Source organism: Onychomys torridus, chromosome 7 (assembly GCF_903995425.1).
Source record: "Onychomys torridus chromosome 7, mOncTor1.1, whole genome shotgun sequence".
Classification (NCBI taxonomy): domain Eukaryota; kingdom Metazoa; phylum Chordata; class Mammalia; order Rodentia; family Cricetidae; genus Onychomys; species Onychomys torridus.
The window spans coordinates 64,660,998-64,800,855 of record NC_050449.1 but is presented as its reverse complement, the minus strand read 5'-3'; the positions used below and the strand labels follow the sequence as shown (position 1 = coordinate 64,800,855).

The 139,858-nt window shown below is 43.6% G+C and overlaps 1 protein-coding gene and 1 pseudogene across 1 annotated transcript; both read left to right on the top strand.

Moving 5' to 3' along the window:
* The first annotated feature begins 26,425 nt into the window (after window positions 1-26,425).
* LOC118587608 lies at window positions 26,426-27,340 on the top strand (annotated as a pseudogene).
* An 11,652-nt stretch (window positions 27,341-38,992) lies between these two features.
* Aqp9 (aquaporin 9) lies at window positions 38,993-83,639 on the top strand. The gene is made up of 6 exons (XM_036194383.1): window positions 38,993-39,103; window positions 62,366-62,492; window positions 66,056-66,193; window positions 68,164-68,282; window positions 80,506-80,723; window positions 83,465-83,639. The coding sequence occupies exons 1-6, from the start codon at window positions 38,993-38,995 to the stop codon at window positions 83,637-83,639; spliced, it is 888 nt and encodes a 295-aa protein (XP_036050276.1).
* Window positions 83,640-139,858: the final 56,219 nt, after the last annotated feature.

Below are 139,858 nucleotides of genomic sequence, written 5' to 3'. Positions count from 1 at the left end.
TCAAGCCTCTACATTCTGGAACAGTCTCGGTGTCAGATGGTCTGCTTAATGGCCTTCCTGTTTCCATCACTGTGCCGACAGCCTACCTTTTCTAACTGATATGCTCACATTGTAATTTATCCTCAAAAAATAAATCACATGTTATAGCACTTCTATCATCTGGGTTAATCGAATCAGTTCCTTAAATGTCTCTAAGTCTAATGATTTGAAGAGGCACATTGTTTGAAGTATTTTTTAAAAGTGCAGAGAGGGGGGTCAGGTTGTATGCAGAATGATCTCAGCGCTTGTCTCAGATCTAAGTGTCTCCTAATGGTCTCATCCATCTCCAATGGGATGTGCCTGGCCACTTTATTTAAAATGTTTCCTGAAAACTCTAACAGACAAGCTTAACACAGAGTATATTTAGAGTGAAATACATTTAATTCATTAACAAAAGCTTATATAAAGTGCTTTACCTATTTTTACCCAGAAATGTTTAATGAAGTATTTTGGACCCATTATGAAAATTCTATAAAATAAATGCACTTATTTAACATCAATATTAACTTTTTTATTGGCCATCTAAACACCCATTTAATTAGCTCTTCCTCCTAATGCCCAGAAGAGGCTGAGATTGGGGCATTTATTAGCTATAAAAATTCTCTAGATATTAACTCCCTCATTTCTTAATGTGGCCTCTGGTCACTATATTCCATGGAAAGGGATATCTGTGGCTACAGGAAGTGAGTTACTGACTGGTTATGACTACAACACTCTGCTTCAATGCAGAGCACAGTACTTTTTCTTTTGAAAGGGATCCTCCATGTTTGGGGGACCCCAAGAGCTGCCTTTAAAAGTGGGGACTAGATTCATGTTGTAATGCCTATTTTTACTTCATATACATGCTACAGTGAACGATCCAGGCATACAGTTGAGCGCCATGCTTTATCAGTAACCACACTTTAAAGGAGGGAGAGATGGAGAACCCACTGGCGATCCTTTCTGCCAGGGCTGAGGAAAAAGGCATCAGCGCCCTCTGCAGCTGACGGCGTGTATGTGCAGGTGAATATGTATGAGTTTAATGTTCTCTGTGTGTGCTTCGTCTGATACTAAGACATCTTATGAACATTTAATTTGAATCGGTTTGCAAAATAACATCTTGGAGGTTCAGACAAATTTTAGACAAGCTGGTTTAGAAGAAAGACTGTTATTAAAAGATCTTACAACAGTTAAATTTGCCATAGAAAATGTTACACTTAGAGCCTGCTCACATAGAATTTAGAGGTAGAGTGGTGTGGGCCACAGATTAGGCACAACTATTTCTGCTGTGTCAGTTAGGAGACTTTACATTTATTGTGTTGGAGGGATTGTGGGTGTGCATTCCATGGTGTGCATGTGACGGTCAGAGAACAACTAAAGTTGTTTCGGTTCCCTTTCCCACCATGTGGAGCTACAGGACCAAACTCAGGAGGTCGGGCTTGGCAGCAGGCACCTTTTCCTACAGAGCCACCTCACCAGCCCGGGTCAGGGGATTTTCATGGACCGTTTCCAACTGTTTAAGTGCTTGGCATATAATGCAGTTTTTTTTTCTCTTTCATATTCCTGAGTTTACATTTGTCTTTTGACTTTTAAAATCCCCCACCTAGATAGATGTCTTTGCTCTTAGAACTTTTGCTCCACAGAACTCTTCCATTCCTCAGCATGCACTTCCTCCCAAAGTGCTGGGCTTATCCATTCGATTCTGAGGATCTTCGAGTGTAAGGGATTCTCATGCCAACGTTAGTAATGTTTGGGATGGAGACCCATTTCCATAGCCGCTAGAAAACAAAGCTGAATGAACAATCCTTGTTGACTTCTGTTGCATTCTGGGAGGGGCCACTGAAAAGATGAGGGACACTCCCTATTTTTGCAGCAATGGAGGAAAGTTAACCACTTCTCAACTATAAATTCTGTGTGGAAAGCACAGGGCAAAGACAGGAGGCATTCAAGGCCAGGATGTGAGCATCCCGTTTGGACACCCAGAACCAAATAGCAAGGAATCTTGCTTCAGGCACGAACTCCTTAGCTAATGTTGATAAACCTGGAAAGACTAGTTTCTGAAGAACACACACACATTCATGTGAAATCCCTAGTCCCGTGTTTGTAATGAGCTTGAATGATAATAACTAAATACCCAAATTACAGGAGAAATACAGAATGACCGTAAAAGAAGATATCAGGAAAGACAAAAGTCCCCCATTTATTTCTGCGGGACAGTCCCTGGGTTTCTTTGTATTTCTGATTACTCTAGGAACAGACAGGAAACCCAAACGATAAAGACAGGATTTTCCGACATGAAGTCCAACAGAAAACTCCTGTGACATTTTCCGTGCGTGTGTGCTCAAGTGTGTAGAGACCAGAGGACAACCATAGGTGTTGATCCTCAAGAAGCTATCTACTTTAATGTGTTTTTAAAGAGTTACTCATTAGGAACTCGTTGATCAGGCAAGGCTGACTGGCTAGTGAGGGAGTCCCTGCTCTCTTGTTTCTGCCTCCCCAGTTTTGGATTACAGGCATGCACCACCACACCTAGCTTTTCACATGGGTTCTGAGGCCTGAACTCAGGGCCACAAGCTTTGTACCATACCAGCTGAACCAACTGTCTCCACGGCCCCATCTTGTGACACTTTTTCGCCTAAAGGTAACACAAATGTAACCCTGCACATTAACTTTATAAACTAGGATTTCCAGAAGCAATGCTGGGAACTGACACTGCTTTCAGTTCCTTGGATCCAAATGACATGACCTCAGGTATGTGACCCTTTGCCGAAGGAAGAGCAGAAATAGAGAAACCAGTGCATTTTCCCCACAGCAGAAAAGCAGCCTTTACTCAAATATTGTCAGTTTACTTATGTGTATCTATTTGGGCCACTTTACTTGTGCTTAGCTAGGAGCAGGGGCCAGCCCTTCATGAAACAATTTAATAGTTTTTAACATTAATTCCATTTATAATCATTTAGAGAGTTAGAAAAAAAAATGTCTGAATGACTGGCTTCACTCCAGACTCCAGTTACTCTCTGTCCAGCCAGCCTTGACTGTCAACTTGACGCAGCCTAGAGTCACCTGAGAAGGGATTCTCGACTGAGGGATGGCTCAGATCAGGTTGGCCTATAGGCATGTCTGTGGGAGATTGTCATGACTGTTAAGTGATGGAGGAGGGCCCAGCCCACCTTGGGCACCCCCATTCCTGAGCAAGGGATCCTGGACTGTAGAAGAAAGCTAGTTAAGCCTGAGCCTGGGAGTGAGTCTGAAAGCAGTGTTCTTCCATGGTTTCTGCCTGCCCAGACTTCCTTCAGTGACAGACCGCGAGCGGGAAGTGTAAGCCAAATGGACACTTTTACCTCTTCTTTTTGGTTAGAGTGTTTTATCACAACAGAGAGGAAACTAGAACATACTCAAAAGGGTCCCAAGATATGCAGATGGGGGCCTGGATGGTGATATTCACCAGAGGTCCTACTCTTCAGCCTCTGGGTCAGAGCGTGGATTCTCATTTCATAGCGCTCTCTCTTTGCTATTTTAAATTTAATATCCGAAAAACAGATCGCACCTCAAATAGACTGACCTTTCCACTAATGAATTTCGCCTAAATTAACAGAGATGATTAACTAATTCGTATTGGGATGGTGCACTTTCCAGTTCACATTTATCAACTCTTAAATGCTTGGTTTGGTGTTGCAATTTAAATTTTTTATTATTACCCTTTAAATCTGAAGAAATGTCTTCTGTCTAATGAGTCAAACTTACATATTCAATTAATAGATTCATTATAGGCTAATGAATATGGGGGCAGCCCAGGAGCAACATCTGCTTGCCACGTGAAGCTCAAACTTCAGCTACAAAAAGGGAAGCAATCTATTATGTGACTGAAACAGCATGAACTTTCCATTTGAGAAAGCTCAGAGATAGCTCCCTTTTTGTGAGAATATGCGACTCAGGACTGAAAGAGAAACGCATCTGAAGACATATTTTGACCCTAAAATACAGTCTATATTGTTATTCTAAACAATTATATCTTTCTAATGCAAATTTTTAAAATAATATGTGCTTAGGAAAATATATATAAGGGCACAATTAGTATTATAAATTAAACATTTTGAATACTTTATGCGTGTGTGTGTGTGTGTGTGTGTGTGTGTGTGTGTGTGTGTGTGTGTCCTTGGGTGTATATGTAAGCACGTCTCCTGCTGTGGGAGCCCTCGGAGGTCAGCAGAGGGTGTCAAATCTCCTGGAACTGGAGCCTCAGGCTGCTGTGAGCTAGCCTGTGGCTGCTGGGAATCGAACCCTGGTATTCTGGAAGACCAGTAAGTGCTCTTAGCCACAGAGCCGTTTCTCCAGCTTTCCAGTTAAACATCTTTAACTGTGGTATATACTAGGCTCATTCAAAATCATGTGATTTTGCAGCTTGCAGCAGGTGCCTTGGCATCATCGAGGAAACTAGACACTCCTGAATTCCGTTGTAATTGGAGTGCAGACAATTTAGGGAACGAAAATGAACTTCCACACATTGTTCAGTTGTTAGACTCTCAGCTCCTTATTTCCCTGGCTCTGAAGAGGTCATCACCTGCAGTGGCTTTGCAAAGACTCACCAGTTTCAGGAAGAGCAGATGAGGGCTGGGATTTACCTGGAAAGCTGCTTTTGAGGGTGTCAGGATCGCCAGGTGTGGAAAGCCACTGACAAAATCTGTGGCGTCCTCCACGTCAAACCAGGACTGATGTCCATAGCGAATCAACAGGAATGTTTCAGGGGCTGAGGAGATAGTTTAGCTACTAAAAAGATAGGGTGTGATGGCATGCAACTCTGATTCCAGTGCTGGGAAGGTAGAGATGGAGGATCCCCGGGGCTCCCTGGCTAGCCAGACCAGCCTGCTAGGAAAGCTCCAGGTTCCTGTTAACCTCTGGCCTTCACACACAGCCACAGCCACACACATGTACACACACACAAATAAACACATAAGCACACAAAAAATAAAATTCATTTCTAAAGTATTTCAGAACAGCTGCATAGTACTCTGCTGAGTAACAAAATACATTTTTTATAGTTCTTACATTTATATAGATACTTGTATTATTAAAACATAACATTTCTTTTTTTAAATATTTTTTTTTTAGTTTTAAAAATTAAAATATAATTATGCTGGGCGGTGGTGGTGCCACGCCTTTAATCCCAGCCCTCAGGAGGCAGAGCCAGGCAGATCTCTGTGAGTTCAAGGCCAGCCTGGTCTACAGAGTGAGATCCAGGACAGGCACCAAAACTACACAGAGAAACCTTGTCTCAAAATATATATATATATATATATATATATATATATATATATATATATATATATATATATAAAATTTCCCCTTCCTTTCCCTTCTATCAACCCTTTCCATGTAACTTCTTCACACTCCCTCTTAAATCACAACCTCTTTTCCTTTGCTATTGTTACATATGTGTGTAAACACATACATATATAAATACAACTTGTTGAAAGCCCATTTAGTGTTGCTTTTATGCATATGGCTTCAGGGCTGAACACTTGGAAGTGGATAACCAATTGGGGGGCTTATCCCGAGGGATAGTTAATTCTCCCTCCCTCGGTGGTCCTTGGTGCCTGTGGTTCTTCGTGTAGAAAGGGCTCCATGAGATTTCCCCGTCCACATCGGCATGTCTATTGTCATTGTTCAGGTTCTGTTTAGGCAGCCATGTTGCTGAGACTTAATGAGTGTGTAGCTTTGCTATAATTTCTAGGAGACATGATTTCAGAGCAGACTTCTGGTCCCCTGACACACTGTTTCCACCCCCTCTTCCAAAATGTTCCCTGGGCCTTGGATCTAGGAGTTGTTTTGTAAATGTATCTATTGGGCCTGGACATCCTATAATTGGTTCTCTGCATGTTGACCAGTTTTGGTTTCCTTTAATGGTCTCTGTCTGCTGCCAAGAGACGATTCTTTGATGAAGGATGAGAGCTACACTTATCTGTAAACATCTCCTTTCTTAAGTGCAAAGTTTCAATGTCCTTGCTAGAATATCTAAGTACCTAAAAATGAATTAGTGCAACATGCATGTGTCTATGACTGAAGGCCTTCTATATGCTTAAGCACTACTGGCTAAACCCATGTGTGGGTGGATAAAATGGCTAAGTGGACAAAGGAGCTTGCCGTGCAAGCATGATGAGCCAAGTTTGAATTCCACAATTCAAATAAAGGTTTAAGGAGAGAACAAACTCTATAAAGCAGGCTCTTGACCTCCATATGCTGTGGCACACACACACACACACACACACACACACACACACACACACACCACATGCATGCACATATGATTATAAATAAAGTTTTAAAAAAGAACAGCAGGCTCCTAAAAGTGAGTTTTTCAAACTAGAAAAGGAAAGCAATTCTTTATCCAGGTGGCCACGGGGCATCTAATCTTAAAATTGTGTAATAAGCAATTCAGGCACCTTTGAGTCATGAAAGCTATGTTGTGAGCTGGGTGTGTGTGGGGGGTGCATGCCATTAATCCTAGCCCTGGGGAGGCAGAGACAAATAGATCTCTGTGGGTTTGGGCCCTAGTCTACATAGCAAGTTCCAGACCAGCCAGGGGTACACAGTGAGACCATATCTCCAAACAAAAAGCTGTGGTGTAAGTGAGATATGATCATTGCATTGCATCTTCCCAGACACAGAGAAGCAGTCAAAATAAGATATACAGAAAGAAAAGTAGAAACAAAAGGTAGATAAAGATAAACAGGTTAATTTAAATTAAAAGAGCTAGCAAGAAATGAGCCTAAGCTAGGCCAAGCATTCAAAACTAATAATAAGTCTCTGTGTCATGATTTGGGAGCTGGTTGATGACCCAAAAAAAAAGCCTGGTACAACACACAGTGGGTTTCAAAGTCAAAACAAGGAAGATATTTAAGATGAATGAAATAGCATGATTAGCAACAGCCAAAGGCAAAAATCACTCAAGGGACTGTGGAATGGTGAGTGGATAAGACAATGCAGGATATCCATGCAATGGGATGTCACTCAGTAACTAAAAAGAGAAGAGTCACAGAAGACCATGCATTACATGGGTCCATTTATTTTAAAAGTCCAAATTAGACAAACGTATAAAGACAGAAAAGAAATTAGGCTAGAGCTAAGAGGGGCATGGGACGACTGAGGGCCAACAGCAAGGGAAAAGAGGTTTTATTTAGGGGTTAATGGTGTGTTTTAGAATCAACTGAAGTGATAAATACACATCTCTGGACATACTGAGAGGCTCTGAACTGGGCGTGGCCCTTGGGTGATCCATGTGATGTGTGACTGATTTCAAATGGCTATCTATAAAAATAGGATGAACTTATTCCAGGAAGACTAAGGGTGGATAGCAAGACAAAGCTCTAGAATTGATGATTAAAAGGTTGCTGGTAACTAAAAGGGACTTTCTGCAGTGTGGAGGAGCCCAAGTGAGTGGGTGAGGGGGAAGTGGGGAGTGCCGTCTTTGAAGAAGTTTGGCTATGAAGAGTGAGGTCAAGGGACATGCTATCTCCAACATCCCTCTAATATTCCCATTTACAGCTCTTATTTCTGAGGGGAGATAACCCTTTGAACCAACATGCGGCTCTCTGAGCTTACCTTCCACCATCAACCCTGATCTCACACCATTTGTCATGTTCTCTTCTGAGTTGCAACACAAGGAAACATGCAACACACACACACACACACACACACACACACACACACACACACACACAAAATTGTGGCTATTCTAGAAATCCAGGGGTGAGAGATTGCTTTTTATTTTTATTCCTGATATCACATTTTCCTTTTCATTCTTTCTTTTATTGATTAAATTTACCAATAGTCTGCTGATTCTAATTAGTGTTTTCTAAGCATCAACTTTTAGTTTTGTTAACTTTTCCAATATATGCTTATTTTCTATTCAAATAAGTTTCAGATTTCTTCCATTTTATTTGGGTTTAGTTTGTGAATATTTTAAGTTCCTTTAGAAAGTTGATCCCTGGACATCCTAGAGTTTCTTGAACTCTTTTAAAAATTATTATTATTATAATTATTTATTTTGTGTTTGGGGGGTGGCATGAGTACCACAGTGGATTGTAGGGGTCAAACTTGGTCATCAGTCTTCATAGTGAGTATTTTCCCCCAGGGCTGGAGAGATGGCTCAGTCGTTAAGAGCACTTGCTACTCTTGCAGGAGAGGAGCTGGGATTTGCAAAGGCTCCAGGTTTGGTTCCCAGCACCCACATGGAGGCTCACAACCATCTTTAACTGTAGTTCCAGGGGAGAGTCCTCTTTCAGCCTCCTCAGACACTGCACACACTCAACCACTGCAAATGGTTCACAGACACACATACAGGCAAACACCCATAAATATAAAACAACAATAAAATCTCTTTAAAAAGTTGTATCCCTTCAGTTGATGTAGGTTTTAAAGAAGAGAGAATATTGTGGATAACTTTACTGTAACACATTTGAGAACTAAGGCAAAGCAGTACCTACACGGAAAATATGACTTTACCCAAACTGATCCAAGAAGAAATAGAAATAGAAATTTGCTGGCCTGTGATTAGTTCCATCCAACATTCAAAGCAGATACTCTTTCTGGAAAACAGATAACTCATGTTCTGAGCTTGTCCTAATCTTGATACCAAAACCAAACTATAAAAGAGGAAGGTTTAGGTCAACTTCATTAGTGAATACTGTTTAGGGGGAAAATTACACAAGCCCCAGAGAGCAAATCCAGAGAATCATGAATAAGATGAGCTCTTCCAGAAAAGCAAGGCCCACTTCAAATTAGGAAATCGCATTATGAGGGACACACTATGAGCAGATCAAAGAAAAAAACCATATGACCTTCTCAGGAGGTACACAAGAAGTACTAAATAAATATCAACACCCATTCATAATAAGAAAAAAATATCAAATAACTAAGAAAAGGGAAGTCCCTTAATCTTAAAAAGGTTGTATAATGAGAAGCCCACAGAGTCTGCTAAAAGGGCAAAGGGGTTTTTTAAGAAAGGAAAACTCACAAGACAGAACAGAGAAATTGTTACAGAGTCCTGGAAAATGTGAGGCAAGGTCCCACGCTGTTCTTCTGCACCTCAGACTGTCCCAGCATCCAGTCTGTCCCATGAGGGAGCAAAGAGAGAGCTTTTATGTGCATCTCAGGTCTTAAGGATCACCAAGTGAGGCCATGCTCTAGGGGCATGTACTTCAAGGTCATAGGCAGGTATGGCAGTTACCTGCTGCATCTCTAGAGGGGGTGTTTCAAGATCATAAAACAGCTACCAACTGCAAGGGTTTTTTTTTCTTTAAAAGTACATAGAGTAAACTTGACACTTAAGGTAAACCTATGCTTTGTATGATTCAAAGAATGATCATTCTTTTGGTTTTGGATGAGCAAGTTTATTAAATATATAGCAAACCAAAACTAAAAGAATAAATAGCAAATATCAGGTAGGTAGGTAGACAGAGAGAGATAGGTAACAAACAGCAAAACAACATCAAATTGCATGCTCAAAACATCCAGCAGAAATGAACTGAGAAAGCCCAGCTGAGGCAGAAATGAACTGAGAAAGCCCAGCTGAGGCAGCCGGAGTGTCTGGCAAAGCAAGAGTGTCCCTCAAGGTGAGGCTTCCAAGGAAAAGAATAAATAACAGAAAGACAACATCAGCAAAATCATGCAAGGGCTTACAAATATCCAGTAGAAACTGATTGGGGAAGTTGAAGCAATGGGCTGAAATTCCTGATTTGCAGCTCCCTTTAACCGCACAGGGATGCGCTTCCCATGGCCGAACGTACATTTTTTTTTCTGCTGTAGTCCCCTGTACGCCAGAGGATAAACAGCAATCCCTATGTTGGAAACGGCTCCCCTTCCAGCTGCTCTCAAGGACAGAATGTTTCTACTCTTACACTATTTTGCTATTCTCTCCCCTCTCTATCACTGAGTTAGGGGGATCCAGGCCATCCCTAGACAAGGGGTCTTGAAGGACACTTGAAACAAAGATGCTTGACATATCGGGGAGAAGGACCAACCCCACTTCTCAATGAGCTCAAACAGCATGTGACGATCTACCAATATGGAGTACAGCACAATCTTTAATATTTACTTTATACATAGAAAGTTTAATGACATATATATGTAGTGATATATACATATATGTATGTTGATATGTTTGTTCAGGTAGACATGCATAAGTTAATAAGAACAATAATAAATATGAATGAAATAGCCAAGCTTCAGGCTTAAACCTGTAATTCCAGTACTCAGGAGGTGGAGGAAAGAGGATCACAAATTTGAGGCCAATATGTATCAAGAACTTGCCTCAGAAAAAGTAATTTAAAATGTATGTGTGCAGCCACACATGATGGTGCATGTCTTTAATCTCAGCATTCAGGAGGCAGAGGCAGGTGGGTCTCTGTGAGTTCAAGGTCAGTCTGGTCTGCATAGTGAGTTCCATAGTGAGACCCTGTCTCAAATAAATCAATAGATAGATAGATAGATAGATAGATAGATAGATAGACAGATAGATAAAAATGTACATGTACCTGACTATATATAGAAAATAAAATAATAACTTATGTAAATTACATGTTCATTTACATAGGTTACATAAGCATGCTTACATAATTTGTGACATAAATTAATGTTATATTCAGATAGATAATTATGGACTTATATTATAGATGCAGATGTCACCAGCTTTCTTTTGGTTTGCTTGAGTGATTCACTAACTACAACTGTTCCCTTGTCTTGTCCTTTTATGTTATTGGTGTATTGTTTATCATTTCAGTGTGAAGGTTCAGCTTCCCACTGACTTTGGGGACTTTTTAAACTTTACCTCTGACTTTTCCTTTCTGTTTCATGTCTTGGGCTCTCCACCATCGGACAGAAAGCTGGCTTATTTGGGGTTGTCCTTTCAATTTCCTTCTCTTTGCCTCCGTGCCTGTTCTCTGCCCTGATAAACACATATTTGACTCACCATGACTTCTATCCATGCAACCAGTTAAAAGTTAAAATAGGTCAGACCTATTTGTTTCTTTTTATTTCTAATTTGCTCATAAGGACTGCGATGACATTGTTCCGCTCTCGATTTGTGAATTCTTTTACAATTTATTCATTTATGTGCATGTGTGTACCATGTATGTGTAGGATCCCTCAGAGGCCAGAAGAGGGCAGCAGAGTGTCTGGAAATGGCATCACAGACGTACTGCGTGTGTGTTGGACACTGAACCCTGGTCTTCCATTTAAGCACTCTTAACTGCTGAGTCATCTCTCCAACACCTTTCTGGAGTGCTTTACCATCTCTTTTGAACCCCTGCCATTTTCAAAAGCCATTTTTCCTCCGAATGCTTGTTTTTATTGAACTCATAATTTTACTAAGTTTTTAAATTGTTCCTTTCTTTTATTTATTTGTTGACAATTTCACACACGTACATGTTGATCACACTCACTCACCCCCACTTACTAAGTTCTACCCGACACGGTCATAGATCTGCTTCTCTGATTGACTGTATTTTCTTCTGAAAAGATTTGACCTCAGATTCTTGACCTCTAGGGTGTAAAAGTGACATCAGAGCTGAACTATGGACTTCTTTTCTTTTTTGATGCACGTTTTTCTCCAGCCTTAGGACTTTAAATTTTGCAAGACAGTCCACATGGGGGTGCAAGAGAGCTTGCCTGAGGTTGAATGCGGCTTTGCAGAGGCCAGCTAGCTCTCTCCCCAGAAATCTCATTACATTTTGTTGCAGATAGACTAACGGTCCCCAAAGATGTCCCTATCTAATTTCCAAACTTGTAAGTATTTCACCTTATGTGGTAAATGGGCTTTGCTGATGCGATTAAGATACAGATCTTGAGATGGAGAAGGAGTCCTCAAGTACCCAGCGCAGCTCTTAGAAAGTCCTCCTAAGTGGGAGTCGGAGGAAAAAGGGGCTGATGATCACAGCAGATGTAGAGCCAAGTGCTTTGAAGATGGAGGAAGGGACCAAGAGTCAGGTGGCTTCCAGAAGCTGGAAGAGGCACAGGAATCCATTGTTCCTTGGGTTCTCTAAAGGGAGTAAGGTTCTGTAGAAACCTTGATTTTATCTTGGAAAGATTTAGCTCAAAACTGTAAGAAAACAAATTATGTTGTTTTTAAACCACTAAACTTGTAAAAGCAGCAAGAACCGTCCATGGATAGCTGCTGGTCTGTGTCTTACACACGGAGTGGTGTTGGTAAGAATCTTAGGCTTGGATTCCCTTGATCCATGAAATAAGCCCCTAAAGCAGGGCAGGGCTGGGTGCCGCTCTAGAACGCCCCAGACTCAATTTCTCTGTGTGTTTTCTTCCTTACCAATTAAAAGGGGGGGGGTAAGTTAAAGTGTGAGGTTATGCTTTTTTTCCTTGACTGGTTACTACTGAATATTTTACCCTTCCCATATAATTTTAATTCATGTCATAAGGGATTGGGGGATGTAGTAACTTAGTTTCTCAAGCTACTGTATTTACCCAGAATTCTTTATTATCAGGTTTTTCTTTTTCCCTTGAACTCTGATTTTCTTTTCTTTTGCTCTTGACTCTTCTTGAAGTCATGAATTAGAAATTGCCCAAAATTATGTTTTAACAAAACGTATATCTACATTTTCCTTTTCTATTTTACATGTGTTTGCTTTGCATGTATGTGGATGAGCAGGTATGTACATGGATGCATATGTATGTGGAGGTTCAGACTTGATCCTGACAATCATCCTCAGTCACTTCCCCCATCTTATTCAATGAGGCAGGGGTTTTCCATCAGATTCAGAGGTCACTGATATGAAGATACAGTATGACTCTCTGCCTTCTGTCTTCTGAGATTGAAAGCACACACAGGTGGGCCCACACACCCACCTGACATTTACATAGGTTCTGGGGAATATGATCCAAACTCTTATCCTCATACCTCATGACAAGTACTTTAACCATTAATATATCTCCCCAAACTCCCCCAAAGAAGTCCATTTATGACATTTACACTAATTACACAATTCTTGTTTTGTTTTTTTATTAGTAAAATATGTTCATAGGGCTGTTTCACTGTTTTATTTTTTTCCTTTACTTTTGCTTAAAGAAGCCTGTATTTCCTCACTCCTTTTAATTTTTTTTAAAGATTTATTTATTTATTATGTATACAGAAGAGGGTGCCAGATCTCATTACAGATGGTTGTGAGCCACCATGTGGTTGCTGGGAATTGAACTCAGGACCTCTGGAAGAGCAGTCAGTGCTCTTAACTTCTGAGCCATCTCTCCAGCCCCTAAATTTTTTAATTAAAAGATTTATTTTTATTATTTGTAATGTGTGGTGGTGGTGTGTGTGTGTGTGTGTGTGTGTGTGTGTGTGTGTGTGTGTCTATGTCTATATGCAAGCCTGGCCCAGCTGTCCACACTAGGCTCAGTCTCTTGCACTGCTTTGGTTCTGTGGGCCCCACTCCAAACTGAGACCACCAAATCTTGCAGCAGTGTGGAGAATGGGGTTGGAGTAGGCCAAGGGTATAAGAAAGCTGGGTCCACCAGAAGACTCTAATTGACCAAGTAGGGGAGTGGGCAAGCCTGCTGTTAACCCTCCACAGCAAAGCTGGAGAGAACAGAACACATTCTAGACGAAGAAAGGAGACAAGATGGACTATTTGTTGATAGGATGTATATTATGTGTTTGCTGGAGGAGAGATGAATGATATTAATGATGTTTCTGTTGAAGCCCCTGATGATATCACTCATGAATAAGGGGGCACAGGAAGAAGATGAGGGCCTGAGAGGAAGATGAACTCAGTCTGGGGAACAGGAGGTTGAGGCATTCTTAGGACATTTGTGTAAGGATGTGATCACTATATTACAGAGACGAAAGTAGAGGATATAGATTATATTGATAAAAAATTTAATTGTTTTTTTTTAAGTGGAGGTGTCTCACTGTGTTGCCTTGGCTGGCCTAGAACTCAGAGATCTGCCTGTCTCTGCCTCTCAAGTGTTAGAATAAAGACATCTACCATCATGCTGCAGTCCAGCTCAAGAATTAGAATAAGACAGAATCAGAGAACAGGAAGTAGTAATGAGTCCTCAAAGCCAGTCCCTTTTCCTGTCACAGAAAGGCAAGTAAGAAAGGGGTATGGGAAAAAAACATCCACAAAATATTAGTCCTAGAGAAAGATAAATGTTGGTAAGACCCGAAGGAGAAGTAAGTGGAGAAGGAGAGAGCGGAAGGGCCTCTTGTCAATCACAGAGCTCTACTGGGGACTCTGAAAAGAAACTTGTGAGAACATGCCTGAGCACTTTGATCAAAGCCGTTCCCAACATAGGGGAAGAGGAACTACATAATGAGTGTATTTCCTACTCAACATAAGCAAACAGCACTGTAAGGAAAGTGCTCTTCCCCCTTTAAATGTTCCTATGTTGGGTATGGAGAGATGGCTCAGTGGTTAAGAGCACTGGCTGCTCTTCCAGAGGACCCAGGTTTGATTCCCAGCACCCAATGGAGGCTCACAACTATCTGTAGCTGTAGTTGCAGGGAACTGATGACCTCTTTTGCCTCGGCAGGCATTGTGCATATGTGATACACATACACACATGCAGACAAATACTCATGCACATAAAAAAAAATTAATATTAAAATTTTCCACATTGCTCCTCTTTTTAGTCTCCTATAAAGGAAAATATCTTGGTTGCTTTAAAGTGTTTGAAACAAAAGTAATTTTTCATTGAGTAAATGAACTATTCCCCTCTAAACATTTCTTCTGTAAATGTCACAATAGGACATATTCCAGAATACCTATTATTGAATGGCAGATAAAACACTCGAATGAAGGTCTTGGTGCCTTTAAAGGGTACAAAATTGTTTTACGGGGAACGACGCAAGGGAGAATGATCCTCTCAGGAGCTCCTCCAAGCACTTGGAGGTAAGTCTAAGAAACTTTGTCCCAGGAATGTTTACTCCTCTTCTGCCAAAGGATGAATGGAAATAATACATGATTACACCCTAGAGCAAAGTGACTCTTAAAGGAAAACACTCTGGGTGGTAAACGATGGGGAAAACAGTCTTCAGCACTAGGGAGAGACTCCAGCAGTAGAGAGGGGTGAGGTGAGATGAGAGGATACTCTTGGCCGGGCAGCAGTGTGAAGGGTGTAGAGTTAGGAAGTGCAATGTGTCGGTGCAGTGTATTAGTGACTTATGGTGGACCAACAGGGAGAGGCTAGAGGCGAGAGCAGAGATGAACCAAGGGCTTTTGGCTGAGCATCTTCAGGTCTGGGTACAGATATGAACTGATCTGATAAGCAAGAGTAAGTTCTCATAAATTTAGCAGGAGATTGACCAAGTAAGAGTGCTGATTGATAAATAATTGCCTGGGTTAATAATTAATGGTTAAGACAGAGAATCTTCACAAATTTTGGGCATGGCACATTGAACAATAACTCCCCAAAGATACCACCCAGGTCCTAATTTATAGAGCCAATGAATGCTATTTTATACAAAAAAAGAAAAAAAGTAGTAGTGCAAATATGGTTAAGTTAAGTAAGTTGGAGTTGGGAGAGTGTCCTGAGTCACCTGAGAGGAGCCAGTGATCTCAGGGATTCCTGAGTATTGAGCAGTGAGCAGTGAGTATTGAGTAATAGAAGATGTGACAACATAGGACTCCAGTCCTGTGGGGAACAAGCCAATGAATGCAGCTGGCCTCTGGAGGCTGAAAAAGATCAGGAACTGGAACAATTCAAAGGTGTACAGCCTTCTAAAGATCATGGTTTCAGAATACTTGAAGATACTGATGAAAACTATTAGTTTGCAAAGAAAAATGTATGTATTGTGCAAATGCATAATGTCTTTAAAATAATAGTACAAGTTTTATAAATCCACTAACAGTCACCTATGAACCTTTAGAAGATATTTGGATCCCATGTTTAAAACACTTTAGAGTTGATAGATTATTTTAATTTATACTTAATGCACATAACAAAAAAGTCTAAATTGCATTGATAATGTAAGAAAAATTATATAAATCTGAATTATTATAGCAGAAGTTCAATACCCACCATGAGAACAAAGTTCTATCAGTATTAACTCTGAGATTTTAAACCTGGGAGCAGAAGAGACCAGGATGTTAACAAGAAGGTGAAGGATGGGGAGAATGTTGTGGAATATTAGTTTAAAATGTGTTACATTTGTTTATGCTGTAGAATATTTGTTTAATGATGCAAAGATGTGTTTCATTCTCTTACGTTGCATTTGTTTAACTCTGTAGAGTTGTGTTACTGTGCCTGCCTAAAACACCTGATTGGTCTAATAAAGAGCTGCACAGCCAATAGCAAGGCAGGAGAGAGAAATAGGCAGGGCTGCCAAGCAGAGAAAGTAAGAGAAAAGGAAGAAGAGAAGGAGAAAGAAAAAGGATAAGGAGAGAAGGATGCCAGGGGCCAGCTACACAGCCAGCTATGGAGTAAGAAGTAAAGAAAGGGATATAGAATAGATAAAGCCCAGAGGCAAAAGGTAGACAGAATAATTTAAGAAAAGCTGGCTAGAAACAAGCCAAGCTAAGGCCAGGCATTCATAAGTGATCATTTATTTGGGAGCTCTGTGTATTTATTTGGGAGCTGGGTGGTGGGTCCCCAAAGAGCAAAGAGTTAAAACAACAACTACAGGAGAAGGCTCAGTAAAGATAAACACAATGACTTGAGTTCAGACTCCCAGAATTCACACACAAAAAAGACAAAGCTAGACATGGTAGAATGTGCTAATAGCCCAGTGCTAGGAAGGCAGAGGCAGATTCTGGGGTTCACTGGCCAGCTTAGCCTAGCTGACAAATTCTGTGGTAGTGAGAGACCTGTCTATAAACAAATGAATAAATAGAAGATGATGGCTAGCTTCTTGGGAACAAATACTTGAGGGACAACACTCTGACCGCCACATGAATTCACATACATGTGAATGTGTACTTTTATACAAATGCACAACTTCGTGTACTTGCACTCACACTCACAAGGACCATCCTGCAGGGGACTAGCCCCCACCTTTTCCAGGGTTCTTATGAGGAGGAAAGAGGAATAAGGCTCTTGTAGATAGAATGATAGGCCTAGCCAACCATGGGAGCCCACAATTGACTTGGTTTCCCAGTTTGAATTTGAAGCCTATTCTGAGTCAATAGAATTCAGGCTTGCTGCTCCAGAGCCATGAGAACGTCCTGATTAGTACATAGAGTCACCTTGAAGGGCTGTGAGAAAGTCCTGATCAGCCTATGGGAAGAAACATACTATCTAGCTAGACTCAGGCTGCTGATGCCAGCTGAAGGTACATTGAGATAGAAAAAGAAACTGCCTGCTCCTTGACTCAAGGCAGGGCAGATAGTGGTTGAATGTCTGTGCTGTGCATTGTTCTACCTCTGTCCTTCAAGGCTGTATATAAACAGGCTGTGAAATAAACTCAGGCACTGACTGGTAGTCCTCTCGACTCTTTTCTGTCTTCTTCATTGTCTCTACAATCTGCACACCTCCACCCAGATACCCACATTGGCAGGCTCTGACAGCCAAGGAGAGGAAAAAAGACGGAAACACAGGATAGCTTTGGGAGGGCCTGGGTCAATACCCAATGGCCCAGTACTTTATTCAAAAGGGCTTTTCATAACAATGCCAAGGGGAGGAGCAAAAGATCTCCCCTTTGCTAGATACAACCAGGTGTAGACCCTTCCAAACACCTGGTACCCAGGCCTGTGGTCCAATCATCCTCTTATGCAATCCTTCTGGGTAAAGCAAGCTCAGATTTCACTAGGAAACCTCTATGGATACACACACACACACACACACACACACACACACACACACACATACACACACATACACACACACACAAATGGAGAAGACAGAAAAACAGACTGGCAAGTTTCAGGGAAAAGATATAGGTGAGAATCCATGGTATGGCAGCTGCTTGGTGAGATCAGAATCAAATTCCAGGACTGCCCAGGCCTGGAGATCTTGGGGGTGGAGGATAGACTATGAGGAAACCCAGAGACCAGAGATGAGGGTCAAAGACAATCTTGAGAGAATGACTACGAGTGTGGCCAACAGCACTGTTTGTCACGAGCTATTTTGCTAGCAAGGAACGGAATGGAGCCAGACAAAGGGCCTGAAGTTGCACATCACTGATCCATCAGAAGAAGGTGTAGCAAATGTTCTGGAGGAAAGCGTGGATTCAGGACCCGGAAATACCTGGGTGCAGATCAGGATTCATCCAGTGCTGTTTATTCCAGGTATACACCAGGAAGCCCATTTCCAAATTTTTTAATTAAAAAAATTTTTTTAATATATTTATTTTATAATTAATTTATTTTTACATATCAGTCAAGGATTCCCCTGTCCTTCCTCCTCCCACACCCCAGCTTTCCCTCCCAATCCACCCCTCATTCCCACCTCCTCCAAGGCAAGGTCTCCCCTGGGGAGTCAGCCCAACCTGGTAGATTCAGGTGAGGCAGATCCAGTCCCCTCCTCCCTACACCAAGGCTGAGCAAAGTGTCTCAGCATAGGCCCTAGATTCCAAAAAGCCAGCTCATGCACCAAGGACAGGTCCTGGTCCCACTGCCTGGGGTACAATCGGCGAAAAAGAGGAAGGGTTATATGAGTAAGAGATATTGAGACCATGATTGGAAAAAGCACAGGGACAAATAGCTAAACTAGTGGAAACACATGAACTATGAACCAATAGCTGAGGAGCTCCCATGGAACTGGACCAGGCCCTCTGGATAAGTGAGACAATTGATTAGCATTTCCAAGTTTTTAAACGCAGTGACAGGGCTGGAGAGAGGGCTCAGGTGGTATAACAACCCTTGCCATTCTTCGAGAGGACCTGAGTTTGGATGTAGACTTTTTTGTGGTAGCATGGCATGCCATGTCTCCAGTGTCTAGGACCTGTGAATGTAATACACTTGGTACTTTTTCTAAGACTCCTTTATGTCTCCTTTCATGTGTGCCATCTGCCTGACTATTGTATAGAAGAACCCAGAATGATATTTATGAAATGATTTCTGTGGTGCCTCATCGTGCTGCGTGGTGCCTGCCTGGGGCCAATGGAAAACAAGCTTATCCTATCTAATCTCATCTGCCCTGTATCAGACACCAAGAGGGTGTTACTCTGAAACTATAACCACTCACCTGTGTTGTGAAACTGAGGTCATGATGTTGTCGTAAAGGAAAGGGCTGTTTGGAATCTAGAAAAAGTATTGACAGAGAGGAATACTATTGTGTGGCAGTCACTCAGTGTCCTACAAATGGTGATATATAATTCATTTGCTATTCAGAGCTGGCCTGTGAGGTTTGCATTATGTGCAAATGGGAAGAGACAAAGATGGGAATTCCCTACTGAAAATTCCATGCCTACTAAATGGTAGAAGAGGAAATAGAAACCCAAGGTCTATTGGTGAAATTATTAAGGCCACTCCATGTCGTTAAAAGGGAGGTTTATTTAGTGGGGTAACTTACAAATGAAGGGATAGGTTGCAGGGTCTGAGAAAGGTATGGCGCAGTCCGACCGTGTTCTCTGGAGAACTCTGCTCGGTCTACCTCCAGCGTCCAGGGTCCTGGAACCAAGAGAAGCCTCTCCTCTTGATCCTGGGTCTTCAGAGTCCTCTCTCTGCCCCGCCTTATAGGCGTGACCATTACCGAAGCCTCAGTGGGGGTTGGAATTTGCAGGCCAAGGCTGGAATGCCTACCCACTACAAAGGTCCCTAACTCTAGGATTTTCAAGCTCAAACCTGACCTCTAATCTCTCTCAAGAATAAGAAACAGGTCTCCATCACTGCTTGCCTCAAGTGCCAAGTCATGACTAGGGAACTTGTTCCTTCTGTGGGTAGGTCCCGGAAGTTAACACAGGTACCTCAATTAAGCCAATGTCTGGATTTCCCCCCCAAAACAAGGTGATGAGGGTGAGGATATTGGGCTTTGAGTACAAAAAGTTTTTTGGTTACATATGGAAAGGCATGGGAACTGCCAAGATTGACTTGGAAGACAAGGGTGAGGACCAGGACCATCTAAAGCAAGAGAAGACACACGGGGTGAAAACCTGATTAAGGAAAGGGGAGTATGAAATGGAGTCCCAAGATGGAAGGCATCAACTTTGGGAAGATGTATCTAGAACCAGGAGAAGCCACAGTGTAGAATATGGAATAATTCATTTTTGGAGGGAGTAGCCTTTAGGTGGAAGGAGAAGTTTGGTTATGGGGTTTTGAGGAATTGATAAAGGCAGCCAGTTCTCGGTTCCAGACTGTGTTTTCTAAGATTCCAAGATTCCTCCCCTGTAGGATTTCCTGCCCAGGATGCATGCACAGGTATCAACAGGAGTGAAACAGCCACTCTTCACACGGTAAACTAAAGAGTAGGCATTTGGTTAGAAGCCAGAGTGAACTTGGAATGTGAGTCATCTTCCAGGACCTTGGTTTTCTTCCTCCCTTCTTCCTCCTTCTCTTCTCTTCTCTCCTCTCTCCTCTCTTCTCTCTTCCCTTCACTTCCCTCTCTACCCTTCCCTTCCCTCTTTTCCTATTTTTAATTTGAGTCAGGGTCTCACTGGTTTAATTGAGTCATGGTCCCTAAGCTGTCTTGGAACTTAACCTGTAACCCGAGTTGGCCTTGACTTTTCATTACCTTCTTTACATGGGCCTGTCTCAGACTTTTGAGAGTCAGAATTATTGATGTGCCGTCTTCTCAAGCATGAAGACAACATATTGAGTCTCAGTCAGTTATCCTCAGTCACAAACTTACTTTCAGAGGAGAGTTATTTTTAGGATACAATATTTGTTGGTTTCTTATTTATTTATTTTGGTTTTTCGAGACAGGGTTTCTCTGTGTAGCTTTGCACCTTTCCTGGATTTCACTCTGTAGCCCAGGCTGGTCTCAAACTCAGAGATCCGCCTGCCTCTGCCTCCCAAGTGTTGGGATTAAAGGTGTGCACCACCACTGCCCGGCGTATACAATATTTCTATTTATTCTTTGATGTCAGTTTAATTTTGTTTGATGTAAATGTAAATTCCATACATTTATAAATGTATTCGATCACACCCAACCTTTCCCATCCTTCCCCCAAACCCTCCCCTACCAATCCCCTCAACTTCATCTCTCTACCCCTCCCCCAGTTCTGTGACTTTATTTATCTATAAGAAAATGGGAGTGTTACTAAGTTAGTTTCTTTGACAACAGCTTGCCAGATGAAGTGATTGGTTCTTAGCAACCAGAGAGTCCTCATCTCCGCTTCAATTTCACCCTGAGTTACTTGATAATACAGAACTTGTGTGCATTCACCAAATTTGCCAAGACTATGTTCAGGAAAATGCCAAGTGGAAGAAGAGAAATATGTCTGGGTTCCAGGGCTAATTTTCTTTCATCTTCCTGTGCCCAGGAGCCAGTGTGGAGTACATAGTCACTCAAAAAGTTTAGTTAGTCCAGTGTGGTGGCACACATCTGTAATCTTAGTACTAGGGAAGCTGAGATAGGAGGATTTTTTTAAATTTAAGACCCTACCTTGAAATGTTTATCAAATGTTTGCTGAACTGAACAAAATCAATGGAAAAAACAAAAAGAATAAATCATACTATATAAACAACATAGGCAATATGTCCAGTCAAGATATGTTTCAAGATAGTACGTCAGACCACTTTCAAGGTATTCTTTACAATTTTCCTTGTACCAAAAATAAAACATATTTAAAGTTACAGAAAAATGCTCAGATGAGGGTATTTTGGTTACCATTTTGAAGCAAATCAATTATGTTTTTCTTATTGTCCTTCAAAAACATGCCAAATGTCAACAGTCAAGAAGGCTTTGATATCATGGAACAAACATTCACTGGAGAGCCTTGCTTCATTTGGTCAACACACTTTCCCTTAAACAAATTCTCTCTGAGCAAATGTTTATCATCTTTGGACCCACAAGATCAATGACTAAAGCTTGGGGGGAGGACATGAAAGGCCTGGGTCCAAGGATGCCCTGTCAGTACACACAGTAGCTCTGACTGCCTTCCGTTCAGATGCCTCAGTCAAAGTGAACTGACCAAATAACTTCCTAACTGCTTATGTGATCATTGATCAATGACTTTTCATCATTCCAGCTGGGAAAGCTACTTAGCTAAGTGAGGGTTTGATTAATTATTTAGAAATAAGTCTATCTTGGGTCAGCAGATTAAAAACTCCAGGAGCTAAAATCCTCAAGCCTGAGATCTGAGTCCAATCCCCAAGACCCACATGGAAAGAACTGACACTTGAAAGTTTTCCTCTGGGGCAGGAGAGGTGGCTCAGTGGTTAAGAGCACTGGCTGCTCTTCCGGAGGACCCAGGTTCAATTCCCAGCATCTACATGACAACTCACAACTGTCTGTAACTCCGGTTCCAGGGGATCTGATTCCTGCATACAGACATACTTGCAGGCAAAACCAGTTTATATAAAGTAAAAATAAATAAATAATTTTTTAAAAAAAGGAAGGTGTCCTCTGACCACATGAGCATCATGGCACGTGCACATGTACTCACGTGCACATGTACACCAAACAAATAAAATGTTTTAAAAAAGAAAGAACGAAAAAAAAAAAACTGTATGAATAGACAGGGCTGGAGACTCCAGAGTCTGTGAATTGAATATGAAGACATGCAGAGGTGCTTTTCACAGCGTGTTCATCAGAAATTTGGCATTTAAAGACACACCTTTGGCTCAAAGACAAAGTTGTGGTGTGCTGTGCACTGACTTTCTGTGTCATGGTCCACTCAAAACTACATTTTGTTTTAGGTTTCTAGAGGCCATTGAACTGTATTTTCCACCCACTAGTTAAGTTAATGTTTTGATTTGTCAAATCACCCTCGGGAATTTCAGAAGATGAGAAACACCTTCCCTGCATTTGTATCTCAGTGTCTTCTGGAAGGCAATGGAGAGCCTCAGAATGGTCCTCAGGAAAGGATGCCGGATCTTCTCTGAGGACAAGGTAAGGAGTCACCTACCTGGGAAATAAGCGGATGATCTCTACTGTTTGCTTCTGTCCATGATTTCACAACAAATAAGCCATTAGGAGAAGAGCTCTAAACACTGGTCCTCTGTGTACAATGGCACAAAAGAATTATAATTGGTGTAGAAACTTCTAGAAGAAATGTGTTCTGCTGTGGCACTTTTATTGGCCTGATTGGTGATATATATGATTGATGGAAGGACTGGAGAGATAGCCAAGGGTTAAAACCACTTCCTGCTCTTGCAGAGGACCTGGATTCTCCAGCACCCAGATGGTGGCTCACAACTACCCATAACTTCAAATCTAGGAGATCTGATGCCCTTTTCTGGTCTCTGAGAGTGCTGCATGCATGTGTACATACACCCAACACACTCAAATATGCACATAAAGACCTAGATAAAAATAATAAAGAATTTACAAAATGATTGACCAGGTGACAGTAACTCACCAGAACAAGGAGGTCCCAGGCTCTTGGGCTTGGATGGAGAGTAACTAACACACAAAAGCCAGAAGAGATTGAGGGGGGAATCTCCCCATTGGCAGAGCTCAGAAAGCAAGCAATGAACTCATATTCTATTTGCTGAGCAATTAAGAATGCTGTGCTCGGCTTCCTTGCTAGTGAGAGGCATTGGGCTGGGAGATACATGGAAATACTGGGGAACAAAAGTCTTACTCAGATCCTTTCTAGTTCACTGTTAAAGTGTGGGGCACATGTACTCTATCTGAACTCCCCAACCTAGTAAATAATTTGGGCTCCTATCATAATAACATCGCAATCACAGTACTAACTGCCTTGCCACTAACACTCACTGCTGTTGGCAGTGCACCATGGTCCAGCCGTGTGCCTTTGTTGTTTTGGAGATGGGAATGCAATGGTTCGCTCCTGGCCTGTGTGAGCAGCTGCATGCCATCTGGAGAAGCACATGACTGGGACTGTGGAATCAATCCAGGCCCAGTGACATGTACGGGACAGGTCTGTGACCACAGTCTTTCTCTCACAATTAACTTCAACTCTATTCATGGACTCTTTCCCCGATCGTGTGCACTTATTCTACAAATAGCATATTTATAAAGAAACCCTGAAAGCCTGAACTAAACTCCATTTATAATCCCAAATTTCCTTTCAGGTTTTGCTAAGTGGGATTTCCTCATGTGCTTGAGCAACAAATAGTAGTAAGTTATTGGGACCCGGGGTCCAAAGGTTGACATTGGAATCCTCACTTACTCATTTGCCTATAGCATGCCCTTGGGCAGGCCACTGCTCTTGCCTGATCGTCAGTTTCTTCACCCTTGAATAGAGGGGGTCTCTTCTCTAACTCGGCACATATTTGTGGAAGTTCTGTGTACCATGGGCATGCTAGGTCCTGAGTGAACAGTAAATGCAGATTCTAACCTTCAGGCACTCACAGTACAGCAGGAAACATGGATAAATAAGTCATTACCACTTTTGCATGCCTTTTGTTTTTTAGAGGGTTGTTTTGGAGTCTTAACAAGATACTTCTTGCAAATGTATGAGAAATTATAGTGAAGTATTTTGTGTGTGCATGCATATGTATGTGTGCCTGTGGGTGCATATTCACGTGAGTGCATGAGTGTGGTGGAGTATGTGAGGCCAGAGGACAATTTCTGGTGCCTACAATTTTGTGTGTGTATGCGTGTGTGTCTTTTTTGAGACAAGGACTGGCCTAGAGCTCACCAATTAGTCTAGACTGACTGGCCAGTGAGCTGGAGGGAGTCACCCCATGTCTCCCTCCCCAAGGCCGATTAAAAGCTTATACTACCATACGTGACTTTTTTTTCCCCCGTAGGGTTGGGGAATTGAACTCATATCTTCATGCTTGTGTGTTGAGCACTTTATTCATGGAGCTATTACCCCACTGACGAAGAGCTATTTTTAGAAAAATACTTACAAATTGGTCTTCTATGAGGTAATTTCCTTGTGAGATGGCCTGTGTCTTTCCAATAGAGAAAAGATCTGTAGTTCTTTTTTTAATGTTTAGTTTATGGACTTACAGTAAAGTGGGGTAGTATTCCTGATGCAGAATATTTGGCACAGCTCTGTAGAAATGTTCAGTGTTCTGTCTTTTGCCTCTTCTCAAAGGCATACCCATCTCTCATCTGTGGTGATATTTTGTGTATGCTCTAACAAATAAAGCTTGTCTGAAGAGCAGAGAGTAGAGCCAGCCACTGGTTAGCCATAGAGGCCAGGCAGTAGTGGCACACACCTTTAATCCTAGCACTTAGGAGGCAGAGGCAGATCACTATGAGTTCAAAGCCACCCTGGACTACATCAGATTAATCCAGTCTAAAAGAGAAACAGAGCCAGTGGTGAAGGCTCACACCTTTAATCCCAGTACTTGAGATCACATGCCTTTAACCCCAGTATTAGGAAGGTTGAGACAGGAAGTGATATGGCTGGGCGGGAGGAGATAGGGGTTCACCCCCCTTTTGGCTGAGGACTCGGGAGCATTCAGTCTGAGGATCTGTGGAGACAAAACCTTCTTCTTTTGGCTAAGGAGTTGGCGAGATGAGAAGTGGTTATGGCTTGTTTCCTCTGATCTTTCAGCATTTACCCCCAATATCTGGCTCTGGTTTTTTATTATAAGACCAATTAGGATTCAGCCTCAAAGGGACACTATTCCTCATCTTGTGCCTGAATTCCTGACCAGAGGTATAGACAGGAGGGCCTAAGGACAAGGAAAGGACAGGATATTGTTGACAAAAATCCCTCCCTGGAGCAGATATGAACAATGTCTCTCCTCCTCCTAAGGTCACAGAGACAACCAACACACCAAAGTCCACTCTAGGGAACCAGTCAGTTTGTTGGCTTACTTACAAAGCATGGGTGAGGGCGACCCCAGAGGAGCATGGATGACGGCTCCCCTATAGTTGCACAGCTGGAAACATCTGCCTCTGCTCTTCCCCATATACACTCCAGCCTTTTCCCAAGACACCAGAGCTTTGTGCAATTAGGAAAGAAGTGCATACAGTTGATTGGGAGGAGAGGCCAGATACACAGATGAGGGTCCCATGACCCTCCTCACACCCCTCTGCTAGAAGGGAATGCCTTAGTCAACAAACTCAACTGAGAGGATCTTTTACAAGCAGGCACAGCTGGATTCATAGCGTGGCTTTGTCTGTGAGTACAGTGCTGGGCAGCAAGTCTCTGCTGTCAGTGTTAATGACATTTTTTTAACCCAAGCTAATGTCTAAAAGTTTATTTCTGGGATCTTATAAATATGCCTGTGCCTGTGTTCTTGGGTAAAATAGGCTACATCAGACTGTCCCACAGCTGAGGAGATCTTGAAGAGGGACAGTCTCTGGAAAATGGGAATGTCACAGGTCCTGTCATAAGCCACATTCACACCAAAATCTTATCAAGAGTTGGCTCCAAAAACCATTCCCAAGGCTGAGAGTTCTCCTGAGTGACATAGGGGACCTGGTTGTGGTAACAATGAGTTTTTTTGGAGGCTTTTTTGGTCCTACTTGTGAGATTGATGTTGCCCTTAATGATGGGGAAACTAAGAAATCTCAGAAGTGAAAACTGAAGATGGCCAAGTAGGACAGCACTGTCTCCTTTATAATGGAGACGGTTTCGGGAAAGGTAAAACTAGTCTTTAAGCAGCCTGCAAAGAGGCTAGAGCATCAAGGAATTATAATTGAATTTGTAGGTCAAATTGAACTTTTCAATGACAAGAGGAATACTCATGAATCTGTAAACCTCGTGAAAGAACTAGACTTTCCCAGAAAACTGACTCGGGGCAGAAGTTAGGACTTTGAATTTATGCACGTTGAAAAGCCATGTGAGTCATACATCACATCTGTGCCCATGTCCACCTGGGGTATTTTCTTAAGGTGAGAAGGCAGACAGGCTTAGTGAAAGAGTATGATCTTATTGTTCACCAGCTTGCTACCTATCTCGATGTCAACAACCCTATTAAAATGGAAGTGGACATTGATGATTGTCTGCACATCGAGTTTGAACATAATAAGTCAAAGTAGCATTTAAAGGATGTGATTATCAGAAAATTTACTTCTTATTAGCAAGAATAAAACACAACACACCGAGTTACAACTGATCAAGAAAGATCACAGGAACTGGACCCAGGACCACGACAGAAAGAGTCAATAAGTATGAAATCATGGATGATGTGCCAGCAAAGGGAGAATCTATTCCCATAAGGCTGTTCTTAGCAGGCTATGACCCAACTGCCACAATGAGGGACCTGAACAAGAAGTTTTCATAAGGTCCTCTTTGAATGTCCTGCTTGTTGATGAAGAAGACGGGAGGGACTTGAGGCAGCAGGGGGTCATCATGTGGAGAAAAACAACAAGAAAGAGGAGGAGGAACTCTTCACCAGCAATTTGAATTTCTGGGATCCTAGCCTGAGATGTAAGCAGACCAGGACAGAGGAGCAAGACCAAGACTGTAGCCAAGAGGTGAAGCTCAGCAGATCAAAGACAGCCGCAGCCTAGGGAAAGTCCACCTCCACGTCTGCCAGTCTTCCTTACCCCAAAGTGCTGCCTCTGTTTTACAGTATGATAAAGGGTCTGTGTGTGTGTGTGTGTGTGTGTGTGTGTGTGTGTGTGTGTGTGTGTGTAAGGAAACCTTCCCAAATCTGACTTGGGTCCCCGTTATTATCAAAGTATCTCTTGCTGTGAAAGAGTTGTGGTAAAGTTCATGAACTCATAGAGTGCAGGTTCACTGGAGCCCTTTGGGCCACACCAAGAAATATGAAACAGCACTGTTATTTCTGAAGGAACTGTGATCTGAGCACAGTATACACAGTGCCTGTATGAACATGTGCACACATGGGGAGATAAGGAACTGGACCTAAGGGCTACGTGAGTCATTCAACTCAAGTAAGATTTGGGTCTCAGCATCCATGTCAGGCAGCTCCCAACCCTCTGTACCTCTAGCTCCAGGGCATCAGACCCTCTCCTTTGTCCTCCATGGGAACTGCACATACATCCCAACACACAGAGAGACAGACTTAAAAATAACCAAATTTTAAAAAGGGAGAAAACAGCTTTAGTTATCAAAAGGCGAGGTGAATAGGGTTTGGACAGGAAGACTGGCACAAAAATAACCTTCTAGATGAAAAGCTATAGCCAGGCAGGAGCTTGCAGGCATGTTGTGAAATCCATATGCATCCCCTCAAGTGAAATAAAACTTCATGCTGAGAATGTTGAGGTGCATATTTGGGCAATTAGGGAGACCTCATATTTGTTGGCTGTCCTGGCCCATTTTCTGCTGCTCTAACAAAATATCTGAGAATGGATATTACATAAAGAAAAGAGGTGGATTTAGCTCACAGTTGCTGGTGAGGGGCTATATCTTGCATGATAAAAGAGAGCAGGCATGTCATTCTCACCGTAGCCCATTAGTCTATAGATGCATTCAGTCAGTCATGGATTCATTCATAGGCCACAGATGGATCCGTTCATTCATTCACCAGGGAAGCTCTTCCATGAGCCGGATGCCAGACCCAGCTCTCAGCATTGCTTCACTGGGGACCAAGTTCCCAGTGAATGAACTTTTTAGGGATCATACCAGTGGAAAATCTTAAGTATGGATATAGGGATTCTAGTCTTTACCTTATAGATAATGGGGAATCACTGGTTTTTACAAAAAGAAAAGATATAAGATAATGTTTTTTAAGGATTTGTCCTTTCAAGCCATATCATCTACAAGGTGACTCTGAGTGGGGATGGGGGCTCATTTAGACCAACTCAATATTATTTTTTCTTTACTATTCAATACTAAGGGGCTAGAGAGATGACTCAGTTTTTAAGAGTGTTTGCTGTCCTTGCAGAGGATCAGAGTTCTCTCCCAGCTCCCAGGCACCTGGAACTCTAGCTACAGGGAATCTGATGCCCTCTGCTGACCTCCATGGGCACCTGCATGACTGTGCACATACCCACACACAGACATGCACACATGTACATAAATTAAAAGTTATAAAAATAAATCCTAAAAGTTTTTTATTACTCATATAAATACTGACATTTCAAAGGTTGACTTTGTTTACTAAAAAGAACAAAACCTTTCCTGTAATGATGAGAAGCCACTTAACTTTCAAGATCTGTTGGCTTTTAACATTGACACCATGAATCAGGATGAAAGGGCAAGAATTTACTAAAATGTTTGTGTGTGTGTTTGTGTGTGTGTGTGTGTGTGTGTGTGTGTGTGTGTGTAAATCTATCTTTACAAATTAAAGCTGTAGCCGGGCGGTGGTGGCGCATGCCTTTAATCTCAGCACTTGGGAAGCAGAAGCAGGCAGATCTCTATGAGTTCAAGGCCAGCCTGGGCTACAAAGTGAGTTTCAAGACAGGCACAAAGCTACACAGAGAAACCCTGTCTCAAAAAACAAAACAAAACGAAACAAACAAACAAACAAATTAAAGCTGTAAATTATAATGGCAACAAGAGGGTCTTATTTACTGTGTACTGGTTAATCTGCTTAGCAGAACTCATGCACCTACTTCTATTCAAACTAAGCCTACTGCACAGACTCACTGAGAGTATGGAACATCCCAAATGCATCTATGCTTGTAAAATGACCTTGAACTGGTAAAATATATAACTCTACAAGACTGGCCACAAACATAGAATGTCGATCTAATTTTTATTCAATAGATGGAAAACTGAAGGGCAAGCAAAAGTAGTGAGCAAACACAAAAATGGGAGTGATGATTATTATTTAAATTAGGAGACATAAAATATTTAATGTTCAAAGGGAAAAATTTACTTCGACAAAAAGCATAGCTTACTGGGAAGCTGTAATGCTGGTGAAAATTCAAACAAAAACAGCTTAGGGTGCAGAGAAGCAAAACTACATACAGCGGTTTCTCTCTCGTGTATATATTTATATGCAGATATATATACATAGAGATATATATGGTGCAGATATATATGTGATTATATACATAGACATATGTGTGTGCCTACCTATGTGTCTATATGAGGAAATATATTTCAGGAATCAGCCTTGCGCAGCTCTAGAAGTTGTTTGACTGCCTCTGACAGATTTATTGCTTCATACCTGAAACTTGAAGTTCATAAGAAGATCAGGAAGAGAAGATGGTGGGAGGTCACCAAGAGAGGGACAACAAGAGTACTCTGGAACCTGCCATCATCATCGGGGGTTTATGAGCACAGACTGATACTGAAATTCATCAGTTCCAATTACCTCTGACCTGGGACGACACGGATGGCCTACAGAAACTAGGAGGCTTCATTGTGGAGGTCAATATGTTCACACCTCGTGTGGGAGTTGAAGGAGCTGGTGGAAGAGCCAGGCAAGGTGGAGAGGCTGCAGGTGTGGATGTGGCCTCATGCCAGCAAGGTGAGCCATCTGATGAGTAACAACACGTGGACTACAAACAGATGCTGTTTCCTGACCTCTGGAGCTGTCGCAAGACTCTCTCTTGGGACGCACCCTAACAAGAGAGACAGAGAAAGGAGAAATGTAGGAAACACACTGGGCTTACCAGTGTCACAGGCAACACAGTGCCGACATAGCAAAACTTTCCACTGAAGCTGGAAGCACTTTACCCAGCCACCATCTTGGAAGCTTTGAGTGTTCTTTCCCCAGAATTGGGAAATACCAGATAGGTAAAGAGGAGCAAGCAGAATTCTAGGATGGCCTCTGGGTTTCCCACTCTAGTGCACATACACACTACAGTCCATCTGAGTACAAGCCAGATTTTCTTTGTGAATACAGTGAGGGCTTGCCTATGCTGCGATTAAGTTATACTAGAAGGCACAGGGGGCCATCCAGATGCAAGATCCCCAAATCAGTTGACTTTCAGTTGATAAGGGGATAATTATTCCCAATGGCTATAGCTAATTAGGTGAGCCCTTAAAGTGTACTGAAATCTTAACGTAAATGATTTCAGTTTGAAAAGGTCTGTGGAGGGGTCACATTGTAAGAACCAAAGGACAGCTGCTAGCAACCTACAGCCAATTGCTGGCCACACAACGTCTTTCAACAAGGAGAGGAAGTCTGCCCACACCCTGAGGGTGCCCACTTACTGATCTCCCTCTGTCCAAGCCTCCAATTGATAATATAGTGGCCAGCACCTTGATCTCAGCCTCATGAGGTCCTGAGCAGAGAAGCATCTACACCAGGCTGGATTATTGGACCCTTGAATCTGTACCACAACACATTTGTGTTGATTGGAATCAAGCTTAAGATAATGCCCATTGCTGGTAATTTGTTAGGCAACATAAGAAACTACTACACTAATTATAATTAAAACAGCACAAGTTTAAATAATCATTAACCTTGACTACATGAATATATTACTATATGAATATATATACAAAGATAGACTTTGGAAGTTTCCAGAATTTTAAAAACTCACTCTGTAGCCCAGGCTGGCCTTGAACTCACAGAGATCCACCTGGCTCTGCCTCCCGAGTGCTGGGATTAAAGGCGTGTACCACCACCGCCGGACTATGACTTTTTAAAGATATTCCAAAGCTGAAATCTTAGACAACACATTCCCTAAATATTCAGAAATAAATTTAGATACTAGCAGTAAAACTTTCCTGAATGAATGTTCTTGAAATCACATTATGGGGAGCCGTTTGGTCTTATCCATTTACATGTGTAGTATGCAAAGCTACTCAAGAGTGAAACATTTAACAATGTGATTAGCTAATAACATAAAAATGGAAGAAGGTACTTAACATAAATTCATTCAGTATTCTAAAGCCATTTAATGAAATTCAATGACCATCCATGTTTAATATTGCATCTTAGCAGGGCTGGAGCCATGGCTTGGAGGTTAAAAGTTCATTCTGGAAAAATAACAAAATAAGAGTTTTCTAAAAAAGTAGGTGAGTTGTTGTTATTTGTTTTTATAGCTGATTTCTGAACTTCTTTATGTGTCTTCTTTTTAGAATATTTTCAGAGATTAAATGCTGCTTTAAATTATAGTTCGTTAGATTGACAAGTATGTTAGTGTAGTTAAATTGTTTTTAAAATAAATATTTGTGCCTGGAGCCAAAAATAATGATTTAATGATCACATGTTGAGACGTTTGACATTTGAAATGAGCTTCTTACTTTACAATCATGTGCAGTGAAACAATGTTAGTTAGCTTTAAAATGTATATAGTGCTAATTAGTAAAATATTGCAGCCAATATTTTACTGCTAACTTGGAAAATTTTAAGTGCTTTTAAATAATAAAGAACATAAAATATGCTTTTTTTTTTTTTTAAAGCTGAGGATCGAACCCAGGGCCTTGTGCTTGCTAGGCAAGCACTCTACCACTGAGCTAAATACCCAACCCGCTTTTTTTTTTTTTTTTTTAAGGAAAGAATTTGTTCTGCTTTTTCAGAGGACCTGGGTTTGGTTTCCAAAACCGGTAACAGGCAGCTCACAACTGCTTATAACTTCCTGACACTTTCTTCTGGCTTTTCAGAGTATCTTCATATATGTGCGTGCACAGACACACATACACACACACACACACACACACACACACACACACACACACACAAGGGGGAGAAATATATAAATATATTTATTTAAATGTCTTTGGTTTCAAGCATGCTGGTGTACAACATACCCTTAATCCCAACACTCAAGAGGCAGAGGCAAGCAGAGCTCTGTGAGTTCCCAACTATTCTACATATTGATATCCAGGTCAAACAGAGCTGAATATCTGGAGTGAGACTTATCTGGATAAATAAATGAGTGCATGTCTTCGAAACTAACAAAAACTCTTAGCATGCTAATAGAAGTATAAATGGAGGATGTACCAGAGACATTGTGTTTAAACCTTAAGGAACCATATAAGGATGTTGGTTTCATTATTGATTTATTTCTTCTGTAATGATTTCAAATAAAACAAAAAGAAAAGGAAATAAGAAAAATGTTCATATTGTAAGATAAGAGATATAATGGGTATTGTTCAGACCATATTAATATGCTACATCAAAAACATCAATAATTGTGTTTGCAATGAGCTGTGGCTACCTACAGTACTCCAGTCATCTGTTTTCATAAGTAGTCTTGTTCACTCTGTAGGGAAAAACAACACTACAATGAAATCCTATAACACATTCCTATCTACCTTTACAGGACTTTGTAGAGGTTTGTATTATTGCTTAATATACATTTGTACAAAGTGTTTGTTTTTAAATATGTGTGTGTTTGCCTGTACCCAAGGAGCACACATGGAGGGCAGAAGAAAGCCTCAGATCTTCTGTCATATGTAGGTGTGAATATAACATTTATATAAACACATATACATATGTATATATGTGTGTGTATATATATATATATATATATATATATATATATATATATGTTATATTTACACATATACACCCACACATATACATCCCAGAATTTAAACTGTGATTTTAGTTACACATTTTATATTTTTAATGTCTTTCCAATACGGTTTCTTTCTCATTATTATTATTTTTGTTTTTTGTTTTTCCAGACAGGGTTTGTGCAACCCTGGCTGTCCTGAAACTAGCTCTGTAGTCCAGGCTGGCCCAGACTCACAGAGATCACTTGCCTCTACCTCCCAGGTGTTGAGATTAAAGGTGTGTGCCACAAATGAACTTTGGAATTAAGTTCAGTCTTTTCCCAAGTATCACTAGTGAAGCAGCATCAGCTTTATGATAAAGTAAGAGTATGACATTTTCCTCATCAGAAACTTGGTCTCTCCAACACTCAGGTCAACGCCTTTGCCTGTCTGGTCCACGGCTCAAGGCAGCAATATCTGGAGATAGAGGATTTGTTACTGTTGTGGCATTTCTCCCCATAAAGATGAAAGGAAGATGGAGTCGCTGGAGTGAGGAGTCCACCAGAGCGGAGCCTCTGCCACAGGATGACTGAATGACAGAGGACTTCAGCAGTTTGCAGCTTCCCACATCTGGCCAAATCCTACAGCTGGATCAGGGTGGTCTATATTCCACAGGGCATTTCACACGCCCACCTGACACAGGTTGCCATTAAAGAGCCAGCTGAGGCCTTCAGTGTTGTAGGTCAGCTGAGTTACTATTATCTTATTATAGAGAGGATAGGGCATCTGGCCAGTGCAGTGGAAACAGAGACCAGTAGCTGTGTGCAGGGCACCTGCACCCTTCTTTGGGATACAAGAAGGATGGCTGGAATCATGCCCTTCCCATCCTGGCTGGTCAGGAGCCCACAGTCAGCATAGGTGGAGGGGGTGGGGAGGGTAGGAGAAGGTGATGTCACATAGTAATTGTTAAAAGCTCCTGTTCTTCCTACCACTGGGGGGGGGGCGGCACTGTGGGCACTTAGAAAGCCCCCCCACCCCCAGTTGCCTGGTAAGGGCCTGCTATTGATATTTTACCCTGGTGATGTCCCAGATGAAACTGGAAAGTTTGGGGCTCTGTTTTAATAGAAGTAGAAATAACCAACTTTATGCTAAAAGGAGCTTGCTTAAATATGGCACATTTGTACAAGAGAATATTGCACAGTCATTAGACAGATGAATTATACATTGGCATAGAAAGGAATAGAATCGTCTGAGGGAGCAAAACCAGTTTGATCAAGTAAATGTCTCACTTTTAGGAGGAAAAACAATTTATACATATCTACTAATGAGAATCCTATAGGGGTCCTATTCCAATTCTGCTTATTTCTGAGGCCAGGGGTTATGAGGTTTTGATGTTTTACTTTAAATGTTTATAGCATTTTTAAGTTAATATGATTTTATATTCAGAAAAGTTTATCTCCCCCTCCAAAAAGAAAAAAAAAATGAGGGGAAAAATGGAACAGCCAGATGAAATGATAATTTGAAGTAAAACAACTTTGAAAGAATGTTTTCATCATAAGAGAAACGGGTTTGTTTTGCATCCTGGGATAAAAGCCAGTTTAGGAAAGAAAGGAGGTGAGGGAATGTTAACTGGCTGGAGTCCCTAGAGGCTGGATCAGAGTGCCGGAAAGGGGACTTACTGCCAGAAGGAGAGAGGGAGAGGACACAGAAGCAGAACTAGGGCACATGTCTGAGAAGGAGGGACATGAAAAGCATCATAGCCGATGAGCCTTACCTGTTTTCCAGCTGTGCTGGAAGGCTGGCAGCCAGAGCTGCAGGGGCCTAGGAGGGCATGTGCCTGCTGTGGAGAGGATTCCTGGTGGGATCCAGATGATCAAGGATCGGAGTCCTTGGGGGTCCAGCCCCAAAGAGATGGATGATTATATTCATGGTAAAATCTGGAGCCTTGGACACGGAACAGTTAACTGAGGACACAATAGCAATGCTGATGCTGAGCCATAATTACCTGCCACAGGGACAATCTATATAATTATATGAGTTTCCCTAGTATGGTCCAGCTGCCTGGGGAGAGAACACTTGAGAAAAAGCCATGGCCAAGCACGCTCACAGTTGGGCTTGGGCAACGAGGATGTAGACGAGGGTCAACGGGTCAGTGGAACCCGAGACGCAGGTAAGTACATCAGGAAGCCAGGCAAGCCCACGGTAAGAACTCGGTGGGAGGGGAGGCTGGCTTTGTGAGAATGAAGCCAAGCAGATTTCCGAAAGAGTACGGATGAAAGAAAATGAGGAATGGACATTTCAATCAGTGAAATGAACCTTAGTGTTAGCGATTTTGAAGGAAGAACAGTCCTGGGATGGATTGACTGATGACTGCATGGATGGAAATTACCAGTAGCCTCATGTATCCACTTAGAGCACTGAAGGGGAGGGTATTTCCACAAAAGTCCCTCCCAGGTGGAGAAAGGGCAGGGTGATGTTCTCTGCCCACTTTCTTAGGGTACTTGGGAGGTTTTGCTTGGTGTCTGGGGACAGAAGTGAGGCATTGTGTTGGATGATGAGTTACGGTGATAATAGTGAACAGCCGATGCTAACCTTCACCTAAGCATAAACTGCATTTGCTCAATCTCTATTTCTAGGATCTTCACACACTCTCTCTCTCTCCTGATCAGTCCTAATGGCTTTGTTTGTCATCTCCCTGAACACACCCTTTTCAAGTGGGCCTACATTGCTTCCTACAACCTTATCTCTCCGATGCACCTGTGGTTCCATTTCACACAGGTCAAGTTCACAGTCCTCACCACAGTTCTGGTCTTCTCCAGGGCTCCTCCCCAAAGACTTTGTGCTGCTTTCCCCAGTCAGCTAAGGACCCAGCAAGGTATTTATTTTCCATGTCCCACCAATCCTCTCCATTACAGAATGCAAAGGGCTCTTCATCAGCTTCCACTTTTTCGTTGTGAAAGCTGCCACTCAGCTCTAGAATAGTGTGACACCCACCCATGGATCCATGGATGGCTCTTTTTAGGTTCCCTTTAATCCCTTCTCCAACTCACAGCTAGGCCTATCAGGTTTTAATTGGCTAAATTTGTTCATTGACAGTCTAATGTGTGCTTAGGGCATCCTGTTGACGTCCAGGCCCCACCCTGTTTTATCTCACTCCCCCACCCTGTTATTCTTCCTCCTCTCCAGAGGACCTCTTCTCACAGACTTGTCTTTTTGTTTTGTTCTTTTCGAGACAGGGATTCTCTGCCTAGTCCCAACTATCCTGGAACTTGCTTTGGTAGACAGGGCTGGCCTTGAACTCAAAGATCTTGCCTGCCTCTACTTCTTTCTGTGTGTGGGGGATCAAAGGCACGTGCCACCACCACTTGGCTTGTGACCCACTGATTTTATCCAGGACTGTCTGTGTGGCCAGGGGGTTGGAAATACTCCCTGCAGCCTGGTGGGCTCCTCACTTGTGACACCTGTTAGAGAATTCATCAGTTACCAGTAGTTCATCAGGGATAGTTAGCAGAGGATCTTTTCATCCTCTTGAAGGTCTAATGATCTCATCTGCCTGCCTCGCCTACTCCAGTAATTTATGACACTTCTACCTCGTCCTACAGTTCACAAGGCTCACTATAGTCTGGTTCCCTGACTCTAGCTCATCCTGCACCCTGCTCCTTCATTCTCCCTGGAGGCTAACTGCAGCGGGTGTGTCTCTCCTCTGATAGGCACCTAGCTGCCCCCACTCCACCCCCTCAAAGGCTTTCACATCCACTTCCTTCCCCATTTCACGTGATTAACCCTTGTGCCTCCTGATCTCAGCTCAGACGTGGCTTCCTGGGAGACACTACAGCGATCTCTCCAACAAGGTGAACTTCCCTTGTCATATTTGCACATTGGAATACAGCCCCCACCGGTGGATCATGGGTCTCAGCTGCAGTTGCCTGTGTGAGTGGTTTCCCTTATGTTGGTCTCCGTCATCGTCAGCCCTGTGACAGGCAAGGAAGACCGCCCTGCACTCTTTTGCTAAGGGCTGTGCTTGGCACACAGCAAGTATGCCATAAATATTTGTCAGGTGAGTGAATGAAGACTCTGAAGAACACCCTTTGTCTTGTTAGCTGAAGTCAGAACAATGAAGTCCTGTTCCTCTGGTCTAGCCACCAGGACTTGGGCATAGTGTGGTCATAGGAAACTCTCTAAGAGCATGCGAACCACAATCACCTAGCCAGGAGTTAAAGCAAATTTCTGGGTTTTATCCATCTTCTCCATGACCATGTAATCAGGAGCTAAGGCCAAAATGCTAGGGTTTTGTTTACCCTGGGTTTTGTTCTAATGTGACCTCTTTGGTCTGAACTCTAACATTTTTGTGCGGCTTAGGTGTTTGGTCCTGCCTTTGGGCTCTCCCCAGCTGCCTTCCTCACTCCTTCCTGCCTACCTCCTCAACTGGAAAAGATTGGCCACCTCCTGCAAAGAAAGGGAGAAGGGCTAGCTGCTCTGTGGGAGGGAGGGAGCCCAGTGTGGGTTTGAATTCAGCAGGACTGCCTGGGGGTATTTAGAGACAATAGCTGAATTCCATCTTTTCAGACAAACCAGCTTTGGGAATCAGGGCTTGCTTATTGGGCAGGACGAGACGCTATTTTCCACTGTAGTCTGTTGCCTGCAAGGATGTTAATTCATCAGTTTTGAACTGGCCTCCGTAGTGGGCCCGAGTCACCCCGTTCTTCTTTAATTGGGATGGCATAGTCGGACTGCCCTCCTGGCTCAGGGGCTGGGATCTCAGCTCTCTGGTGTGTATTTGCTGCTTTCTCTGATTATTATTACTATTATTATTATTTTGTTTTGTTTTGTTTTTCGAGACAGGGTTTCTCTGTGTAGCTTTGCGCCTTTCCTGGAGTTCACTCAGTAGACCAGGCTGGCCTTGAACTCACAGAGATCCGCCTGGCTCTGCCTCCCGAGTGCTGGGATTAAAGGCGTGTGCCACCGCCGCCCTGCGTGATTCTTGAATCCTAAATCTGCTCAACAGATTGGGAGACCAGTTCTGTAAACCAGAGGGAGTTCCCATCTTGTTCCATAAACTCACACTATGAAGCCTTAAGGCTGCCCAACCCCGTGTGTTAATTGACCTGTCTCTGGAGCAGTCCTCAGCAGCTCTGATTTGGTGAAATCCCCAAGGCACGGCTAGGTGCGCCAACCGAGCCTCTTTCCCTCACACGCTCCAGTTTAAACCGTCCATAGAGAGTGCTCACAGTGAGGAGAGCCATACCTGACTTAACAATTCTAAATTACACCCAAACTGCCCGCCCACTTCCGAATAGGAGAAAACAAATCATCAGAAGGCAGAAATTGTGTAACGTAAATCTCTTCTGGACTAAGGCCCATCTCTGTGGTTTGGCAACACAACCAACACAGCATCTCTTTTCTCATCTCCTGGACAAAAAAAAAAAAAAAAAAAAATTAAAAAGCCAACAAGGACAAGGAAGCCAGAGAATAAAGGTAATGATTAATCTGTCAGGATCATTTTGAGGATTTGGGGTTATAACTCACTAATTCAAGCAAATAGCAGCAGGCAGAGACTGACAGCCCGAAGCAGACAAGGATTAAGTCACAGGCTCTAATTGGGACAGCCTTTGCATAGTCAGTATCTCCTCCGTCATCTCCAGGAATCCACCAGGAGCTAAGTGGTCCTTTTTTTTTATGCGGTAGTGAAGACCAGGAGCAGAGGAAGCAGGCCTTGGTGGAAAGCGCACCTCTGGCAGAAGCCCCAAGATGCCTTCTGAGAAGGAACGCACCAAGAGGAGCCTCACCCAGAGGCTGGCCCTGAAAAGCCGTGTAGCTAAGGAGACAATCTCGGAGTTCCTGGGCACCTTTATAATGATTGTGAGTATTTCCTGATTTCCCCAGTTCTGATCCAGCGCCACCTTCCTGGCTGCCAAGCTGCTGGAACAGGCACTTGTGTCTTCTTTGATTATCAGATCCAGCCACTTCCAGGAAGCAGCAACTTTCTTGGCGGCTTGGCTACTTGGTGACCATACCATGAGAATTTCGTTTGCTCTTAACGCTTCTCCCAGGCGGTGGATGGGAGTGGGGGTGGGGAATGCAGAGTACTCTCTTCATTTCAGTGTCTGAAACGGCTGTGTGATGAAAGAGTGAGTTGCTAGAAATTTCTTCTAGAGGAGGAACTGATCTGTGTGCTCTGCTTGCTCCCCATCAGGTGACTGAGTCACCTGGAATAAGCATTAATGGTCAATAAATATGAACAGCATAAAACAGGTTACCAAGAGAGGTGCTTGGCAATGGCAGTGTGATTAGATCATTTAACTTAAAAAAAAAAGTCACAAAAAAACCCACAAAAAAAAAAACTATACATCTATCTATTTATTTATTTAATTTATTTATTTAGTCTCTCTCTCTCTCTCTCTCTCTCTCTCTCTCTCTCTCTCTTTCTCTCTCTCTCTCTCTGTGTGTGTGTGTGTGTGTGTGTGTGTGTGTGTGTGAACAACCTGCTGGGGCTGGCACTCCTTCCACCATGTGGGCTCAAGGGACAGCAGTCAGATCATCAGACTTGGTGCTTTTATCCACTGAGCCATCTTCCCATGTGGGGTGGGGTGGTGTGTATGTAGTCCTCTGTGGTTTCATATTATTTCCCCACTTTGATCTAACTTGGCTTCAGCAAATCTCTGAAGATCTTTAAATAGACAGTTACAAGAACTTCGTAGATATAAACAAGGACTGGGTCTAAGAATATGTGCAAAGATTTGTTCAGCTACGAGAGAGAGGGTTGTGTAGTTACTAACGTGGTGTGAGCCCTGGCCCCAGGTTCTTACTGTCACAGAATTCATCAGACCACTACATTTCTAGCTGGACTCCCACCCTTTGTAAAGAGGAAATTATTGTCATGGGACAACTATTTATTTTGATTTATTTTTTTAAAAGCACAAAAACCCTAATTCGGGCACAATTTCATTTTCTCAAGATTCTAGAAAATTGCCTGCAAGTTTTACACATTAGAAAGTTCTTGGCTTGGGTTGTTGAGGAGGATGGGGGAGAATGTCAAGACAGGAAGAGTTAAAAAGACCGGGTTTTGACTTCTTTTTTTTTTTGAGCTGAGGATCGAACCCAGGGCCTCGCGCTTGCTAAGCAAGTGCTTTACCACTGAGCTAAATCCCCAACCAGGTTTTGACTTCTTACCTTTCCCTGGCAGGAAGCTCTTATTCTTACCATAGTCAAGCTCAGAACTTAGGCCAGGGCAGTCAGAAGGAAAAAAGAGAAAAGAAAAAGGGCCCTGAGTCTTCTCATTCCAGTCAGAGCTTCCTGGAAAATTGCTCTCCCCCAGATATGGAGATGCTTAGATCCTTTTTTTAAGAAAAGGTCTCATTATATAGCTCTAGCTGGCCTAAAACCCACTATATAGACCAACCTGGCTTCAAACTCATGGCCATCTGCCTACCTCTGCTTCCAGAGTGCTGGGTGGTGTACACCCCCATGTCCATCTTGGGTCATGATATTTGACAGTCTGACTCTAAGAAAGCATTGTCACCACAGGCTGATTTCAGCTTCCAGTGACTTATGCAGAAAAATGAAGCAAGGCCTATATCAACTCTTAAGGCAGAACACAAAGAAGAAGTGAGCTCAACTTCCTTTTTGCAACTAAAAAGTTTAAAACCCTCCCTGGTTTCTTAAGAATTGGTTTCATAATTCCATTACACATTGAGGAGATGAAGTTGCCTCCAGCCACTCACGATTGAGATCTTGCAGCCATGTACCACCTTCCCTATCCTGATGTTCTCCTGCCTCTGTCCCCAGTGCTGGCCCTGGATTAGTAGGGCTTGCTGTCCCCAAGGCCAGAAATTATCAACCTCCACCCCTGTGCTTCCCAAGCTGGCCATAAAATAATTCCCTGGAACTACCCCATGTGATTATAGGCTATAAGACTTCCATTTCAGAAGGAGCCAGCATCATACCCTGGAGGAAGGAACGTCATTACAGAGAGGGGCAGAGAGGAATCTGGACAGACGATCTTGGCTGGCTCTACACACAGTGACTTTTATTAGCTTGTTTTTAGGTGCCTGGAATCAACCCCAAAGTCTTGTGCATGACAGGCATACACTCTCCTCTGAGCAAAGCCTCTCAGCCACAACCTGGTTGTATAGCCTTGGACAACACTTTCACCTCTTCTTCATTTGGCCCCTTCAAGCTTTAGTCTGGTCAATGTTGTGACGTCTCCAAAAAACGCTGAAAAGGTCATTGAACTAAGCAGTCCAGACAGTAACTGAAGGAGGTGCCTAAGGGTAGGTGTGGAATATACAACCCTCCTCTTACCCTTCCCTCTTCTCTTCCTCAGTACCCCTCACAGAATCCTCTATAATAAACCTGTAAATTCAGGGTTTCTCTGAGTTCTGGGAAATGCACAGGCCAACTAGTGGTACCCCAAGGAGGGGCTTGTGGGAACCTCAAATTAGAATCGATCAATCAGAAACATAGTTCAAACACCCTGAAGTTTACCAGTGGTATCTGAAGTTGGGGGAAGGTCACTCTTGAGGCCCAAGCCCGCACCCTGTAGGATCCCATGCTGTCTCCAGGTGGACCGTGTCAGTGCTAAGTTGGAGGGCACCTTTTTGATGTCTACAGCAAAGTAGACTGCTTGGTTGCTGATAGGGAGTAATCCCACGCCTTTGGTGGTCACTGTGTTCTTCTGTGTTGACTTCTATGGTGTGAGAACAGTTTCACCCACACAGACCAATTATTCCAGGCAGAAGCTAGACAGGCTATCTGAATGTTGCATGGTAGAAAACCGAATTTTATGTCTTCTGACTAAAGGTAATTCTGTCATGAATGACTAATATAGTTATTAGCTATATTATATAGTTATATATAGTTATTTGCTAAAGTAAAGCTTGATATAATCTAGAAATTTGATTGTCATGTTCTGTTTTGTTGAAGCCTGAAAGGGAGGTGCTAATAAGAAGTGTGATTTTTTTTTTTTTTTAAAACAACAAATCCCCATATAGTTGGAGGACAGATGCCGCCCCTGGAGTGGGGATCAGCCTCATCCACATTGTCTAATACTCTTCTCAAGTTACTAAACTCCCAGCACATAGCAGCACCAAGGTAGGGTCATGCAGTGGATTAGCTTCCAAAATTACAGGCTCACATGACCTTCACTGGTCTGCCAAAGTCAGGCCACCCTTCCCTCCAAGTTCAGATAGCCCTCCACTCTATTATACACGAAAGGCAGATCTGTGGGTTGCTGCTCTTTCCTCAGCTTCCATCCGTAGTGACTGGCATTGTCAGGAGATATTTCACCGAAATTCATCTCCGCTCATTTCTCTATCAAACCTGGATGGAGTTCTTGTTATTTGAAACACACACTTCAGCACAAGATCATCCCATTACATTAATCCTGGTCTACTGGTGAATGAAAATCTTGCCTGGCTTTTTCTAGTAAAGATTTCCCTCTTGACAAGGCCTGAGAGGAGAACATTGGAAAGATGGCAGAGGCTGGTAAGGACCACTCCCAGCTCCTTAGATCCCAGGAGTCTGACATCATCTTAAAATCTGCTTCTGGAGCTTGGGGATTTAGCTCAGTAGTAGAGCACTTGCCTAGCAAGCGCAAGGCCCTGGGTTCAGTCCTCAGCTCTGAAAAAAAAAAAAAAAATCTGCTTCTGTCAGAGTCCCCTCAAACTCATTCACGCCATGGTAGATGGCCAAGGAGGCCCATTGGTAGCCTTTAAGAATGAAAAGGTCCATAAAATTTTTTTTGTAAACTGTGGCTCAAAACAAAAATAACCAAGTCATAAGCTGAAGACTGAGCTGGAATTTGGCCTGTTAGACACTGGGACCTATTAAGCCATAGGCCTTTTTTCCTCACTGGCATTAGAGAAAGGTTGGCAACACATCTGCCTTCTTGTGGAGGAAAGGTTTGTTATTTTGAGCTGAAAAGAAGGGAGCGTGTGGCAAGTTCCCAACATGTATCAGGCTCTTTAGTTGTTTAATCACCAAAACAGCCATATTCATTGCTGCTATGAGTTAAGAGTTATATCAGTAATAACAAGCTGCAACTAACAGTTTGCTTCTCTATTATCATTCATAAACAGTTGGGGGGGAAGGGAAGGGAGAGACCTCAAAGAGATAAAGGCCCGCACCTGGAAGGCACAAAATGAATTTCTTTCTAATTCCAGATCTTATGCCTGCCATTTCACTTCTTACAGTTCCCTTGGGGGAACTGCATGGTAGATCAGACCCCCTACCCTTATCTCCCCACAAACCCACTTCAGTATTTCTGTGCTGGAAGCCATTAGCTGGTGGCCATAAGAATTGAATGGTGAATGGATAGCCGGGCTGGTGTTCTAGGCATGGTACCCAGGACCCAGTGTCTTTGCCTCTCCTGTGTAAAAAAAAAGACTGTGACTGTTTATATGGGTGGACCCACACATGAAATGCAGATATGAGGGAGCCAAAGACTGGAAACACTCACACCTGGGCTTGCAGCTTGGGAGCAGCCAACTGCAGAGGTTGCATTAGCCCTGAGATTCCCAGGGAAGCTACCACTGTGCAGCTGCCCCATGCTGCACTTCTTAGCTAGTTTATGATCTTCCCCGAGGATTTTGGTCTCCTGGAGTCCTGGACCCCTTGAAAGGAGCTAACACATCACAGAGATGAGAAGTCAATGTACACGTCACAGGAAGTCCCTGGCATCAGAAATGCTCATAGCATTTTCCTTTCCCCTTTTTCTGTCTGGGAGGTGTCTTCCCCTGTCTGTCTCGTGGGCATCTTAAGATGGTTTTCCTCTGTATCTTCCCTAAAGCTCTATATTAATTCAAATGGAACCCTATAAGTACACACAGAATCAAAATCTCTTCCTCTACTGGACTGCCCAGGACCTGTCATGCTGTTGTGATATAGAAATATGTTTGCCTTTCATTGTTCTGTGTGTTTGCATACTTTCCATACTTTTTAGGATTCTTTGATTTAAAAAAAAAAAAAGAAAAAGAAAAAGAAAAAAGCTCCTCTTAACCTTGATGCTGAGGGGAAGATCCCAGCAAGCTTCCTCCTCAGGAAGGGCATCATTCTGAGGTGGGAGCTCTGGATGAGGAGGAAGATCCTTAATTCTTTTCTTACTACCAAAGCGTCTTCCATACTAGAGAACTAACTTTTGGCATCTCGAGAGTAAAACAAAACAAAACAAAACAAAACAAAACAAAACAAAACAAACCTGTTTTAAATAAGCGTAATGCCCTTGATCTGTGCCCTGGAAAGAAATCAGAAGAAATTGTCCTGGAACACAGAATCTGGAGGGGTAGGATGTGGGCAGTGTGAGGAAGGGAGGAAGCAGACAGGGTAGACCGAAGATATCACAGACCCCGAAGAGTACAGGGTCCTATATTCCTTGTTCTTGCCCTCCTCCATGACTGGCCCCTCTCTGTGGGTGTCACCAGATTCCTAGTTCCGATCTAGGCAGATTCTAGGTCAGACACACTAGTCGGAAATGTTGTTACCATAAAGTGCATGTGTTTCAGTCTGCAAGTACGTTTCCTACCAGGGAGATTTTTCAAGTGAGAACATGTGGTCGGCATTTCAAACAGTTAAGTTGTGAAAAAACTTAGTCTCCTTATTAAAGGGAACACCCACTTCATAGGGCATAATCCACGGCAATGTTGGTCTACTACATTATTCAGAAACACTGAGTACTCAGATAAGGGTGGGTAGGCACATGTCACTGACCCTTCTTGTTGAAAGAGGAGCTGGTGTCCAGGCTGATGCAATTCTGTGTCCTTTGAATCAGCCTAGAGCCAGCAGCCCTGCCTTAGGCCCCTGGGCTTCACCTCTGCTTTGCCTCCTATGAACACAGAGTGTTCTCATCTGGACTCTTTCTTGTTTCTACCTTCCTGGAAGACAGAGAAGGGAAGTGACCAGATCAGTGTGTCCAGATGGAGAAGCAGGAACAGCAAGGCCTTAAGGCCATCATCCAGGATCCCTTGGCCCTTGACTACAAGAGCTGGTCCTGACATGCTGACTGCGGCCCTTCCTAAAACACCATCATTTGACAAGAACTAACCCCTTCCCCTGAAAACTCAAGAAAACTGGGTTCATTTTTATAGCTTATAAGACGTTATTAGACATTAGAGATGTCAGATGAGGACAACTCAGAGCAGCTGTGATTGTGGTTGGGACGTTTACTAGAAGGTCTGCAGCTGAGAATCTTTGTTTCCTGCAGACATACTCCAAGCAACACTTGGGTCCTGAGGTGGTTCAGCGGCAGGCGGATCTCTGTGAGTTCGAGGCCAGCCTGGTCTACAAAGCGAGTTCCAGGAAAGGCTCAAAGCTACACAGAGAAACCCTGTCTCAAAAAAACCAAAAAGAGAGAGAGAGAGAGACAGAGAGACAGAGAGACAGAGAGAGACAGAGACAGAGAGAGACAGAGACAGAGAAAGAAAGAGAGGAAGAAAGAAAGAAAGAAAGAAAGAAAAGAAAGAAAGAAAGAAAGAAAGAAAGACAGCCTAAGGTTTGAACTCAGATCCTGTGGAAGAGCTAAACCCCTGGAGTTCCAGGGAGGCTCGAGATGGAGAGGACAGCAGGCCCTCCTCCAACAAGTATGATAAAGACAAGAAAAGGTGGCGTGAATGGGTCATCACTTATTCAACATAACATTCACAACCAGATACTCTCCTTTACAAAGTCTCCTGAGGTGAGGGGATTGTTCTCTTGCTACAGATAAGGAAATTACGGCTTAGTGTGAGTAAGTGACTTGTCTAAGCATGGTAAACTGCAGAGCCAGGATTAGAATCTTTGCTTTCTCCCCACTGTGCTAAAGTGAACATTCTTGGAGATGCTTTTGAATTTGTGCTTCTGATTCTTCATGAAACCATGTGTTACTGTTTCGGCAGATTCATCCATGGCTTTGTAGTCTTCGTATCTTCTACCACTTCAGATGTCCCCTCAAAGACCCCTTCTTGGATTAATGTTTTGGGCTATAAGGGTATTAATTCTTCTGTGCCATGCCCTCGTGAACTGGTGTACTCAGAGCTGTGGACTACTACAGTCCGAGTTCCTTAGTGGACGTCTTTGCACAGATCTCCTGTACATACCTGCAGTTGCTCCTCTTGGGTGTGGGTCTAGGTTTGTCAGCCCTGCAATGCCCACTTCATCAACTGTCTTTCCAAAGTGATAGCAAGTTTGTGCTTCTGGTAGCAACCTATGTTTTTTTTCCATTTTCTTTATATTCGAGTATGTGCATTAACATCCCATTTTCATAGTTTTTGCTTACTCACTTGAAAGATAGGACAGAGAATCTCAGTAGTAATTTTTCATCATGCCAGGCATGATGATCCTTTCTACACACATTCCTCTGACCCATCAGGTTTTTCTCTCCTGTGAAAACATGTGCATTTAGAACACGGTCTGCTCCCTGCTCTTGTCTCCTACACCAAATCTCTTTGGGAGTTCAAACTTTTTCTTCATAATTGTAGGATATGGATATTTATTTTAGAACCAGACACTAAAGACACTCTGTGGTTTATCATAGTTAACTGCTTTGCTTTTCATATTTAGAGCTCCGAGTCATTAGACTTTGGATGTATGTGTGCTGTAGAGTAGCTGTTTGCCATCCCTGTCTGGAAGGACAGCTGACCCAGCCCCATTTCAGAGCAGACTTTCTGTTCTCCATGTATTTTGATGACATCTTTGTCATATTCCAGTTCATATATGTGTGTGTTTCATTTCCAATGATGTGACTAATGTCCAGACTTGTACTAATGTAACCAATTTTTCGTTACTATCACTTTCTAATTATCTTTCATTTTTTCAATTGTCACTATTTTTCAATATCATCAACCTTTAATTCCTCTATATGAATTTCAGTATTAATTAACTTATCAAATTCTTTAAGAGAAAATTTGGGCAGGATTAGATATCTTGTCTTGACTTTATGCGACATTCTTGTTACAACTGATACTTTCAGAATGTTGAATTTTCTCATCCATGAATGTGAAAGTGGCTTTTTACTAGAATTTTATACTTTGTATCAGTCATATAGATTCTAAAATTGCTTTCTTGCTATTGTCAAGGATTTCTTTTTCTGCGGGTAATGAAGACTTTGCCCTTTTCTGTTCCGTAAGCATTTGATTTCTTCTACTGTCGTTTATGTGGCTTCAGCCTCTTGTGTGGTGTCAGTAGAAGCCATAGTAGTTCAGCAGTCACTTTCTTTTGTGTCCTCTTGTCCAGTTTGAACAGCATATTGTCAGCAGTCAAGGCAAGGGCAGTTTCCTGCCCAATGTCTAACTTTTGTTACAAAGAAAGTAAACTCCATGTGGAGTTTCTTTGATACCCATCATCTTCTTTGAAGTAGATTGGTGCTGCCAGGAGCAGACATGTCTCATTGTCATAAAAAAACAAAAAACAAACAAAACCTTATGTTATTAAAACATCTTAAGGTGCCATATTCTGTGGATCTCTGAAGTCTTTGAAGACCATCTGTCTATCCAAAATATCTCTGTTTGATCTTGAAAACATACCTAACATGACTACAAGTTTGATTGTAATAGGTAACTAACTACTAACCTGATTTTCTTATTAAACAAAATGGTTGGTAATAATAACTTTCAAGGACTAAAAATTTGCATTATATTGTTAAGTGAGTTGTATAGGTACAATACTTGGAGCAAGAGTAGAAATGTATGTGCAGTATGTTCTAACAAAAATAATCTCAAATTTGTATCAATATACAAAGATCCATATCAATGTAAAATATTTAAAACAAGTAGTTGCTTTTTAAAAGTAGATTTAATAATCTACCCTTTTATCCTATCATATCTATATCCCCCTTTGTCTTTTTTTCAAAACAAGAATGCTGAATCTAATCTCCTTGTTCAGCTTTTTTCCTGACTATTACCAATAACAACTTGTAACCAACCACCCTAAACAATGACAAATATCCATAACCCATTGAAAGACCAAAAAACACTCACCCCACCTCTTGGGAATGTGAGTATCTTGTTCTTAAAAGTACTTCCTGCTGTCTGGGGGCAACAGCATCTGTAGGGAATCCTGAAAAGAAAATTTTGGGTTAATTGTCAAGTACTGGGAGAGGTAGAGGTATCATTTGTTGTCCAGTCTTTGCATAATGGGAAAGTGCAGGGCTTGTCTTAAGTCTTGGCTAGAATAGTCTATGAAGTTGGATTATCTCAACTAGCCACCTCGAAATTGTCCTGAGCAGTTTGTAGTCCAAAACTGATCTTTAGGTGGCATTTGTCAGCTTAGTGGCGTTATAACTAATATAAGAAAAGCTTTAAAGAGTCAAAATAAAACCAAAGGATTATGAGATTAGTAGCAATAGAATAGTCCCTAATTTTTGTTTTTCTTCTGTCCCGTATCAGGTGGCTCTTCTGACATGAGACAGAGACTTTGGATTGTACTTTAACAAGCATGCTTGGGTTTAGAGAAGGAGAGAGGCACACTCCAACTCCAAAGCCACCTTTAATTTTCAATTGAACTGGGACTACAAAAAGACCATTTGCATTCTATGTCTGTAGAGAACAACAGAAACAAACATTTGGGAAGATTTATGAAATTTTATCTGCTAAAAATGTGATCTATTGGTTGGCTAATTTACTCTTTTTCTTGGGACATTTTTTTCTGGATGATTTTTGTCCTTTTTCTTCAGATGTCTCATTTGTCCAGTATTCTTCAGATTCCTTAGCTGGATGCCTTTATTCTTCTAAAAGACATACATACATACATACATACATACACACACACACACACACACACACACACACACACACACACACACACACAAACACAAACCAACCTTCCCCAATCCTGATTTTGGGGAGGTTCCCTTATGGCAAGTTGTATCTGACCAAATGAAAAGTATTTGTTAGTTTTATAGGTTAGTTTAGATTGAACAGCCATACTGTGTGATGAACTATCACCTCTTCTAATCAAGAGGTCTTACCTTCATGACCCCTCAGACCAAAAAGGTCCTGTCTCCACCATCTTTGTATTTCCTCTCTCTGCCAAGCAATATCACTTCCTGTCTGTCTGTACAGGCCTCCAGACCTCTAGGGTTAACTAATGGCTAGCTCTACCCTCTGATCTTTAGGCAAGCTTTATTTATCAGAGCACAAACAAAATATCACCACAATGAAACACATAGATTTATGTAAGCATTTGCAATAAACATGTGAGTCCCCTTTATCTGCTCATGCAGTCAATTCTGTTGATAAAATGTTAGCATTAAATAAGCCCTGCATTCTTGGTACTAATGCCTAATTATACTATAGTTAATATGTAATGATTTATTAAATATTTAGATCATAATTTTTTTAAAGATTTATTTGTGTTTCTTTTATATGTATAAATGTTTTACCTACATGTATGTATGTGTATCATATTCATTCATGGTATCTGCAGAGACCAAAAGAGGGCATTGAATCCCCTGTAACCAGAGTTACAGATGGTTGTGAGCTGCCATGTGGGTACTGGGATCTAAACCTGGGACCTCTGGAAGAAGAGACAGTGCTCTTCACTACTGAGCCAGCTCTCCAGCCCCCCAACAAGAATTTTTATATATAGTCTTCGTCTAATTTTGTTCTAAGGTTGCATTAGCCTCCTGAAATGGGTTGGAATTATTTCTCTCAGACCTATTTTGTAGAATGCTTAATTTTTTTAAAAAATTTCATTTTTTTTCTTGTGTGTGTGTGTGTGTCTATGTGGTCAAGTGTACATGTCAAGGTCAGAGAACCTTTTGTCAGTTTTGCCTTCCACCATGGGGGTCCTGGGGACCCAATTCGGGTTGTCAGACTTGGCAGCCAGCACCTTTACCTGCCAACCATCTCACTGGTCCAAGAATACTTTCTATATGGTGGGATTATCTAATTCCTTAAAGATTACTTAGTACATACACTGAAGGAAGGAGAGAAAAATAGAGTAAACAAGGAGAGGGAAGATTTATTTAAGTTGTAGGTCCAGTTTAGATTTTTCTGTGATTGATTCCATTTTGGAAATCAATATATTTATCTAAGAAATTCAGCCAAGCACACGCATGTGCTTCTAGTACTTGGGGGGTGGAGTCAAGAGGATCAGGATTCATGGCCAACCTCAGCTACATGGGTAGCTTGAAGCCAACCTGGGCTACATGAGACACTTCTCAACAAACAGCCCCAATAAATTAAGCCAGAAAGGGAAAGATAAAGACACCGTGATTCATTTGCAGTTTCACATGTACTTTTTCAAAATTGCTAATACTTTGAAAACTAGCATTTTGAAAGCACTAATTTTGAACTGCATTTCCATAGCCTTTTCTGCTCCTGAAGTCTCCACTGAACCTTGTAGCTGTGCCCACTTCACAGTTCTGAACAAGAGGTTTCTTTGCTTTCCACACCAGTGGTTGCTGCTTTGATCAGTCTGTCTTCCCACAGCCTCCACCAGCTCTGCTCACCCCATGACCACTTCACTCGCCCCCTTCCTGGGCCCTAAGTATTCGGCCTGTGTTTTTGAGGAGTTACTAATCCACATGACAAAGCTCTTTACGGTCTTTATCTGATCAGCTAGTTATCTCCTCAGTCTTGTTTCATGTCTCAGTTCATCATCATTATCATTATTCCTGGTTTTAAAAAGATAAAACAATGTTATCTATCCTTTGACCACCTCATACCTCTAAACAATGCATCTTTATCATATGCATTCCAGTTTCCCACCTCTTCCCCGGGAGCCCAATCCTTCCCGCCACTACCAACAGGCACCTCCCTTCAAAGCCCTCTCCTTTGATTTTGTTGATAATATTACAGTGCAGACTTACATTTACTTCCACTTTTGGGAAGCCTTCGCAAAGGTGAAATCTTTGTCCTGTCCTTGCTGTTTCCAAAAAGGTAGACATGGAACAAATGTATTTCCACCTTTGCCTGACTGTGCTCCTTGCTAAGAGATCAGCTAGAAACCACAACTTTTTAATAAGCAATTTGCAGGCATTATCCCGTCTTCTTATTTCTGTTTCAGGTTTGTTATCAGCCTTTAGTCCTTATAAATCTGTGTTTCTTTGGTAGATAATATGAGAATTAAAAAAAATTCATTCTAAGTTTTTCTGTCACATGACTGAGGGGAAATATTCATGGTTTGTTTGTCTTCAATGTAAATAGTTCCTATTTTTGCCAGTTGTGGAGAATTATTACCTTTGTCACCTTGCCTTTCTTGTGATCTGGTTTTGGAAATTGACTGGGTGACTTTCTCCATCTTTTTTGTTTGTTTGTTTTGAGACAGGATTTCTCTAGACCAGGCTGGCCTCGAACTCACAGAGATCCACCTGCCCCTGCCTCCCGAGTGCTGGGATTACAGGTGGGTCCCACCACGCCTGCCTTCTCCACCTCCTTCTGATCGTCTCTCAGCCATTCTTTTCTATTTCTCACCACGCTTCCCTTCATCCCTGGGCTGCGTATGTTTATCTCACATCTACTTGCAGTCCACTAATTCCCCATTGCACTGTGTCTAAACCAGTCGGTCAACACCAGCCACTGAATCTTCGGTTTTCTTATTGTATTTTTATGCCTTTCTCTTCCCCGTGCTTATTTCTTTTATAACTTTGTCCTACTAAAGCCCAGTACATTCATAACATTTTAGGTCTCTGCCATCATCTCGAGATTTGGGGAGCTAGTCATTCTGATTGTTTTATCTGTTGACCTTCATCCATGGAGGAGCTTTTACATATGTTTGGGGGTGGGGATCATAAATGTGTACTGTAAATGCCATAGGGAGTTTTTTTCTCTGTGGGAATTCCACAGGCCCACACTGTGGAGTGCTTCCTCTGAAGCAGGTTTTCTTTTGCTTCTAAAAGACTATCATGGACTGAGGCGAGGGCTCAGTCAGAGAGTGCTTGCTTAACAGGCAGGAGTTCCAGGTCCACTCCATTCCTAGCACCCCATAAATTGGGCATGGTGGTGTACACCTGTAATTCGAGCACTGTGGAGGTGGGGGGGGGAGATCAGAAGTCAAAGGTCAACCTTGGCTATCCAGTGAGTTCAAGGCCAGCCTGGACTGCCTGAAACTCTGCCTCAAAACTAATTTCTTTAAAAATAGATAAAATATGATTGTGAAGTAGAAAAAATAAAAACGGAAAGTTGACGGATGAAGGGACCTGCTGCAGAACACTGTCCCCTAAAGAACAGCTCTTTGTTTCTTCTCTCTCAGGATGGGCTGGGTCCATGGATACGAAGCCATCTCTTGTCCCATCCAAGTCCTTAGCCCTCAAGTCAGCAACTGCTCTGGTCCGTTTTCCCTTGTCAGCCACTGACTGAAAGGGCCAGACTTGGGGAGCTTAGGAAGAAAGGTCTGCTGGGGCCACGGGTCCAGAAGCTGCAGCCCCCAGAGCGCTGGAGTCAGCCAACAGAACACTGCTTTTGACCCCTGCTTCGGGCCGCAGGAGTCTATCTTAAGAACTCAGCTAGTTATGGCAAAGTCACTACCTGGAGGGATCAAGGATTTCCTCCAGAGGAAGCCAAATCCCAAGGAGCTTTTGGTGTTACTTGGCTTGTTATATATCAGCTGTCTTCTGTTATGAAAATCATGTGTGCCTTCATAGTTTTCCCAATTGACTTTCCCCTAGAAGGGCTAACAGTGTGGACTGATCACTCTCTGGACATACACATTCCAGGTATTTGGAGAACAGCCTCAGGAAAGGCCTTCTCTGGAATCAGATATCTCCCTTAGCCACTTTCAAGGACTAACAGTGTATTGCTAACCAGTCATTAGCACTCAGTTGACCTTCTCTTTTACCACTCCCATTTTGGATTGTAAAAGAAAGCCTGGTGGTCACCACCTGAAGAAAATTCTTACCTGCCTTTATGACCCTGTAGAATTCAAGCCTGGTGACCTTGCTTGACCAGGGGCTTGATAGAACTCAATAGACTTCCAGGGAGACTTAGGTAGAATGTGGAGAACAGAGGACAGAGAAGGGAAAAGAGAATGGAAGAACTAGATGGGTAAGAACTTCAGAGGAACAAACTGAGATGGGGAAGAACAAGATTGAAGGGCTAGAAGAGAGTACTAGAGGAATGAGATGGAAGACGAGGAAGAGGCAGCTGGGGAAGTACTAGCTGGGGAAGAACAAGGTGAAAAGGACCTAGATGAGGCAGACTTAAGACGAGAGAATTAAGATAGAACTTAAGAGGGAGCAGTAGATAAACAGAGAGAAATCAGGCCAGAAAGGAGCTAGGCACGAGAACAGAACTGAAGCTGTGTATATAGGATGTTATGCCAGAAGAATTAAAGGAAGTGGACTATAGAGCTTGGTGTGCTGAGATTCTATTTCCCAAAAATAGTCCTCGCCGTTAGTAGTTCTCTCTCCTGAGCCCCTGGGATGTATAATATTAAGGCTGGTCTCATTAATGTTATACAAGAGATTCCCTGTGTTTTCATTTGGACTCAGAACTTCCTATTTTTGTTGACTCTAACAATGGAGCTACTTCTTTTTCTGCTTTCCAAAAGTGGGTTTGGCTGGGTTTTTTTTTAGTGACTGGGTTCATTGCATCATGATCCCATCACTTTTGAAGAAAGGAGAAGCCAGGGATAAGCAGAGATGTGGCTCCTCCTTACCCTGCATCTTGTGATAAAGATGCAGTGTTTTTGTTTTGTTTTATTTTATTTTGTTTTGTTTTGTTTTTCGGGACAGGGTTTCTCTGTGTAGCTTTGGGGCCTATCCTGGAACACACTCTGTTGCTCAGGCTGGCCTCGAACTCACAGAGATCCACCTGCCTCTGCCTCCTGAGTGCTGAGATTAAAGGCATGTGCCACCACCGCCCAGCAAAGATGCAACTTGTATAAAGACACGGTTTTTCTGTTTTAAAGTTATATTTCAGATTTGTGTGTGTGTGTGTGTGTGTGTGTGTGTGTGTGTGTGTGTGTGCAAGCATGCCACAGCGAGCTTGTGGAGGATGAGATGACAACTCCTTTCTCTCCTTCTGTTACGTAGGTCCCTGGGACTGAACTCAGGTCATCATCAGGCTTGGCAGCAAGCCCCTTCACCTGATAAGCTATCTCACTGGTCCCAAACAAAACATTATAAATTAATATGGAAAATTAAATTTGAAGAGTGGCAAAGAAAAGAGGCAAATTTCTTATAGTTATACTTTGAAACTCTTTATATGCCCCTGTGCATTCTCTGGCCATTTTTCTCCCCCATGGAAGAGCTGACCCAGTGAAATGTGTCTCTTCAAATGTTATAGAAAATTGCTCAAGAGATGCTGTGAAGAGCGGGGGTCCATACATGGAAGAGAGCATGCTGGTCTTTCCAGATGTAAAGATTGGAGCTACAGAGGTTAAGAGCACTGGCTGTTCTTCCAGAGGTCCTGAGTTCAATTCCCAGCATCCACATGGTGGCTCGCAACCATCTATAATGAAATCTGGTACCCTCTTCTGGTGTGCAGGCAGAACATTGTATACATAATAAATAAATAAATCTTAAAAAAAAAAACAAAAAACGATTGGGAGCTAAACCAACTCAAGCAGGAATTGTCAAAAGCCTTCAGGTTCACTCTAAAGGGGAAAAGAGAATATACTTTTCAGGCTGGCTGGACCACAGACTCTCCCTTATTTGAGGAGCATCTCATGGATCTGGTGATTTGTAGAGAATCATACCCTGAGAATTGCAGACCCTGGAATGAATCTAGGAGGGACATCAGTCTCCAAGCTCCTTTGTCTTGGAGGATCTTGGAGGTTGAGAGTTACCAAGGAGGTTGTGGTTGACATTGTAAGGGTGTTGTGCATGCAGGGAGAATGTTCTTGCCAGCCAGCATCCTTATCTTCCACAGCACAGGGAACCATGCTCATCTCAACACAACATGTGTGCCTTTACAAACCAACGCCTAATTAGTTTATTATTCTGGCCTCTGGAATCAGGGTTAAATTCTCATCCAGCTGAGCATCTGGGAGGAGTCGAGGGATGTGGATGCCGTCTGTGGGTCAGAATAGATGTACATTGTTCTTCAACCCAGTAGAGATGATGGAGTTTTAGTCCTCTATTCTTTCTGGGGCCTGAGTTAGTTGGTGAAAGTCTTTTCTACTTTGAGGGCACTGGGGTTGGCCCATTTGCCTGCCCATCTAACTCCATGTTGAAGATTCCTGTCCCTTTCTTTACAAGTCTGCCTAACTGTGGGGGTACTTTCCAAATATGGCCCATTCTCTCAGGATACAAGCTTTCTAACCAGAATGTCCACATGAAAGTCTTAGTTCTTTCTGACTATTTTTGTTATGGCTGAGAAAGTTTTCTTTTTGCAATTGGAAAACTTACTGTCTAGAAAGCTGAGTGTAAGTACATATTGTATCTTTAGAAAGAATCCAGAGAAGCAGTAGTCCCAGAAAGCACTCAGGGCAGGGAACCAGAGGGCCTGGCTCTGCCTCTGATACTCAGACACCAGTTTTTGTCATCTATTGTTTACCTATTTACATTTTTATTTTATTTTTTAACTATGTGGAGTGTGTGTGTGTGTGTGTGTGTGTGTGTGAGAGAGAGAGAGAGAGAGAGAGAGAGAGAGAGAGAGAGAGAGAGAGAGAGAGAGAGAGAATCTGTGCACATTAATGCAGGTTCCCTGAGAGGCCAGAAGAGGACATCAGATTTCCAGAAGCTGAAGTCACAGGCAATTGTGAGCTATCTGACATGGGTGCTGGGAATTGAACCCCGGTCTTCTGCAAGAACAGTCCGTGTTCTCTCTCCATCCATGGACTTTCTTTTTAAATGGAAGTCATGGCCTTGTCTGACCCACAGCGTGCAGGTTCTAAACTGTTCCTCTTTCACCTATCCAGTAAAAAGGAGGAAGAAGTCAAACCTGATCAAGGTGCTCCCTATCCGTGTGAACCTGCAGTGTGCTCCTAGCTTGTCTCAGCTTTGGTCTCCACATTTATAAAATGGTGACAGTGAAAGGATCCAACTCACAGTCACAGGGAAGACCAAGAAGCAAATGTATGGTCCTTAGCTCACAAAAAGTCTCATCGCTGTGGAGTCTCCCTCTGTAACTGTCCATAATTTGCTTTAAGTCATGGTATTTTATCACAGCAATGAAAAGTAACTAATACAGATATTAATCCTGAATAGGTCCCCCAAGTGGTGGCCAGTGCCATGGCTTCTGACATAGCTGGTACTGTAGTGTTGTTGTGTGTACAGATCAGAGGACAGCCTCAGGTGTGTCCTCGCCTTTCACTTTGTTTGAGGCACGTCTCTCTGTTCCTCTCTTTGGTGTGTTCCCAGGCTAGCTGATCCTCAAGCTTCAAGGGATTTTCTTGTCTTTACCTCTCATCTGGAGACAGAAACCCTGGAGACAGGGCTTAGTTTTCTGTGGTTTCTGGGGATTAGAACTCAGGCCCTCACACTTGAGTGGCAAGGGCTTTAAACACAGAGTCATCTATCTCCCCAGCCCCTGGGACGTCTTGTTTGAAACTTTAAAGAAAGTGATAAATATGTAAGACCCTTGAGAAGAGTGAAAACATCGCGAAGCGATGCAGGCTGAGTTTTCCCTCTTTCTTTTTATTGCCCTCAGCAAGTCATAAAAGTCACTTCATCATTTTAGGTTCCACGTTGCATCCAGTTAAGGGTTTGTCACAGGGCTGTGACTCAATTTGTAACTTTTGGAACTTCCAAATAATATTTCTTAGGAATCACACCTCTTTTTTCCTAATCCTCTCACCCCAAACTTACTTTCCCCTTTTTCTACACTCACGAGTACAAGAAAAAAAAGTTTTATTCTTTCCTTTGCTTGGGCTTAAATATCTTAATCTTTTACCAAGCATTGTTTTAGTGTGAGTATCAGAGGAATAAGCAGTGCTGGCAGATATTGTAGTGTTATATTCTTTTGGGGAGGACGTTGGGACATTGTCTCACGTAGGACAGACTGGCCTAGAACTTGATAGGGAAATGAGAACCTCCTTAAATTCTGATCTTCCTACTTCTGCCTCCCAAGGGCTGGGATTACAGGTGGGTACCACCCTGCCTTTATGTGGTGCTGAAGACTGTGCGTAGTACTTTGTGCATACTGAGTCATCACTCTACCAACTATGCTCTATATCCAGGTGGCCAAGAGTCTTGAAGGAATGCCACAAGATAATGTGACATGCAAGGATTGCAGCATTTAGTAATGTCTCAAAAGGCCAATGAGAGCTCAGTGGGTGTGTTGGGGCAGGGGCATGCTTGAACGCTTGAAGCAAGCAGAGTTTTAGTTAAGAATAGACTAGGTTTGGAGGAGCAAGTGAAGAGAAAGGCCCCCTGTGAGCAGGCGTGTAGAGACTGGGGAGGCAGCTATCAGCTCAAAGTGGCTGCCATGCAGTGCTGTAGATCTGTGTTGGGCAGAAGGGGGCTGGGCTCCATGGAACAAGGTAATGGAGAGCATGGATGTTTAAGTGATACTTCTCAGGCAGCAGAGAGACTTTCATCTGTACATCTGTACATGTACATCTGTAGCATGGCATCTCACTCCCTCACTGGATGGTAAGAGGTTGGAGGTGGGACTCTGGCCAGAGGCTGTAGACAGGATAAGCGAGGTATAGAGACATCATTATGAATGTTCAAGGAGGGAAGAAGGAAGGCAAGATAGTTCCAGAATGTTTGGCTTAGTGGCTAGTAATAGAGGGGCATGCCTTACATTCCAATTAGCCCCACTGTTCTACCTTTCTCAGTGTTTCCTGTCTTTCCTATTATAACGTACCTACCCAGAGCAATAGTACACACACACATACACACACACACACACACAAACTCACTATAAAATGACCAGTCTTTGAAAAGTCATTGAAAATAAGCAAAACCAACTGAAGTTTTGCAAATTCCCCCTCGCCCACATTTGATTGTGATTAGCAGAGGCATAGCAACTATCCCTCCTGCCTGTCCTAAGTGTAGCCTCTCCCTGCTGGTTATTGCCAGGAAGTGCGTTCATGATTATGTTCATGGATCCAATCACTTGAACCCACTGACTCTTAGCTTTCCTTTTGAGTTCACACTTAAACCAACAATATCCTGCATTTCCATTTGTGGCCACGCTTTGCTGTTTAAATAGTGCTTTCGTTAGTGTTTTCTCATTTGAACTTTTATTGAAAAATCCTGTGAAGCAAGCCTGAGCTAAGGCCATTGTTGTGTTCATTTACACAGTCATGAAGGGTGCTTTCTTACTCAGCAGAAAAAGCAACACTCTGATTATTTGACATGAATATATTAAACACTATTATGGAGATGAAGAAATTTAACACATGCATCTTTTCTTTCTCTGTGTATGTATGTGTAGTGTAGGAATAATGCGTATAGTAGATCCCCCATCTGCTGTAAGTTCAGAATTATCAAAATAGTACAGACTGCAAGGGACATGGGATAAGAATTAAGAACATAGACTCTGGGGCTATGTGATGCTCACTTTTAAAACCCAACCAGCATGCTATGCAGAAGCCAAAACACCATGCAGTAGACACTTGTAGGTACTCTGGTCTGCACTCCAGTTAAAGACTCGGTGGGTAGCCAATACCACTCACAAGGCAGACATATGAATGCAGGAACAATCTATATGTCTTCAGACAGTTTCAGTAGAGCAAAAATGAAATGTCCTGCCTAACCCTGCCTGAATCTAGGATTCATGCCCCAAATAAATATAATCTTAAATTTGAAGTAGTTCTGTGGAGGTGGAACTCAACACCCACATGATCTTCTAACCTTCCAATCTATTAACAGCGACTGAGTCCCGTAGGAGATGGTGTTATTTGTAGAAAGGAGTTGAGTAGGCTGAACTGATGAGAGAATGCCTGACGAAAATAGTTCAAGAATATAAGTAAAATATGAAAGAGAGTTTAGGAGCAAAGCAAAGGACACAGTGAAGAGCAGATCCATGGCTTTGCCATACCTTCTTCCCTCTCCTACATGGCTGAGGGACTTGTCCACTCTCCTGGAGAAGGAGTTAGGTTGAGCACATGCCAGGTCTTGTCAAGAAAGTGGAAGACAATATATTGCGTGTTTCTCCTCTCAGGAGCTTAATCCACCATCATCTGTCTGTCTGTCTGTCTATTTATCTTCATTCATCAGCCCTCTTCCTACTTAGGACCTTAAAGCAGAGGGAGATTGGCTGTGGGGAAGAGGAGACAGTGGGCGGTAAAGTACAATGATGTATTATGAAACTGTAATAATGAAACCCACTGTTGGGTATGCTAACTAAAATTTTGAATTAGAAAATTTAAAATTTACTTTCATGTGTATGTGTGTGTGTGTCTGCTTGTCTATATATGTACCATGTGCATGTTGGTAGCCAGGGAAATGAAAAGAGGATAGTAGATCCTCTGGGATTGGAGTTCTAGGTGTTGTGAACTTGCCTGATTCAGGTGCTGGGAACTGAACACAGATCTCCTGCAAGAGCAGCAAGTGTTCTTCACCATTGAGCCATCTTTCTAGCCTCTTAGGTTTCTCTCTTGTTGGTTTTTGTTTTTAAAGAATGAGGAAGTGACCTTGTGAATTCATGAGATCTGCAGAGAAGTGTTGGAAACAGAACATTAAGGACAGATATTGGCATATGCTTGGAAGCTGGTGTGGAAACCTTAAAGTTTGTTTTCTAGGTACTGTAGGGTCCGAGGAAATGCTGAAGGAGACCTCAGACTCAAATAGTATGTAAGAGCAAAGAGTGTTTATTTACTATACCTGAGAGGAGCCTGTAGGCTCTTTTTAAGAACAGCTAATGGGAGTTTCAGGGACACTGAGGTCATCTCAAACTAATTGGTTAAGCAAGCATCAGTTACATTAGTATACTTTTAATTGGCTGAGGTTTTATCTTTGGGTATATTTGCACAAGCTTGGGCAAGTCCAGAAGTGATCCAGAAGAGGGACTCTAGGACTTGTCCTTGAGATATCGTGCAGCTGGCTGCAGGCCTTGTTGGTGTTCTCTCCCTTGGCCTTGATGTAGTTTGTTGATAAATGGCCCTTTGCTGGGAGAGACACCTGTTTGCCCCTCTCAGAGAACTGAAACCTAAATTCAGTTGTAAAAGTGGGAGAGTTTAACCCCTTCAGCACAGAAACTATGACCAACACAGACCTGATTGTAAACTGCACACAGTATAATTGAATGTTAGAGAATTGAATTTCAGGCTAGGTTTGGTGTAAAGAATCCAAGTAGGTAATGTAATCCAATAGGGTTTCCTAATCAACTAGAGAAAAAAACCACAAAAAACAAAAAACAAACAAGGTAAATACAAGCAACAGCTCCTTTCTGGTCCTGAGAATAGGAAAGGTGTTGTTCTTACACGTCAGACAACCTACACCACCACACAGGACCATGCTCTTCTTTTTGGAGGTTAAAATAACACACTGATTATGTACTGTACTCTTCATTGTTTTTCTGGCTACAACAAAAAATACCTAACAAGACCCAATGCTGAGGCTAGGCAGATGGCTCAGTGGTGAGACCCAATGCTGAGGCTAGGCAGATGGCTCAGTGGTGAGACCCAATGCTGAGGCTAGCAAGATGGCTCAGTGGTGAGACCCAATGCTGAGGCTAGGCAGATGGCTCAGTGGTGAGACCCAGTGCTGAGGCTGGGCAGATGGCTCAGTGGTGAGAGTGCTTGTGGGAAAGCAGGAAGACTTCAGTTCAAAATCCCAGCGGCCATGTTAAAAAGCAGAGAATGGCCACGCATGCCCGGAACCCTAGTGTTGAGGAGCAGAGACAAGCAGACCTCAAGAGCTTGCTAGCCAGCTTAGCGGCAATGATGAGCTCAGGTTCAGTGTGGGAGACATTGTCTCAAAAGAGTAAGGTAAAAAGGAATAGAGCAAGATGCTAGACACGTGTCCTCCTCTGGTGTCCTCATAGACATATACAAGAGTGTGCACCTGCACACACATGCATATGATTGCACACACATGCACACACACCACACACACACACAAACAAACAAAGAAAAAACTGCAATCCTATGGATCTGTGCTGCAGTCTTCTGGGTGGTGGCTCTGATGAGGGTCATAGAAGCCCCTAATGGCTCAGCTTTCCTCCTGCCCCCACCCCCGGCCTACAGTGTGATTTATACCTACCTCAAACACCTCCCACCCCCAAGGTCATTTCAGCATCTAGGATAGAAAGGGAGCTGTTTACCAGAGTGAAATCAGGCAGGTCAAAGGCCTCTCTGGGGACAAGGCAGTTCAAGCTTTTCTGTTCCCTCTGGCCCCCACACTAGGGGTTCTGCAGCAGAGTCATGACCAGGGGAAGACCCTTGTTTGGAGAGTTAGCAGCCATTTCTGCCCTGGCGGTTTAGAGTAGCTCATATCAGATGACTGTAGTATCCAGTCCCACTTTCTGAGAACATGACTCAGTGCTACATACTCAGTATTTAATTGGCTTCAGATTACAAAGGGAAAATGAAGACAGGCGTTTAATTCTGACAGTCTTGAGGATAGGGACTCTAGGGAGAAAATAGTTGATAGGCTATAAAATAGAGCCAGGGTGATCTAAACTGGAAAAGAGCCCACTGTGATTACAGCTTGATCTACCACTTAATGTAGAGTATGGCGCCAAGGCCATGGACCAAGTCAAAGGCTTCCACATGACGTGTGTATCAAGGGCTTCCCTCCAGAAGCCAGGCTCTTCTGCATCTCCAAAGTCTAGCATTTAACAAATAAGATGGGTGGGCATATCCTTGAACTGGGGACAGTGAGACATCTAAAGGTCACCTGTGTATCACCTATCTTTGGCCTTTGGGGAGGTGGTAAGCTGAAATCACTCTGTATATCTTAAATGTCTCATATACAAATTATATTTCTCCAGGGGGCCTCCTAGGACAACCTTGTAGAGGTTACATAGAATCAATTCATAACTATCAAGAATATTTGAGGACAAATTTTACACTTCCAAATCGGAATCTACATTTTTTCATCCCTTTGAGAGGAGGAATCTAGACCATGGTGTGAACTTACATGATTTATAAGGTGTAGGCAAGACATTCACATTGCACACCCCTAGTAAGATTCATCTGCACCCTAGATGTAGCTATGGAGACAGCCAGAGCATTATAATTTGTATTGTTTCATATCTAAGGAAGCTGAATCCCTCACTTTACTTAAAACATGCACACCATGGATGCATGTTGCATTAGACGGTGGTCAACCTCGATTCCTTCATTTTTATGAGTTGTTTTGTCCTTTCTTTCTAGGTCCTTGGATGTGGCTCTGTTGCCCAAGCAGTTCTCAGTCGAGGACATCTTGGTGGAATTGTCACTATCAATGTTGGATTTGCCATGGCAGTTGTGATGGCTATTTACGTCACTGGAGGTGTCTCTGGTATGCAGTAGAAGTCATTATTACAACTATTAAGGCAACAGTCCCAATGTGCTAGCAGGGTTGGCTGCTTTACACATATTACTTATTATGTCTCTACAATCCTGCAAGAGTATGTATTGATATCTTTTTATGGATGATAACATTTAAATACCAACAAATGGTAAGTGGCTTATGTAAAAGTGGCTTATGTTAGGACCAGATGGAGTTAGCCTCACACCTGAGCCCTCCCTGACTGCTGCAGCGTGTCTTCCAGGAACCAGTACTTATTTTATGAATCTCATGCTTGGAAGCATTTTCCAGAGAAGGTTGTAAACAGCTCAGCAAAGGCCACACCAGCAGAGGCAAGTCCCTGGATCTTTATCAGCTACAATCAGAGAAGCTGGGTCCTATGCAATGTCAAAGCCATCTTTACCACAGGAGTGCCTGAGCTAGAAAAAAACATTAACCTAGTTCCTCCCTGGTGGCCACGCTGACGATGGCCATTTACAGGGCTCTGCAAAGCAAAATGATAGGATGCTACTGAATACAGTGTGGAAACGTAGGGAGAGACCCAGGGCAACCTGTACATGCTAGACATGAATAAAATGTTATCCCAATTTGTAGCCACAGACTGGTGAAGTCATTGGCCTTTCACTTTTAAACATAAAGAATCAATTTGCTATAAAGAAAGGAGTTTTAGCATCCTGCTCCATTGTGAATATGCCATTCAACCAATCAGAGCTTATTGTAATACACATCTAATTATTTTTTTAAAGAGTTATTTATTTATTTATTATGTATACAGAAGAGGGCACCAGATCTCATTACAGATGGTTGTGAGCCACCATGAATTGAACTCGGGACCTCTGGAAGAACAGTCAGTGCTCTTAACCTCTGAGCCATCTCTCCAGCCCACATCTAATTATTATACATACATACTTATGTAATGTGCATGTACTCAAAGCTGCCTGGTAGTAACTATTTTTTAACATTACATTTGTGTCCACGCGCACGCGCACGCACACGCATGCACACACACATGCACACACACATGCACATATGTTATAGGATGCAATGCATGTGAAGGATGTAAGTTCTCTCCCTTTATCGTTGGGTCTTGGGGACTGCATTCAGGTTGTTAGGTTTGTGGCAAATGCCTTTCTTTACCTTACCCTCTCAGGCATCTCAGTGGTTCCTGTTGGTAACTATTTTTTGATGTAGCATTTTGTAAATGAATTAATTGAAAAAGCAGAATAGCCTTGCTCAATGACAGGAGAATTGTAAGGTATCTAATCACAGAACTGGGTGAGGGTGGTAGGGAGTTTACCTAGAACAGAATCTTTGAAGGGTTCACTTAGCTCACCCAAGACCCACGTCTTGGGTCTGTTGGACTCCAGCTGTTCCCCGAGGGCGTTCTTTATGTGAATAATATGGTCATCAAAGCAACCTTCGCAGAGCCGATATTTGAGGGCAGGACTCTCTGACCCTGGTGCCCATGTTCTTTCCACTACACTGCTCTGGCCTTGGCCTTACGGTAAGCCATGCAGGTCTGTAGGGAGGAAGTTCTATAGCCCTCTGGACTCCAGCCATTGCTCCCCCTCCCTTTCTGAACCCTCTGTCTCCCCTTAGCCCCTTCTCCTCATTCACTTTCAAAGCTTCCTCCCAGGTCTACCCTCTCTGACTCCCAAGCCACTGTCCCTAGACTTCTGTTGTGTGCATCATCTAAACAAAGCCCCTGGATCCTTTCATCAGCTTGCTCATCTAAAACGCCTACAACATGGCTGATATCATGTGAGATCCGAGGCTAATTAGGCTTCCAGGGCGCTTGCCAGAGACTGCAAGATGTAACCCTACCTGCCACAGTTTTTAATCTTAGAAGAGAGCTTGTTCTAGAAGCCTTACTCGGTAAGGCATTCCTGAGGGATAGTTTTGATCAGAGGCGACTTTTTTATGGCCCCTTTGTCCTTTCACAGTGCCTCCAGGCTGGCTGTCTTAGATCTAGATTCTGCCCTGTCACAGGGGATTAGCCCTGTTTTTGTTTTTGTTTTTGTTTTTTTTTTAATTATATCTAGTACCTTCACTCCTCGACCCCTCTTCTCTAGGCTCAGACCCCCCTCCCCTTTAAAGTCTACAAATGTAATTTGTTCTGTGGGCTGCTGTTGGATGCTCTGTGCCTGCATCCCTGGCCAGGCCTGTATTAAGTAAAGGACTCTTCATGCAGCCATGGGGAGCAGAGGAACAGATGCAGTCTGGCTCCAGGAATTTCCCATCAGTCCCTGCGCCAGTCCAAATTCATGTTTCCAACGTTTGTTCCTACTAATCTGGCTTCGGGAGCCCATAAAAGCAAGACCCCCCAGTTGAAACACTCATAAGGATCTGGGAGATCACCCGTGCTTTGACATACTGGAATTTCCTAGCTCATAGTCAGTGGAGTTGAACAGCTTTTGACTGCTAATCTTTGTGAAAATGAACTCGATGCCCCCTTCCACGTGAAATGCCAGGTTCACCTTATGCCCGGCCACCGTGCAAGCTCAGATGTGCACATGTATACACACACTTCATTTTCAAGGCAGATACATCTTGCTTTGAGATATAATTTTAATTATGTGTATTTGTGGGGGTGGGAGGGAGTTCGTGCAGGTGAATGCAGAGTCCAGAAGAGGGTATCGGATCTGCAAGAGCTGGAGTCGCAGATGGTTTTGAGCTACCTGGTGTGGGTGGTGCTGGGAACCCAACTCGAGTCCTAACCACTGAAACACCTCTCCATCCCCAAGGCAGAGAACTCTTACAAACATGCTGAAGGAGGTCCAGAAGGTCTTTCATTCAGAGAAAGCTGGACTGGAATTTTGGTTCTAGCACTCGCTGACCATGTTGCTTGAGAAATCTCCACCTGTTTCTCAATTTTCTCACAGTCAACTAGAGCAGAATCCATTCCATTAGGTTCTTAAGTCCAAACAATCCCACAGTGATGCGAGCTGGCCAATCACTCAGTAAATGCTGCAATCGCGTCCCAAGCCGCTGAACACAGAGCAAACCCATATGTATAGCTGAGAATCAGGAAGCTGATTTCACTACCTACGGTTGGGCTGGATCGAGGGAGTTGTTGCCACATTTCTGTGTGAGATAACACATTGTTTACGCAGAGGGACCTAGAAGATTCCATCCAGACATGGCAATCACCTTCAACAAAACCTTTCTGCCTCAGGGAAAGGCCCCAGAACAGCGTCCCTTCCCAGTGTGAAGAATGGCTTTACAGCCTGTGGGCATGTGCTGAAGAAGTGTTAGCTATGGTCTTAAGCCTCAGTTGCCTTAAAAATATATTTACGTAATAGTTTTCATCAATCTACTTGTGGTACTCCTTAAGTGGTGGCTAAAATTCTACCTTAAAAATTGAGCTTCGTACTCACACCAAGTTTGTAATGCCTGGGTCCCTTTTCATACAGATAAACACTCTAAACTGTGTTTAATTGTGCCATGGATTATTAGTTTTCCCTCTGCCAACACTCACTCGTCTGTGTTTCTATTTCCCTCTCCTGACCTCTACTCTCTGACCTCTCCCCCTGACAGTCTCCTCTTCCTCACAGGAGGCCACATCAACCCAGCTGTGTCCTTTGCAATGTGTGTCTTTGGAAGGATGGAATGGTTCAAGTTACCATTTTATGTGGGAGCCCAGTTTTTAGGAGCCTTTGTGGGGGCTGCAGCTGTCTTTGGTGTTTACTATGGTGAGTATTGACCTGGAGTCCAAAGATTTGGAGGGCTAGAGGGGCCTCCTATGGAAGCTTAAATTTCAAGGTAGGAAACAGTGAGACTGAGCCAGAACAGGAAGCATGTGTCAGTGAGGCCTGTGTTATAAACTGGGCCAATTTATAAAGCCTTTTAATAACATCTATGAATTAGTTTTTTAATCTAAAGATGTTTATCTGTGTGGGGTTTGGGAGTTGTTGTTGTTGTTTGTTTGTTGATTTTTTTCTGTATACATGTATGGGCACCACCTGTGTGTCTGATTATCACAGAGACAAGAAGAAGGTATCAGATTCTCTGGAACTGGAGTTACAGAGCACAGTGAGGCACCATGTGGGTTCTGGGACTCAAACTTGGGTCCTCTCTGGAAGAACAGCTATAGATCTTAACTGATGAGCCACCTCTCTAGACCCCCAAATATGAGTCTTAAAATGGGAGGGTACAACTTTTGAGAGTCTAATTTCGGGTCCACCCCGCACTACAATGTGAATGTAGACGAAATGCCAATGGGCTCTCTGCTGCTTTCTCTGACTTGACTACAGAAGAGGTCATGTCTGATCATGAAAGCTGTGGCCCAGGTAATATTGAGAGTATGAATCTGGGAACATGCCATTAAGGAAGAAGCACAGTTGAGAAACAGGTTGGGTGGGAGTCTCTGCCCCTTCTAGAGAACATTAGATGCTCAGGAGCTGTCTGCAGGAAAATGTGGTCCTGGCCATCACAGACCTAGGGCTGAGCTAAGACTGTGACAGTCTTAGTTCTGTGATTTAAATAAATTGTCTGGGAATGAAGCATGGCAATGCACTCCCATAATCCTATGAGGAAGGATGGATAATTGGGAATTCAAAGTCATTCTCAGCTACGAAGCAAATTCAAGGCCAGTCTGGGTGACTTGAAACCTTGTCTCAGAAGAAATAATAAATAAGTAAATAAATAAGTCATCAGACATTGTAGGGCCAAGTTTTCTTCTGGAAAACAAGGGATTCCCAAAGTCCTTAAGGCTAAGGAATCATAGATTCTGTGGCACCAACTGTTAAAATAGTTCTTTGCATACAATCCAAGATGAGTCTCAGAGCATTCTGGGTGGCAAACTGAACACATGGATCATTCAAATCCTAGGTAAACATGTTATACAAAGAGGCCTCTCCCCACAGTCTCTCTCTGAGAATTAAATGTCTAAGGAAGATTTGAGGTCCGACCAGAAACTCAGGATTCCAGCAGCAAAGCATAGGGTAGGTGTTGCCCATATCGGTGGCAGCCAGTTTCCCGGCCCTGAGGGCTCCCCAGGTCATCCACAGCATCTTCATTATCCAGGTACACCTTCAAGTTCTGAAGTAAAATTTTAGGGACACTATATGAGAGTGTTCTAGGAGCTATGACTTCCACTTAGTTAAAGCCATGCTTCGATTTTTAGATCCATCTTGAAAATTCCAAGAATTCCACCCACACCCCCAAAGAAGGTTGGTCCCACTGACTAAGAATTGGGTCCAAGTTTAGAGCTGTTCTATTTTGACTTCTGTGGCTGTGATAAAAACACTCTGACCAAAAGTAATTTAGAAGAGGAGAGAGTGTATTTCAGCTTCCAGGTCATGGTCTATCATGGAAGGAAGTCAAAGCTTCAGGAACTCAAACAGGACCTTGAGGCAGACAACATGGAGGAACGGTGCTGGCTTACAAGCTCAGGTACATACAGCTTTCTTACACAGTCTAGAACCACCTCCTTGAAGAGTGGCTCCACCCACTGTGGGATGGGCCCATCTTCATCAATTAAGAAGCAAGACAACCCCTCATATACATATCCACAGGCCAACCTAATCAGGGCAGTCTCCTAGTTGAGAGTCCCTTCTCAGGTTACCCTGGGCTATGCCACAGTTTAATTAAAGCCAACTAGAACAGCCTCTCTCAGCCCTTTCCAGAAGACACTAATGTCCCTGAACTCTGTCTTCCATAGATGGACTCATGGCCTTTGCTGATGGACAATTGCTCATCGTGGGAGAAAATGCAACAGCGTTCATTTTTGCAACATACCCAGCTCCATTCATATCCCTGCCAAATGCCTTTGTAGACCAAGTAAGTGGAGAATCAACAAGGACCTGCTTTTGGTGGAAAGACATGATAGAAAGTGGGGACGGGAATGGGGTGCGTATTGGAACATTGTATGCCTGTCAAAAGGAAGGATTGCATTTCCAAGTCAGAGGTCCTTCTATGATCTGAGCTTTCTTGACAATGATTTGCCCTTAAAAATGCCAATGCCACCAGAAGAGTTCTCAGCATCCTTTTCAATACACGTAGTTGCTTCATATTAGTTGAGACCAAGACAAAGAGTGTCTGTATGGAGCAGAGGCAAATGAGGCCCATTTCACTTCTAGTGTCTCTTTTATGCTAAGGGTGATAGCTACAAGAGATGGCATCTCTATCTACCTCCAAGGACTGTGAAAGCCTGGGGTGTCGTGAATCTGCCCTATCCCTCCATGAGGCCTAGGTTTATCTGACTCTCCAGGGAGATAAATATCTCAACTAGATTGATATTTGAAGTAGCTTCTGCTGGACGTGGTGGTACATATTTATAATCCCAGCATTTGAGAGACAGAGGCATCACAAGTGTGGGGCCAGACTGGTCTACATAGGAAGTTCTGGGTCAGCCAGGGCTGCCCAGTGAGACCCTATCATAAAGGACCACAGCTGTATTGGTTGGTTTATGAAAAGATCCCCATGTCCTCACCATTTTCTTTTCTGCTTTGATTACAAGGTAAAGCAGAACACAAATGTTTATTGAAGCTCCCTGGGTGCTCAGCACCATGTCTGGAGCTTGAAGAACTTGTAATTGAATGTGAACTGCAAAATTCCAAGATCCAAAGTCCGAGTTCTCAAACTGAAATAATGTTCTGGTCCCCAGTGCTGTGAGTGGCTTCAGGGAATTGCAGGAATTCTCTTAAGTTTCTAATTGTAAGAGCACTGGCCGCTCTTAACAGAGGACCTACATGATTGCTCATAACTATCTGCAACTCCAGGTTCATACTATTCTGGACTCCACAAGCACTGCATGCATGTAGCACACATACATTTATGCAAACACACATACACATAAAATAAAATAAATATATCATTACTTTTTTTTTTGCTTGTACCATGTAGGTAAATATTAGCCTTTGTCAAGTTCATTGTAAAAGCTTAAAAAAATAACATGAGAAAAATGTGTTGTGGGCAGTGTCTGTGGAGAAATGTAGAATGTAGTTGGACAGAATGACCACAGAAGAACAAGTGACAGCCGAATGTCATGAGCATGCCTGTAATCCCAGCATGTCCTCTCCTAATTTTTTTAAAAAGAACATTCTGAACAATTAGTAATAAAGGAGGCTATAGCATCATATTAGTAACTTGCAGAAGGGAACCTACAAGTCCTAGGACTGGAGGAAGAATTTTAGTGAGTAAGACACAGAGCACTGAAGCCGCCTGAAGAAGGGATGTTGTTGCCGTGTGTGATAATGTGTATGTGGTAAGCAAGTGAAGTCATTGAGTTTTAGATCTGTTTCCAGGTGTCCCACATCCAGGGGCATGCTTCTGTGAAGGGAAGCCAAAGGTCCTCTATCTCACGCAGACAGTGAGTGGAAGTCAGGGACCCTGGGTCTGGATAAGGTTTGGGGATAGCGTGTGTGGGAAAGACACAAGAGAGTTCTTCCAGGAGCTCAAGGGCCATCAAGTGGAACAACAGAACAGATAAGCACAGTCTCTTATCCTCCAAAGAAACTGGATGGGAGCACAAGTACATAACAGGTGATAAAATTGTTTCTTGAGGTCTGATTCTGTATTTGTTATTCTTGACTTATTTTTGACTGGTGCCTGCCAGTGGCTACATCAGAGGAGCAGCAGGGGGCAATTGAAGTCCAAGTGTCAGCCCACCAGGAGGAAACTCTCTGATGGGTCAGTCTTGGATAGGCAAGGCCCTGAGACTACAGACCCCAGAATGTCTTTTGGTTCTGCTGTATCTTTACATGTTTGCTGCTGCCATCTTTCTCTGGTATCTGGCAAGGTGTGAATGGGTGTGGGGAGATCCCCACTGCCTGTGATGTAGTGTATTTATCTCATGAAAACATCACATTCTATTGGGCATTTTTACCTGTGGATTTTTATGAAGATGATTTCTTCCTAAGCTGTACTGTCTAATTGATGACAATAATGTTAGTTTAAATAGAGTTTGGATGATTAGAAATATAAACAAGGAAGTGTCATACTGCTACAACACAAGAGTTTCTATTGAGGAGTCATATAGACAGTGGCTTAGGGTAATAATTAAGAAAAACAATTGAGTCCCAGTTACCCCAGCTAGCTTAAATTCTTATAACCTTAATGTTGGGAGATGTGTTCACAGGTTTTGGAGTGCATCACACACAGCTGAAACAGAACTTTGAAAATAACTTAAAGTTAGACTAAGATTTTTTTTTTATCAAATAGGTTTCAGGTTAAATACTCAAGAAGATAATCTAAAGTTTTAGAAAGGCACATACCTGAATGTGGAACTCTTTAAGGTCAGGGAACAAAAACAAAGCAGCCCAATTATTACTAGCTGACACACTTTTCTTGCTATGACTGGTTGATGACCAAAGGTGATGATTAATTCCTTGTGCCCATTTTTGTCCTCAATCTCCTAATATTAAAAAAAAAAAACTATTGATGAGTGGGTATGCACTCCAAAGATTTAAAGTAGAGCTGACTGATTTTTTTCATATATAAAAGTTTAGGTTTGTGATTCCTTTAAGATTCCTTATAAGATTACCTTTCAAGAGAAGTAAAAAAGTAATTAGTCCTTTCTTTGTAAGAGCAAAACTGCAGCTAGCCAGTAAAAGACCTGACTGAGAAAATATTATGCTTGCCCACACAGTTAATCTATAGAAGTTGCTTGGGTATGAGTGTATGTGGGTGCTTGGAATAATTTGGTTTTCACCTGTAATACATAAAAGGTTTAATCATGTAAGGAAGATTAAAAAAAAAAACCAACCTGGTTTTACCTATATTCATTGTAATCATTTCATTTGAAAACCAAAATGTAACCACATTATAATTTTTATTTTGCCTAAAAGAAGGTATATAAGATGTAAGGGAAAGAATAGAGATAGAATTAAAATGGGCTGGAAGGAAAATATCAAGAATGACAGAGTTAAAATGAGTTAGAAGGGAAACATCAGGAATGAGAGAGTTAGAGGGAAAACATCAAGAATGAGAGAGGGAGAGCTGTAGAATAGCAGATAAGAATCCTCCAGGCAGGCAGCTACCACCCCCAGCACCCATTGGACTCTGTAACCTATAAGACCCACTCCACCACCCAAACCGACCAAATCGATCATCCTCCCCCTGGCCAACCATCCCCCACAAAATCAGCCCCTAGAGGTACAATCACCACCTGCACCATTTGGAGGAAGAAATGAGTGACTGGTCTCCCAGCTGAACTGCTGCAGTCTGTAGGGCCTAGGGCCTTAGAATACATCCTGTGCCCTGCCCCTCTCATCTCAGTTCCAACAGCCAGCAAGCAGGTAAGAGTCCTCCAGGCAGGCTGCTCCATCTATGCTGCCACCCACTGGACCCTGTAACCTGCAAGACCCACTTTACCACCCAGGCCCACCGAGGCCATCATTCTCCCCCTGGCCAACCATCCTCAGCAAAGTCAGCAGCCCCTGGAGGCAAAAGAACCACCTGCACCCAAGGAAGAAGATCAGCCTCCCTGTGAACAGTCCTCTCCAGCAACATCAGCAAATCCTATAGAGGCACAAGCCCCACCCACACCAGAGGGAAGAACAAGCACAGGCAAAATCTATACTAATTGGAAGAACAGACTCCAAAGTACAGGCACAACCCACACCAGGTAGAAAAACAGACCCTATGGGCACAAGTAAAGCTCACACCAGCCAGAAGAACTCATTGATAGAATAGATCTAGGCACTCAAACCCCCTCAAACCTCAACTGAGACAACGCTACTCGACCTGACAACCAGCCAATCACCAGAACCCTTGGATATTCAGGGTAAAAGACAATAAAGAAAACAGACGATAGAGGAACAAAAGACCCATCCAACAAAGACATAACGAGAAGCAAAACCTGCATCTACAGTTATCCCAAACCCAGATGGGTAAATAGCAGTGAAAGAATACATTCAACAGTGTAAAGAGCAATATGGTACCACCAGAACCTAATAATTCTACAACAGCAAGACTAGAACATCCCAATGCAGATGAAAAAGAAAATGACCTTAAAAATAGCTTTAGGAAGATTACAGAGGCCCTTAAAGAGGAAATGAAAAATTCCCTTAAAAAAATCGAGGAAAAGACAAATAAAAATTGGAAGAAATCAGTAAATCCCTTAAAGAAAGCCAAGGGTGGGGGGAACAATCAAACTGGTGAAGGAAATAGTTCAAGACTTGAAAATTAAAATAGAGGCAAAGAAAACACAAACCGAGTGAATGTTGAAAATGGAAAATCTGGGTAAATGAACAAAAAGTACAGATATAAGCATAACCAACAGAATACAAGAGATGGAAGAGAGAATTTCAGACATTGAAGATACGATAGAGAAAATAGATTCATTGGTCAAAGAAAACGTTAACTCCAACAAATTCTTAACACAAAACAACCAGAAAATCTGGGAAACCATGAAAAGACCAAACCTAAGAATAAATAATAGGGATGGAAGAAGAAGAAGAATTCCAGCTCAAAGGCACAAAAAATATATTCAACAAAATCATAGAAGAAAACTTTCCCAACTTAAAGAAAGACTGTGAAGATACATGAAGCTTGCAGAACACCAAATAGACTGGACCAAAAAACAAAGTCCCTTTGCCACGTAATAAATAATTAAAGACACAAACATATAGAATAAAGAAAGAATATTAAGAACTGCAAATGAAAAATGCCAAGTAACATATAAAGGCAGAACTATCAGCATTACACCCAACTTTCCAGTGGAGATTCTGAAAGTCAGAAGGTCCTGGACAGACATTTTGAAGACACTAAGAGACCATGAATGCCAGCCCAGACTACTGTATGCAGCAAAACTTTCAATCACCATAGACATAGAAAACAAAATATTCTAAGACAGAACTAGATTTAAACAATACCTATCCACAAATCCAGCCCTACAGAAAGTGCTAGAAAGAAAACTCCAACCCGAGAAAGTTAAATGCACCCACAAAAACACAGGCATAGATAATCTCACACCAGCAAATCCCAAAGAAGGGAAACAAACACAATACCACCATCACCAACAAAACCAAAAAATAACAGGAATGAAGAATCATTGGTCATTAATATCCCTTCATATCAATGATCTCAATTCGCCTATAAAAAGACACAAGCTAACAGAATGGATATGAAAACAGGATCTATCCTTCTGCTGCATACAAGAAACACACCTCCACTTCAAAGACAGACATTACCTCAGGGTAAAGGTTGAGAAAAGATTTTCCAATTAAGTGAACCTAAGAAAGAAGCAGGTGTAGCTATGCTAATCTCTAACAAAATAGACTTCAAACTAAAATCAATCAGAGATGGAGAAGTCAGCTGGGCGGTGGTGGCATACGCCTTTAATCCCAGCACTCGGGAGGCAGAGGCAGGCAGATCTTTGTGAGTTTGAGGCCAGCCTGGGCTACCAAGTGAGTCCCAGGAAAGGTGCAAAGCTACACAGAGAAACCCTGTCTCGAAAAAAACCAAAAAAAAAAAAAAGAGAGAGAGAGAGAGAGAGAGAGAGAGAGAGAGAGAGAGATGGAGAAGTCCACTTTACACTCATCACAGGAAAAATCCATCAAGATGAGTCTCAATTCTGAACATTTATGCCCCAAATATAAGGATGTTCACATTTGTAAAAGAAACATTACTAAAGGTTAAATCACACATCAAAGTCCACACACTAATAGTGGGAGACTTCAACATCCTACTCTCATCAATGGACAGAAACTCAACAGAGAAATAAAGGAACTAACAGAGGTTATGACTCAAATGGATTTAACAGACATCTATAAAACATTTCACCCAAACACAAAAGAATATATCTTCTTCTCAGCACCTCATGGAACCTTCTCTAAAACTGACCACATACTCAGTCACAAACCAAATCTCAACAGATACAAAAAGATTGAAATAACCCTCTAAATCTTATCATATCACAGTGGCTTAAAGTTAGAATTCAACAACAACACAAATTGCAGAAAGCCTACGAACTCATGAAAACTGAACAACACTCAAATGAATCACCACTGGGTCAAGAAAGAAATAAAGAAATTAAAGACTTTCAGGAATTACCTTGGCAGTGGTGGCGCATGACTCTAATCCCAGCACTCAGGAGGCAGAGGCAGGTGGATTTCTGTGAGTTCGAGGCCAGCCTGGGCTACAGAGTGAGTTCCAGAAAAGGCACAAAGCTACACAGAGAAACCCTATCTCAAAAACAAAAAACAACAACAAACAAAGACTTCAATGAAAATGGATGCACAACATACCCAAACTTATGGGATATTATGAAAGCAGTGCTAAGAGAAAAGTTCGTAAGCACTAAGTGCCTAAATAAAGAATTTGGAAAAATTTCACACTAGTGATTTAACAGCACACCTGAAAGCTCTGAAACATAAAGAAGCAAACTCGCCCAGGAGTAGACAAGAAAATAATCAGACTGAGAGCTGAAATCAATAAAATAGAAACAAAAGAGAACAACACAAAGAATCAATGAAATGAAGAATTGGCTCTTTGAGAAAATCAACAAGATAGACAAACTTTTATCCAAACTAACCAAAAGGTAGAGAGAGAATATCCAAATTAACAAAATCAGAAAGGAAAAGGAGGATGTAACAACAGACACTGAGGAAATCCAGAGAATCATTAGGTCAGATTTCAAAAACCTGTACTCTACAAAATTTGAAAATCTAAAAGAAAGGGACAATTTTCTGGATAGGTACCACATGCCAAAATTAAATCAAAACCAGATAAACTATTTAAATAGTAAACCCTAAGGAAATAGAAGCAGTTATTAAAAGTCTCCCAACCAAAAAATGCCCAAGGAAAGATGGCTTCAGCACAGAATTATACCAGAATTTCAAAGAAGAGCTAATACTAACACTCCTCAAATTGTTCCACACAATAGAAACAGAAGGAACATTGCCAAATTCTTTTTATGATGCTACAGTTACCCTGATACCCAAACCATATAAAGATGCCGCAAAGAAAGAGAATTACAGACCAATCTCCCTCATGAACATTGATAAAAAAATATTCAATAAAATACTGGCAAATCGAATCCAAGAACACATCACAAAAATTACCCACCATGATCAAGCTAGCTTCACCCCAGAGATGCAGGGGTGGTTCAACATATGAAAATCTGTCAATGTAATAGACCATATAAACAAAGTAAAAGAAAAAAACCACATGATCATCTCACTAGATGCTGGAAAAGCCTTTGACAAAATACAACACCCCTTCATGATTATAAAGCTCTTGGAAAGATCATGGATACAAGGAACATTCCTAAACATAACAAAAGCAATATACAGCATGCCCACAGCCAACATCAAATAAAATTGGAGAGGATCTCAAAGCGATTCCACTAAAATCAGGAACAAGACAAGGCTGTCCACTCTCTCTATACCTATTCAGTACAGTACTCAAAGTTCTAGCTAGAGCAATAAGACAACCAAAGGAGATCAAGGGGATACAAATTAGAAAGGGAGGAGTCAAACTTTTGCTATTTGCAGATGATATGATAGTATACAAAAATGACCCCAAAAATTCTACTAGGGAACTCCTATTGCCAATAAACACCTTCAGTAATGTGGCAGGATACAAGATTAACGCCCCCCCCAAAAAAAATCAGTAGCCCTCCTATATACAAATTATAAATGAGCTGAGAAAGAAATCAATGTAATATCGCCCTTTACAATAGCCACAAATAACATCAAATATCTTGGGGTAACTCTAACCAAACAAATGAAAGACCTGTATGACAAGAACTTTAAGTTTGAAGAAAGAAATTGAAGAAGATATCAGAAAGTGGAAAGCTCCCCCATGCTCGTAGATAGGTACGATCAACACAGTAAAAATGGCAATCTTACCAAAAGCAATCTACAGATTCAATGCAATATCCATCAAAATCCCAACACACTTCTTCACAGACCTCAAAAGAACAATACTCAACTTCATATAGAACAAAAAACCCAGGATAGCCAAAACAATCCTGTACCATAAAGGAACCTCCAGAGGCATCACCATCCCTGACTTCAAGCTCTACTATAGAGCTACTGTAATGAAAACAGCTAGGTATTGGACATGTGGTCAATGGAATCAAATTGAAGACAGTGACATTAATCCACAAATCTACAAACACCTGATTTTTGACAAAGAAGCCAAAACTACAATGGAAAAAAGAAAGTATTTTCAACAAATGGTGCTGGCATAACTGGATGTTGACATGCAGAAGATTGCAAATAGTTTCATATCCATCCCCATACACAAAACTCAAGTCCAAGTGGATCAAAGACCTCAACATAAACCTAGTTATACTGAACCTAACAGAACAGAGAGGACAGTCTAGGTCTCTTGGCAATCTCCTCCTTAGTTTTCTTCCTTCTTTCCTTTTTCTTTTTTTCTTCCTTTTTTTTTTTTTTTTGAGACAGGGTTTCTCTGTGTAACAGCCTTGCTTGTCCTGGATCTCACTTTGTAGATCAGTTTGGCCTTTGAACTCACAGAGATCCTCCTGCATCTGACTCCCAAGTGCTGGGCTTAAAGGCGTGCACCACCACCACCCTCCCAGCTTCTCCTCAGCTCTCGTGGTGTATTATTTCCTTAGATCATTGTCAGCATTTGTGATTCAGGACATGTGGAGTAACAAGGTACTGAATCTTTGGTTGGGTGCTCTGATCCTGGACTTCTCTATTTAATGGCTCTCTGACAACATATTGGTGAACATCGTCTTCTTTAGAGAAATGGAAAAGCTTTAAGAGTCAGCTAGCTCATTTTGGCCTCCAATGGCTGAAACACAGTAGTATTGGTCAGTCCAGGAATATCCCTCTCTCCTTTTTGTCTCTTTTTACAATAACCAAGTCGAGAACACGCCAATTAGCATCCACAATGCACCCCAAACAGACTTCTGCTTCCTTGCTCCAGTTTTTCTTGGTCTATAGCAAGGATGCCCCTGACTCAACAGTAGGCCCACTCTGCTGCAGGTCAAAACATCATGCTTCATGGGAAAATCTTATCATTCCTAACACCGATTCAGTCCACATGTTCCTCTGCTCTCAACCCAGAACATTGGCAGCAACTTTTTTTTTTTTTCCAGACAGGGTTTCTCTGTGTAGTTTTGCGCCTTTCCTAGAACTCGCTTTGTAGACCAGGCTGGACTCGAACTCACAGAGATCCGCCTGCCTCTGCCTCCCAGTGCTGGGATTAAAGGTGTGCGCAACCACCAAACCATGTGCTTCTCATAGAAAAGTCTAAGTGTGCATTCATCATCCACTTCAATGGGTTTCACAGCTGGGAAGGAATATTGAACTACCTCTTGACACATCACCTGGGGTACATCACAAAAAAGAGCTCCAAAATTTTGTTTGCGGCACTAGGGATTCAACCTGGGGCATTGGACATGGAAGGCAGGCTTCCCATCACTGAACACCAAAGAATATGTATTAATGAATGACTGAGTCTATAAATTAGTGAAATTACAATTATGCCAAGTTACATCCCATAAAAAGAAGAAATTTGGCCCACACTAAGTAAAGGCCTTGTCTCCCAAGAACAGCAGTCACTGAAGGTAGTTGTTGGAGGCCAGTCTGGTGGCCTCTAAATGGTAGACTATAGGAACTGTGGGAATGATAAACTGGATGGTGGGCAGCTTGGGACACATTACCTATTAGGATCTTCCCATCTCTGATACTAGATGAGCTGATTGGGAACAGAAGTTTAACAAGTAGGGGAAAGTGGAGCTGTCTGAAGAGAAGGGGGGTCACAGGAGGGTTGCTTAGGCAGTAGTATGCAAATAGGTATGAGGAGAAAGGGTAGAGAGCATGTTGCTGAAGGCAGGATGTGGTCCAGGTTTGGGGTCCTTACATCTCTGATATTGGCTACTGTACAGAGAGTGAGATGAACAAAATGAATCTTTCTAGCTCCAAAGCACCAGGAGTCTATTGCTGCAGCCCCAGCTGGATGCCCTCGGATGGTGGGAATTGTTAAGTATGTAGCGCCCACGAAAACCCAGAGCAGTTAGCCATTTACCTGCCGAGTCAACAAGGCAACTGGGGTGCCTTTGGGGATGGGCAAAACCTTCAGAGTTTCTTGAAGCTGAATCACCTCTCCGTCCAGCCAAATGTACCTTCTAAGGAAGACTGGAATCAATCAGAGCTCCGGAAGGACATTCACAGAACTCTCCCACTGCAAGCAAGAGAGGAAGAATGCTGACCTTCCAGGCTTGGACTCGCCCTGGACCTGTCCTGTCCTTGACCTTTCTGCCCAGCGGCTTGTTCTCCCAGCTATTCTGAGGATCTGAGGAACAAAGTTGACCTCCGGTTCCGTAGACGTTGGTGCCACCATTCATCCTTCTCCACTGAGTCCTGGAAAGACACTCTCCTGCTTCTCCCAGAAACATCCCGCCTCCAGTCCCTCACTGGTCCCAGAGGCATCCCTGCCAGCACCCCAATGGCAGAGCAACCCAAGCGTCTCTAGAAACTCTGCACTCGGCTGGGGAGACCATGTTGTGCTGCCTGCTGCTGACCTCCTGTTTGTCCTTGTGCAAGTAACTCAGAGCTTTTTGAGGGCTTGGCTTAGCCTCCCGGTTAATGGCGTGATACCTGAGAGTATCTGTTAACGTTTTTATACGTCACTCACTATTACTTTTTGTGTGTATTTTTTTAAAAAGTGTATTTGCAATGTTTAATTTCTCAATGTTATAAGCATTTAAAAATGTTATCATGTAGTTTTATGATTTAGTTTTTTTCAAAAACATTTTTTATGTGTATTTAGTGTGTATGCACACATGTGCATGCCATAGCACACATGCAGAAGCCAGAGCACAACTTTTGGGTGTCGTTCTCTCCGTCAGCCATGTGGGCTCAGAGACTGAACGTAAGCTTGGCAGCAAACACCCCTATCCACTGGGCCATCCCACTCGGTGCTGTTGATAGATCTTAGTGTCTCTAGAGTAAGTCATGGGATAGACACCCTATAACACAGTTTTTTCCATTATTAGTGTTTGCTTCAATGGCTTCCGGTTTCCAGTACGACAAACCATGCTTAAGTGAATGTCTATATTTTAAAATAATTTTCCGTAGTTTAGATTATGTCTATGACATGAGTTTGGCCTTTCGAATTGCGTGCCTGAACTTGGGGTTTTAAATGCACATTGATAAGTTATTGCGGGGCTTCCTTTCAGGCGTCTAGCGCGTGTTGAGTTGCACTAGAAGACCCGGGGGAACGGGTTCTCTCTAACTTTGCTGCTGCTTGCGTCTCTTTTGTGGCAAAGCAGGTTTTCCCACTCATTTCATCAGCCTGATTTTCCCGGTAAGAAATGTCTGTCACGCCGGGTGGTGGTGGCACACACCTTTAATCCCAGCACTCGGGAGGCAGAGCCAGGCCGATCTCTGAGTTCGAGGCCAGCCTGGTCTACAGAACAAGTTCCAGGAAAGGCGCAAAGCTACACAGAGAAACCCTGTCTCGAAACACCCCCCCCCCCAAAAAAAAAATGTCTGTCGTCTATTGCTGTCCTGCCTGCTGTCTTGACATCCAGTCTGAGCCAGCCCTCCTTCACTTTCTGATCTTGCCACTGTCCCTCAGTGCTGCTGACTAGCAGCTCAGCAGGCAGTGTGCTAGATAGTTGAGGATCAGTCTCCTCTGGAGCTGGACCAACTGTGTGACCTTTAGCAGGCAACCAGTCTGCGGTGGATGATTCTGTCAGCATCTGCTTCTAGCATGTCTGTGGGAGAGCCACACTCTTGTCCCCTCTGTGAGCTGCCACTACTGTCATTTTTTTATAGACTTTATTTATTTTAGGTGGATGAGTTTTGCCTCTATACCTGTGTACCATGAGCTGCAGGGCCTGTGGAGGTCAGAAGAGGGCATCGGATTCCATGGAACTGCAGTTACAGATGGTTGTGAGCTGCTGTGTGGGTGCCGAGAATTGAACCCAGGTCCTCTGCGTGAGCAGCAAGTGCTCTCAGTTGTGCTGGCTCTCGGTGTCAGCCCGGGTTGTTGTAATGTCTTCACAGAAGGGCTGACTTTGGGTGAGCAGGTGCACAGAACAGACTCAGCTCTGAAACCCTTTCTCCCTCTCCAGGTGCTGTCCACCATGTTCCTCCTTCTGATTGTCTTCGCCATTTTTGACTCCAGAAACATGGGGGTCCCCAGGGGCCTAGAGCCCGTTATCATTGGCCTCCTGATCATTGCCCTTTCTTGTTCTCTGGGCCTCAACACCGGCTGTGCCATGAACCCAGCTCGAGACCTGAGCCCCAGGCTCTTCACTGCTCTGGCAGGATGGGGGTTTGAGGTCTTCACGTAAGTACCAATGGTAGGAAGGAGAGAAAGGGGGTGGCTGCCATGCTTGAGCAGGGAGGACTGAGCCCTGACTCGGAGACGCAGGAGGAGCCTGTGGACCAGATAGCAGAAGCTACGGGCACTTTGGTTAAAAATGAACCATTTTTATTCTATAACTTGTCTACAGATTGACTTTGTGACCAAATCGAAACTAGATTTGACATCTGATGCTGCCAAGCGACTCCTGAGTCCTTCATTCTCTCAGTAGAGCAGCTTTAGTGGGTATTAGATATGAAGAAGTCCCTGTGATAGAGAAGGACATCTCCAAATCAGCTCACACACTAGCATTTGGGGCAGAAGTTTGGCCTGTTTAAATAGGCCAACTGATCAAAATTAATCCGACATACCATCTAAGATGAGATGAGAAGGGAGAGAGCAGAAGGGCAGAATCCATGCCAGAAGATGGAGCCGTGCCTGTAATTCCAGAGCCAGGATGGAGAGGCTGAGACAGCACACAGATCCTGAGAGCTCTCTGGCCAGCCAGTTTAGTTGAAAGGGGAGCTTCCACTTCAGTGAGACACCATCTCAGCTCAATAGAGGGAAACTATATATGGGAGTACCTAATACGGAATACGGGCTCCAGATGTACATGCATGAGCATTCACATCTTCATACTCGAGTACACACACACACACACACACACACACACACAGGTTCCTGTGGCAATCCTAGGAACATAGAGTAAAAGATGTCTACCCTGCATGTGTGCTGAGACAGGACCCTGCAGGTAGTCACACCTGGGCACTTCCCCTCAGAACTTGTTTCTGGTACAATGTGTCCAGCTTCAGATAAAGCAGGTAGGGCCCCGCCCATGACAGGGAGATGCTCCAGAAAGGAAACTGGGACAACTGAAATGACTGCCACGGGGATAGCACTCTCATCTCCAGACAAGGCTTCCAGAACGGTTTTTAAACCCAGAGGAGAAACCCTCTCGCAGCAGGGTGCTTCCGGATTTGGGATTTGGGGGTGTGGGAAAGGACTCTGAGAGGGCAGTCCAGCGACCTCTTGCATAAAGTAAGAGTGACATCTGGTGGCTGCTGCGCTGAGTGTCAGTGCTCTCCCATCCAACCCATGCACCGCCCCTCCCTCCATGCTCCCTGTGGAGGAAGGAACTGGAGTTCAGGGAGGGTACTTCCTCAAAGACCTTCTAGACTGCCCCCGGTTGAGACCAGGTCTTCTGGAGTCCAGGACAGAGCTCCTGTCTTCTGCTTATATCCTCTGTTGTCCTCTCTGATCAAAATCTGCACAAAACAGGTGTGAAGGCTGTAACCCCAGCACTCAGGAGGCTGAGGCAGGTGAATTCAGGACCGTCTGAGGGAAGCCTTAGCTGCATAATGAGTTCTAGGCCACCTGGACTGCAGCGTCATCTCAGATAGACTGCAGACCCTGTCTCAGACAGACAACATCTGCTCTAAACAAAAGGCCACAAGGAACAGTCTATGGCCATCAAGTGTAATCATGCAAAGAACAGGCCTGGATTCTTCTATGATCGGCATATTCTCCATTACACCAGGAAGGAAGGTTTTTGATTTCTTATGGTTCTGGGGGATCAACCCCCAAACCGTGTGCACACTGAACAAGGGTTCTCCCACTGAAATGCTCTCCAAACCTTGTCTTGTTAGTTCACTCTAGGACGCCAGAATCTAGTCAGAGCACAGCGAAGTCCTCGCAGGCACCTCCTGTCTATTCCTCCTGTTCGCCTGCTTTCCCTGTGTTATTCTGAATGTGTGCCATTCCCCTGGTTTTTAGGAATAGTTTTCCCCATTGTCTATATCCTTAAGTGATATATTTTGTGCCTCACTTTCCCTAAGCAACCATAGAAGTCATTCCTTTGGAGCCACTTAATAAATCAGCAAACCAACCTCACGAAGTGACCTGCTGCCTCCAAGACTGCATCTTTACGAGAGTGTACAGACCCTGGGGCTTCTGCAGAGAAAAGGGGAATGGTAGTATGAAAGCCTTACAGAGTGAGGACTTGCAGAGTGCCCTGTGGGCTAGGCCACCAAGGATAAGCCTGGTTCTAATGATATTCGGTAGATGATAACTCACATACCGCTTCAGATTTTCTTCAGTCACTATCTGGCCATCAGCATAACTGGGAGTCCCCGGAATCTGTTCCCATTCTGAAGCCCCTCTTCTGTTTTTTTTCTTCACAACCCCCAAGCTTCATTGTTTCACAGTATAGGAAAGACAGCTACTGAATAGCCTCTCTAGAGGTCCTCAATGATGGCCATGGATTCATGGAACCATATATATTTTAATATATTACATTTTATTGGAGGGGTGTATAGGATGGGTGGTACACATACATTACCATGCACATGTGGAGGCTAAGACAGCTTGCAATAATTAGTTCTCTCCTTCCAACGTGTGAGTCCTGTGATACCCAAGGTATCAGGCTTGGCAGCAAGCACCTTTACCTACTGAACCATCTCACTTGCCCAAGCACCATGTTTTCTAAAAGAAAAATAAATAGGGTGCAATCATTCACTGGTGTCATCAGGGTACTGGAATGGGTTCCTGATGTCAGGTACACAGGAAAGTCGAGGATGGGAATGGCCATGCTGTAGTGAGTGTGCTTACACTTGACACTCTTCAAGTTCAAGAGAGGTATGGACACAAGAAAGCTTCACTAGTGAATAACAAGGTAGAGATAGCAGGGTGGCCAAGACATGTCTCACTGATTTCCTGTTTGCTTTCAGAGTTGGAAATAACTTCTGGTGGATTCCTGTTGTGGGCCCCATGGTTGGCGCTGTCCTTGGAGGTCTCTTCTACATCCTCTTAATCCAAATGCATCACTCAGACCCCAGCCCAGAGGTGAAGGCAGAGCCATATGAAAACAAGCTAGAGAAACATGAACTCAGCGTCATCATGTAGTGGTGTGACCGGGTCTAGATTGACTATTCATTTGGTTCTCTCTTCAGAAAAGATGGCATCTGTGTGGTATGCTTTGGTGAGAATTGGGGACGGGGTAGGGGAAAATCTACCCAGTTTTCTCTAGCCATTTGGGACAATCACAAAGGCAGTCATGGAAAGCTCCACCTGTCACCCCTCCCAAGAATAGCACTGTCTCCTGAGGCAGCTTTCTCTCCTGCCTAGTTTATTGCATCTTTGATGGAAAGTCCTCCCAGGTGATTGCTAAAAATTTGGAAACTTGACCATGGACTTGGCTGGACGGCCTCAGAGATCTTTATTGCCCTGTGTGAAACAGTGTCATCAAAGGCTCTGTCTTCACAATCTACAATGTTCTGAAACTCAAAGGCCTAACAGTGGCTATGCTTAACACCTACAGAAATGGGGAGCAAAGAGTTAACACTCCACCAAGCTGAGTGCAGTCACTGCAAAGATGCTGGTATTCTCCCAACCTAGGGCTGTAGAAAACACCAGAAAGCAGCTGGAAAGAACTCTGTGGCATTTAGAAACCTCAAGACACATAATAAATTTGGGAAACTGAATGATTTTTTTTAAATGGAAACCATTTGTCAGATTTATCTCTTGCTCTTCTTCATCTCAATTAATTTCCAAGTCTTTAAGTATGTCATAACCTAAAATATGATTGTAACCTTGGAGGTGAAAAATCCATCTTTTTAGTACAATGTGTTTTCCTAATGGCTCAGTGGAGGACAGACTGTGGGAATAGGCTGTGGCTGCAGTCATATGTGTCCCCAGAAGCCCAAACTGAAAGCTAGTGGGAGCTGACCAGGCACACTGAAGGTAGAAAGAGCCCCTGGGACAAAAGTATGAACAACAGGCCTTATCGCTCACAAAACACTCATAGGTGTCTTCACATTTGATCCCAACATCAATTGTCTGAGGTAAACAACCACAGCAGCCATTTTCCAAATGAAAATCTCAGGTGAATTAAGCAAGTTGCCCTTTACTTTGCAGGGTGCCTTATGCCTTCGAGAAGGTTGCTAGCTAACTGAGGGTGTTAGACACCCCACTCAGGCTTACGTGAAAGGGGGCATCAGCAGCTTCCAGAATGTGTATGCTCTGTAAAAGTCCTCCCGGATCTCAGGGCATGAGATCTCCAGATCCCGTGTTGTTTCAGTCACACTGCTACTGAGGCCCTGATGAAGGACAGAGGCAGCCATCTGATAATTTCCATTTGCAGAGAGACACTCGCAGAGGTCTTTCTTCCTTAGCCACTCTTGATTTCCTCCCAGCCAGTCCTCCCCAGCCTCCTGGAGACAGTTTCTAACTAATGCTGCTTTCAACTGGAAAGAGAATTGCTCTTCGTCAGGGGACGTGCCTTCATCCCACCTGTTAAAAGCCCGGCATTCCTAGAGACAACAACTTTCCAAAGCACTCTGCAAGGACAACAGAATAAGACATGAACGAGAAACGTCTCCAACACCGTGCTGTGCAGCCTGTGGACGCATGGATTCACATTCTAACTCTGAAATTACCTGCATTTTTTAGTTTAAATGCATTTGGGGGGATATTATTGTGCTTAGGTTTTGTTTGTTTGTTTTCCATTTGATGGCTACCAAACATCCTTAGTTCAGAGTTTGTTGATACTGTCTAGGATTTTGATTTCCTGTGAGGATTTTAGAAAATATTAATGCCCAGTTAGTCCTTTGTAGATAGCTCGGGTGGTTCAGGCATACATCAAGGACTGGAAACATGGACTGGATTGAATCCTATGGGCCTAAGTTTTCCTTGAAAGCCATGTCTGGTTGTCAGGATGGACTTGTTGGTGGTGTTCTCAGTGCCTTTGGTTCCTGGTAGATTACATTTGCAGTAGTGGCAATTTTGCTTTCTCCTCCCCCTACTCAAGAACATCTGGAAACATTTGGAGACACTGATGACTGTCACAACTAGGAATAGGGGAAAGAGTTAATGGCTAGAGATGCTGCCACAACAAGGCAATATAAAACTCATGTCAGTTATTGCCAGACTGAGAGACCCTGGAGTTTCGGGCAGTGAGGAGATAACAGGGAGACTGAGGCCCTGCACCCTGGATTCAAGTTCTGTAGGGAGCAAAGATGTTGAACAATCCAGAACAGACCCTTATGGTAGATTCTAATTCTTAGAGCAGGAGGCAATCCAAACTTTGAGGGTTTTTTGGGTAGATTGTGCAATAGATGGTCCATGCAGTTGCTTATTAAATACCACCAGATGAGCAATGGTCAAGATTATGAAGAGGAAGTGTGTGGTGCTGGAGGTCCACCCTAGGAAGGATATCTTAACAGACAAAGCTCCCTTGTTCTACACTCAGATTTACTCCTGTCCCAGATCTACAGTGAACATATTTGTCTCTGCTGGATTCTTCACCAAGAGAATGTCTATGAAGTTACTTGGTCTGTACCAGCATCACCAGCAGAGCCAACACTCTCCTTTGAAAAGAACTCCTTTAGGATTTATAGTTGCAACATCCCTCCCCTCTGCCCCCGCTCCCCACCCTCCATCAGTTGAAAAGTTCCTAGGAGCATTTATCTTAATGCCAAAAACCAGAATTTTCTGTGATTTCCCAGACTAGTTGAGGTCTCAGAGCATGGTTCCACCCAGCAAATACCTCAGCAATTACTTAGTTGTTGGATAGGATAACTGAAGCTAAAAAAATTTTAATTTAATCCTTAAGACGTAATTATAATTTAAGTTGTACACACACACACACACACACACACACATCTTGTTACATAAGTTATGTCAGCATTCAGCAATATCATGGGAAAAGAATTGGAATTTCTGGTTACAGAGAATGGTTTATAAGCTTTGTTTAGCCATAAAAATAATTGTTGAAATAAAATTTTGTGTGGTATCCACAAATGAAGTGGGGCTGTTATAAATACAAAGCGGGGGGGGGGGGTAAGGAGATTTGTCCCAAGAATAGCTGTATTGGGGAGATGGGGGCATCTTCAAAACACCACATCATGGTTTAAAAACCACTGACAGAATATCTCAATTAAAGCTTCAAGAACAGAAACTGGTGGCATTTAATTCAATCTCAGGCCATCTTCCATGGCCGCCTTAAGAAATGAATTTGGGCAAACAGAATTCTCCACCACCTCCACCCCGCCCCCAAAATGTCACAATGAGATGTATGTCAATTCTCAAACTGAGAATCTAAATTCCCTGAGGTAAGGAGTTTACTAATTACAGCCCATGGGCATAAATTATGATAGCCCTAGTCAGGGTTACTGTGTGGACCCTCTAGGGCTGCATGAAAATAAAAGATGAAAGATTACCGCAGACAGACAGACAACTAAGCAACTGAGGTCTAACCTCTTGTGTCATGAATGGAGAAGACGTCTCTGCTGTGACAGAGGGCACATAGCAAATGACCATGAATAAGCTGCAGTTGTTGAGAGAATCCACCAAGCTGGGAGTGGATGTGCAATTGGGCTCCCTAGAGGGCTACATTTTGTTTTGCCTTGATGAGTTTCACCCACAAAAAAAGGAACAAATGTCAAAGACTGCTGGTGACGTGATGGATTGTATTCTTTATCTACATATGATTTTAGGGCAACCTTTTGTTGTAGCCTAAAAAAAAAAAACCAACAACAACAAAACCATCGTGGGGGAGGTGGGGGAGGAGCTGGAGAGATGGCTCAGTGGTTAAGAGTACCTGCTGCTCTTTTGGGGGCGAGAAGTTCTGTTTCCATCATGTAAAGCCGCTCACAACTGCCTTTAACTCCAGCTTCAGAGGAAACCCATGCCCTGCGCTTGTCCCCACAGGCATCTGCATGAATGGGTCAAGACAGACAGACAGACAGACACACACACACACACACACACACACCACCACACATACACACACACACACACACCACACATACACATACACACACATACCACACACACACATACACACTGCACAATCTAAAAAGGGTCTTGAGCACTAGGCACTGAGCCTGATGAAAACTAAGGTGCTGGTATGGCCTCTTGCTTCCTCCCTAGGCTAGTTAGTCCCTGGTGTCCGTAGCCTGGTCTCATGAAGTCAGTCAGTCCCTCTCAATGCTCAACACTATGCTTGCTGGGAGGAAGCAGGTGGGGATGTCTTTGGGTTTCTGGAGGTTGACAACACTTCAAGAGTCCAGGCCCTCAGCCATGATGATCTTCATGGCATGGCCTCTCATCAGGGTCCCAGCAGGAAATGAGTGTGTAAAGACACCAGGAAAGTCCCACCTCACTAGGGAGCCCTTAATGTGTTTGTATTTGTCACTTGGTAACATTATGATGCAATACCTGGCAAAGGCAACTGAAGGGCCTGTTGTGGTTCAGGTTAAGGGATGTGGTCCATTGTGGTGAAGAAGGCACAGCTGCAGAGTGTGATGTAGCTGCTCACACTACATCAACAATTAAGAAGCAAGAAGTGGAGGCAGCTACCACCTCCCCCACCACCCATTGGACCCTGTGTAACCTACAAAACCCATTCTGCCCAACGAACCCACTGTCCTCCCCCTGGCCAACCATCCCCAGCAAAATCAGCAGCCCCCAGAGGCACCTGCACCAATTGGAGGAGGAGGTGAGTGACTGATCTCCCAGCTAAACTGCCCGATCCCTAGGCTCTGAGACCCAGGGCACATCCCATGCCCCTCTCCCTCCCATCTCAGCCCCAGTATCAGGACAGCAGGCAAGAGTCCTAAGGGCAGGCTGCCTCCACCATCCATTGGACCATGTAACCTACAAATCCCCTGTAGTGGATAGCCATCCCAGCATTGGCCTAGAAGTTCCAATCCCCAATGAGGCTTCGGTAATGGTCACACCCACAAGGCAGGGCGGAGGAGGAAGCGGAAGACCAAGGATCGGGAGAGGTCTCTTGCTTGGTTCCTGGACCCTGGATGCTGGAGGTAGACCGAGCAGAGTTCTCCAGAGAACACCGCCGGACTACGAGATACCTTTGCCAGACCCTGCAACCTACCCCTTCATTTGTAAGTTAGCTCACAAAATAAACCTCCCTTTTAACTACGTGGAGTGGCCTTAATAATTTCACCAATAATCCCCTACACTAACCAAACCCACCAAATCCATCCTCCTCCCCCTGACCGACCATCCCCCACAAAATCAGTCCCTAGAGACACAAGCACCACCTGTACCATTTGGAGGAAGAAGTGAGTGACTGGTCTCCCAGCTAAACTGCCCCAGTCCCTAGGGCCTAGACCACATCCTGTGCCTCTGCCACTTCTATCTCAGCCCCAGTAACCAGCCAGCAAGTAAGAGTCCTGCAGGCAGGCAGCACCACCCTTCCAGTGCTTCCACCCACTGGACCCTGCAAGACCCACTTCACTACCCACACCCACCAAGGCCATCATCCTTCCCATGGCCAACCATCCTCAGCAAAGTCAGCAGCCCCTAGAGGCACATGCACCACCTGCACCCATTGGAAGAAGAGCATTCTTCCTGTGAACAGCCCTCTCCAGCAACATCAGCACATCCTAGAGGCACAAGCCCCACCCACACCCAATGGAAGAACAGGCTCAAGCTAAACCTACACCAGTTGGAAGAACAGACCCCATGGGCACAGGCACAGCCCACACCAGTCGGAGGAACAGAGCTCATAGGCACAGGTAAAGCCCACACCAGCCAGGAGAATTAGTTGATACATTGGACCTAGGCACCCAAACCCCCACAAACCTCAGCTGAGACAACTCTGCTTGACCTGACAACCAGCCAGTCACCAGAACCCTTGGATATTCAGGGCAAAAGACCCATCCAACAAAGACATCACAAGAGTCAACACCAGCACCTAGAGTTATCCCAAACCCAGATGGGTAAACAGCAGTGTAAGAACACGTTCAACAATGTAAAGAGCAATACAGCACCACCAGAACGTAGTAATTCTACAACAGGGAGACCTGAACATCTAGACACAGATGAAGAAGAAAATGACCTTAAAAATAGCTTTAGGAAGATTACAGAGGCTCCTAAAGAGGAAATGAAAAATTCCCTTAAAGAAATTGAGGAAAAGACAAACAAAAATTTACTGAAGAAATCAGTAAATCCCTTCAAGAAAGCCAAGAAAAAAAAAAAAAAAAAACAATCAAACTGGTGAAGGAAACAGTTCAAGACTTGAAAATTAAAATAGAGGCAAAGAAAACACAAACCGAGGGAATGCTGAAAATGGAAAATCTGGGTAAACGAACAAAAAGTACAGATGTAAGCATAACCAACAGAATACAAGAGATGGAAGAGAGAATTTCAGACATAGAAGATACGATAGAGAAAATATATTCATTGGTCAAAGAAAATATTAACTCCAACAAATTCTTAACACAAAACAACCAGGAAACCTGGGATATCATGAAAAGACCAAACCTAAGAATAATAGCTCAAAGGCACATAAAATATATTCAAAATCATAGAAGAAATTTTCCCAACTTAAAGAAAGACATGCCTGTGAAGATACATGAAGCTTATAGAACACCAAATAGACTGGACCAAAAAACAAAGTCCCTTTGCCACATAATAAATAATTAAGACACCAAACATATAGAACAAAGAAAGAATATTAAGAACTGCAAATGAGCTGGGCAGTGGTGGCACACGCCGTTAATCCCAGCACTTGGGAGGCAGAGGCAGGTAGATCTTTGTGAGTTCAAGGCCAGCCTGGTCTACAGAGTGAGTTCCAGGAAAGGCGCAAAGCCACACAGAGAAACCCTGTCTTGAAAAACCAAAAAAAAAAAAAACAAACAAACAAACAAAAAAAAAAACAAAAAACAAAAACTGCAAATGAAAAAGGGCAAGTAACATATAAAAGCAGCAGACATACCAGAATTACACCCAATTCTCAGTGGAGACTCTGAAAGTCAGAAGGTCCTGGACAGACATTTTGAAGACACTGAGAGACCATGAATGCCAGCCAAGATTACTACTATATGCAGCAAAACTTCAATCACCATAGATGTAGAGAACATATTCTATGACAAAACCAGGTTTAAACAATACCCATCCACAAATCCAGCCCTATAGAAAGTACTAGGAAGAAAACTCCAACCCAAAAGGTTAGTTGCACTCACAAAAACAGGCATAATCTCATATCAGATCCCAAAGAAGGGAGACACACACACACACACACACACACACACACACACACACACACACTACCAACAACAACAACAAAATCAAAAAATAACAGGAATTAACAATCACCGGTCATTATGAAAACAGGATCTATTTGAATGGTTATGAAAACAGGATCTGTGGTGGTATTGTGTTCCCTGAAATATTGTGCACGCTAATTAACTTATCTGGGGTCAGAGAACAGGACAGCCACAATATTAAACATAGCGGATAGGCAGTGGTAGCCCACGCCTTTAGTCCTAGCATTCCAGAGGCAGAAATCTACCTGGATTTCTGTGTGTTCAGGGATACAGCCAAGCATGGTGACTCACACCTTTAATCCCAGGTTGTGATGGCAGAAAGCAGAAAGGTATATAAGGCATGAGGACCAGAAACTAGAAGCTTTTGGCTGGTTAAGCTTTTAGGCTTTTGAGTAGTGGTTCAGCTGAGACCCATTTGGATATGAAGACTCAGAGGCTTTTAGTCTGAGGAAACAGGACCAGCTGAGGAACTGGCGAGGTGAGGAAGCTGTGGCTTGTTCTGCTTCTCTGATCTTCCAGCATTCACCCCAATAACTGGCCTCAGGTTTGATTTTGTTAATAAGAACTGCTAGGATCCATCTTTCTGCTGCATTCAAGAAACACACCTTCACTTCAAAGACAAGCATACCTCAAAGTAAAGGGTTGAGAAAAGATTTTCCAATCAAATGAACCTAAGAAAGAAGCAGGTGTAGTAGCTATGCTAATGTCTAACAAAATAGACTTCAAACTAAAATCAATCAAAAGAGATGGAGAAGTCCACTTTACAGTCATCACAGGAAAAATCCATCAAGATGAGTCTCAATTCTGAACATTTATGCCCCAAGTATAAGGGCATTGACATTTGTAAAAGAAACATTACTAAAGCTTGAATCACACATCTAAGTCCACACACTAATAGTGGGAGACTTCAACATCCTACTCTCGTCAATGGACAGGTCGGCCAGACAAAAACTCAACAGAGAAACCTCTGAAGGAACTAACAGAGGTTATGGCTCAAATGGACTTAATAGATACCTATAGAACATTCCACCCAAACACAAAAGAATATACCTTCTTCTCAGCACCTCATGGAACCTTCTCCAAAATTGACCACATACTCAGTCACAAAGCAAATCTTAACAGATTTTAAAAAAATTGGAATAACCCCTGAATCTTACTAGAACACTATGTCTTAAAGTTAGAATTCTAGAATTCAATGATACAAATTACAGAAAGCCTACAAACTTATGGAAACTGAACAACACTCAAATGAATCACCACTGGGTCAAGAAAGAAATAAAAAAAATTAAAGACTTCATAGAATTCAATGAAAATGAACGCACAACATACCCAAACTTATGGGATACTATGAACGCAGTGCTAAGAGGGAAATTCATAGCACTAAGTGCCCACATAAAGAATTTGGAGAAATTTCACACTAGTGACTTAACAGCACACCTGAAAGCTCTAGAACAAAAAGAAGCAAACTCACCCAGGGGGAGTAGATGGCCAGGAAATAAACTGAGGGCTGAAATCAATAAAATAGAAACAAAGAGAACAATACAAAGAATCAATGAAACAAAGAGTTGGTTCTTTGAGAAAATCAACAAGATAGACAAACTCTTATCAAAACTAACCAAACAGCAGAGAGAGAATATCCAAATTAACAAAATCAGAAATGAAAAGGGGGACATAACAACAGACACTGAGGCAATCCAGAGAGTTATTAGGTTATACTTCAAAAACCTCTACTCTACAAAATTTGAAAATCTAAAAGAAACGGACAATTTTCTGGACAGGTACCACATACTAAAATTAAATCAAGACCAGAAAAACAATTTAAATAGACCTTTAAACACTAAAGAGATAGAAGCAGTTATTAAAAGTGTCCCAACCAAAAAAGCCCAGGGCTAGACGGTTTCAGCACAGACTTTCACTAGAATTTCAAAGAAGAGCTAATACCAATACTCCTCAAATTGTTCCACACAATATAAACAGAAGGAATGTTGCCAAACTCTCTTTATGAGGCTATAGTTACCCTGATACCCAAACCACACCAAGATGCAGCAAAGAAAATTAAAGACCAATCTCCCTCATGAACATTGATGCAAAAATACTCAATAAAATACTGGCAAACCAAATCCAAGAACACTTAAAAAAAAAAAAAAATCATCCACATGGTAGCTCACAATCATCTGTAACTCCAGTTCCTGGGGATCCAACACCTTGCAGCTAAGACAAACTGATTTTCTTTGTTTGTGTTTATTTAGTTTACATCCCCACCAAAGTATCTCCTCCTGCCTCTCTTCCCCGTTCCTCTTCCACTCCTCCTCCTCCTCTGTTTCTCTTCAGATCCTGGCAGGCCTCCCATAGACATCATCCAGCCATGGTATATCAAGTTGCAGTGAGACTAGGCACCTCCTCTTCTATTAAAGCTGGATGAGGCAACCCAGTAGGAGGAATAAGTCCCCAAAGCAGGCATCAGAGTCAGGGGCAGCCCCTGTTCCCACTGCTAGGAGTCTTACAAGACGACCAAACTACACAACTGTAACATATATGCAGAGGGCCTAGGGCAGTCTCATTGAGGCTCCCTGGTAATTGGTTCAGTCTCTGTGAGAGCCTGTGAGCCCAGGTTAGTTGGTTCTGTAGTTTTTTTTTTTTTTTTTTTTGTGGTGGCCTTGGTCCCTCTGGCTCCTACAAGCCTTCCTCCCCATCTTCCACAGGATTCCCCGAGGTCTATCTAATGTTTGTCTGTGAGTCTCTGCATCTGTTTCCATCAGTTGCTGGATGAAGCCTCTCTGATGACAGCTGGGCTAGGCACCAATCTCCTCCAGCAGAATATCATCAGGAATCATTTCATTGACTTTTTTTTTCCATTCGTGTTTGATTCTGCCCTAGGCCTCTACGGTCTCCTGCCTCTGGGAGTTTTCATTGCTCAAGGTTTCTGGCTTATCCCAGAGATACCCCTGATTCCAGTCGTCTCTTTCCATCATCCTTCCTCCTGATCCCTCCTGTTCCCATCCACACCCTCTCCCATCCCCCTCCCCCATCCACTGGCAATATCCATTCTATTTCCCCCTCACAGTGAGATGCATGCACCACCACTACCCCTTGGGCCCTGCTTGTGACTTAGCTTCTCTAAGTCTGTGGGTTGTAGCATGGTTATCCTTTACTCTATCTATGACTAATATCTACTTATGAATGAGCACATACCATGTTTGACAAACCAATTTTTTTAAATTAATTTTTAGTGATTTATTTAATTTTTATTTTATGTGCACTGGTGTTTTGCCTACATGTATATCTGTGTGAGGATGTCAAATCCCTTGGAACTGGAGTTACAGACAGTCGTGAGCTGCCATTTGGGTACTGGGAATTGAACTCAGGAGCAACTCCAGTGCTCTTAACTGTGGAGCCATCTCTCCAGCCCCAGACAAACCTATTTTTAAAATGGACTATAGAGTTGATGCCTCATTAAAGTATGTATGTGAATATTCAATATACATATCAAAAAAGTTCACATTAAACTCAGTGCTCTAGCTTGTTATTTTAGCCTAAAAATCTGTGTCAAGAACGAAAACAACTTCCTCCAAAACAGATCAATAACTCCAAACGGCAAGATCCAGAGCAACTGTAGCCTGCAATGCAAAGCTAGTAGACATGTCCGATGGTATAAGTGGGTTTTTTAAATGTCATAAAGTTAAACACAGGCCCGCTCTGTGATCGCTGAATTCTACTCCCAGGTATTTATCCAAGAGGGTGTATATGATCTACACACAGGCGTTATTGTACAAAAATGTTCATGGCATCTTTATTCATTAACGCTCCAACCTGGACAGAGTCTAAACGTCCATGAGCAGGGAAAAAGACACACAATTTTTGATATACCCTGGCAAGAGAAGATTCAACAACAGAAAATAACATGCTGTTCATATCACAGTGTGAAAAATACTAAAACATGCTGGGCAAAATGATTCAAATGTCAGAAGTGCACCATGATTCAACTTTTACAGAATTCAAGGAAAATAAAGTACCCCATGGTGTCAGGAACCATAGCAATTAGTCATGTCAGAGGTGGGAGGGTGCAATGTTTGTAATGGGGCTTGGGAAAATGAAAATGTTATATATTTTGATTGGGTATGAGGATTGTATAGATACACACACATGTCAAAATTTACCAGACCTTATACTTGAAATAGATTATATAAAATATCTTCAATATGATTATGGCTGAATTTTCCTCCAAGACTGTAGGACTTGCTGGATGTGGTGTCTCACACCTATAATCTCAGCTGCTGGGAGGCAAAAGCAAGAAGATCCAAAGTTCAAGATAACTTTAGACTCCCCAGCAAGACCCTGTCTCAAAAAACAGATCAATCTATAGAATGATGGAGAGATAAATACAGCCAACACCGTGTTTTCTGTAGGTTGGATGCTGTCGACTGGAAGCCACAGACAGGCTGAGTGTAGAAGGACAGATGGCATGCAAGCAGTGTCCAAGAAACAGGTGTGTTCATGTCTGTGTCAGGCCTTAAAAACAACTATGAGATGAAGGACATATGTGTACATAAGAACAGAGCCTCAAGATACATGAAGACAAACATGAAAGAATTGAAGAACGGATTTAAAATATTCAGATACAGTAGTTGGAAGACTTAACTGTTTCATTAATAAGTTTTTTCTTTGAGAATTCCACACATGCACACAATGTATTTTGACCACAGTCAACCACCATTTCTCACCATTACGGATTTTTTCGTTCTTTATAACATTGAGTTCAATTTGTTCTACCTATACACGCATGGACGTGGGACCACACACGGGGGCAATGCTGACAGGGACCACACCTCTGAAGAATAACTATTTCATTTATGGTGAAGGTAGAACAGTTGTACAGAACATCAACCTGGAGAAGACTTGGAGAACTTGGTGAGCAGACAATGGTAACAAACTTTTAGGAGACTCCAGAGCCAGTTATAACAGGATACACACTCTCTTCAAAAGAACACAGAACTCTGGGAGAGACCATATACCAGGCACAGTTGATCTGAAATGGTGAGACTCCAACCACAGTTCAACAATTAAAAAACAAAAAACAAAAAAACAAAACATAGTACCTAGCAATTCTATTCCTATGTTTACACTAAAGGAACCCAAAACACATGTTGTATACAAATGCTTGGCATTGTGGCATGATAGTTGAGAAATAGCATTATTCATAGTCCTCAAAAACCTGAAAGTAGTCCAAACATCCATCAACTGATAGATTTACACAATTTAATATCTCCACACAATGGAACACTGCTCAACTCTAAAATGATTGAAGCACAGGTATATATACGATGTGGATAACTTTGGGGAACATGGTTGGATTTAAATTTCTTATGACATTTATCTATTGTTTGCATGGGTGTGTACATGTGTGCCATAGCACATGCAGAAATCTTTTTTCTCCTTCCACCATGTGAGTTCTGGGGATTGAACTCAGGTCCTCAGGTTTGGTAGCAAGCGTCTTTACCCACTGAGCCTTCTTGCTGGCCCCAAACGCTGTTAAGTGAGAAAACAAGGCAGATACACAAGATCACATGTAGTATGATCATGCTTACATGAAATGTCCATAATAGGCAATCAGCAGAGACAGAAGGGAGATGAGTGGCTTCTGGAGTGCAGGCGAAGCAGGAAATAGGAAGCCATGTTGATAGAACCCAGGGTGACAGAATGCTGTGAAGTTAGGAGTTAGAATCTAAAACACACACACTGCACTCTCTAAGGGGGAACGTTTATATTTTGAGAATCTTTTCATAATTATAAAGAAAAGAATTATGTCCATCTGAAGAAGAATCTGGAAGCACTTAGTGATATAAAGATGTATTCCCCTGTGAGTCAGAAATCTCATTCTTCTCCGTATACTTTTGAAAATCAGGTCCATATGGGTGTATCCATGGGGATATATATAGTGTTGTTCTTGGCAGTGGGAAGTAAGAAGCCACTTAGTCTAGATAAATACAATGTGGGGAATGAACATTCTCCAAGAGCATGCAGCAAGTAGCCACCCTCGGTCAGATGAACTAACTACCATATAAACGAGTGTGTGTGTACATTTGCCTGGATATATATTCATACATAGGAATGTACATACATATTGGAGGACAACAAAATGGAAGCAAACTAAGCATGAACAGATGCTGATACCATGCCAGGACTGAGAACTGGAAATGACCCTCTGCCCTGGAATCTGAACTCCAGGAAGTGAGATGGAGTTGGGTTTATTCACATATAACTTCAGTTTAATGGGGCTTAGAAATGGCAGTCTTACATATGCTTTTAAGATTTATTTATTTTTAGTTTATATGAGTGAGTATGCATGCATGTCTGTGTATCACATGTGTTTAGTGCCCATGGAGGCCAGAGAGGGCATCTGGTTGCCTGGAATTGGAGTTACAGATGATTATGAGCCTCCATGTGGATGCTGGGAACTGAACCCACATCTTCTGCAAGAGCAGCAAGTGCTCTTAACCACTGAGCCATCTCTCCAGCCCTCTTATGTGGTTTAGATTGATACTTAAGGATACCTTGGTGCTATGGATGGCCAAATCTATAACCAGTCTTAGGCAATTAAAGTCATTGGAAAATGATTGATTGTAGCATGTGACCCATCCCTCTATTCTCACGAGATTTGCTCCACTCTTAACTGACATTTTGAACACTCAGAGTCACTCATGACCCATACCCTACTCAGGATAGTCAAATAATGTCGTCTGGATCAAAGGCATATTCAGTAGGTTTCTGACCAGCCTTAAAATAAGGTTGTATCTCAATAGGCTCAGAACCAACAATAGAATGTATGTCCAGGACTGAACTTAGGACCAGTGGAAGAACTAGGGGACAGCAGCATGCTCCGAGGATCTTGGAAAACATCTTAGCACCCTACCTAGTTGTCCCTGTGACAACACAGTGACATCAGTGGTTGGGGCCACCCGTGACTACTTAGAGATCCACTGAGCCACTGAGACTGGTGCCACATGTTTTCGAAGGGAAATATAAAGAACCTGGGGTTTCTTTTCCAAAAAGATTTTTTCTAAAATTATGTATTTCTCTCCCCCACAGTGTGTGTGTGTGTGTGTGTGTGTGTGTGTGTGTGTGTGTGTGTGCCCACAGAGTCCAGAAAAGGATGTTGGATTCCCTGGAGCTGAAGTTACAAGCAGTCATGAACTGCCTGACATGGGTGCTAGGAGCTGAACTCAGGCCCTTTGCAAGAGCAGTACATGCTCTTAACCCACGAGTCATCTATCTCTCAAGCATAGAGCCTTGAGTTTCTTAGATGTGGAACTCACACCTAAGTTTCCCAGTCTGGATTTGCCAGGTTCTATTCAATCATACATTCAGTGTTTGAATAAAAATGTGTGTGGCCTGTTTATAAAATTTCAGGGGATAAAAGGATAATTACCATGTGGGTAGGACTTGCATGGTTTATTTTTAGCCGAAATGACCATTTTCCTCAAAGTCACTTCGATTCTCTTGTTACTAGGATTTCTTTCCCTTCCTTAGTTCCTGTTCCCTCTTTCTTTTTCTCTCATTACTCATGTTCCTAGGTACTTCCCGCACATCACATCCCATCAAACCCGGGCAGGAAGTGTGACCATTCTTGTTGTGCAAACAAGGAAACAGAGTCTCAGAGAAGCTGAATACCCGGCCTTAGTTCAGTGAAGAGCCAGGACTTCACCCCAGGTGTGTCGGATTACCAAATCTGAGCTCTCCAGATCCTAAGATGAATTATTCATGATCATGTAGGGAAGGAATTAGTGTTCGTTAGGAAACTACACAAGTTGATAACATAACAGCCAGTCACGTCAGACTAAATTTAAATCATTTCGTTAGAGAGTTCTTTCCCAAAAATACAAGCAAAGGACAAATATATCTCAACTCCAAATTCTCCACAAAGTCATCATGAACCAAAGGAAAAATAAAAGCAGTGTGGGGAGCAACTGATTGTCCAGGTTTGTAGCTAGAATAATTCTCCAGGGTGTTCCAGAGGATGGAAGAGAACCTACTCCGTTGGCCTGAGTGTCCTCCCAGAGGACTCTGAGCTGGCCAGGTCCATTCAAACACTTGAGCAATGTTTCGAATAAAACATGCACGGCATGTTTGTAAAACTGAAGAGGATAAAAGGGTAATTATTTTACGGATGGCAGACTTGGATGGATTTTCTTTTTTAGCTGGAACCACCATTCACTAAATGTCGTTCCATTAATGTATCAAGACCTACTCAGAAAGATATTTAAAGCACCCTGCTGGAAGATGAAGTGTGTGGGCTGGAGAGACGGCTCAGCACTTAAGAGCATGCACTGCTCTTGCAAGGACAGCTCCTTGGCCCCAGGACCTTGTGAGATGGATGACAGCTGCCTGTAACACCAGTTCCAGGAGATTGGATGATGCCCTCTTCTGGACTTTTCTGGTGCCTGTGGAAGTGTACAACCCCACCCCACCCCCAGAAACACATGCAAACACATATTTAAAAAGAAAATAAATCTTAAAAAAAAAAAAAGACTAAATGTGCCAGGTCCTACTCAACAATTTTTATCAAAGACTTTGATAAAATATGCATGACATAAAATATGTACATCAAATTGCAGATGATACAAAGGATGATTATGAAATGACAAATTATTCTATTAGATATGAGGTAATATGTCACAAAAGACAATAAGGGAAAATTATAAAATCTTTCCTAAGTCCATGACACCATTTAAGAAGAGACTGGAGAAATAGCCTAACAACAGTCCCATGATAGACACCAGCTGATCTGACCACCAAGTATAAGTTAAATCCAGGACTTGGTGACATGCACAGATAAACAGAGGCACCACACTTCTGTCTTCAACATTACACACACCCATTTTGGTTCTAGAGATTTTGGGGGGAAGGGTTGTTTTGGTTATTTATTACTACACATCAAATTCTCCAACTAGCTCCCCCCCCCCACACACACACGCTATTCTCACTCATGATCCTATGAGATGACTTGGTAACTCTCCTATCTTGCTCTCAGTTTCTCTTGCTGTTGGAGGGAGGGCAGAAGCACTCTGGGGACTGACCACTGGACCTGAGCATCCAAGATGGCTTCCTCGCTCACATATCTGATGCCTCTACACATCCCTGTGTGAATCTAATATGTATCCTGGGGCCTTTTCTTCCCAATATGTCCAGGCTTCTTACAAGGGAGTTAGCTTTTATCAGCACAAAAACACACAGTGTAAACCTTCTCAAGACTTAAAATCGGAGCTGTCAGACTCCAGACGCATCAGTACTAGAAGGCATCTTATCATTTATTAGAAGCTCTTTAATGTATGGACAGGGATAGCCAGGACCTTAAAGAATTTTGTTCAAAACCATATACAACATAGAAGATTAAAAAAAAAAACTTTGGATTTTAGCCCAAGCACTATATTTATTTGCAATATTTATTTTCAAATTCTTGGAAGGACTATACACAAAAGGAGACACACTGCTCCCTGCCTCTGACTTATGGATCAGATGTAGGCTCTCAGCTACTGCTCCAGTGCCACGCCTGCCTGCCTGCCACCCTGTGTCCCTCCATCATGCTCTCTGAAACTGTGAAAGCTACTATTCAACATGGCAACCTAAACAAGACCAAACCAATAGCGGTACCAATAGGTGTGCTAACATGGAAGAGGGGAAATTCATGATGCTCCAACCCTAGACTACAGGAAACTAAGGGATTCTGAAAGTGCGAGAAAGGGTCTTCCCCAGGGCAGAGCCCCCCAGTTGGTTATCCAAAACCAAATGGTAAGCCCTGGGATCATACACATATAAAAAACACAGACTGAGCAGGTTGGCAGCAAAGGTGTTATCTCCTCCACGGCCAGCAGAGGGAGCAAAAGGAAAGGAAGATGCCTTTCTTCGGATTGGACACCAAATAGAGAAGCAAGGGCGGCCTTCCAGGCGGCCTTACTCACAGATAGCAAAACTGAGGCTAAGACGGGGAAGTGGGTTCCCCACAAACATATAGTAAGCTCTCAGAATTCCTAGTCCCGGGGTCTTTGACCCTTGGTCCTTCTAACACGCCGGTGGTACTGGGAGTGTTTCTTGCTCTTTAAGAAAATGAGCTGCAGATGGCTGTCACAGTGGCATCCAGCTCCTTTGGCTTAGTTATTGTGAAATGTGGATCTTGACTTTGAATTCTAGCTCTATTGCTTGCTAATTGTGCAACCTTGGACAAGTCCACAACCTCTCAGGATTATGAAGTGGACCTCAGAATCTTAGAATAGTCACATTTCTCTCAGAGTTGTCACAGGAGTAAACAAAGTCACGTAAAGCTGGATGTCATGAGCGGCCTCAGATGCTGGAGGTGTCATCCTTAACACGAAGGGAAAACCTTTTATATAAGTGAATTGAAGCTGGAAAGCGGTTCTCATACTCAGATGTGTCCAGCGTCAGCCCTTTCAATAAACTGGACATAGCTATCAGGAACAACAAGGGCCAGGGGGGAAATCAGAGTCCACAGCCACCGGAGAGCATCAGCCTGCACCAGGTCCATGCTCTCAAGTCTTCCAAGGTTTTCATGTGTAAATTCTTACTTGAAAAAATGTACTATACAGAGCAAATAATGCCTCCGCCAGCAGCTTGTGAGTCTGGCTTTGAAAGCTGGTGTTCGAGCTTCATGTGCAGACACACACAGACTAGGAATTCTAAGCATGAGGACCTGAGTTCAATCCCCAAGGCACGCCCCACCCACCCCACCCCACCCATGATATTGTGCACTTTTAACCTCCGTGCTGGGAAGACAGAGACTGGAAGATCCAGCCTGGCCTACTGAGGGAATTCCAAGCCAATGAAAGACCGTTTCCATAAGCAAAATAGATAGTTCCTGGGGAAATGACTCTCAGAGTTGACTCCTGGCCTACACACACACACACACACACACACACACACACACACACACACACATACACACATACACACATACATACACACACACACATACACACATACATACACACACACATATACACATATACACACATACATACACACACACATACACACATACACATACACACATACACACATACATACACACACATACATACACACATACACACACACACATACACACATACACACATACATACACACACACATACACACACACACACACACCACACCACACCACACCAATCAAACAAATAAATAAATGAAACCCAACCTAATAAATTTAAGAGCAGAAATTATACCTCTCATTTGGAGGGAATGTGCCAATAATATGCAACCCCCAGCAGCCTTTTGTCTGACTGGAGACACACAGTGAGCCTCCGGAGTTCTTTTCGATCTGTAGAAAGCCTTCCATCTTTCCCCCATGACTTTAGACTTTCTGCCCACTCCATGCCCCATGTCATTTGAGTTACTGTGATCTTCTGGCTGGACTATGAATTATACATTCCACTGACATATTTTTTTCTTTGCAGAGGAGAAAAATAAGATTTCACAAATTTATGTCTAGCACTCATTTTTATTTAATGAATGTGCTCATAAAATATCCATTGAGAAGCAGCTCTTTGTAACCAACAACGAGTGAGGGGAACAGGACCAGGGTCTAGAACTTTTTACACCAAACATTCCAATACATATGATGAATAAAAACCATCTCATTCCTGTCAATGGGGGAAAAGAAACTATTGCCATGTTAGAATAAAAGAGAAAAGATGCAACATTAAATTAAAATGAAAAGAAAGGGGTGAGTAGAGATGGGAGACATCAGAAAGTTCTGCTTCTGTGGGAGGTATGGTTATGTGTCTGTGTGTTTGTGTGTGTGTGTGCACCTATATGTATGTGTGTCTGTGTGAATATGTGTATGTGTGTGCAAATATGTATATGCATTTATGAGCATGTGCAAGAGCACATGTGGGCACTACTGAGGCCAGAGAACAACCTTAGGTATTATTCCTCAAGTGCCTCCCATTGTCTTGCCAAGCAGGCTAAGCTGGCTGGCCAGTGAGCCCAGGGATCCAGATGTCTCTGCCTGCCCAGCACTGGGATTACAAGCATGTGCCTCTATGCCCAGGCTGTTTTAAAATGTAGGTTCTGGGGTATCCAACTCAGATCCTCATGTATGCATGGTAAGTAACTTACTAAGGAAGCCATCTCCCTGGCCGCACCCCAGACTCCTTACAAGACCTTGAAATTCTCCATTTCTCCAGCCAGGGAGGCAAAAGCCTCAGGCTCCTGCTTGTCTTCTTTTGGGCTTCTTCTCCTCCCGGGAAAGAAACTTGGATTAGGAAACACCCATTTTGTACTGTTTACCCACTTTGTAGAACCTTCTTCTCAGCATGGTGATTAATTTATAGGTTGGTGTTTTTCAGGCATCTGCAGGAAAGGCTGTCCCTCTGGAGACTGGAGCTGTCCCTGCCTGGGATAGCAGTCTGCTTAAAACTAATGACCCGGAACTGATCTGACCTAGTCTGGTGATCAGATGGCCAAACACCCTTACAGTCGAGCTGGAACTCTCATCCAATAACAGATGGAAGTGGATGCAGAGATCCTCGGCCAGGCCCCAGGTAGAGCTCCAGGAGTCCAATTGTCGAGAAAGAGGAGGGACTGTAAGAGCATGAATTGTTGAGACCGAGATTGGAAAAGCACAGGGACAAATAGCCAAATGAATGGAAGCACATGAATTATGAATCAAAGGCTGTGGAGCCCCCAGCTGGATCAGGCCCTCTGGATAAGTGAGACAATTGAATAGCTTGATCTGTTTGGGAGGCACCCAGGCTGTGGGACCGGGACCTGTCCTTAGTGCATGAGCTGGCTGTTTGGAACCTTGGGCTTACACAGGGACACTTTGCTCAGCCTGGAAGGAGGGGACTGGACCTGCCTGTACTGAATCCACCAGGTTTAAATGAATCCCCAGGGGAGTCTTGGCCCTGGAGGAGATGGAAATGGAGGGAAGGGGCTGGGGGAAAGGTGGGGGCGGGGACGGGAGGGGGGAGGACAGGGGAACCCATGGCTGATGTGTAAAATTAAAACACAAATATAATAAATAACAGTTACATAAAAAATAAAAAACTAATGACCCTAATTAAGATAGCCAACTACTATCATAGTGACTTATCTGGTTACATTTTATCTCAGTAATGCCAAGGACCTTTGGAAAAGCAGCCTGTGGGTAGAAGGGCCATGGTTGACTGCTCCACAGGTCAGTGAGGAGGGACATTGTTACCCAGGCAGGGATGGAAATAAAGGGCTGGAATCAGGGCACACAGGTACACAGAAGCCCCCCAAAGCCCAGGCACATCGGTCTAATGAGCAGCAAAGGGAGTCGGTGATCCTGAGGGGAGAGAGATGCACTGTCCGGGAAGTCAGTGCAGAGCTAGGAAACATTAAAAATCATTTTACATGTCAAAAAAAGGGAGGCTTAGCTTTCATGAGAGCAGCTAAGCACAGAAACAGTGAAGGCCAGACCTGCAGCTTGTTTGGGGCTGCAGCAAGCACCTTAACCTCTGGGCTTTAGCTCTTTGGGTTTGTTCTCTTCCAATTTACAGAGTGAAAATTCCAAAGATAAAAATTTGAGGTTTTCTATATCTTATGTTATGTAGCTAGGTGTTTATCCCCCTGAACTCTTACTGGGAAAAAGAAAACGTTGTCTGTAGGAAAGACAGATCCACGATGCTAGCAATAACCCCCTCCCCTGCACTCACCAAGGACTAACGTTTTATCCTGTCTGCTTTATCTTCCTGACTCTTTTAGCTATCAGTTGATGAAATGCAGGAGGAAACACATGCATATATAATTATACTTCATTACATCACAGACATTCATGACATTTCATCACTAAATATCACGCCGCATACCTCCTTAGATGAACATTCTTCTATGTCCACCACAGCACAGCAACCGCACCCTATCAGTCACAACTTAGGATGGAAACTCTACTTTCAGCCACACCTCCACAACTCTGCCATAGCTTTTGCAATAGCTTAAAAGTTTAGCCTTTGAACCCACGAGGCCTCAACCATACACAAAGACTATAGGCCCCCAAAGAAAGCTGGGAAAGGGAGAGGGGGCCCTCCCCAGGGAAGAGCACACCAAGTGGCTGTGCTTGCTAAGTGGTCAGTCCTGAAAACCTACATCCAGGTAACATACACACTGAACGGGTTATATTTAGGAGTGTATATTCACACACACACACACACACACACACACACACACACACACGTGCACACATGCGCACGCATGCATGCAATAACACTTAGTTAAAAAAAGAAAAAGAACTGGGAACGAAAGGAGAGTGAAGAATGGTGTATGGGAGGCTTGAGAGGAAGGACACGGAAGGGAGAAGTGAAGTAATTAAATCAAATTAAATAATCTCAAAACAAAATTTAAAAAAACGCAATCTTTGAAATTCATTTGGCCTTGACTATTTAAAAACACTAACAGGGGCTGGACTGATGGCTCAGCAGTTAAGAGCACTTACTTCTCTTGCAGAGGACCCAGGTTCAGTTCCCAGCACCCACATTGTGGTGCACAGCCATTTAGAACTCCAGTCCCAGGGGATCCAGCACTCTATTCTGGCTTCCATGGACACCAGACACAAATATGGTACCAAGACATACATGCAAACAAAACACCCAGATACATAAATATAAAAAGCAGCCCCCTTGCACCTGGGCTCCAGACATCCCTGTTGTTGAGGGTCTTCGGGAATCTCATCCGGGTTGTGTCAGAACAAGAGTACAGCTTCCAGTTGGGGAGCTGACAACCAAGATGTGAACATGATGTCTGCTCAGTGACCAAATCCTGAAACCCTTTAGAATTTGAGATGAATCCTTGACCTTGCTGCCTGGACCAGGCTCCCAGAGAAGCAGAGAATGCCATCTGAAATTCCAGATGCTAGATTCTAGTGTTTACTTTCCTAACTTATGTTCCCCAAGCTTCCATTTCGGCATCCATAAAATAAAGACAAATAACGCCTACCTCACAGGGTGTTTTGCTCAGGAAATGTTTGTCGAGCGAGTGAATCACTGAGCTAATTAATTTGCCGGGTAGATGAGTCAGAGTTCTTGGTTGCTAGTACTAGAAACTTGAGATAATGAGCTGGGGTGGGAAGAGAATGTATGGGCCAAGCAGCAGTGAACTGACAGCACGGCTCAGGAGGCCTGAGAGCAGGTCCAGGCATGTGGCTGCAGCCTGGCCTCACACCAAGGTCTTCCTGCAGGAAGAGAGGGTTAGAACACAGTGTCGCTGTACTGCCAGACACATCTGACCCCAGGGCTCTGAATGGCTCTGCATTCCCCTGCTAAAGAGAGGAGAAATTGGGCCTGATCTGCAGGGTGAGTCTCCTGGTTTGAACAATTTGTGCAGGCACCAATGTGGAGAAACTGCTGTGGATCTGAACCGACTGTTTCTTCCGCAACCCAAGGAATCAGTTCTAAGCTTCTAAACTTAGTAACTGTTTCTACCAAGAACTTGAGTCCTAACATATACTAGAACTCAGTGCATCCCCCAAAGATGAATAAATGGATGCGTGGGTGGGTGGATGGATGGATGGATGGATGGATGGATGGACGGACAAATAGCCCAACAGAAAAAGGACAGAAAAAGGAGAAAAAGTAGGAGCATGGGGAGAAGTGAGAGGAGAGTGGAGGGATGGAAGAGAGAGGAGGAGAGAAAGGAGGAAGAAGGGAGACAGAGAAAGGTAGGGGAAGGAGAGAGAGGGTGGAGGAGGAAAAGGTAGAGAAGACTATAACTCAGACGATGGACTTAGGATGAGTGTGTTTGAATGAAGAATTCAACCTCAAGCTGTCTAGCACCCGAATCTGGCAGAAAGTGTGATAGATTAGGTAATTTCAATTTTCCTCTTGGTGCCAGAATCTTATCTATAGAGACAACGTTTCTTGGCAATGATCTCATAGGGGAAGCTTCAGCTGGGTTTTCAGGGAAGGTGCTTCATGAGGCTTCAGTATCAGCATAGATGGTTTCTTAGCCCCAGAAAAGAAAATTCTTGCCTGAAACACTTGTGTAGACAGTATTTTCTGTATTTCAGGGCAAGATTCCTATAGAGTTGTGGGAGCTGGAGACAGGTTCTTCAAAGCCTCCCCTGCTGTTCGGCACAGTATACAGGAGAATGTGGGCATGCTCTGCAAGATACCTGCAGCTGGCCACTCTCCAAAGTCAGCTGTGTGGTTAGGTTAGGCCTTCGAGGATGGAGGATGGAGGCTTCTGCCTCTTTCCCACAGTGCCACAAGTTCTGAAGGCAAGGGTACTGAGGAGTTGCACTCCAGACAGGAGGGTGAGCTGGCATTTTGTTCTGGAAGGTGCGAACCCAGCGTGGGCTTTTGGCAGATAGCAGCCTGGAGCCTCAGCAGCAGGAGTATGTGCAGAGGAAAGTGTGTGTGTGTGTGTGTGTGTGTGTGTGTGTGTGTGTGTGTGTGTGTGTAAGAATGTGCATATGTTTCTCATTTAGTAAGAAATATTACTGAAGACCAAAATAAAATCAGTTTGGAAGGTGAAGTGTGGCATCAGAGTGAGAATTCCAGTAACATAGAAGCTCCATTATGTTCAAAACAGACCAGCTCAGTTGTTGACCTCCATGCCAAGAGGCCTGGCCCAGTGCAGGCGAAAAAAAAATGGCCGTGTCCTTGGGAACAGCATCACACCCTTTACCATCTCAGACAGGGGCACATCTTCTCAGACTCCCTTCTCTGCTCACCTAACTCTGTCTTCTCAGGACTCAGCTGGGACCACTGAGCTTCTGAGACACTCTCCCTACTCAGCTCTGCCTCTCCCATCCTCCCCCATACCTCCCCCAAAGACCATGTGAGCTTCCAACTCAACTCACCCCTTTAGCTCAGCTGTCCAAAGGGCCTGGCTCTTCTTCAGGAAGCATCATGCAGTCTGATGGAAGAGATGGTAGCAGTGTCTGTAGGTCCCATGGAGGCAGGAGTTAGACCCTGTGAAGACCGGGCTGGGGACACCAGCACTTTGCTCGGAAGAGCAATATCTCTCTTTTTGCAGGTATCTGTGATATCCCTTAAGTACCTGCTCCTCCAAGGAGCACTCAGAGGTCTGCATCCCTTCCTAATGGTAGAGAACCCACATTCAGGCCAGCCTGGTGCCCAAGGACAGTGAAAAAAAAAAAGAGGCTGGGGGTGTGAGAAATGGGGGGAGGGGCTTGGAGGCATTCTGGAAAAGTTAAGAACCAGAGGATTAAGGGGGAATGAAAATATCTAGATATGATCCAGAGAATTTGACTTGGGATCTTCACAAAAGGAAAGCACTGGGTAGCTGAGGCCTAAAAGGCAGTTTGGAATTTTCCCTTTCAGTGGCCAGGCATTAATGATGCCTCAGATATACGGCATATTCATGCATCCCCAGCACCTCTGTGTACCCCAGAATAGAATAGAATAGAATAGAATAGAATAGAATAGAATAGAATAGAATAGAATAATAGACTAGCACTGAATTTCACAGACCCAGCTCAAGAAGTGAAACTTGGGAAAGTAAAATTACACAGAGAGAGAGAGAGAGAGAGAGAGAGAGAGAGAGAGAGAGAGAGAGAAGCAAATTGCTCAAATGGACTGGAGTTTACTCCCACCAAGCATTCTGACATACAAAGCAAATGTTGATTGCTTCATATGCTTAAGAAGTACAAGAATGAGAAGAAAAAACAAAAATATATGAGAAAGCAGGGCTTGGTGATGCATTCACGCAATTCCCAATATTCAGGAAGCTGAGGCAGAAAGATCACTGTGAGTTTGAGACCAGTCTAGGCTACACAGGGAGTCTTTGCCTCCAAAACATGGGAGGAACTGGCACTTTTTGGCTCAGTGGTTAAGAGCACTTGCTGCTCTCCAGGAGAACCTGAATTCTCCCAGGACCCACACCAAGTGGTTCACAACCACCTGTAAATCCAGCTGCAGAGGACCAGATGCCCCTTTCTGGCCTCCTTGTACATGTGCAAGAATATATACACACAAACAAGCAGGCACACATTAACATAAATCTTGAAAAAATATCCCACAAGGTGACTAATCATCATGCCTACTAAGGGGAACTCGATACTATAATGGACATAACGAACATGTTGTAGTTGATTATTACAATATAATAAAACATATACATGGATTTAAAAAAAAACCATGTTCTTTCTAGTGTCTGCTTATAACATTCATATCCTCTCTAAGAGATTAAAATCTTCAATTACTTTTTGAGACTCATCTCATAAGTTTGAAGTTTTCCACAGAGATGGGGTGTAATATAATATAAAACACAGTTTTTGCCCCAGACTGATCATATATTCCAGACAAAGGCAATAGGATCCTACGAGGCAAATTTATATCTTTCTGATTTGGTTTCTAAGATTCTATCCTTCTCATGAGCATGTGTATTATGAGCCCTATGGTTGTCCTGCTCCTCATTACCTGTTCATATGCACACAAAGGCACACACGGGGGAGGAGCCTATGCTGCCACCAGGTGGAGACAGAGTGCTGTGGACTGTGGTGGAGTCAACCGCCACAACATTGAATCTTGTGTCATGGGAGCATTTACTGAACTAGCATGATGCAAGTAAGCTTTACATACAAACATCTAACGGGATTTTTGCAAGGGTTTCACAAGTAAGCGTTGGATCGCTCAGTGTTCCCTTTTCCCACAAATACCTTTTGGGGGGAAATTGCTGGCTCTGTAGGCTGCTTAAGTGTGAAGCTCTCAAATCCTCCCAGTTGTGGAAAAAAGTTCCAAAGCCCAGTTTTAGGCTAGGACTCTCTCCAGCCCTTTCTTCCCACCATAAGAATGGTGAGAGTTAAGGATGTGTTTCCACTGAGAGAGTGCTTGCCTGGCTGCACAAAGCTCTGAGGTCCGTCCCATCTCCAAATAGAGAGAATGGAATGATCAGAAATTCAAGGTCATCTTTGGTTCCGTGCAGTTTTGAGGCCAGCTGGGGTTGCAGGAGGCCCTTCCTGCCTTGAAGTAAAGTAAAATAAAATCAAGAGCAATGGAAGAAATTGGAAGGGTGCTAATCTGAAGGTTACAGAGAGGAGGCCTGTCTGTCCCGGGATGAGGACTGTTGCATCAAGACCTTTTCTTTCCACTGGAGGCAGAAATGCAAGGGCTGCTCCATCCGAGGAGCCTCACAATCCACATGCAGGAGTCCTCAACACCCCCCCGTCCCTGGGAGCATGGTGGTGGCCTGGGCTGGTGCAGTGACCATTGGAGCAGGTAGCTCATCATACCAGGAAACAGACAGGACCACTCAGGAGCCTCTGGTTCATCCTGTCAACCCCCTGAGAAGCTGAAGCTGTCTAGGTCTCCTCCACCTCCCAAATGAGGCTCCCTAGGGACAAAGAACTGAGAGAGACTCAGCCCCACCTGGTTGATAGGGGGTTGACTGTGAGCCGAAGCAGCAGCAGCTGAAGCTTCTAGAGGATCCATGAGCCTAGCTGAAAAAATAGCTCACTTCTCACGGCTCCTCAGGAAGGCATGGAGTTTGTGACTTTGAATCAGGAGCAGAATAACCATACAGACTCATAACTCAGAGAGAAATAAGATAACTTTAAAAAAGGGCACTCCCTGGGGGAAGATGAGAACGTTAACATACTTTTTGGAATTGCTTCCCCCAGCAGTCTATATTCATTCTATCCACTGCCTGAACCCTTTCCCATAGTCGGGCTCAGTCATAATCAAGCTTTTCTTCAGGACGAGTATTCTTTCTCAAGTCTCAGCTGTCAGGCACAACGGTACTCACACATCCTGCACTGCACACCTGCCACCTGCTTGTGATGGAGCGAACAGGAGGATGTATGATGTCCTCAAAAGCCAAGACTGGCTTTGAGTCACCTCCAAACTCTCCAGGAACACAGCGATGCTGGTCATGCAGGCATGTGGCACTTTCCTGGTGGGGCCTATCTCATACGCTTCAAGGAAACTGGGGCAGGCGGGGGGGGGGGGGGGGGCAGTACTGAAGGCAGGAGAGGGCGCAGACAACAAAGGTGATGACAGAGTGGCATGGACTAGGCAGCTCCTGTATTTACTGCAGTGGAGGCAAGGGGCTCAGGACAGCTGAGACCTACGGATGACACAGAATGAGCAAGCTGTAATTTACCATCGTACAGTTGGGGAGACACATGTTAAGTGAATCGCTGTGAGTCTCTTTAAGAACAGGAGTCTTCAGACATCAAGGCCATTCTGTGCTCCTGACAGACTCTCTGGCTCAGACCTATCTTGGCAGACCATGAAGCAAAGGCCACCTGGATAGAATGGCTCAAAGGCCAGGCATTCTGAGCACAGGAGAATTCTGTATTAAGTCTGTACCAAATTTCCAGTAGACATCTACAGCCTTGAAGTCATTCTCTAGCACCCAGCTGGTGACCTTTGGCATGGAGATTCGAGTGGTTCTCTCTGGAGAAAGAGGGGTAGAGGAGTTGTTCTGGGGAGTCTTAGGCACAGGAAAGCACAGAAGTGAGCCAGTGGGCTCAAAGGCAAATGTTTACTAGCTAGCCCTTCTGAGGAGAAAGAGTGAGGCAGAGAAAGAGGGGAGAGCCGTGTGAGAGAACGCTCAGAGCCTGGCCATGGATCTGTAGTGAGCAGGAGGGAATGGAGAGCTTTGAACTCCTGACCCCTTGTCTCCATATGTTCAAGTAACGCTATAGGATTATACCCCCCACTACCTTGTGCTTCTTGGCTGTTCTGTCTGGCTCATGGGAAACCAGATCCCCTCACAACAGTGTTCCAGCAAGTGGGAATGGATAGGACACTTCTATATTCCTGAGTGACTGTTCACAGTGTCTCCAGCTATACCAGGGAGTCAACATACGTACAGTGGGGGAGACGTATGTTAAGTGAATCGCTGTGAGTCTCTTTAAGAATAGGAGTCTTCAGACGTCAGACCAAGACGTGGGTGCTGGGTCAACTCACAGAGGCTCATGCCTCTGTAGGAACTGGGAATCCCCGGGGGATGAAGGACACGAAGTCACGAGGCAGACTAGAGAGAAGCTGTCTGTGGATGACTGAAGGATCAGAGTGCTGCCACAGTGCACCTGGCTAGTGAGATGGTCAGAGCTCAGGGCCTCGGTCAGAACCTAGCAAGGAGGAAAGCTTCCCCGGCAGCCTCCAAGAAAGTGGTTAGTGACCAGTGGTCTTCAGTCAGAAGTGGGAGCCAGGGCAGTCAGGGCAGACACATAGTCAGAAATAGAGTGCTGTCTTCCAAGTCCACAGAACGGAGAGCTGGGATGACTGTGTCGATGCAGCAAGAATTTGTCCTGAGTTGCCCCCATAAGTCAGACACACTTCAAAACTCTATATTTAGAGTATTTATTTTAACACTCACAGAAATGTCATGAAGTTCCTCATGAATTTAAAATATATGAGCACAGAGAAATGAGGGTCTCAGCCAGTGTCAATGCTGGTAAAGAAAAGAATCAGGGTTGGGGTGTGGGTGTTTGGCTCTAATATTGTCACACTTAACTATGGAAGTTCTGATGAATGATCAGACTTTAAGATGTAAAAATCTTTAAAAGCTTTCAGGGTGAGGGGGAATCAAAAGTAAGAGTGAGAAAGAAGGTGTGTGTGTGTGTGTGTGTGTGTGTGTGTGTGTGTGTGTGTGTATGTCCAGTTTGGCAGGGGCCATCCTTACACACTGAGCCATCTGGTTGTCCCTGGCGTCAGGCTTTTTAAAATGTTCAAGTGTTTTCACACATGCATATGTTGTGTATTGAGATTAGGTCCCCTCCTACTTGCCTGCTCTCTCTTGTTTCAGCCTCCCTCCCTCCCATCAGTCATCTTTAGCCCACTAGAATGACTAGACGGTGTTACTTGTAATTTCATGGCATATATTCATACATGATTTTATGAATCAATATAAAAATCTAGGACCCACAAATGAAAAAGGACATGATATTTGTCATGTTTATGATATGGTGTGTGTGTGTGTGTGTGTGTGTGTGTGTGTGTGTGTGTGTATGTGTGTGTGTGCGCGCGCTATTTTCTTTACCCAACCCTCTACTGTTGGACACCTACAATGTTAATCTTCTAAGAGCAACACTAAAGGCCAGGAGAGAGTAGTATAATGCCTTAAAACTTTTAAAGAAAAATCTCCAACTTAGATTTTTACATGTTATCAAATTGTGAGTCTAGGATAAAAGTAGAATCAATACATTTGCAGTTATGTTCTGGCCCTGAAAGCTAGCCTTCTTTTTCCTCAGAAAGTGACTGCAGGGTGTACATCAGTGAGACAAAGACATGCACACACAAAAGAACTGAATGGATAAAGAAAGCAGTTAGGAGAAAGACCAGGTTAACACTGCTTGGCAGGAATGAAGAGCCACCAGCCAACAACGATGCAGGAAGAGATGGAGTTTTCTACGGAGCATCCAGGGAGAAATGGGCCCCACAGGAAGGTGATAGGACAGGTAAGTAGTATCGTCCAGAAAGATCTAGAAAGACGATGCCGTCGGACAATCAGAAACAAGGAAGAACAAAGGTCTGAGCACTGGAGGACAAGCAGTCACATTAGAATCGATTCCAAGAAGACAACGGTTACCGCGTCATCGTGATATAAATACTTGTCAGTGGTGTGGTTTAAAGTGTGGGAGAGGATGAGAGGGCACCACACCTGGCAACCTGACGTCAACCCCAGGGCCCACCTTGTGGAAGGAGAGAATTGATCCCTGCAACTGGTCCTCTGACCTCCACACAGGCACAGGGGAGGCACACATGTGAACTCACACACAGAACATAAATGAAATACAATAAAAGTCTGGACACTTTTCCAAGACAGGATAAGGAAAAAGAGGTTGAGTTATGAAATCTCCATCTCTAATAACAAGTGTATTGAAAATTGTGATGTGATGTGCGTGTTGCTTACTCATGTCAAGGTTGGTGTGAGGAAGAGCCACAGCAAGGTCAGCCTGCTGCCCTCTGGCCAGGGTCAGCAGCTGGTGTGGGGCTGCTCAAGGAACAATTGCTGCTGTGGTGAGCTTCTTAGCATGGTTTGATTTCCTCATGGTACGCTCATCACTTTGTAAAACTATAAACTGTGAGTAAAAGTGTGTGAAGGGAATGTGTGAAGTTAACGGCAGAGCTCTATGGACCCCCAGGTTGGTTCCATGAGTTCCCATGAATCTCCAGCCTTTGGCCCCACATCTGTGCCATCTTCTTCCACTCCCCATTTACCGTTTTCTGACTTGGATTTCCACACAATGTCTCCATTTACTTTCTGTCACTGACCATGATGTCTCAAATCCTCTCTTCCCCTCTGAACTTTTCTTAGACAAGTAACTCAAGTGGGCCCAGGTACATGGCTTTAAATCAATAATTAAAGGACACAGACTCTGTCACAACCGCCAGTGTACCTCTGTGACTTTGGCCAAACTGCTTCGGCATACATAGTTTTCCTATTTGCAAAGCCAGACCTTGAACTAGATGGCCTTCAATCTCCTTCCGTTTCTAACTTTCTATTGTTTGTACTTTGATCCTAAGGCTGAGCTGACAGAGGCAAATAGAAATAATCATACAGGGAGCGATATCATTTTCTCAATGTTTACAGAAAATAATTTACTGAAGGTTTATATTGGGCTCCATTCATTGAGTGAAGAAAGACATTTGAAACTCTACCTGAAACGAGAAGAATCAATGGTTCAGAGGTTCACTGAAGTAACTGAGAGCCAAGGAGGAGCTGAGGGCTCTGAAGTCACTGAATTAGTCAGTCCTGAGCCAATGTGCTTTATGAATGAGAGATTCAAGTCAAGAATAATGTTGGAGGGATGTCTTAACTCAAAGGAGGGAGTTAAGTTTAAATCTCCCACATTCTAGGAGAGATGCAAAGTAGGTACAAACGAACAGAGGCAAAAGTTTCCATTAAGAAAGATGGGTCCCTGGCCCAAAAGATAGCTCAATGGGTAAAGGAACCAGCACCCACATGTTGGAAGGAGGGAAGTGACCTCCACACATGCATGGTGTGACATATGAAGCCATACACAATAAATAAATAAATAATAAATATGATTTTTTAAAAGATGGATTCAATGTTACAACAGTAGAATGAAAACTGAAGGTATGCAGACTTTCCTGGTAAGGGGGAAAGACTATTGCAGTCAATAACAAAAGAAGCGGAATCATGAGGGGTCATTTCATCTACCTGGATGGAGGCTTGGATGTTGGTCAAAGAGATAGTGACTGTCTCTCCATGACTGGGTGTGCACCACATCTGACTTGTGAGTGGGTGAGCACAAACGTTAGAAATCAAAGACATTCTCCACAAGGCCCCAAATGGTATTGAGTTCTCAAATTCTACCAGTTGTGTTGGGTTCTATCTTAGGTCTCTGGGCTATCCAGCCTCTGGGTCCGGTCCTGGCCTTCTGGTGGCATGGGTCTCAAGCTGAACAAGTTATTGGTTGGCCACTCCCACAATTCTGTGCCACCCATACCCTAGCACATCTTGTAGGCAGGGCAAATTGTAGGTTGAAGGTTATGTGGCTGTGTTGGTGTCCCAGTCCCTCCACTGGGAGCCTGGCCTTGTTACAGGAGATGTACAGGTTCAGGCTCCATATCCCCCATTGCTGGGAGCCTTAGCTAGGGTCACCCTCATACATTCCTGGGAATTTCCATTGCACTAGGATTCTAGTTCATCCCCAAGATGCTCCCCTCTGCCAATTCCAGTCTTCTCTCCCAGTACTCTCTTCCTCCATCCTTCCCACAACCTGTTCCCTCCTGTTTCAAACCCCCTCCCATCTCACCCCTCCTCCACCCATGATGTCTAGTCTGTTTTTATTTTTAAAAATTGGGCTGATTCTCGGCTCTTACTTGTAGTAGATTGATCCTTGTTTTAATACAAAATTTCTGTCCTTCATAACTGTTACACTGTGTAGAGATGTCTCATGATTATTCAAAGCTTAGAAAATCCCCCAGCTCAATGGAAAGTCTGCTCACAGGCATACTTGTTGCCCGGATGATAAGCAGGGCACATGAGAAGGACACTCCCACCAGAAGAGAGGTTGTGCCCTGTGTGTCCACAGTGCTGGGAAACAGGACACTCAGCATGTGTCAGATGAGAACATGAATGCAGGCAGGAACAGATGAACCAAGATGTTGGTGACTACCAAATGACGGTGTCTGAGAGCTTAGCCAATGCCCACCACAACCCACCTGTGCCAGCTGCAGAAAGTGGACCATTCCCACTGGTAACTAATGGTACATGCCAAGAATGTGCACTCGGGACACACAAGGCAGGTAGGGGATTCAGTATGGTAAACTATTGGACATGATGTTAAAATCCCTTCTCCCTGAAGCGGGAAAATGAATACTGTTGCTGGCAGTGATTTGTAGACAAGGGGATGTTAAGGAGGACAGATGTGACAGGAAACACAGACAGGCTGTGGTAGGAAAAGACCTCACAGCACCCAGGACTCATGGAACATAAAGAGCCATATTAGGTGCCCCAAGGGCAGTGCAGGAACCAGTTTTAAAACAAAACAGTGGCAAGGCATCAGAGTCCCACTATGATCACTGTGTAGCTCTGGCTGCCCTGGAACTTGATGGGTAGACCAGGATAGCCTCCAGCTCACACAGATCTGTCTGCCTCTGCCTCCCAAGTGGTAGAATTAATGGCGGCCACCACCAGTCCCTGGCAAGTGGCCTCCTCTGACCTCTGCTTCCTCATCTGTGACATTTGATGACTCATGACGCTCCAGGTCTCCTACGGAGTCTTCTCGGAGAGATCATGCCTGGAAGAGGTCTAGCTGGATCAGTGTCTCACCCTTGGTAGAAACACAATCACTGTCAGCTCTCTAACCATTTGTCACAGCAGAACCCAAGGAATACATTTTAATGGTGAGTCCATTTAGAGGGGTGGTTCCCTCTTTGGGGATCCTTAGGGCTCTACTGAGCCTAGAACATGTTCGTCCAGGTCCCAAGTTCCTGCAGAAACCCTCCCTGAAGCCTCAGTCATTGGAGAGTCAGCCTGCTGAAAGTATTGTGTTTCCAAGCTTAGGACTAGAATTAATTAACACAGCGCACGGTCATCTGCCAATTGGAAGTGCAGTCTGGGTTTGGTAGCTGGAGAAGACTTTGGTAAATTAATTTGTTATTACTTAGTAAACACTGGTCATTTGGCAGGCAAACCGTTTAAAACAGAGGCCAAGGAGCAAACTCATCATAAGGCTCTTGCTGGCAAAAAGATCGAAAACCACAGAACCAGGGCAGCTGACCTCCTTCCAGATCCAGTATCTAGGATGGTTTTTTCCAGAAACATGGGAGAGGGACGGTGTGAGTTGCTAGGATGGCAGCTGGAGTGCCAGCTTGGAGCTGGCAAGACTTGCCAGGACTCCCTCCTGACACCTCAGCTCCTAAGACCTACTTTATGGCAAATTCTCCAGCATTCAAAGCCCTGGAAGAAGAATGGGGCTTGAACTCCTGTTACTTTGTTGTCTTTTCTTCCGTGATTTTGCTGGGGTAAAAGCCTTGGCCCTAGCCATTGTGAGTCCAGGAGGCTCAGAGGCTCATGGGACTTGCTTTGCCTCTAATATCAACTCCAACCATGAACTCTGAGGCTCATTAATAGTGCTTTTTGATGCTCAGAGTAAGGGGGCCCCTGGGACTTTCCTGCTTGGGACACTCAGTGCCCTCACTGGCAGTGCACATGGGTACACAGTCCACTGGTACTTTCCTGAATGTCATAAATACGATAGCTGCTCAAAGCAGGCCTGGGGGCCAACAATCCACAGCTGGTGGGCTTCCCTATAGATTCCACCTTCCGGGAAAGATTGGCTTGGTGCCTCAAGAGGGGAAGTTGTGGCACTTTGCAATAGGAGGTATGGCTGCAGAGGTGGTTCACTGCAGGCAGGTCCATCCATGAAGGGTATAGGCTAGCCTGCTTCCGGTCTAACCTGTGCTCTTAGGACAGACCAAAGCACTGTGACTCATGCACCAAGGCCTTCTCTCCCTGAAGAAGGGCTTTGTAGGGAAGCCCGCTTCTCTCCTAAGCTCGCTCTCTAATTCCTAACCTATCTGAAGACCAAGCCATGTGCAAGTTTTACCACACAGACAGACCCACGCTGCCACGCCTTCCCCACCGTGATGGACTGTTCTCTCTGCCTGAGCTAATGAAACCTCTGGTCCCTTGCATTGCTTCTGACAGGAGAGGAGAAAAGAACTAAGGCAGCTCACAAACCCAGTTGTGATCTTTGTGCCTCTGGGCTAAGATGTGAGTGTTTTCTGAGGGAGACAGAAGAGCCAGAGGCACGCCTTCTCATCATCTGCAGTGCCCAGGATGCCCGAGGCTATGGCTGGGCTGGGAAGGTCAAGGTTGCCCTTAGGAGCCTGAGGAAAACCGGAGCACAGGTAGGCTGCGGTCCCTTCGCTCTGTACACCCCACACCCATCTCTCCACGGCACGGCCACCAGCCACACATGGCCGATGAATTCCACAGGTGCAGTCTTCACGTGTCAGCCATTATTGACTCTTGTCACACTCCTTCCCCCCGGCCATCTGCCCTGGTATGTCAGATCAAAATAAATCAACAAACACAAAGTGGCAGGCAGCTGCTGCCTCAGGGATGTTGCAGCCAGCGCTAGACTGATTTAATTTTCATTGTTGTTGTTTTGAGACAGGGTCTCATGGAGGCCAGATTGGCCTTGAACTTGCTATGTAGCCAAGGACCATCTGGATTTCCGATCCTCCTGCCTCCTCGAGTTCTGGGACCGCAAGCATGTGCCAGCACACTCAGCTCATGTAGTGGAACAGAGTATAGAAAATTTGTAGTTTTACAAGCACAGAGAATGTATTAGAGAGTATGAGGGTTCTTGGGGGGTTCAGAGCTACTAGAACTAAAACCTGAAACAGGCAGATTCAACTTACAACCTGCAGGCCACGTGCAGTCAAGGATAGCTATGAATAACGCCCAACACAAAATCATAAATTTTTCCAACATTAGTCCACGCCAGCGTGCACATTCTATGCTCTATGGACTTCAGAGCCTCTTGCTCTCTTTTCCTTCTCTCCTTGCCTCTGACAGCTCTCCACAGAGGCCACTCACCATCTCCCATAGCCCTTTCTCCCCTGAGTCAAAACCCATTAAACGCCCCAAGCCTGGAGCCATGGTTAAAAGCCACACCAATGGCTTGGTGGTGGGGTGTGCCACCCTCACATAAAGTGCCTGAAGAGGCGCAGAGGGATGCATTTCGCTGGCCTGCTCATTTTTAAAAGCAATTTCTAACACTTTTCCCCTCCACTGCATCCCACCCTGTGACGGGAAAGCTTAAGGATTAATTGGCTGTGGCATCCCTAACATCTGCTCCCTGTCCCTGTGGAGGGCTCCTGACTAACTTTAGGCTTAGCCTTAAGTTCTCTGACTTAGAAAGTGAAAACAAGAGCCAGTCTGAGTGGGAGCAATTTCAGTGGTTTGTCCTCACCAGTGTCTGCCACTGACGATGGAAGCCACATCATTCGCCGGCTCGCAGGAGTTACAGCTTGCTTGCTTCTCGGCTGGCCTTCCCGTGACACAAGGACATTTTCAAAAGCAGCTTGAGGCTGGTGAGCAGCTGCTGGATGCTCCTTCAAGAGCATGCTAACAACATTGGCTTGTGCTTTCTGCTTTTCTGAGGGTTGTGTTTCATGGAGCCAAGTGGCCTTGTGCCCTCACATCTTCCTGTCTTCCAGGTTCCGTGAAGAACCACCATCCCCCTACTCCAGATAGCTTAATACACTTCCTTCAGCTGAGACATGGAGGCCATTGCCTGACTCACACCTCAGAAATCAGAGGCAAGGTGGCTACACTTGAGGACAGTGGAGAACAGATATCCCCCAAAGCCAACAAGAACTACTACAGGTCCTGAGCAATGAGACGTCTTGGGGGACACAGCAAGCCAGGGAGCAGGAAACTGGCTTTGAGCTTCTGGGGAGTGCAGGGAGAGATCACCAACAACCACCAGGAAGAAGGCATTTCCTCTAAGACATGGTATCTGCGAGAAAGCTCCCAACAGGAAGACTCTTGGAGAAGCCCAAGAAAACACCTCACAAAACAAACAGATTTTAGTGTATACTGACCTGAAGAACACAAGGCCAGCTCAGGATCCTGGCCAGCTCCATCCTGACCATTCCTCCTTGCCCTTCTCTGCCCCCAGGTCGGGAATGCCAGGTGAGAAAAGAGGTATAGCTCTACCATGAATTTCTTAAAGTGGACAAAATTGAACTGAGACTGTTTTGTGAATTAAAGTGACCACATCAACAGACAGTGAGCTGGTACATTGCAGACCCGCTGTCGTTTTGACCTGGGGTGGAGAGTACATCTCCATCTAATATACTTAAAGTTGGAAGAGAAAACAAACTTGTGGACTGATCAGCCCAGAGGTTATGCTGTGGTCTTGCCAGTCACAGACATAAGCAAGAAGTCCAGACCCTATGGCCTCACTCTCTTGTGGACCCTCGGAGAAAGCTGGAGGTGTAGGATTGGGGCAGGGGGTTGCCCCCTCTGCAAACAAAACTTTCTACGCCTTTCTAGGAGAGTTCCAGCTAAGCTTCCATTTGAAGGAGAGATGGAATTTCATTTCATTGGAAAGATCTGGAAGCTCATGTCTAACCTCAGCTACTCGATGGAGAAACAGAAGTCCCAGGGGACTAGTGAGCCACCAACGTAGAGGAAGCAGGAGCCACAGTTCTGACGAGGAGCCCCAGGTCCTCTCCATAGCAACCTTGACCACCCATCTAGGGACCCTCTGTGTCATCAATCAAATCTCTGAGGAACTATTCCACTTTAGATTTGGCAAGTCAAAAAAAAATCAATGTAAGGGTAGGAAAAATGAGACTGGATCAGTGAACAGAGGGCGGAGGGGGAGGGCCTTGAGGCATGGGAGGTCTCACTGTTTGCGACAAGCTCAGCCAAGAGGCTCTCCTGACCTTCTCAGTGCCTGGTCTCCAGGAAGTCTATGAAGAAATGGATTCTTGGTGCCCATGTCATCTTAGGATACAACCCCGACTCGGACTCAGAACGTTCAGCAAGGGTCTTTGTGATCTAGTTGCCAGGCTAAGTTTGGACACACACAGTGACCGTACTTATTGGGCCAAGAATGTTTGGCATGTGGTAGATTCTGGCCCTCGGTGCACCCACTGACTGAAGGCCATTCTGGAGGGATATAACAAGGCAGCCCGCAGGCCGGGTGGTGACTCATATCTTTCAGCTAGAAAGGGCAACTTCCAGGCTGTGGAAAATACCATTAAGAAATGACAGCTGAGGGGACCTAGGACATAATCCATTTCTAGAAGACAATCAGAAAGACAGGACAGGGGTGGAGAGGTGGCTCCACGGTAAGGAGCAGACTCACAATTGCACAAGCACATAGTCACATGATTAAAAATTAAGTCTAAAAGTGAGGCAGGACATTTGCCTGCACAATAGATGACCCCTGGCATGAGCTGGCCAAGGAAAGTCCCAAGAAAGGGATGCTCTATAACCTGAAACACAGAAAGGTCAAAGTTCAGGGGATGAGGCTACTGAGGTAAGGGTCTAACTCATGGTTCAGGGGGCAGTGGTCTCAAAGAACAAAGGGGAAGTTGTGATCACTTGAGAATCTCCAGGTACTCCAGCACAGACCCTTACAAGGAGGTGCTAAGACTTCAAGAGCGGCCCAGGACTTCTGAATCTAGGGCATACTACCTGTGTGCTCATACGTGAAAGTGGCTCACAACTGGGGTCCATTTCAGCTCCTAGGGGTTGATTGACAGCATACGGAGATGGTCTGGTTGTCACCCCAAGGAATAGGTATGTGGGTGCTATGAGCACCCAATAGACCAAGGAAACCCCTAAATGTCACAGCACAACAATGAGCTAGCCAGCCCTAAAATGTCAACAAAGCCAAAGGTGAGAGACTTGATCTACATGATAGGGCTTTCCCATTGTCCTTGGTGAAACATGTCCAAGATGCACACGACAGGAGACACCAACCGGCACATGTGGCAGTGCTCACAGCCTGGAGGACAGTCAGGCCTTGGAACTGGATACTGCTATGCAAGTGTACACAGTCACTATGCATCACAGCACAGTCTATTAAGAGGAAAGGCCGTAGTCATCAATCCATTGTGTAACAAGCTAATAATAGCAAAATGTGCTCACACCTTGCACACCTGCTGCCGATCCATCCTGGTATCTCTCACTGTCCCTAGGGGACTATTTTGCAGTTGCAGAGCATGGAAGAATCTTTGTATCCTCAGTCCCAGACTCTAGAATTCTCTTCTTATGGCTCCTCATATGTAATTCTGATTTCTCTTGCAAACCACCAAGCTTATGGAGCCGTGTCTGGATCATTGTTTTTTTTTTTTTTTTTAATTAATTAGCATATATTAACTTTACAAAACAATAGATTTCATTATGACATTTTCTCACATGCATCTCATACTCACCACCTCTCTGATGGCTAATCTTGGTTGTCAAAGTGACGAGCAAAGGGAGAGGGAATCTCAACTGAAGAGCTCCCTCCATCAGAATGGCCTGTGGGCATGTCTGTGGGGCAGGGTCTTGATTTTCAATGGTTGTAAAAAGCCCCAGCCTCTGTGGGTGGCACCACCCCTCAGTGAGTGGACCTGAGTTATATAAGAAAGGTAACTGAACATAAGCTGCTAAGCAGCATTCCTCCTGTATCTCTGTGGTGTGCTGCTGCCTTGGATTATTTCAGGTATAAACATAACCAGGAGCAGGATAGCCGGGTCATCTGGTGATTCTCTTCTTAGTGTTTCGTTTTGTTTTTATTTAGGAAACTCCACATCGACCGTCATTGTGAAAACACTAACTTCAATTCTCTCCAGCAGTATAGAAGGCTCCCCTCAACCCTACACCCACACCGGCATTTGTTGCTTATTTCTTGAAGACAACCGTTCTTGAAAACAACTGGTTTTTCAGATATAGCCACCAGAAGACAGAAGAGAAGCTGAGGAAAACCAGAAGCACACCATTCTCAAGGGTCCTAGAGCGAGAAGGCACAGCATGCCATACAGGTATCGCATGAGGAAAACCCAAGGACGGGAGGGGATACGTGGGTCATCACCTGCATTGGGGTTCTTGGAGGAGGCAGGAGGAGCGCTCGGGCTCACTAACATGAAGGATTCTCGAAGTTGTCTCGAAACTGTGATAGCAGTCCTTTATCGCCCGGCACTTGCCTTGCAATGGCTGAAGCAACATGCAATGTTCTCTTCATTTCAGAGAGTCCCCTCACGAGGCTGTGGAGGGGGCTCAGTGGTTAAATGTGCTTGCCACACAAGTGTGCGATCAGATCCCCAGAACTCACATAAAAGCTGGACACATAGGGTGAGCATCTGTTATGGCAGTTCTCCTAATGGGAGATGGGAGGTGGAAATAGAATTCCTGGAAGCTCCCAGGACAGCTACCCCAGAGTACGTGGTGGAAAAATAACAAAACCCTGTCTCTAACACATTGGAAGGCAAGGACTGACACCTGACGTTATTTTCTGATCTCCATTCATGTATTAGTTCATTCTCATGCATGTATTCACATACATGATTGTGTGCATGCACACACACACATTGTGCACATGCATGTAAAAACAATGAAACAAGAATGAGACAGAAACATGGGTTTAAAAGAGACATTTCACTTTCTGACTACTTGTTCGCAAAGAGGTGACTGTCATCCCATTCTGACCTGGCATAGGCCTACCTCTCAACTCTAAGTGTGAGCACGTGTATCCCAAGAAACCGCTCCCAACCTGTTCAAATTGCAGTTCCCACTTCGGTTTATTCTTACTCAGCTCTATGCACTCAAAAATTACACATACACACACTCACACACACACACACACACCCCAAATACTAGCAGATAGACCACACCCCAGCATTCTCACTGTCTAAGCCGGGTGCAGCCAGCTTGCTTTCCACACTGGAGACAGATCTATTTGTTATTTTGAGCAGTGCCTGAGACGACATTTCTGACACATAGCAAAGCAGGAATTATCTTTAGGAGCAGAAAGACAAGGGCACACTGCCAGTCTGATAAGATAAAAGCAGTGGCAGATAAAAGCATTTAAAAAGGGGGATGATGGCTGTCTGCCAGGCTGAAGGGAAGCATGCATGAAGCATGCCCACCCAATAGAAAGAGGGATGAGAAGTCAAGCCCATTCTGGGATGGATGAATGTCCATAGCCTTCCCAGCAAGAATGTTCAGTTCAAAGAGAACAAAGCAGAATGCTGGTAGTTTAGGGACATTGTGTGGCCTTGGACGGTACACTTAACTCTTGAGAAGCAGCTCCTGTGTAGAAAAAAAGGGGGGCATCGCTGTTTTCTCTTGAAACATATAGTGACTTTGGAATGGGGGGTTCCTTATGTGTTTGTTTTAAGATTTATTATTTTTACTCCTGTGTAGAAAAAAAGGGGGACATCACTGTTTTCTCTTGAAACATATAGTGACTTTGGAATGGGGGGTTCCTTATGTGTTTGTTTTAAGATTTATTATTTTTACTCCTGTGTAGAAAAAAAGGGGGACATCACTGTTTTCTCTTGAAACATATAGTGACTTTGGAATGGGGGGGTTCCTTATGTGTTTGTTTTAAGATTTATTATTTTTACTTATGTGTCTGAGGGAGTGCCATGTGGGTTCATGTGCCCATGGAGGCCAAAAGAAGGCATCAGATTCCCTAGAGCTGGAATTACATGGAGGCAGCTGGTGTGGGTCCTCTGGAAGAGCAGCAAGCACTCTTAACCACTGAGTCATCTCTCTAGCCCTATAGTGACTTCTAAGAGCTCACACATAAGCGCTGTGTGAGCTGAGACATCCTTCATATGAGATTGCATTTCTAAACTAGATCCTGGAAGGGTGGCTGGGTGTTGTGGAGCCAGTACTCAGGAGGCAGAGACAAGAGGATCAATCACAATTAACGGGAGACAGTCTTTCTACATCATGAGTTCTAAAGCAGTCAGGGCCACATAGTGACACCCCACCTCAAAACAATAACAGCAGTAACAATAAAAACCCTAGCAAACAAACACCTTCTAGGGCTGGAGAGATGGCTCAGTGGGTTGAGACTCTTGCACAATGGCCTGAGGATCTGAGTTCGATCCCCAGATCCCACAGGTGACAGGAAAGAACCAAATCCTGAGAGTTACCCTCTGACTTCCACACTTGTGCCATGGCATGTACACACACACACACACACACACACACACACACACACACACGAAAGAAAAAGAAAACAAGAACATAGTAACAGACAGCTCATATTTCAAAAGGGAGTAAAGAGGGTTGTAAACACAGAGACATTAGTTATTGGAGTTGATGTGTAGCCCCAAGGGTTATCTTGATTGGTCCTTTGATATGACAGATATAGAAACTGGAGTCTTGGTAAGTTAAGTGCCAAGGTCAGAGGGCAAAGCCCAATTTAGGCTTTCTATCCTGCCTCATCGAAATGATGTCTTTGATGCAGTATTCCTTCAAAGCTTTTCTTAGCCCATCTCAGCTTTGGTTGGAACCAGGGCTGAAGGAAAATGGGAAGAGAAGTGGACAAGCCTGCTCACCCAGAAGGTGGGAGAGGGTCTCAAACATTAAGGAGAGTATTGACAGATCTCAATTCTTCGTATCACCTGGCAACATTGAACAAGAACAGATAAGTGATGGGGGAAGGGACTCCAAAGAAAACCCTGCAGGCTACCCAGGTAGGCTCCACTGAGAATGAAGACCTTTGAGACCCAGGATGCAGTGGCCGAAGTAGAGGTGGGTCTGCAGGGCAAGGCTTCATGCCTAGCTCAACACCCTCCTCAGAGCTCTTGGCCAGGAGTGCAGGTCAGCAGTGGTTGGGTTGCACTCTGCCCATTCAGTTTCATTTTCAATCATTGATTTGATCACAGGGCATATTGGGATCTGTCTTACAGAGATCAACCTGAGCAGCCTTAAGATGGATTCTGTGTCATGGTGGGATTGATTTGGAGACTGAAGAGAGAAGGTGACCAGACTGTGGAAACAGCATGGAGTAGGGTCCTTTGGGGCCCCTGAACCCTATCCCGCTCCCTCTGTAGGCGCTATCTCCACACACATGGTCCAACCCCAGCTTCTGCATCCCCAGTGACCAGATGGATAAGTCAAGGCCAGTCCTGGAGCAGTCCTCTAGCCTGGATTTGACAAGAGAAGGATGTGGCAGCAGAGGGCATGGTGGAAGGAGTCTACCATGGACTTAAAGAAGCCTGAAGAGGAAAGGGGGGCTGTGACAGTGAAAATGACAGGATCTCAGTAGTGACCCGTGAGAGAGGCCTGAGAAGGTGTTCGAAACTGTCTGGTGACATAGGAATAACCTTGAGTTTGAAGGCTGTGTTGGCTACTTTTTGTGTTGCTATGGTAAAAATGCCAGACAAAAGCAACTGAGGGAGGGAGGGAGGGATAGAGGGAGGGAGGAGAGGGAAGGGAGGGAGAAGAGAGGGAGGGGGAAAGGGAGGGAGGGAGGGAGGGAGGGAAGGAGGGAGGGAGGGAGAGGGGAGGGAAGATGGGCTTATTTGGGTTCATACAGTAAGAATGTAGTCCATCACGGCAGGAAGGCACAGCAGCAGGAACTTGAGGCATCCACAGTCAGGAAGCAGAGAGCAATGAATGCGGGTGCTCAGCTCACTCCTTTTTATTCAGTATGGAGCCTCAGTCTGTAGAATGTCCCCAGTTTAGGGTAGGTCTTACCATCTCAATTAACCCAATCTAGAAACTTCCTAGAGTTTTCCTAGATACCCATAGGTATGTTTCCATGGTGATCCTGAATTCCACCAGGTTAACAGTCAAGATGAACCATCAGAAGATGGTTCCCACTCACAGGCTTTGACAATAACTTTGAGACCAATTGTAAAATAAGCCCGCAAAAGACATGGAAGGTATAATGTACAGTGTCCAGGAAATGGCTCCCTGGGAAGCCCACTAAGCCTCGTCAATTTTCCAAAACAGAAGCCCAAATCTGCTTGGGCACCATGCAAGAACACTTGCTCTGCCAGCCCTGAACATCCAGAAGAGCCGCTGTGAATCCTCTTTTCCTATTTATCTCACTGATGAATTCTCTGAGCCCTTGGCCTGCCAGTTCAGTTATCTTTACCAGTCTCTGACAAAAGCATAGCTGTGCAGAGAGATAATATTTTCTTAATCAAATGAGCATCAGTGAGCTCCGTGCGGCGGCTCCTGACACATTTTTAATGACTTGATTCTTTGGTAGTTTCTCTTAGAAGAAAGCCTTCGGGTGTGATATGAATATGAAGGACTGTTCTGCATTTATTCATCTCCTATTTTCTTTTAACTTTAAGGGGTAGCTGTAGAAACTCCTGAACCTTTCGGCTTCCTACATAGACAACAGAGAGAAGGAATTTTAATTATTAGATGGTTTGATCCATTTCAACTTCCAATTTGGATCTTCAGGAGTAAAAACATAAGATATTTTAGAACCTAAGTCAGAGTCCGTGCTTTGCTCCCTGGCTGCTCTCTTGCGGTCTCCAGTCTAATAAAATAGAGATTACTATGGGACCTTCCTCATAAGGGCACTGTGAGAATTATAGAGATAACAGGCACAAAATATTTGATACAGTGCCTTTTGGAAACATGTTGGGTTTGTTTTGTTTGTTTGTTTGGGTCTGTTTTGTTATCTACAGAAACCAAAGAAGTGTGACGAACTTCCATTCTACCTCTCCTCTGTAGAAACAGTCCAGTGACATTTCCCGTGTCTCCAGGGCAGCTGCCGTACTGAGGCTCCGTGTCCATGGCCTTGTGGAAGCAGCTCAGAGGAAAGGAGAGAGCCACAAGGAAAACGTCAACCACAAAATCTGCCCCAGTAGCCTCAGAGAGATGAGGTACTACTTTCGGCAAAAGAGAGTTGGATGCGCTGCAGAAAGACTTCTCGGGAGCTCTGAAGGGATGGCGGGATCCGTCGTTACGAGCACTTACTGCTCTTGCAGAGGACCTGAGTTCAGTTCCCAACATCCATGTCAGACGTCTCACAATCAGCTCGTAACTGCAGCTCCGGGGCCTCAGATAGCTTAAGTAATTTACTCAAGATAATGTAACTGAAAAGGATCCGACTGGACCTCAACTCCAAGACATAGTCACGTTGCCAGAGAGAGCCAGGTCCATAGATGAGTGACTCCAAGCCATGTCCACTGATTGGCCGCCAGGACTTACGCAGCCGGAAGATAAAGGCATCTACTCTGCTATGCAAATGTGGGGCTTTCAATTTATTTGTATTTTCTTGGTATAGAGAAACATCGAGTGAATAAATGAAACCCTTCAGCTAACAACACACCTTCAGTGTGGTGCAAGTCCATCTGTTTGCTTTGCTTTCCTCCTTGATTTATTCATTCCATAGTGATTTAGTGTCAGCTATGAACTGCTCTTCTGGGAATGAGACAAATAGGCTTGTGCAGAGTGTATGCTAAGTTACAGGAGACAGACAACGAGCATTCGAGAGATGAATGTGCCAGCTGGTAAATAAACGCAATAATGAAAAAATAAAGACATTTTTTAAACACTTTAAGTGTGTGAGCATGCCGTGCATGCGAGTGCATGCCCACCCCTGCAGAGGCCAGAAGAAGGCATTGGAAGCCCTGGAACTGGGGTTACAGGTGGTTGTGAGCTGCCCAAGATGGGTGCTGAGAACCTAACTCAGGTCTCCTGTAAGAGCGACACATGCTCTTAACCATTGAGCCATCTCTCCAGTCCTGAAGCTGTGTTTTGTTTTTGAAAGAGAGAAGGGGAAGACAAAAGTTAAAGGAAAAACTACAGCCACTGTGTAGACAAGGCATGCTGGGAAACGGTGGTTTAAGGCAGAAACAAAGGGAGCAGCAATAGTTCCTGCAAGGAGGGCGGCTGGTGGCTGGCTGGTGGTCATGCAGGAGGTGACAGTTAGTCAATTCTTGTTTTGAAAGTTGAAACAACGTAATTTGCTGAGAAGTTGGTGAGAAATGTATGTGCTGGGAACTGAACGCAGGCCCTTTGCAAGAGCAGCAAGTGTTCTTAACCCCTGAGCCATCTCCCAGCCCCAAAGTAAGAATCTTGAAAAGGAGAGGTGAGCGTCAGTTATCTGAGTGGATTCTAAGCATAACCACTTGCATTTAATGAAATCTCATCCACAGAATTGATGAAGACACAATGAAACAGTGAGATTTGAAGATGCTGGCCCAGAAGATAGAATGATACAACCACAAGTCAAAGCATGTGGGCAGCTAACCAAAGCTGAATGAAGTCAGAACAAATTTTCCCCTGGAGACCTCCCTCACCATGGCGGGGGGCACAGTTCTGCTATCACCCCAATATCAGCCTGGTGTTATTTACCCCAAACCCTTGGCCTCCAGAACAATGAGAAGATAAATCTGTTGTTTTGAGCTGCCTGGCTTGTATCTAGCCACAAGAAATTAATACAGTTTTCTTCTCACATAGTTTCTTATCCACATAAGACACTTCCAGTTACATGGCTGATATGGTGCCTGAACACGGGTATGTGTTCAGGTGTTTTGCAGAAGATGTTGTGGTTTTGGGCTGTGTTATTTGTGCTATGCTGTAGCTCTTACCCAATTTTGGTGCACAAGTCCATGTTAGGAGTGTCCACGCTATTGTGGTGGAAACACATCTGATCTGATGGTCCACAGAACATTCTGTACCACGCCTCTGCCAGATATCTCTTGTCCATTCCCAGAAACTCTCTGTTGCCAAAACATCAGATCTGAATCAATTTCAAAGTTTTGCTTCACCAAGAAGTAGATAACAACTAATGTGCTAATATAATCCTTTTAGGATCGTGTTAAAACAGATAAGGCAGCTGGGTCCAAAATTTGATTAGAGCGTAATCCATCAGCCCTGAGCATGCATAAGTGAATGGCAAAGTTGCTTCCCAGGTCCCTGTCCATCTTTCCTCACAGGTCTCTATCTTGGCCTCTCCTCTTCCCCAACTGATCTTAGGGAGCCAATGGCCTAGCAATTCCAGCTGTCCAGTGTGACAGATTGGAGCAGAAGTCGGCAACTGTTTTCCCTCCAGCACCCTCTGGGAAATCCATGCAACTCCATGTTCCTTGTCTGCCCTCGTATTCAATGCTGCAATGTACAAATACCAATTGACACATGCCATGTCTCGAATGCTAGTGTCAAAAAGCAGTGTGTGAGGATGGGGAATGGCAGAGGCAGTCCCTGGGAGGGGAGGGAGCCAAAGCTATTTAGCCAGAAGAAACGTGGGTGTGATGGTTTAGATCCCTGTGAGGGAAGACAGGCTGGTGAGGGGCAGTGTCAGGGCCAAGGGACAGACCCAGGGGATTCATCCGGTAGGACACCCCTGACTCAGGCTGGAGTGGGATTTTTGTTCTGTGTTGTTGCTGTTTGTTTGTTTTAACAAGTGAGGAGAGAGGCAATTCTTGCACAGCCTTGGGGATGGAGAAGGGGACTGGAATGGGCTCCATCAGCCCTCTCCAGCGGAATCCAGCTGTCATCCGTTTCATTCTTTCCACTAGGTGAGCACCCAATCCACATGCCTTCGCCCTCCTCATTGGTCAGGACAAAGGTTCAAAAGCTATAACCACCCAGAGGCTGGAGAAATGGCCCATGGTTAAGAGCACTTGCTGCTCTTGCAGAGGACCAGAGTTCGGTTCCTAGCACCCTGCAGCTCCAGTTCCAGAGGTTCCAACACCCTCTACTGACCTGCAAGGATCCTGCACTCATGTGTACACAGACACACACACAGACACACAGACACACAGACAGACACACACACACACACACACACACACACAGCCACACACATGAACGCTTAACTAAAAGCAAGAAACAAATCTTTTAAAAAAAAGTGTACCTGCCCAAAATTAACTTAAAATAGATCATAGAACTAAGTGTAAGAGCTAAATGTAAAACTTTCAAGGAGAAAAATTTTTGTGATCTTGGATTAGACAAAGATTTCTTAAATATAACATCAAAGCATTAGTCACAAAGGGGGAAAACTTGACTTTATCACAATTAAACAACTTTTGCTCCTCAGCAGATGCTATTAAGAAACGCAAATACAGGCCACAGACTTGCAAAGTGTTTTAACCCTTCCTTACCTGATAATGGCTTACATCCAAAACATGAAAATAATCCTTATGAGTCCATGAGATAAGACGTAAAGAACTATTTATCAAGGGCATAATGGCCAGTGTCCTCATTTTATTTCTTTGCTGCCATTAAAATGCCCTAACAAAAGGCAACTTGAGTGAGAGAGAATTTATTTTAGCTCACAATTCTAGGTTACAGTTCACCACTGCAAGTAAGTCAAAACAGCAAGAACTTAAACCGGCTAGCCTTGTCACATCCACAGCCCAGGAAGGAGGGAGAATGAACACATGTGTGTATACTTGTTTACTTCAGCACCCATCCAGTGGTTCACAGCCCTCTCTAACTCCAGTTCCAGGGGATCTGACACCCTCTTCTGACCTCCATGGCACCAGGCATGCATGTGGTGCACAGACATACGTGCAGGCAAAGCATTTGTACTCAGCTTGGTGGCTCTACTCATATACAACTATGGACTCCCTGGCTAAGGCATGGTGCAACCCACAGTGGCCACACTTTCCCACATCAATTGTTTATTAGGACAAATCTAATACAGATGTGTCCACAAGCCAACCCAATGTAGACAGTTCCTCATTGAGACTTTCTGAGGGATTCTAGGGTGTGCCAAGGTGACAATTAAAGCTAACATCACATTCAGTGAATACATAAAACAGCAGACATTAAGGAAATGCAAAATGATGCTCCAGTGAGAGACTACCATACAGCTACCAAAATGGTGAATGACCAATAAACCACATACCCAATGTTTGTAATGGCATTGAAAAACTGGAATATTAATGTATTATTGACAAAAATATGAAATAACTACATTAGAAAAAAGCTTGGTACTTTCATTAAAAGGTAAGCATACATCTGTCATACAACCCAGAATTCCACTCCTTGGTATACACACAAAAGAAGTACGAACTGATGTAGACTCATCCGTGAGCATGGTCCATCATGGAGTGCAAGGCAGGAACATGAGGCAGCTGGTCACCACAGCCACAGTCAGGAAGCAGAGAGCGATGGATACTGTGCTTAGCTCACTTTTTTCTTTTTTATGCAGTCCGGGATCCCAGCCCATGAGACAATGTCAACCTCAATTAATCCAACCTAGATAAACCTTCACAGACATGCTAGTCTAGAGCCTGTCAAGATGACAACTGACATAAGCCATCATAAATATAAAAAGTCTGTAGCTGAAAGTTTTTCTGTGTCCCACCCAGTCTGCAGCCCAAGTAAAGTCCTCTCAGACCCAAGTAAACATACAGAGACTTATATTAATTAAAACTGCTCAGCCATTAGCTCAGGCTTCCTACTGAATAGCTTCCTACTGAACTCAGCCCATTTCTGTTCATCTATATGTTACCACGTGTTCCATGGCTTTACCTGTGTGCCATTACATGCTACTCCCTGGAGGGCTGGCTGGTGTCTCCTGCTCAGCTTTCCTCTCCCAAAATTCTCCTTGTCTGCTTATCCTGCTTATACTTCCTGCCTGGCTACTGGCCAATCAGTATTTTACTTATCAACCTATCAGAACAACACATTCACAGCATACAGAGCAACATCACCCATCAAAAGTCCCCTTCCCAAGGGCTCATGTTTTGAATACTTGGTCTCTAGCTGGTGCTGTTATTTTAAAAAGTTCTAGAAACTTTAGGAGGTGAGGCTTGCTGGAAGAAGTATGTTGCCATAGGTGGGACACTGAAGGCACCTCTTTCCATCTGTGAAGAAGTAGAGAACAGCCCCTGTGTGCGCTCCTGCTGCCCTGACATCCTGCCTTCAGTGCATGGGGCCAGTGACAGTGGACTGAAGTCTCCAAGCCCCTCCTCCTTCCAAGTTGTTCTCTTGGATGGTTTTATCACAGCAACATGAAAGCAACCAATATACCAATGCTCACACATCCGAAATAAAACGATACCTACACTTAGCTCATATGACACTCTATCATATACTATTCACACATATATATGGACCCTGCAGTTTGAAAAACAGTGTACCCACTTTCCCAGGTTTATCTTCAAATAATCTGATGTTTAGCAACCAGGAAGTCATGCAGCAGTCATAGTCAAGGGAATCTACCTCCATATGCAGGAGCACTCAGAATCTACCTTCACAGGCACAGCATTAGGGACTCCGAGGCTTGGCAGTTATCCCAACGCTGAGCCCTCCAGGGCGCGGTCTTCCTAGTGCTCAGAGGGCCTTGGCCTTCCTTTATTCTCACCTTCCTCTCAAAATTTCAGTTCCCTTGCTGTTTAACAGGAAATGTGGGTTCCAGAGATATGGAACGGTTTTTGATGAGGTGGCTCAGGAGGCAGAGGTACCCGCTTCCAAACCAGATAACCTGAGCTCAGTCTCAGAGACCAACGTGGAGGAAAGAGGAAACTGATTCCCATGAGTTTTCATCTGACCTTGTTACACATGTCTTGGTACATGCATGCCCACACACATATATACACACACATACAAATAAACAAATCAATATGCCCTCCATATTACTCCATTTTTATCTTACAAAGGTGGTATACACATGGTAACATGATATACAATCAAAATTATTTGCTGGGGGAATGATGAGGGAAGACTTTTACTTTGTAAGTCCTGGGGAACGGTGAGGGAAGACTTTTACTTTGTAAGTCCTGGGGAACGGTGAGGGAAGAGAACACTTACTTTGTAAGTCCTAAGGAATGATGAGGGAAGACTTTTACTTTGTAAGTCCTAAGGAATGATGAGGGAAGACTTTTACTTTGTAAGTCCTAAGGAATGATGAGGGAAGACTTTTACTTTGTAAGTCTTGGGGAATGATGAGGGAAGACTTTTACTTTGAAAGTCCTGAGAAATGATGAGGAACGACTTCTACTCCCCAAGCTGTACATTTTCAGTATTTGAACTTTTGTGACAAGCATAGATTATTAAATGCTGAAATGAGAAAAAGCAATCATTTCTCATTTTCGACAGGTGAGGCACAGCATGCAGCTGTCAGCAAGGTGTACCATGTGATCTTCCAAGGGCTCAGACACAGTCTTCTTGGGCATTTCTGGAAGCTCCTGTTTTGTCTCCGTGTGGACTGTTAGATACTGAAGTTTCTAGTTGATAGTAAAATCAGGGTATCTTCACCCTAGAGGCTTGTGAGAGTGTAAAGAACTATTTGAGAAGCTTATGGGGTGCAAAGAACTATTCAAAGCGTACTGAACCTCCCTGCTCCACAACATATGATTTCTGTGAAATCAGGGCACCCAAGTATTCTCAAGAACAAAATTAAAAATCTAATCAGCAAACCTCTTTAGAGGAACTATGAAAATAATTTTCAAAGAAGAAAGTCACCAAAATGTCAACTTTATCTTGAGATGGTTCAGTTGATCTAAGACATCTTAATACGTTTCCTCTCCTCCTCATTCCCGCCTCTCCCTGCTTTCACCCCTCCTCCTATCTAAATACAACCTCAGACTGAATAGCTTCTGTGACCTCCTCTCACCTCAGATCTAATCTTAGGTGAGAATAGCTCTAATTATAATCGACTTTCTCTTAAAAGTACTACTCTGCAAAATCTAGGGTGGAAAAAAAAAAAAAAAAACAGCATTGCATTTGCGGGACTCTTGGCTTTGGGCAACAGTGACTGTAAAGATTAACAAATCCCAAACCAGGCCCAGCCTGGGAAGATGCTCAGAGTGCTTACTGCCAACCCCCAGGTCCTGGCTTTGATCCCTCGGCCCCACATGGTAGAAGGAGAAAAGTGACTCACACAACTTGTCCTCTGACCTCCACAAGTACTCCCAAGGCATGTGGATTTAGCACAGACCACCCCGATAAACAAACACACACTAAATAAATTTAATTAATAATAATAATAATAGTCCAGACAGGAAGGACATGAGAGAGGGTCCCAGAGATAGGGCTATGCTTTTTACCATCTGATTTTTCCCTAGTGGCTCCTGTGCCAAGGATCAGCTACCAGCCTGATGCTATTAGAAGGTGGGGAGACTTTAGAAGGTGGGGGTTCAATCTTTGAAGCTGTGCTATTGGGGGATGGTAAGTCCCTGGCCCCATCCTCCTCCCTCTGCACTTTCAAACCGCCAAGAAGCGAGATACTTCCCTCTGTGTAGATTCCCACCATGTGCCATGCTAACACAAACCCAAAGCAGCGTGGCAAAGCTTTCATGGGCCAGAACCTCCAAGCCCATGAGCCCACATACATCTTTCCTCCTTCTAAGTCAATTTTCTTGACTATTTTGTGCAGCAGCAGAACGATAACCCGTCGTCACTTTTGATACCATTTCTAATAGCTGCATCATCTGACTTTGGTGATCATTATAAAGACCTCCTCAACTGATGGAATGCCACTCTGCTCAGTCAGGCTTGGGGTGGGATATCAGTTGACTGAGCCTTGGTTCCCAGCCCATCCTTGAGCTACAGAAATGTCTCAAAATGAGTTCACAGTCCTACCTGCCCATACTCACAGATAAAGGATTCTCTTCCTCCAAGCAGCAAATGACTCAATACCTAGTAGCAGAGCAAATATGAGTGACTCTGGGCCAGAGTGCATGGATTCAGGTCACCTCCATATTGTTCTAATATGATCATTTAATGAGGGTCTTTCTTTCTTTCTTCCTTTCTTCCTTCCTTCCTTCCTTCCTCTCTTTCTTTCTTTCTTTTTCTCTTCCTTCGTTCCTTCCTTCGTTCCTTCCTTCATTCCTTCCTTCCTTCTTGGTTTTTAAGACAGAGTTTCTCTGTGTAGCCCTGGCTGTCCTAGAACTTACTCTATAGATCAGGTTAGCCTGGAACTCACAGAGATCTGACCCCCAAGAGTCTCACACACTCTAGAATCACTTGATAATGGAGTCTCAATTGAGGGGTTGACCAGATCAGACTGACCTTTGGATACGTCTCTGGAGGTTTGTCTTGATTTTTAATTGATAGAGAAGAACCCATTCCATTATCCTTAAGTATGTAGTGCTAGACTGTATAAGAAAATTAGCTGAGGATAAGCTAGTCTACAAGCCAGCTAACAAGGAGTATCCTCCATGGTTTCTGCTTCAGAACCCTCTTCCCTGACTTCCATTCTCCTCACTGCCCTCCCATCGGCTTGTCTGCCAGGGAAAGACACACAGTTCTCCTGGGGTACCAGAAGTGTACTGACCTCCCCAGAGGATGCTGCAGTGTTGAGCATCTGAGGAACCTACTGCTTCTACTCTTAACACCCCCTCCCACCCCCCATCGCTTTTCTGTCTGCCAAACTGAAGATGGAACACTCATCTACAGCCTTTCTATAGCTCTGACGTCAGTCAGAACCACTGTACCGTTCACAACGGTCATCTGTCCTACACTACAACCCCCTCACCACCTGTCTGGCCTCATGTCCCACTGTCCTCCCTCATACTGAGATCACAGAGAAAGCTTAGAAAAGCAACAGGGACTCAGGGAGGTGATGCTTCTGGGAAGACAGCCGAAAGGCCAAGTGTGTGATCATACTATGAAAGTGACAGTGACCTTCTACTGCCCATATACTCTTTGCTATCTGTAGAGAAGTGTCACAGCTATGAGCAAAGAACCCTAGGTCCCCCACCATCCAGCAGCAGCCTACATTCCCAGTCTACCTGTGGCTCTCTCCTCCCAACTTCACCCATCTCATCCTTACAGTCCCCCATGGTCCTATAATACATGTCCCCCCACCTACACACACACACACACACACACACACACATACCCCCTTATTACTCTTCCAAGACTTTGCAAATAATTTTTCTTGGGGCTGAGAATGTACTTTCTCTCTTGGTGCCCTTTCAGCCTGATGAACTACTCCATGTTTTTCAAGACTGTCTTCAGCAGCCACCCATGAGAATCCCTCTGGGTGCACTAATTTCCCCAGCAGCCAGAGGTAACTGCTATTAGAGACTTGATTTTGGTGTTTGCAATGATCTATTTTCAATGTCAACCTGTGCAAAAGTAGGCAGAGATGGCTACAGTCTATTAGTTTCCCTGGATTTCCATAGTAAAATACCACAGACTTGGTGACTTGCAAGACAAAAATTTCTAATAATTCTGGAGGCCAAGATCCAAGTTCAAGGGTGGCACCTCAAAGGCTCTGTCTATGACTTACAAAGGCAGTCTATATGTTGTTCTAAGACATGCTCCTGAGCATGTGTCTGTGGAGGTCAGAAGCTGACACTGAGCATCTTCCTCTGTGACTCTTGACCCTTTATTTGAGATAGGATCTTTTCACTGAGCCTGAAGTTTACCTACATGGTATACTTGCTTTCTAGTGAGCCCCAAGATATTCTGTCTCCCAGCTCTGGAGGTACAGACATGTGCCGCCAAGCCCAGCCTTTTGCAGGTGCTGGGAGTCTGAACTCAGGACTCATGCTTAAGAAACAAGCGCTTGCTCACCTGTTAAGCCATCTCCTCGGCTCTTTCCTTGTCCCATTTTCTCTTGGGGACTTCAGCCAGATTGGACCACAACACACATCAGGTGCCTTATGTGAGTTTACTTTCCTCTTTAAGACCATATCTTAAAGTACATACACATTCTGAGGTGCTAGGGGATGAGAGGCTCCCATCTCAGGCTAAATTCTGTCACAAAGAAGAAAATCCAAGGCATGAGGGAAGCTGGAAGGCCTCCTTCAGATAGTTTCATCTGTTTTCATACTAACAGTACATGAGAGCTACTTATATGATTGTATGATCTACATGAAACCAACCAAATGATCTTTCCAAATTATATATATAGTTATCTCTCAAAGTGCTGAATGGCCTGGAGAAAATCTCCAAAGCCATGCATGGTATACAGAATATTCCAAGGCCTGGAATCTGTTTCCTGCTTCAGATAGTATTCTGGAGTAGAATGTTTCCACAAATAAGTTATGTGGAGGTACTCCTAACTATATAATCCTAGGCTAGATGTTCAACAAATATTTAATACAGCTCCTTTCTGTGCTAGCTCATGGAGTAGGTCATAAGATCCCATCACTAAAAAACTCCCAATGTGGAGGAAATGTAAGATAAGCAAACAAAAATTGAAATGCAGTTGATAGGTAAGATTGTCTAGGTGTGTGCACAACATGTCAGAGCCTCTAAGAAGGATATCTTTAAATTTTTAGAGTGTAAGTTTTCCAGTCAAACAATACAACATGTCACAGTAATTAAGAACAGGCACCCCTCTTGCAGAGGGCCCAGGTTCAGTGCCTGGTACCCACAAGAGACAACTCATAACTGTCTGCTGCTCTGAGGGATCCTATGCCCTCTTCAGGCTTCTGAGGGCACTGCACACACATGGTACACATAAACGGTGCAGGCATACATACAGACACATTAAAAATTAATAAATAAATCTTTAAAAATAATACATCAACTTCCAAAACTAAACAAGAGAAATCCAACGGATAATACAAACTACATATTGTACTAATGTGAAGCTGAAATAAATAAAAAAAAATGTAGATCCAATTAACATGAAGAAGGTAAGTGCCACCTTACATAACTAATAAAAATCGGTTCCATATTCATCAAAGTATGCAGAGCCCTTGTGTGGAAATTAAAATCTATCCCTATGGATATGAGTGCTTCTCTAATGTTTTTTTTTAATGCACATGGCAATCACATAGCACAAGTCTGTACAAGTCACTCTCCCAAACCTGAGATAGACTAAGCTCATTGATAAACCAAAATCAGCAGTAGAGAGCACTAGAAAGCCAAAAAGAGGAGAGAGAGTCTTCTCTTCTGGGCCCCTTTATTTGTTACACTGGCCCCTCCAGCAGCCAGTGGGCAGTCTGTCATGAGGGGTCAGACCCCCTAGCACTGATATGTAAGAGACATTTGTGTATGTCCTCCAGAACCCAGTGAGTCCAAGAAAAGTCACCCCTGGCAAGCAGGAAAATAGATGCTGTGCTTTTTGCACACACATGTATACATGAACATATTTTAAATACACGCATGTGTTTACACACATACATGTGCATATTGCACATGTATACATAGCCACATGTTCATATGTACGCATAGCTAAGAATATATATACACATGTATATATGATTATATATGTACATGTTCATATTACACATGCATGCATAATAAACATATGAGTGTGTATTTTATGTATTATGTAATAATACATAAATATATACACTGAATATTCGTGTGTATGTACACATGTGTATACAAAAATATAGGTAGGTATGTAGGTAGACATGTAGGTATATAAACATATACACACATTTAGAATTGCTTTTACTATAAGTAGACTAAACAGTTCAATTAAAAGACCCAACCTGCCATACTTTTGCTTTATTTACCGGTTTGGATAATGTTTACATGAATGTGTTTATCCTGTGAGTATTCACACAGCTAGTCTTTTATAAATACCTATTGTACTTTCATTTTAAGATGGGATCTCAATAGGTATCCCAGGCTATCCTTGAATTTGTGATTCTCTTACCTCAGCTTCTAGAGTGTCTGTGATTAAAGGCCTGTGCCACCACATGCCCTGCTTCCCTAGGCACTCTTCCGGTATATTAGGAAATTTCACTAGTTATGTCTAGAAGATATCTATATACACACATAATTTTAGGTCGAACACAAGCTAGAAGTTTTTAGAAATTATTGCCAATGTGGGGAGGACACATTAGCGGAGGGGAACAGAGTGTAACAACATGGAAGGAAGCCAGAAGGAAATCCACTACTTACTCTCTGTAGTCACCTAAGAACATAAACAAAGACAATCGAAATAACATGCTGTGTATTAAAACTTTGCGCATGTAGAAGAAGCAGTACTTGCAAAGATATTCATGACTCTACATGACTACATTGATGAAGGGGAGGGAAAAACCAATGAGCCGATAGGACAAAGAAAAACAATAAATTCCAAGAATATAGAAAGAAGAAAACCATCACCTTGAAGAGGAAAGTGCCTAAGAAATTGTGAGTATGGATTTCTTTTCTAGTCTCCATTTGTCTCTGCCTTCAGGCATAGCCTGTCTGTGCAGGTAGATCACTTGAGCGTTAAAACTGCTGTGTGTGTGTGTGTGTGTGGGTGTGTGTGTCCCACATCCC

Bases quoted from the DNA above. Each gene is read 5' to 3' on its own strand.
- Aqp9 (XM_036194383.1), top strand. From the start codon at position 38,993: ATGCCTTCTGAGAAGGAACGCACCAAGAGGAGCCTCACCCAGAGGCTG. The intron at 62,493-66,055 runs GTATGCAGTAGA...TCTTCCTCACAG, and splicing joins CGTCACTGGAGGTGTCTCTG to GAGGCCACATCAACCCAGCT. The intron at 68,283-80,505 runs GTAAGTGGAGAA...CTCCCTCTCCAG, and splicing joins CAAATGCCTTTGTAGACCAA to GTGCTGTCCACCATGTTCCT.